This window comes from Girardinichthys multiradiatus, chromosome 18 (assembly GCF_021462225.1).
Source record: "Girardinichthys multiradiatus isolate DD_20200921_A chromosome 18, DD_fGirMul_XY1, whole genome shotgun sequence".
Taxonomy (NCBI): domain Eukaryota; kingdom Metazoa; phylum Chordata; class Actinopteri; order Cyprinodontiformes; family Goodeidae; genus Girardinichthys; species Girardinichthys multiradiatus.
The window spans coordinates 46,962,185-47,074,832 of NC_061810.1; the positions used below are offsets into that span (position 1 = coordinate 46,962,185).

General features: G+C 41.4%; 2 protein-coding genes and 1 long non-coding RNA gene across 9 annotated transcripts; 1 reads left to right on the forward strand and 2 right to left on the reverse strand.

The window, feature by feature from the left end:
• Positions 1-3,505: 3,505 nt before the first annotated feature.
• On the forward strand, positions 3,506-90,277 carry mark4b (MAP/microtubule affinity-regulating kinase 4b). Of its 6 annotated transcripts, none has more exons than XM_047391881.1 (19): positions 3,506-4,306; positions 37,164-37,361; positions 38,149-38,202; positions 58,635-58,683; positions 58,783-58,848; positions 61,425-61,495; positions 63,040-63,096; positions 63,233-63,469; positions 63,582-63,701; positions 64,474-64,573; positions 65,048-65,157; positions 66,905-67,094; positions 67,170-67,390; positions 67,724-67,827; positions 73,754-74,026; positions 76,177-76,259; positions 82,613-82,657; positions 84,395-84,434; positions 85,875-90,277. In XM_047391881.1, the coding sequence occupies exons 1-19, from the start codon at positions 4,259-4,261 to the stop codon at positions 86,221-86,223; spliced, it is 2,415 nt and encodes an 804-aa protein (XP_047247837.1). In that variant the 5' UTR covers positions 3,506-4,258; the 3' UTR covers positions 86,224-90,277. The 6 variants fall into 6 exon arrangements, with proteins under 6 accessions (XP_047247837.1, XP_047247841.1, XP_047247838.1 ...); XM_047391885.1 differs by having other exon boundaries at positions 82,621-82,657; positions 85,875-85,979; XM_047391882.1 differs by lacking the exon at positions 84,395-84,434 and having other exon boundaries at positions 82,621-82,657.
• Positions 67,840-83,538, reverse strand: LOC124884167. Its single transcript, XR_007042392.1, has 3 exons — positions 83,513-83,538; positions 79,981-80,049; positions 67,840-68,634 (listed from the first exon to the last, which is right to left on the reverse strand). It is a non-coding gene; the product is annotated as an uncharacterized LOC124884167 (long non-coding RNA).
• A 1,288-nt stretch (positions 90,278-91,565) lies between the features above and the next one.
• Positions 91,566-97,407, reverse strand: ckmb (creatine kinase, muscle b). 2 transcript variants are annotated; one of them, XM_047391887.1, is made up of 9 exons: positions 97,255-97,407; positions 96,064-96,173; positions 95,791-95,887; positions 95,469-95,623; positions 94,231-94,363; positions 93,975-94,146; positions 93,515-93,638; positions 92,198-92,387; positions 91,566-92,119 (listed from the first exon to the last, which is right to left on the reverse strand). In XM_047391887.1, exons 2-9 carry the CDS (start codon positions 96,160-96,162, stop codon positions 91,941-91,943), a joined length of 1,149 nt encoding a protein of 382 aa, XP_047247843.1. In that variant the 5' UTR covers positions 96,163-96,173; positions 97,255-97,407; the 3' UTR covers positions 91,566-91,940. The 2 variants fall into 2 exon arrangements, with proteins under 2 accessions (XP_047247843.1, XP_047247844.1); XM_047391888.1 differs by lacking the exon at positions 97,255-97,407 and adding an exon at positions 96,257-96,278.
• Between the last annotated feature and the right edge of the window lie 15,241 nt (positions 97,408-112,648).

Genomic DNA, 112,648 nt, shown 5'->3' on the forward strand with positions numbered 1-112,648 from the left:
CATACTCCTGGAGCACACCCCACAGGGCATCACGAGGGACACAGTCGAATGCTTTCTCCAGGTCCACAAAACACATGTGGACCGGTTGGGCAAACTCCCATGAACCCTCGAGTACCCTGTAGAGGGTATAGAGCTGGTCCAGTGTTCCACGGCCGGGACGAAAACCACACTGCTCCTCCTGAAGCCGAGGTTCGACTATCGGTCGGACTCTCCTCTCCAATACCCTGGCATAGGCCTTACCAGGGAGGCTGAGGAGTGTGATCCTCCTGTAGTTGGAACACACCCTCCGGTCACCCTTCTTATGAAGGGGGACCACCACCCCAGTCTGCCAATCCAAAGGCACTGTCCCCGTCCGCCACGCAATGTTTAAGGGACGTGTCAACCATGACAGCCCTACAACATCCATAGTCTTGAGGTACTCACGGCGGATCTCATCCAACCCCGAAGCCTTGCCACCGCGGAGCTTTTTAACCACTTTGGTGACTTCAGCCTGGGTGATGAAAGAGTCCAACCCCGAGTCCCCAGCCTCTGTTTTACCAGGGAATGCGTGATGCCAGGATTGAGGAGATCCTCGAAGTACTCCTTCCCCCGGCCGATAATGTCCCCAGTCGAGGTCAGCAGCTCCCCACCGCCACTGTAAACAGTGTTGGCAAAGCACTGCTTCCCCCTCCTGAGGCGCCGGACGGTTTGCCAGAATCGCTTCGGGGCCAACCGGTAGTCCTCCCACGTCCGAGTTTTTGCCTCTGCCACCGCCCGGGCCCACGGCACGCTTGGCCCCACGGTACCCGTCAGCCGCCTCAGGAGTCCCACAAGCCAACCACAGCCGATAGGACTCCTTCTTCAGCTTAACAGCGTCCCTTACTGCCGGTGTCCACCACCGGGTTTGGGGATTGCCGCCGCGACAGGCACCGCAGACCTTACAGCCACAGCTACGGGCAGCAGCAGCATCGACAATAGATGCGGAGAACATGGTCCATTCGGACTCTATGTCTCCAACATCCCTCGGAATCTGGTCAAAGCTCTCCCGGAGGTGAGAGTTGAATACATCCCTGGCCGAGGGCTCTGCCAGACGTTCCCAGCAGACCCTCACTATGCGCTTGGGCCTGCCAAGTCTGTCTGGCTTTCTCCTCCTCCAGCGGATCCAACTCACCACCAGGTGGTGATCAGTGGACAGCTCAGCCCCTCTCTTCACCCGAGTGTCCAAAACATGCGGCCGAAGGTCTGATGATACGACAACAAAGTCGATCATTGACCTCCTGCCTAGGGTGTCCTGGTGCCAAGTGCACTGATGGACACCCTTATGTTTGAACATGGTCTTCATTATGGACAATCCGTGACTAGCACAGAAGTCCAATAACAAAACACCACTTGGATTCAGATCGTAGAGGCCATTCCTTCCAATCACGCCTCTCCAGGTATCACTGTCGTTTCCCACGTGGGCGTTGAAGTCCCCCAGCAGAATAATGGAGTCCCCAGGAGGGGCACTATCCAGCACCCCCGACAGGGACGCCAAGAAGGCCGAGTACTCCGCACTACCACTCGGCCCGTAGGCCGAAATGATAGTCAGAGACCTCTCCCCAACCCGAAGGCGCAGGGATGCGACCCTCTCATCCACTGGGGTAAACCCCAACATGAGACGGCTGAGCTGGGGGGCAACAAGCAAACCCACACCAGCCCGCCGCCTCACCCCGTGGGCCACTCCAGAGTAGAAGAGAGTCCAGCCCCTCTCAAGGAGATGGGTTCCAGAGCCCACGCTGTGCGTGGAGGCGAGCCCGACTATTTCTAGTCGATATCGACCTCCCGCACAAGCTCAGGCTTCTTCCCCCCCAGCAAGGTGACATTCCACGTCCCTAGAGCCAGCCTAAGCATCCGGGGATCGGGCCGCCGAGGTCTCCACCTTCGTTTGCCGCCCAATCCTCTTTGCACCGGTCCCTCACGGTTCCCCCTGCAGGTGGTGGGCCCACTGGGGGATGGTCTCGCGTCTCTCGTTCGGGCTTGGCCCGGCCGGGTCCCGCGAGGAGCAACCCGGCCACCAGGCGCTCTCCGATGAGTCCCGACCCCAGGCCTGGCTCCAGGGTGAGACCCCGGCTCCGCCGTACCGGGCGACGTCACGTGCCTCGATTCTGTAGTCATCATGAGGAATTCTTGAACCGCTCTTTGTCTGACCCGTCACCTAGAGCCTGTTTGCAATGGGAGACCCTTCCAGAGCATTTAAGCCCCAGACAACATAGCCTCTAGGATCATTCGAGCACTCAAACCCCTCCACCACGTTAAGGTGGCGGTTCAAGGAGGGGCTGATACCAATATTAATGCTGATATATCAGGGATCCTTATAATTAACATCATCATCATCATGATGCCATGATTACGTTACATATGACATAAGTTGGGCATCGGCTTGCAAAACAACAGTAAAACCACTTGAAACAGTTCACAAACAAGCTTTAAAAGTTTTTAAAAACCCAAATCGTCCCATCATTGTCAGATACTCCAAAAGCATGAACAACTAAACATCATAGAATATAACGATTCTGTATTTGTTTATGAAATATTATGTGGTTATGCTCCACCTCCACTTCAATAACTAATTTCAAAGGTTCTAGGGGTGACTGTGTAATATAGGACAACTGCTGGAGAACATTTCCAAGTAATATAGAGGGACGTCCTCTCCTAATTTCCTTTAGAAGAGATCTGAAAATGTGGCTCCTGGAAAGCCAGAAATGTCAACATGACTACGTATGAATATGTACTCTTGAGGTTTTATGGTATTTTATATGTTTTATGAGTAGTATTACATCTGTTTGTTCCTTTTACTAGTTATTGTTTTCTATGTCTTACATTAACCAGCCAGTGTAACTATGGAAGATATCCACTTCGTTATAATCACATGCATTGACATGCTAATGTTCATTAATATATATTTTCTCATTTTTAAAAAATAAACTGAGCTTAAATGTCAACATCAGTGACCGATCTTTAGCGAAAACACAAACTGTCACATGATTAATTTAATTCAAGAGGTTGGCTCACTGGTTACGTACAAAACAATTAGCGTTAAATGGAAATAAGAGCAAGTGTAGGTGAATATAAAAGAGAGGTCAGTGGTGTTTAGTGGCAGAATTTAGTACCCAGGTGAAATTCTGGTCAGGGTCTCATAGACGTTTGGGCTGCCTCTACTGAACATTTTACTCTCTGAACATGCTGCTTTAATATCTCTACTTTAGGATAAATCAATCATTACTGTTATTTCTCGGAATGTCGGAAGTCCGAGCAGGAATGAAACGCAGCATTAGCTTTGAAAGTCGCCTGGCTGATTTTCTTCGCAGCACCTGAAGGCAGCAGGCAGCCCTGCCTGTCCTTACTGACGTCCCTCCCTCCCTTCTCGCCTTATTGTCACCGAGGTTCTCCGGTGGTGAACACAGAAGGTTCCGTTTTCTCTCGTTCTTTTATAACCTCGGAGAAAAACAAATTATTATGTTTTTGACAGCACCAGGACGTAGAGTTTTCTTTCACCACGACAATGAGAGGAACTAAAGGGCGGGTTGGACCGAGGATAAGAGCCGGGGAACTGACTGAGAGGCGGCCGTTTTTCTTTCACACACCCGCAGTTGGTCATTGATTTACATCCCGAGGCCCTGGCTGTCCACCGGCGTCCTGAAACGCTGTCTCGTCCGGTTCTGGTTCTCTCTAACGGGCTGTTCATTTATCGGAGCCGCGGTTTCGGCTTCTGTCCTGAAAATGCCATATTAGCTAGCTAGCTGTAGTTTTCTTCTGAATCAGCTCCCGGTGGTCTCACACCGGTTCCTCTTGTATGTTTCACCCCAGCGGTGGTGTTTTTGTCTTCGTCGCTTCAGGATGATGCAGCTGAATGCAAACCGACGACCAGCAGGATTTGTTTATTAAATATCCAGTCGGGTTCTACAGAAATGATCCGGTAGAGTCGGTGAGGGGATTGGGGAGGGGGGGGTGGGGGGACTGGAAAGCTAATTTAGAGGTTATTTTAGTTGGACATATGAGGTGTAGGTGGATTTTACCGGTTTGTTTTTAACGCATCACTTTAATCTGGATCACATTTGGGGTGACCTGCGCTGCCTTCACGGACTGTAAGAATGAGGAGTGTATAGAACTGAATCTGTTCTACGTCTCTTCACCAAGCTTATCGGGATTTTTTTGTCTGTTTTAACTAAGTGTGGACAAAAAAAAACTCTTGGCCCATTATTTTATTTATCTCCTGGAGGATTCACTCAGGGAAAGAGCAATGTCTTTACGCACGGCGCTGCCTGGGAACGAGCGGAACCAGGACCATGTAAGTACATTTAAAAACCCAGGCAGTCTGGTTATCTGTTTGTCACCTTTAGCAGCAGCCAGTGGCGCCTCTAAGGGGTGGCTGAAGAATCTGAATCAGAATTAGCTTTATTGCCAAGTTTATACATACAAACAAGTAATTTGACTCCGGTACACTTTGCTCTTTTGTTCTGTTTTTGCATTACAGAATATACATATTTAAAATGTACAATATACACATATATAATAAAAAGGTGTATTTGCAACATCTGTATGCTGTTGTTTTGTACTCTATTAAATGTTCATCAGAGAAACAGCCTGGGGGAAAAAACTGTTTCTGTGGCGGCTGGTTTTAGTGAACAGTGCTCTGTAGCGCCACCTGAAGGTAAAGCTCTAAACAGTTTGTGTGCAGGGTGTGTGGGGTCTGCAGAGATTTTAGCAGCTCTTTTCCTGACCCTAGACCTGTATAAGTCCTGGATGGAGGGAAGGTCAGCCCTGATTATTTTCTCTGCAGTCCTGATTATTCGTTGCAGTCTGGACCTGTCCTGTTTTGTGGATGAACCAAACCACATTGAGATGGATGAAGACAGGACAGACTGAATGATGGCAGTGTAGAAGATGACCAGCAGCTCCTGTGGAAGGTTGAACTTCTTGAGTTGCCTCAGGAAGTACAGTCTCTGCTGGGCCTTCTTTTGAACAGTGTCTATGTGTGAAGACCATCTCAGGTCCTCAGAGATGGTGGTTCCTAAGAACCTGAAGTGGTCCACGGCCGATACAGTGTTGTTGAGGATGGTGAGGGGGGTGTATGGGGGTGGTGTTCTCCGAAAGTCCACCATCATTTCCACAGTCTTGAGTGGGTCCAGTTCAAGGTAGTTCTGACCGCACCAGTGTACCAGCCAATCCACCTGCTGTCTGTATGCAGACTCATCACCGTCCTGGATCAGTCCAATGACAGTGGTGTCGTCTGCAAACTTAAGGAGTTTCACGGACGAGTCCGGTGAGGTGCAGGGGACTGCAATGACCACCCCTATTAATTTACGGCATTTCATACTATTACAACTGAAATAAATTCATTTTATATAGACCTATCATGTAGAGAGTCATATAATTATGTGCGCAGTTTTATTAATTTCGATTTTACAACTAATGAAAATCTTCTCCAATTCTTCAGCTTCTCAGAAAATTTTATAATTATTTCATGAGATGAATAAAATGTTTTTCAAACAACCCACACTGGACTTTACAATCCAAATAGCCATTTATGCCCTCAATCCAGCCTAAAAAAATAAAACATATTTATTTATATATATATATATATATATATATATATATATATATATATATATTCAATATTTTGAGCAAAACTGTGCTCTTACCCTGCTAATTGAACCTTCACACTCTGCTCTTACTGGTGCAATGTGCAATCAATGAAGACTGGCTACCAGACTGGTCCAATTCAGCCATGAAACCTCCCACAATAAAATGACAGGTGTTTCAGTTTTATTGTCCAACCCCTATATATATATATATATATATATATATATATATATATATATATATATATACACACACATTTTCTACTATGGGGTGTTGATAGTTATGGAAAATGACGTAAAAAAACACAGTTTCCAAGGAAAATAGATCTAAAAATGATTACTGGTACTTTTATTCTGTCATTCTGTTCTGGAAATTCGATGCAATTGAAAAAAACTGCTGAATTCTACATGTATTATATAGATAAAAACGTTAGTTGTTTTTTTTATTATTTAAAGTTATTATGAACCATCATGGAAGGTCCAAAGAACCGCTCAACTCAGGGGCTGCAGGTTGCAGACCCCTGCCCTACAGGGAAGACTGCTGACTTGGCAGTTGTCCATCAGTGTTATTGAGACCCTCTACAAGGAGGGTAAGCCACAAAATGCAATTACAATTCAACTCAATTCAGTTTTATTTATATAGCGCCAATTCACAACACATGTCGTCTCAAGGCTCTTCTAAACAGTCAGGTTCATACATTCCAATTAATCCTAACAATTAAACAGTTCAGTCAGATTCAGTTTTTTATTCAAATTGGATAAAAAGTTTTTCTATCTAAGGAAACCCAGCAGATTGCATCCAGTCAGTAACTTGCAGCATTCACTCCTCCTGGATGAGCATGTAGAGACTGTGGAGAGGAAAAACTCCCTTTTAAGAGGAAGAAACATCCAGCAGAACCAGGCTCACACTGAGCCTGGTTCTGCTGGATGTTCTGCTGGAACCAAGGTCCCAGAGTCTGGAGAAAGAGTGGAGAGGCGCAGAATAAAAGCTGCTTAAGATTCATCGTGAAGTTTCCACAGTCAGTGATGATTTGGGGTACCATGCCATCTGCTGGTTCTGGTCCAATGTGTTTTCTGAAGTCCAAACTCAACACAGCCATCTGTCAGGACATTTTATAGCACTTCATTCTTCCTTCTGCATGGCAAGCTTTGTGGAGATGCTAATTTCCTTTTCCACTAGGATTTGGTACCAGCCCACTCTGCCAAAGGTACCAAAAGCTGGTCCAATGACCATGGTGTTACTGAGCTTGATTGGCCAGCAAACTGGTCTGATCTGATTCTCATGGAGAATCTATGGAGTTCTGTCAAGAGTAGGATGAGAGACACCAGAACAACAATGCAGATGACCTGAAGGCCGCTATCAAAGCAACCTGGGCTTTTTGAACGCCTCAGCAGAACCACAGGCTGATCTCCTCCATGTCACGCCCCACTGAAGCATTATTAATGTTGTACAGCATATGGAAATCATTTTTTCTCCTTCTGTAAAAGTATTAAAATAACTTTCAAATGATTCCACGCTTGTGTGTAGGATAAGAGTGAGACAGCTGCAGCCATTTAAAAGCTAACCCTAACCCGTTTAAAGCAAACCTGGGGTAATTTATTTTTTTAATTGAAATGTGAACTGAAATATGAAATGGGCTGACCCAAAATCACAAAACAATTGCTTAATTTCAACTTTTTAAAGCAAAATTGCCATGAAATCTTCAACTGACTGATGAATGTTCTGCACAGAGTTTTGTGTGCTACCCCAGGATTACCAGTGGCCCCCGTTAAAAACTTTCTAGAGGCAGCCCTGTCAGCAGCAGTAGCAGGTTGAGCTTAGAAATTGGGCTTTGTGATGTTCCTGAAGAAACCCTCATCCATCAGGCGCTGAGATTAGTCTGCCATGTTTAAAGAGCAGCTGCAGCCGAGACGTGCTAATCTCCTCCGGTTCATCGGGGACGGTTTGCCTTTGAGCAAAGGGGAGGTGTCAATGGAGACTAAATGCGAGGCTTGGGATAATGGGGTGCTCGCCAAAGTAAAATGCACATTTTAATCATTAAATTAGCAAAAAAGGAAAAAGAAATCTTCCAGACTTTCACCTTAACCTCTTCCCTCAGCTGATCAATAATTAATCAATCTGATGCAAACCCACCCACCTCTCCCCACACCTAAATCTTCCTCTTCTCCACTCCTCCCTCGCCACCTTGCTTTTTGTGTCCATCTTGTTTCCACTGTATTGAACCTGCAGCATGCAGCTCTGTACTAAATGTGCTTCGTCAGGCTAGCCAGGTTTGTCCTGCTGTTTGTTCCTCTGCCTGTGTGGCAGCACCTGGGACTCTGAGAAGTATCCTCCACCTTTATCTCAGGGACACTAGGCTCTCACCAGCAGTAGCCGCCTAAAATACACTGCAGTCCCTTCTGATTTGAATCTTAACAAAAGGCCTTCTTCCTGCTGAATCCCAGTCCTGCAGCTGGCAAAATACAGAATACTTCCTCTGCTATTTGTAAAGAATATTTTAGGCGTATGCCATCACTCTCTCAAGACCCTTTTAATTACTATGTACCTTTGCAGTTATTTATTTATGTTTTACTGTAGCTTGTTTTCCATTTTTAATAGAAGTTGGAAAACTGTACAGGAGACGGAGCCACGCCTACCAATCATCCGGCCTTCATTCTCCTGACTCATTCTGGGTTTTTACACTTCGGTGTTTATTGGCTCCAGCACACACCAGAATCCATTAGCGCTTTTATACTGAATACAGGAGGTATTTTAATATTTACACAGACCTGTTGTAGCTGGATTGGACCCTGGGCGCAAGACCACGCCCAAACCTGTAGCTCCAAAGTGAGGTTGTTTTCGGCTACAGCGTTAGTTTAATGGCACAGTCATATAAACGCCAGGCCTCTTTAGAGTAACTTAACACGCCAGTTTACTATGAGGGAAAATAATTTTTGTTTCCTTTTGCTAAACATTTTCCTTCAGAATCGGCATAAAGCAACATTTTGTCTTAAGGGATGCAGGAAATTAACATTTCAACCAGTATTATAGGCAGCAAAATGATCAATTCTCTCTGTGAAACATATGACACTGTTGAAAGTAACATCACCATGGCAACTAAATGGGTCCTCCTCGTTAATCCATTTGCTCAGTACGTTTACTGATGTCTGCGTTTTTTAAACAGAAGGCCTCGATCCACACCTTTATTCAGCTTATTCATCAGAATCAGGCCTATAGGCAGACTATTGCAGAAGGCCGATAAAGGAAAACAAACATGCGTAACACGAACGTCTAATAACACAACGGACTGATAACAACACATTTCTGCCTTGTAAAGCTAAGTAAACACAGGTTTTGTTTAGATTAGGTGCTCAAGAGCTATAGAGTGAACAGAATGTAGAGCCATGATGAAAGAAAGTACACCCTCTGTCAGTTCTACAATATCTAAAGCAGGCCACGATTAAATGATCTGTACTATACCAGCCACAGAAATTACTAATATCTAACTTAAGTTGTACAAAAACACAACAGATACAAAACAACGAAGACAAAATAGAAAAGCAATGTTTGGAAAAACTATGTACACCCTCACTGCTTCTAACCACCAGCCATCGTGTTCAGTGTGAGCACCTCCATAAAAGCTGGAGTTTTCACAGTTTGCTGCTCTGGAGCACACAGGTGAATGCTAACACAAAACCAAGATGGCAAGATAACAGCAATGGCACTAGAAAAGCCAGTGTTGCTGTGCATCAATCTTGGAAGCACTATAGGGTCATTTTAGTTTTGTTTCTCAGACTCCTCAGGCCTCAGTTAGCATGTTAAATGTTAAAGTTTATGACAGGACAGTTAGAAAAGACCAAAAGACTATGGCTTGTTTGGAAGGGTTGAAGGAGAATATTTTACCAGTGGTTAGGCTGGCCATGTACCATTAAACACCTCATACTTACTGTTAAGCAAGGAGGTGGAAGGGTGATGATCAGGGCTTCTTTTGCAAGCACATAACCTTTGCCCCTTGTGGCCTTTGAGTTGACCATAAACTCCTGTCATCTAGAGTCAAATGTGAGGAAAAACACTTCAAGTTATTGCTTCTAAATATTATATTAATTGTTTTCTTCCTTCACACAATTTCCCTTATTTCACTTAATCTTTGTTTAGTAAATAATGACTATTAATATTTATGTTTTTTTACACCTGAGGTTAGATACAGTTTGTTTACCTAACACGACTGTATGAGTTGGAGCGAGTGTTTATTTTCAGTCTGAAGTATTTTGGAAACACGAAACAAACCGTTCGTCTCGAGGGATTTTTCTCTCTGTGGCCGTGTCCTGCGTTCAGTTATGACTCAGTCACATTTCTCATGACAGCAGCTACCTGTTTCACAACAATCCTCACTACTCTCTGTAGCTTGCTTCAAACCAGACTTTATTTTTTAATTTGGTCAACCTTTATCTCATTTCCTGTGGTGAAACATTTTTACGAATGGTGGGATTTCCCCTATTGTGCATTACTTCCACATAAAATGTAACACATCTCAACAACAATCATTCGATCTGACTCAGTCTGATTGGTAGAGGGATGGTAGGGATGCATCAATGTGAACATTTGGGGGAACATTTGAAACTGGCCGATAACCGATATTTACCGATCATCAGCATCACATCCCCAAACAAATACCACATGACCAACCGCCTCCTCTGCCCCTCCCAAGATGCATACACAAATGAAAACAAAGCAGAAATGAAAGTTGTTAACATCGGCCCGGTTTTACTTATCAGAATCAGAAAAGCTTTATTGCCAAGTACGTTTTTGGACATACAAGGAATTTGTTTGGGCGTAGTCGGTGCAATACAGTACAAATTAAACAGTATAAACATATCTACAATATAATATAAATATATGTGCACAGTTTTAAGTGAGTGAGAGTAAATATAGAGCAGTATTGGATGCCAGAGCGGTACAACAGTGCAGATGATCAGTGTGCAAGTATGGCAGTGCAAGTAAAGCAGGAGTCCAAGCTGAGCGTTAATGTAACGCATAGAGTTACAGGTTACAGGTGTCCTGTCAGCAAAAAAGGGGGGGGGGGTGTGGGAGAAAGGGAGAGTGTCAGGGTGGTTTCCGGGCTTTGTTAACAAGGCTGATGGCAGATGGGAAAAAACTGTTCTTGTGGCGTGAGGTTTTGGTCCGGATGGACCGCAGCCTCCTGCCAGAGGGGAGAGTCTCAAAGAGTCTGTGACCGGGGTGGGAGGGATCAGCCAGAATCTTCCCTGCCCGCTTCAGGGTCCTGGAGGTGTACAGTTCCTGGAGCAACAGTAGACTGTAGCCAATCACCTTCTCAGCAGACCGAATGACACGCTGCAGCCTGCCCTTATCCTTGGCTGTAGCAGCGGCGTACCAGATGGTGATGGAGGAGGTGAGGATGGACTCAATGATGGCTGTGTAGAAGTGCACCATCATAGTCTTTGGCAGGTTGAATTTCTTCAGCTGCCACAGGAAGAACATCCTCTGCTGGGCTTTCTTGATGAGGGAGCTGATGTTTGGCTCCCACTTGAGATCCTGGGAGATGATGGTTCCCAGGAACCAGAAAGATTCCACAGTGTTAATTGTGGAGTCACAGAGGGTGATGGGGGCAGGTGGGGCTGGGTTCTGCCTGAAGTCCACAACCATCTCCACTGTCTTTAGAGCGTTGAGCTCAAGGTTGTTCTGGCTGCACCAGTCCAACAGATGGTCCACCTCCCATCTGTACGCGGACTTGTCACCATCAGAGATGAGTCCGATCAGGGTGGTGTCGTCCGCAAACTTCAGAAGCTTGACAGACTGGTGAATGGAGGTACAGCTGTTGGTGTACAGGGAGAAGAGCAGAGGAGAGAGAACACAGCCTTGGGGGGAACCGGTGCTGATGGTCAGGGAGTCAGAGACGTGCTTCCCCAGCCTCACGCGCTGCTTCCTGTCAGACAGGAAGTCAGTGATCCACCTGCAGGTGGAGTCAGGCACACTCAGCTGGGAGAGCTTCTCCTGGAGCAGAGGTGGGACGATGGTGTTGAAGGCAGAGCTGAAATCCACAAACAGGATCCTGGCATAGGTTCCTGTGGAGTCCAGGTGCCGGAGGATGAAGTGAAGGGCTAGGTTGACTGCATTGTCTACAGACCTGTTGGCTCTGTAGGCAAACTGCAGGGGGTCCAGGAGGGGGTCGGTGATGTCTTTTAGGTGTGAGAGCACAAGGTGCTCAAAGGACTTCATCACCACAGAGGTCAGGGCGACGGGTCTGAAGTCATTAAGCCCTGTGGTCCTTGGCTTCTTGGGAACAGGGACGATGGTGGAGGACTTGAAGCAGGCTGGCACATGACATGTCTCCAGTGAGGTGTTAAAAATGTCTGTGAAGACTGGAGACAGCTGATCAGTGCAGTGCTTCAGGCTGGCTGGTGAGACAGAATCCGGTCCAGCAGCTTTCCGGGGGTTCTGTCTCCTGAAGAGTTTGTTGACGTCCCCCTCCTGGATGGAAAGAGCCGTCTCCGGTGTGGGTAGGGGGCTGTTGGGGGGAACTTCAGGGTGGGGGTTGGAGGTGCCAAGGCCCCTCTTGAGGTTGGGGGGGTGGGGGTGGTGGATTGTGGCTGCAGGTGTTGGGGGGGCGTCGTGGGGGATGGTTGCAGGACTGTCCCTTTGTCTTTCAAAGCGGCAGTAGAACTCGTTCAGGTCGTTGGCGAGGCGTCGGTCGTTGATGGAGTGGGGGGTTTTCGGCTTGTTGTTGGTGATCTGCCTGAGCCCTTTCCAGACAGACGCAGAGTCGTTGGCTGAGAACTGGTTTTGGAGCTTCTCAGAGTACAGTCGTTTGGCCTCTTTCACTGCCTTGCCAAACTTGTATTGCGCCTCTCTGTATATGTCTTTGTCCCCACTCCTGAAGGCCTCTTCCTTATCCAGTCTTAACCTTCTGAGTTTGGCTGTGAACCAGGGTTTGTCGTTGTTGTAACTCACCCTGGTGCATGATGGTACACAGCTGTCCTCACAGAAGCTGATGTAGGAAGTCACAGCCTCTATGTACTCGTCCAGACTGTTGGTAGTAGTTCTGAACACATCCCAGTCTGTACAGCCTAAACACGCCTGGAGATTCTCCACAGCCTCACTGCTCCACTTCCTTGTCGTCCTCACAACAGGTTTGCAGAGCTTTAGTTTCTGTCTGTATGCAGGAATCAGGTGGACCATGATGTGGTCGGATTGGCCCAGTGCAGCACGTGGGACGGCGTGATAAGCGTCTCTGATGGTGGTGTAACAGTGATCTAGAATGTTGTCCTCTCTGGTCGGACATTTTATAAACTGTCTATATTTGGGGAGTTCGTGGGTGAGATTACCTTTGTTAAAGTCGCCAACGACGATAACTAAGGAGTCCAGGCTGGTCCGCTCCACACTCAGTATCTGGTCGGCGAGCATGCGCTGTGCGACCTGCACGTTAGCTTGCGGCGGGATGTAAACACCGACCAGGATGAACAAAGCGAACTCACGGGGGGAATAGAAAGGCTTACAGTTTATGATGAAGGCTTCCAGGTCTAGAGAACAGTGCTGCTGAATCACCGTCACGTCGTTGCACCAACCACTGTTGAGGTAGAAACAGATTCCTCCACCTTTCGATTTGCCGGAGAGTTCCGTGTCTCTGTCCGCTCTGTAGAGCTGGAATCCTGCCAGCTGCAGCGCAGAGTCCGGTATTAATCCACACAGCCACGTCTCCGTGAAGCACAAAACTGCCGATGAATAAAAGTCCCTGTTTTTCCCCAACAACAGTTGTAGTTCCTCAATTTTGTTGGGAAGTGAGCGCACGTTAGAGAGAAATATTCCAGGTAACTGTGTTCGTAGTCCACACTGGCGAAGACGTACCAGCACCCCAGCCCGTTTCCCTCTCTTCCGGCGTTTCACCGCGTGAACAAAGGTGAGCGCACCTTTGACCAGAATGTCCAAAAATTCCAGAGCAGTAGGCAGAAAAGTTGGAAATAACTCCTCTGGTGTAGTAGCCCTGATGTTCATGAGTTCTTCTCTGGTGAGAGAGCTCCGGGTACCATCACAGAAGACCGTTTGAAAGCAAAAAACAAAACAAAACAATGCGCACCAACACGCCGAGGCGACCATCTGCGGCGCCATCTTGGCCTATAGCCTATAGCCGTATGTTTAAAAAATTTGTAACATCGGCTGATACCCATGTAAATGCCGATGCATCCCTGTTAAAGATATTCATTTTAGGGATGATCGGTATAGATATGTATTCGTTTATGATTTGTTATCATATCTGGTTGTTAGCAGTTCCAGTTACTGATGAAGCTTCAAAATGTGGCACAAAAACGTCAATCTGAAATTGTTATTGCTTTCAGAATAAATTATTATTTAATGTAGTCTTTCTTTATCACCATTAGAAATGACTGAACATGTGAGCAGATGTATATTTAAAGTAATTACTCATAGCTGATCTGGTTGCTGCTATTAAGCTGTTTGCAGATATCAGTAAAATCCCACAGGGTGTGAAGCCACACCTTTTGGCAGTGTTGTTATCCATCTATTATTACCAGAGACTGGTGCAAAAGATGAGCTTTATCCAAACAAATTGATTGGAAATGAGATCCAAACTTCAAACACCTCAAGTTTTAACCACTGAGGTTCTGTCACAGTGGAGAACCGAGGTTGTTTGTCTCGCTTGTGGCAAAGATTGGAGCATTTCTTTCCTGTAAGAAGTCAAAAATAAACACCAATAGGATGGATGCATACGGATAATGTTTGCGCTGCTTTTGAGCAGCGAACCAGAACATGATCACTGAAGCTGAGAGCTTGATTTTAAAAGTTCGGATTTTCTGTAGTTTTAGATCAGCAGATTTTTACAGTTTAAATCACTTTCAATTGATCAGGAATTTATGAAAATGTTGTCAGTTTATTAACACTGATCATTTTTGTCACTAAAAAGCCGACATTTGGAAAAATTCTCAGCAGTTTAAAAACTTGATGGAATTGATCATTGTCATTTAATGTTTTAATTAACTGGTTGATGAGGCAGAAATTAAAATAAATCTTACCTGCTCTTACGGTTGTATTTCTCTTGACTTTCAAATTCTTATCTGTCTCTATTTTTTGTCTAGCTGAATAAATGTCGTAATTGAACTTGTCACTTGGTTTTCTCTGTATCAGTTTTCGTGTTTTTTTTTCCTCTAGTTTTGTTGTTTCCAACCTCGGAAAACTTTAATAACCTGCAACTGTTAATCATTTCTTTTTATTTGTTCTTTTATTCAGCTTTGAACAGATAGCAGAAGTTTAGGAATCCAGTTTTTGTTTCTACAGGGCTTTTTTTTTACTGGTTGTACTGATGTACCAAAGATTTTATGTAATTTTTTAGGGCTGTTATTTTCTGTCTTTACATAGCTTGACACATCCCTGTCGCACTGGCTGATGTTAACCCTGAGCTGCCCCTTTCACCAGCAGCAAACTAACTTTATATCATATTAACTGGTTTAATCTCCATCTTGGATCCAGACCAAGATCCATGCTGCTGCTTTTAGAGCTAACAGCTCACACTGTGGTGCTTTCTTCCTATTCGTGGCTGTGAAACCATGCTAGAATCAGTTTCTGTGTGTGTGTGTGTGTGTGTGTGTGTGTGTGTGTGTGTGTCTTGTTTGGGATATCATGAAGAGTTGCTGTTACTTTTTTAAATGCATGGATCACAACTGAGTGTCCTGTTGCGTGACTTCGGTCTAGCCAGCTGACGTTCGCTCTAGGCTGAAAATTAGCTCTGCTCTTGGACTAAAACACATTCTGATATTTGAGTATTCTAAACATAATTTGTTTACTTAAAATATGGTAAAGGATTTAGTTTGTGCTTTTGTTCAGGTAAAAAAAAAAAGGCAACAACCTCACATTTTGGCGCCTCTGCTGTTTTATTCATGTTTTTGCCAGTAGGATACCAGTTTTGTTTCTTCTACAACATTTTATTGGGTTGGACGGTACAGATGCTGAGACGGGGTCGTCTCTTGTTATGACCCAAAATAAAACCAGTGAGGTTTCTATAGGATTCAGATCAGGGCACCAGCGGCCTTTTATTTTTCCCTGTATTTTTTTAACGGTAGTTAGACAGGAAGCGGGGGCGGACAGAGAGAGAGGAAGGCAAGTCGCCGGGGGCTGGGACTTGAACCTGGGACTGCCACGCTGAAGACCAAAGCCTCCATATATGGGTCGCGCTCCACTGCGCCCAAGATGGAACCATTTCTGTGTTGATTTGGCCAAATATTTTGAATCAGTATTTTGCTAAAACACCCACTGATTTACGTTTTTTCAGCTTTCTAGCAGAGGCCACCAGACTTTATTTAGGATATCCTTTTATTGTGATGGTAGGACAGAAGAGGCTTTTACCTAGCTTGCCTTCCAAACAGCCAGTTAGCCTGTAGATGCTGTCTAATGGATATCATGGAGACTTGGTAAGATGCCAGCAGTTTTCTAACAGTGAGCTATTAGAAAACTACAGTAAAGGTTTGAGGTATTGCCCTGACTGAAGTTTAAAGAAATGGCTTTTTTCTTGTATCCATTTCCTGATTTATGAAGATATATATGCATTTGCCTTACTTGAATGAGATTTTCTCTTGTCTTTCCATTTTTGAAGAGTGGCAAACAGAAATAGACCTTTGTGTCACATCATATTTATTTCCCAGGAAGTCATCTATTAATTACAGGTTACCAGACATTTCCAACAGCCTGAAGAGTAGAAGATAAATTAAAATGCTTCAATCATATTTATTTTAATTGAAATGTTATTGGTGCCAATAAGGTTTGGAAAGTTAAATTGTTTTTCCTCGACTAAATAAATTTAACAGAAAATGTTGGAACCAGACAGCCTTTTAGAGTTAAATTAGTGCCAAAGTGTGAAATCTAGTATTTTTGCAGTCAACACTGAAAGCATGTTTGTGCCATTGTTGTTGCAGAACTTTGAGAACGAACAGACTGTTTTGCTCTGGGCTAGTTAAGAGGTTGTCTGTGTGTGAGAGAGAATAAGAGAGGAAGTCAGAAAGTAGGTGTGGGTGATTGCTTGTGAGCACATGTACAGCAGTGCGCTCTCAGAAAGACTAACATGTGTGCGACTGCAGGGCAGAGCGGAGGCCTTTTTCTGTTCCCTGGACTACCGGAAGATTCGTGAACCTGTTGTCCTGACATGTTGGCAAGCTGAGCCCATTGCTCTTGGCGACGTTCGTTTCATCTAGAAACACACCAGATACAGTCATAAACAGCCCGGGGCCTGCTGAGACCAGCTGAACCGTGCATGATTGGTATAAAATCATGCAGGATGCTATTAGATAACCTATATTTGTCACGCCTTGTTGATGTGTGCTGTGGTGTATGCTTGTCCGCCTAGCTGAAATGGTGTGTGTGCAACAGTAGTCCAAAGGTCAGAGAAGTGGGACAGTAAAAGGGGAAATGTCTCTCACTGAGCTACCATCTATTCTCTGTGTTTAACAGGACTGCCACAGAGCCTATGAGCAAGTCAATGAGTCCCCAGCCTTTATATTTACTCTCATTACTGGGTTATTGTTGTAAACTGTGGTTGCTGATTCAGCTGTGAAAGTATGAAGCTGTGAGCACAGAGCTGAGCAGCATTAGAGAAAGAGCTTAAGAGCTTACCGGACCTTCCTGTAACCAGGTTTATAAAGAACATGTCAGAGGCACGTTTTAAATGAATATTTATGGACTTACTTTCCTCCCTCAGATTTATATATTGTTTGAAGTCCCATGTTGCCTCCTGTCTGTTCTGCATCACGTTTTTGGACATGGCTTCACTCAGTGTGTCACTTTGGCATCGTCTTCCTAAAGGAGAAGACAAACAGAAACTGCTTACAGTGCAGATTCTTTGTGTTAACGTGCAGTTAAAGCCTTTCTGCACAAATACATCAGCCAGAGGACAAAACTGCCCAATTTTCTCTTGATTGGTGGGTCTACTGTAGTTCTGACGTTTAGATTTTTTTCCTGTTGAATGCATCAAAACCAAAAAATGACTTTTACAGTCTTTAAATGCAGACAGGGTTGTCGGGTGTTTAAATGAAGCACAGAAGCAATGTCAGCAGTGTGATCGTTTTATCATGCTTTCCAAGGGGTTTGGGAATATATATAATATCGTTAAATATTGTTTGTTTGCCATATTTATCCATCCATCCACTGTCTATAGCCGCACATCCTTGCGGAGGTGTGGGGGGGTGAGAGGCATGGTGCACCCTGGACAGGTCACCAGTTCTTCATAATATCAGATACTGATATTGGCCCAAAGTTTCATATCGGTGCATCCCTAAGCTTAATAGCCTTGGTAAAATATTTTCTTGATAGTCAAATAACAAAAAAGATAAAATACATGCATTAACCTTAAAACAGTTAAATAATGAACAAATCGCTGCACATGATGGAAATTGATGTTCGTCAGGATTAATATACTTCAAAAATGGAGATAAACTTAAAATCTTGTGTGTAATTTAATTTGGTTGTATAATATTATCTGAAAACTTTGTCTTGCAAACTATTCTAAGTTATTTTGGTTTTAATTGTCATTTGTACCAGTGAAAATATATATAACTCTTAGCGACCTTCTATTGATAGATATTATTTGTTGGAGAAGCATAACCCTTTTTCCTTCACCGTAAAATATAGAAACAACTTCAAATCAGGGGTGTCTTAAGTGCGACCCGGGGACCATTTGCACCCCCTGGACGATTGCAGTTCAAGAATGGTACAAATTTGCCACCCAGCACAGTCGGTTGATGCAGGTGGAAACATGTTGAAATCTAAAAATGAGAACATATTAGGAACAACACAAAGTATTCATCTTTTGATAATGATATTTATTTTTATTTTTTATTTTACAGTAAATAGAACCACAAATATCCAGAGACTTATTCAAATGCAGGCCTGGCTGCAAATAAATCTGCATTGGCTAAATGTAGCAAACATCCTCAATGAAAGAATGATCCAACTCATTTCCTTCAAAAATGAAAACATTTTTTGTTTTACTAAAACATTGCATGTGGCAACACGTTTGCACACTATTACTTTAAATGGTCGATGGAGGGTAGATGATACAAATTGTTGCAAGTTTGGTACAAAATATCCGGGTATAGACGGCACCATTTGGTTCCTAAAAAAAAACTGCAAAGGCATCAAATTGTCAAAGAGGCGAAATCAACAACATTTCCTTTTTTAAATGTTTGTAAATTAAATATAGCTTTGTCTCCAGTTCATAAGAATTAAATCAGAAAATGTAAAAGCTGATCCTTGAAACTGTCTGGAGGTTAAACTGGATTTCTTAGGGCCCTATCTGACTCGCTGCTACGAACCTGTCTATTCCAAGCTTCATTCTCCTGCTCATCTATTGGGGCCGGAGATTATCTTTTAATTTTCCACTTAATGATGTTGCAGTAGGTATGTTTAACAACGTGTAGGTTCCATAAACAGGAAGGAAGCCTGTATAAGATGCAGACTGAAGAGGCCATATCAAAATCAAGTCGGTTCAACAGATTTGCATGAACTCAGACTCTTTTCCTACCTCCCGTTAAGTAATTTTACCTCAGAAATGGCTGATGGCTGTTGAGCAGGTGGAGACCAAGCGACCAAGTGAAGAATGACACTGTCCATGGAGATAACTTTCTAACCGCCATGCAGACACACACACAGCTCCCTGCAGACAAACCAATTGTCAGATACTCCTAATGACAAAAAGAACCAGCAGAATAGCATAAGAGACACTCAGATGGTTGTAGTTGGCGCACACAGTCAATCTGTTGTGTTCATTGTGCGATGGGCCTCAGCTTCTCAGGTGTAAGGTTACTCTTCAGTGCTTTTCTTCAGGCCCGAGCTGCCGCAGTTTAACCTACTCAGATATCCAGTTTCCAGCCTTCCTGTTGTCCTAAAAGGGCTTTAACCATGTAGTGAGAATCTCATGTTGCATTGTGAATAATGTGAATAATCCAGATGATTTTTATGCATTGCATGCGTTTGTATATCATGGTGCTTATATAATATAATAATATAATATCGTTGTGTTTATATAATGTTTTGGTTCCATTAGTCCTTTAAATACAGAGGCTTTTATGGTGTAATATTCGACATTCATGTAACTCCTGTCTGTCTTTTTACTGATCACTAAAACCGAAGTATTATTGGGAAGAGACTGGAGTTTATCTGCATGTTGTCAAATGTCTTGTCATAACTTCCTTATCTTTGAGGTTTCTGTTGCTTCCTTTAGCAAACGATAAAGAAATACTTCCTGTCGCCAACCAAACTTTAACATTATTTAACAATATAACTTAAATGTATTCATTTCTTACTTTCACATCACTTTATATGAATCGCAATGTATCCAATATATCCAGTGTGAGGGGCTTCATTAATCCTCAGCTAATTCACAGCGGGTTGCAAAAGTATTCACACCCCTTGTGAGCTATTTCAAAAGTTGTCATGTTATTACCACAAACCTTAATGTATTTGATTAGGATATTATGTGACAGAATAACATAAATTGGTGCGTAATTGTGAAGTGAAAGGAAAACGATACAAAGTTCTGTACAGAGGAAAATCTGAAAAGGGTGCTGTGCATTTATATTCAGGTCAGCTGAGTAAAAACTTTATCAAACCACCTCTGGCTGTAGGTTTTTAGGGTATGTCTCTACCAGCTTTGCACAGAGACAGAAATATCTCCTTTTTCTGGTTTGCAAAATATGTCACGTCACATTGGCTGGTTACCTTATGTGAACACACATTTTCAGGTCTAGCCACAGATTCTCTGTTGGATTTTGATCTGAACTTTGACTGGACCATTGTAACTACTAAATAGGTTTTGATCTGAACCATGCCGTTAGAGCTCTGGCTGTTTGAGGTCGTTGTCCTGCTGGAAGGTGAAGCTTGGCCTCCGTCTCCAATCTTTACCACGTTTACCACCCAGACAGACTTCCCTATGCTTGCTGAAGAAAAGCATGCCCACAGCATGATGCTGCCTCCACCATGTTTAGCTGTGGAGAGGGTGTGTTCAGAGTGATTTGCAGGATTAGTTTTTTACTATACACAGCATTTTGCATGTATTATCTGACCAGAGCACCTTCTTCCACATATTTATGGTATCTCTACTGTTTTTTACTTTGGATGAGCTTAGACAGCTCAGACTGTAAGCTTTCTGAATGATTGAAAAGTGAGTGGAAAGAAGATGCTGAGGGCCAGATTAATCTGTTAATGAACAGGAAAGCTGACCAATTTCAACCATGTGTGGATTGAGGAAAGCTCACTTTAAATTAAAATGTGTGCACCCAATTCTTGACCTTCAGGAGAGAGTTAACTGATCCAAGTTCACCAGCTTATTTTTGCTTGTCGGCCTTGATCGTAGCTTGCTGTGATGCCCAAGCATTGATCTTCTCTCATGTGGTCCACAAATTGAATTAGTTCCTCTTTTATGATTGCACTCTGTCTTCTGAAATTCATTGGTTTTGCAGCAAACACAAATGAACTGGTTCAGTCTGTTCTTGTAGAAATAAAATCACTGAGAAGAGAAGTAAAGCCAGGGTTCCAGAATATGTCGGGAAATTGAGTATTTTCCGAATTTAGGGAAGCATGGAAATAGACTGTATGAATATGGTAAAATGCTTGCATTTCCAGGATGTTTTCCTCTATCTCATTCCTCAAGTGCTGATTTCCTGCATGCTTTAATTCAATTCAATTCAGTTTTATTTATATAGCGCCAATTCACAACACATGTTGTCTCAAGGCGCTTCACAACAGTCAGGTTCATACATTCCAATTAATCCTAACCATTGAACAGTGCAGTCAGAGTTAGTTATTTATTCAAATTGGATAAAAAGTTTTTCTATCTAAGACAACCCAGCAGATTGCATCCAGTCAGTGACTTGCAGCATTCACTCCTCCTGGATGAGCATGTAGAGACAGTGGACAGTCACTGGTGTTGACTTTGCAGCAATCCCTCATACTGAGCATGCATGTAGCGACAGTGGAGAGGAAAAACTCCCTTTTAACAGGAAGAAACCTCCAGCAGAACCAGGCTCAGTGTGAGCGGCCATCTGCCACGACCGACTGGGGGTTTGAGAGAACAGAGCAGAGACACAAAAAGAACACAGAAGCACTGATCCAGGAGCACTTTCTATGGGAAGGAAAAGTAAATGTTAATGGATTTAGTCGTTTCACCTAGAAAGAAAGAACAGATCAACTCTGAGCCAGTTTTCAAGGTTAGAGTCTGAAAGAGAGCACATAGAGTTAGTCACAGTAGAAGTTCAGTCAATCCCCATGTCTAGGAGAGAGAAAGGGTTAAACACTAAAAGACAGGGCCAGGTGGATCATTGGTAGAGGGTGAGCATTAAGTTGTTGCTAGCAGAAGCTTGGATGATTCCCCTCTCCAGAAAGGTGTCACAGGTAGACAAAGAGCCAGGCCAGGTGTAGCTTCTAGGAAGAGAAAAGAGAGAACAAAGTTAAAAGCTGAAATAACAGCAAATAATGCAAAATTGGAGAGTAGTGTGAGAATGTAGCGAAGAGGGTGAAAGTGGTCGTTATGTCCTCCAGCAGCCTAAGCCTATAGCAGCATAACTACAGAGATAGTTTCAGTTCAGATTATTTAGTTAAACGGCGCTTATTTACAACAATGTCGTCTCAAGGAACCTCACAAAGGGTCCCTCTGATGGTCATTGTTATACTAAAAACCACAAGGATTGGGATACCTCTCTCTGTCAGATTGATTATAACCATTGGAAAAGAGAAGGGGTCATACAGGTAGCAGAAATGGAGGGTGTGTTTGCACCTCAACCATAACTGAGCCGGTTTTGGCTAAACCTGACTCCCCCTTACTCCAACCAACAGGGAGGGAAGAAGACGGAGGTAAAAAATAAGGAAGATAGCTCAGGATAAACTAAGCCACTCTAACTATAAGCTTTATCAAAAAGGAAAGTTTTAAGCCTAGCCTTTATGTGTTGTCCTGATTCAACACAGCTGAAACAAATAAATGGTTCATCAGCAGACCTCTGCAGAGGTAGGAGACGTGCTGGAGCAAGGACATACCTAAAACATCAAGGACACGGGCCCCTTGAGAACTTGTTGAATGCTCCTGGTCCAAAGCATCCATCCATTGATCGTTTTTTGCAGGATTCATATTTAAAGGCTGATCGCTGTGGATGCATCTGACTGAAAACTCGGGATTAAAGAAATGCTCGACTGTTTTGCATGTGTGCGGTCTTTTAAAATACCGTCTGAGGGGACAAGAAAATTAAATGTGTTTAGGGAAACAAATCATTTCAGCGAGAGAGAAAAATCCATCTGTGTTGAAACACTGAGGCAAACCGAGGTCCAGCCAAGGAATGAGTCAGCTGTTTAATCCGCTGCTGTTGATCCAAACAGAAGAAATGTGACCACTTACTCAGCTAAGGCGGATCATCGCAGCGCTGTGGAGAACGATATGCTGAGTAATGTGGCGCAGCTGCAGGTCTCTGTGTGTCTGCAGCTACACATTATCCAGACATGTATTTGGACCAAAACTAATCAGACTTTTAATACTTCTGGTAATTATAAGGATTTAATTGAACCAATATTTATGGGAAATAACATTTTTCTTGCTAAAAAACATGAAAAGAAGCTGCGTTGTCGTGGGAGTATGCTTCTCTGATCTACATATGTTTTGTGGATCTGGAGAAGGCCCACTACCGTGTCCCCCAAAGCATTGTGTCACAGGTTCTGGAGGGAGTTTGGTGTATCTGCAAGAGCTGTGTCCTCATTCTCGGTGTTCATCGACAAGATCTCAAGGCATAGTGGTGGTGAGAAGAGTGTCTGGTTTGGCAACCTCAAAATCTCATCTTTGCTTTTTGCAGATGATGTAGTTCTGTTGGCTTCTTGAGGCCATAACCTTCAGCCTGTACTGGAGTGGTTTTCTGCTGATTGTGAAGCAGCTGGAATGAGTCAGCTCCTCTAAGCTTGAGGCCATGGGTTTTGACCAGAAAAAGGTAGACTGCCCTCTCTGGGTTGGGGGTCAGTATTTGCCTCAAGCGTAGGAGTTTATCTCTGTCTCTTTTACAAGCAATTGTATGATGGAACGGGGTATGGAAGGACTGATTTTGGCTTTCTCTGCAGTAAGGCTTCTTCAGTCTGTTGTGATGAAGAAAGAGCCGAGCCAAAAAGCAAAGCACTCGATTTACAGATCCATCTACGTTCCAACGTTCACCTATAGTCATGAGATATTTACATGACCAAAAGAATGAGATACCAGCGTCCAAAATGAGCTTCCTCTGGCGGGAGGCTGGACTCAGCGTTAGAGATGGGGTGAGGAGCTCCATCATCCTGGGGGAGCTCAAAATAGAACCGCTACTTCTCTGCATCGAAAGCAGTCAACTGAGGTGGTTTGTGCAATAGACCAGGATGCCCCCGGAGTGCATACCTTCGAAGGTTTTCCAGGCATGTCTCGTTGAGAGGAGACCCCGGGGATGCAGATTCAGAACTCGCTGAAGGGACTATATGTCCGGTCTGGCATGGGAACGCCTTGGGATCCCCAGAATGAGCTGGAGGATATTACTGGGGAGAGGGATACCTGGGGTTCCCTCCTGAATCTGTTGCCCCCGCGACCAGATCTCAGGTAAGCGGAAGACGATGGGTAAATCGATGGATGGATGTTTTGTGTTGCGTTTCATCCCATTTCAAGTAGCTTTGTTTGCTGCTGTGTTTGGCTCCTCTGTCAGAAACTGTGACTCCAGTAAAAACGAACGTCTGCCTGCCCCAGGGCCCATAAACTGCTCATAAAATCCGCTTTGCAGGCAAACGGGTTTGGCTTGGAATAAAGCTGTGATTACCAGGAATTTGAATCTGTGGCAGAAGCCAAACATGTCTGTCAGTTGCTCTGATGCTTTAGTGGTTTTCAGTAAAATATAGAAGGAGCTTCAGTTGTTACAACATATAAGACTCATTGTTTCTAAGAATGTGTAGTTTTTTGTCTTTTACTTGCTCGGATTTTGTGGTCGGAAGGATTTTTAAGTCATTCATTTCCATTAAAAGAGAAAAAATTTAGCTCTTTACTTTTAATTATTCAGCAATCATGGGAAAGTTTTAGGACCAGCTTTAATTCATCACCACACCCCTTTAGCGTCTTATTTTCTACATCATAAAAGATAACAGAGTGATTCCTCCTCTTAAACCTTTCCTCAGAAGTGTTGTATAATGAAATAAATCAACTTATTAGTCGTCAACTAAAAAGATAATCAAGCAGCTAAGGTTGCATATCAGGAAAACATGTAATTATGATTCTTTCACTGAATATTGCAATGAGGATGTCTGTTACAACCAAGACACATTTTCCACTTTTTCCTTTAACACAACACCTCACCATGTTTTGGTAGCTTCAGCATCCTGACCACCAAATATATGCAGCAATCGAGGGCAGTGAAAGTCTATCCAACTGGCCAGAAATATTACTGGAAGGCAGAATTTGCTTGCATGGTACTTAAAATATAATTTACTAAATGTTGCATGAAAGCAATCCTTTGTTTATATTGAACAAATTGAAGTTGCGATTTGATATATTGTGCAGCTCTAGTTGCATAAGTCCAAACGTCAGAACTAATTTAAAGTTCAGTTCCTTTCAGATTCAAACAGAATTTATTCATATTGGTAACTACTAATTCACACTTCCTACATGAGATAATTTCTGTTCATTTTTTTACATATTTTTTTATAAAATGATGTCTTCAAAGGTTTGTAGTAGAGCTGCTTGATATGAGGAGAACATTTGACAGGGGTTACAATATCGTGTATGATTAACCCACATTTTCCTTATTGTTTTCTCTTTTTTCCCCTCCATCACAACACCCCCCCTGCTCCTTGTGGGCTTTAGCATCCCAGCCTCTAAAAATACATAAAGTTTGTACGTCACAGGCAGTAAAAGTCTATGCAGGAATTTTATTGGCTTGCAGAATTTGCTTAGACGACACTTAAAATATTATTTCCTGCAAATATTGCATTCAAGCAATGCTTCGCTCACACTAATATGTGATGTTGATTACGATTCGATATATTGTGCTAGTCTGTAGTTTGTAAATAAATTAATGTAATTATTATAGCCTTTATTAATTTGTAGTGTGTATAATCTGCAGTCTGACATCTTTTTTACATGTTATGTTATAGTCTGTGAGATTCTGTCCTCTGTGCTCAACTACATTTTCCTTTTGAATGGGAAAATTTACAGTAAAGCTTTTCTCATTCAGTAATTCTTTCAAGACTCTTTGGAAAACCATTTCAGGCAGTAATCAAAGCAAAGGGTGGCTATTTGGAAGAATCTAAAATATAAAAATTTTCAATTTCCTCTCTTTTTGTTTACTATATAATTCCATGTGTGTTCATTTATAGTTTTGTTGTTTTCGGTGAGAATCTATATGTAAATAGTCATGAGAATAAAGAGACTCATAAAGGGAGGAAGTGGGTCTAAAACCTTTGACCGGTAGTGTATGTAATCACATTTTTGTTTTAGTTTTGATAATTAGGACATGCAGAGCGCACACAGCGAACGACTCAGTACTGAAAATAAGAACTTTTTCTACATTAGGTGAACCAGGTTTGCCTTGAATTCTTCAGATCTACTGTTGAAAACAACAAGGATCAGGCAGAAAACATCTAGGGATGTATTTGATGTATATTATGTTGAAGAATGTAAGCAAGCCCACATTGTCAGGATTACTGCAAGTCGTGCTGTTGAAAACAATGTCTCGGATGGGTGTGATGTTACAGGTATGAGGTCTGTCAGTTGCTCCGCATGTTGACGTCACATTTGTTTTGACTTCTGATAATGCAGGTCTCTGTCTTATTATGAGCTAGCTTTACTCCACATTGTTTGCTGGTCGCTGGTTTTTGAGTTTTCTAAAGAAGCTCCACACAAAAACCTCTTAATGTTTATTTTTGGCCTTGTTCTCTAGAAATACAGCTAGCATCCTGTTACCATCACGAATCTGTTGGTTATTTGTAATGAATGCAGCTGCTCTCACCTGATTCCTGTCTGTTAGGAGTTAGAATGTCTGTTGATTTTGATGCTCTTTGTCTGTTTTTCACATTTTCCTAAATCTGTGAGCACAGGAAGTTGTTAGTTTTCTGTTGCTGACGTATTTGCTTTTTGCAAACATTAAATCTTGACCACTGATCAGCCGTTAGCTCTCCGCCACCAGGGCTGTCTGTTACACATACCGACTGGTTTTTCCTGCAGCCGTCTCTTCCTCGTGCTGTCCTGACAGGAAACGTTTGCTCAACAAATGTTTCCTGGCAGGGCGACATGTGACACTTCTGCTGTCATCACTGCGACATCTCTGTGTTCAGGACAAGAACTGACGCAGAGTGACGCTCTTGCAACTTCCCTCTGCTCTCATCACACAGGGAAAGATCCTGAGCTGTTGGAAAATGTATGGATTTATGCAGAGATGCACACAAAGCATCTGTTATTGAGAGAAGCTGTTCTGGCTTATAATTTCTAGCTTTATTAAACAGATGAGATCTTTGCAATACCATTTTGTTGAGAATAGAGGCTTACCAGAAAGAGGACGATATAGTGACTAGTATGAATGTGGAAATGGTGATTGCATGAGAAATATCTTCCAAAGGTTTTCAATGGGGCTGCATAATATTGAGAAAATATGCTGTTGCTGTATCACTGGGGAATATTACCTTGATTAGATCTGTTGTTATTGACCTCCATTTCCTTTTCATTCCTTTTTTAAGCTGTTTTGCAAAACCAGGGGCCTTTATTTAGTCATTTTTCTGAAAGTAGACGGGAAATGGGAGTGAAGCGTAGGGAAAATGCGCAGCACAGGTCACTGTGGCCGGGACTCGAACAAGGGGACAGCCACCTGAAGGGCTGAAGCCTTTCTATACATGGGCAACGCGATCTACCGCTGCACCAGTGCTGCACCCTGACCTCCATTTTCTTCAGTCCTTTTCTTTTTTCATCATTAAGTCGTCCATCTTCAACATCTCACTCACTAAACTCTGTATCAGATGTGGGCATTAAGTGCAGGACAGCTACATCAAACTGGACAAATGTGTTACCGGCAATCAGAATGTGGATCCATGACAATATTGCATTCAAGTAACCCTTTGAGGTTGCAATTTTGCACATATTGACATTGAGATGACATCTGAGGTTCAATAAATTGTGCAGCTCTACTTTTAGACAAGACAAGTTTATTTATGTAGCACCATTCATGCACAAGGCGGTCCTAAGTGCTTTGAAATGCTTCTTGTAAACAAGGCATCCCATTTCATCCAAATCTTTTTCAATGGCAAATCAAACCATCTGTGGCGATGTAAAGCAATTACTGATTCTAAACAAAAAAGGCAGCGTGGAGGATGCGCCTAAAGCTTGCTGTTATGTTTGACATGCTTAGGGTCGAGGGTTATAACGGAGGCGGTTCCACGCCATCAGTTGCTTTGTATTGGTTACCAACTAATTAAAACACCACCTTTATAAGTTTTCTTTGGAGAAATCTGAAATACCGTGTTTGTAAAACATCCGTTCATTAAAACTGTTTTTAGAGAAAACATAAAGAAGGTAACCCAGCTACTGCCTCTCCTCGTTTATTTTTGTTATTATTTTTCCAGTTGACCTGTTGACCTCTACCTTTATCATTAGCTGATGGCAGCTTGGTACTATGATCTGGGCAGCTTCACATGAGCATACACTTCAATTTTCCAGGACACGTTTTGATTTCCCTATAATATTTAAAAGAAAATCCTTTTTTTTTTTTTGTTCTTGCTCACAGCCAGGGTAGGATCCATGGCTATAATTTGACACGTCTGCTTGTCTTTGTTTCATTCAGTATAACTACAGTCAGTCTGAAATGCATGTACGCAAAAATTAAGATTTATCAACTAAAAATCATTTTCATGCTACATTTTAATGTATTGACGGACATTTTAAGTCCAGGTGCTTCAACTTCTGGACAGAAAAAGGAAACTGGCACTGTGAAATTTTAAGAATTTCAAGACATATGTGTGATCCATACCTCTGGACTTCAGGACCTCTGCAAGGGACCCCTGTAGGGGACTTCGGAACCTCTGCAGAGGACTTGACCTCTGCAGGGGACTGGGGGACCCCTGTAGGGGACTTCGGGACCTCTGCAAAGGACTTGACCTATGCAGGGGACTGGGGGACCCCTGTAGGGGATTTTGGGACCTCTGCAAAGGACTTGACCTGTGCAGGGGACTGGGGGACCCCTGTAGGGGATTTTGGAACCTCTGCAGAGGACTTGACCTCTGCAGGGGACCCCTGTAGGGGACTTCGGAACCTCTGCAGAGGACTTGACGTCTACATGGGATTTCGGGACCCCTGTAGGGGACTGGGGGACCCCTGCAGGGGATTGGGGGACCTCTGCAGGGGACTGGCATCACACATCCTGTCTTTGCTCACTACGTTCACATTAACGCACGCATTACTGGCATAGCTACTGTACAATCAGAACACCTCAATCAGGGCGTGGTCAGTTGTTTGACACTCCTTTGTGGTGGTCACAGGTTATGTCTTTAAATAGCATCGCTTTCATTTCCCTAAAGTTCCTTCAGCTAAATTTAAAGCCACAATAACAGAGCGTAGGAAATCATAATCGCATGTCACTGGCTGCAGTGATCTGTGTGAACACTGCAGAAGAGGAAATGATGTTTACATTGATATAAAACAGGCCATCATAATCAGACATTCTTGCAGCTTGAAGTTAATTGATGTTAATAAATTCATTTATATTATGAAAAAGTAGTCGACTATTTCAACAGTGGAATAACTGACTAGATAGGTGGGTTTCCATTTTTCATATGTGTTTTATTCAGCTGCACGCCCACACAGACCAGCGCAGATGGAAACATCTGCTGCTTTGCTACACATGAAACCCGCATTCCACAACAATGCAGCTGCATTATGGGGGTTAATGGCTTATTGTTAGGTAGGTATCGAGTTTGACAGGGCTGTTACAGGATTCGTACTGCTGAAACTCAATTCTGTGTTTTTATAAATTTAAATATTTCATCTCCTCTGCCAATGTTTAGAAATCAAGCATGCGCTTTTCGAACATTCAGGCTGAAAAGACCCCCTGACTTGACAGCTGGTTGTACGAGCTGCTGGAGCATGGGGTGTACTTAGTTTTTCACATGCAGGTTTTCCACTTTGACTGTTTGCTGTGTATTTAATAAACTTCAAGTTAGATGTAAATAATTTTAGAACCTGGTCTCTGCCTTGAATGGAGAAGTTTAAGTACCTTGGTGTCTTGTTGACGAGTGATGGTAGATGGAGCTGGAAATGGACCGATGGTTTGGGGCCTTGTCCGTTGTAGCTTCTCCACATCCTACACGCCTCCAGCCACATCCCACTGGGTGGAGACCCAGAACTTGCTAGAGGGACTCTATATTCTGTCTGGCCTGAAAATGCCTTGTGGGCCCCATGAATGGTTTTGGTTTCCCTCCTTACCCCCTGTTACACTTGCGATTTCAGGCTCAGCAGGGATGGGCGGATGGATGTACTGATCCTGGTAAAGACCATATAATTTTTATTATGACCTGATACATAAAAACCTATAACTGAAAGAGGGTGTACTTTCTTTTGTAGTCCTGCTGTTACAAAGTACTTCACTTTTACCTTGTATTTGTAAATTTTTCTAATTGTAGATACATACGTTTGCATTTTAAACCACAAATGCTTGGGTTTATATTTCAAAATGAAGCTGGGTAACTTTTTCAACTTGTTGACTAAAATCAGGCTGAGAGAAAGAGGCTGACCATCTGACAGTAACGTGTTTTTATTGTTGAAATGACGTCAGGATGTCATTCCAGCGTCACGCAGGAATTTGACAAAACACTGCTGTGGTTTAGTTGGAGACAGGGTTCCAGCTGGTCCAAATCTGCAGGTTGAACCAAAACATCGCTCATACGGCTAATGGTGAACAGCTTTAATTCAAATCAAGCTCCTCATGATTCAGATGATGTTTTTATTTTTTGTTTTTTCGGCACTAGTGACCTTTATTGACAGTAACCAGACAGGAAATGGACAGAGAGAGAAGGGGGGGAACACATGCAACAAAGGTCTTAATGTTGGGAATCAAACCCTAGACGGCTGTATCGAGTACTATAACATCTGCATACAGGCGCCTGCTTTACCTCTACACCACCGGTTGGTGGCTTTTCATAGGAAACTTGATCATAAAAATAATCATTATTCTAATGTTATTTGGGTATCAGGTTCTTAATGCTTCCCATCAGCACCTGCTAGCACCAACACCAGAGTGCTGTGATTGCTCAGTTTCCAAGGTCAAGGTGTGCACCTTCTTTGCTGAATGACCCTTACCACCATCCATCTTCTGAACCGAATGTCACATCACATTTACAGGTCCTTCTCAAAATATTAGCATATTGTGATAAAGTTCATTATTTTCCATAATGTAATGATGAAAATTTAACATTCATATATTTTAGATTCATTGCACACTAACTGAAATATTTCAGGTCTTTTATTGTCTTAATACGGATGATTGTGGCATACAGCTCATGAAAACCCAAAATTCCTATCTCACAAAATTAGCATATTTCATCCGACCAATAAAAGAAAAGTGTTTTTAATACAAAAAACGTCAACCTTCAAATAATCATGTACAGTTATGCACTCAATACTTGGTCGGGAATCCTTTTGCAGAAATGACTGCTTCAATGCGGCGTGGCATGGAGGCAATCAGCCTGTGGCACTGCTGAGGTCTTATGGAGGCCCAGGATGCTTCGATAGCGGCCTTTAGCTTATCCAGAGTGTTGGGTCTTGAGTCTCTCAACGTTCTCTTCACAATATCCCACAGATTCTCTATGGGGTTCAGGTCAGGAGAGTTGGCAGGCCAATTGAGCACAGTGATACCATGGTCAGTAAACCATTTACCAGTGGTTTTGGCACTGTGAGCAGGTGCCAGGTCGTGCTGAAAAATGAAGTCTTCATCTCCATAAAGCTTTTCAGCAGATGGAAGCATGAAGTGCTCCAAAATCTCCTGATGGCTAGCTGCATTGACCCTGCCCTTGATAAAACACAGTGGACCAACACCAGCAGCTGACACGGCACCCCAGACCATCACTGACTGTGGTTACTTGACACTGGACTTCTGGCATTTTGGCATTTCCTTCTCCCCAGTCTTCCTCCAGACTCTGGCACCTTGATTTCCGAATGACATGCAGAATTTGCTTTCATCCGAAAAAAGTACTTTGGACCACTGAGCAACAGTCCAGTGCTGCTTCTCTGTAGCCCAGGTCAGGCGCTTCTGCCGCTGTTTCTGGTTCAAAAGTGGCTTGACCTGGGGAATGCGGCACCTGTAGCCCATTTCCTGCACACGCCTGTGCACGGTGGCTCTGGATGTTTCTACTCCAGACTCAGTCCACTGCTTCCGCAGGTCCCCCAAGGTCTGGAATCGGCCCTTCTCCACAATCTTCCTCAGGGTCCGGTCACCTCTTCTCGTTGTGCAGCGTTTTCTGCCACACTTTTTCTTTCCCACAGACTTCCCACTGAGGTGCCTTGATACAGCACTCTGGGAACAGCCTATTCGTTCAGAAATGTCTTTCTGTGTCTTACCCTCTTGCTTGAGGGTGTCAATAGTGGCCTTCTGGACAGCAGTTAGGTCGGCAGTCTTACCCATGATTGGGGTTTTGAGTAATGAACCAGGCTGGGAGTTTTAAAGGCCTCAGGAATCTTTTGCAGGTGTTTAGAGTTAACTCGTTGATTCAGATGATTAGGTTCATAGCTCGTTTAGAGACCCTTTTAATGATATGCTAATTTTGTGAGATAGGAATTTTGGGTTTTCATGAGCTGTATGCCAAAATCATCCGTATTAAGACAATAAAAGACCTGAAATATTTCAGTTAGTGTGCCATAAATCTAAAATATATGAATGTTAAATTTTCATCATGACATTATGGAAAATAATGAACTTCATCACAATATGCTAATATTTTGAGAAGGACCTGTATAGTGATTATCGGGGGTGGGGGAGGCTCCCACCCTAATTCGTTTTCTGGCTCAATTCTCAGAGACTCCATCACATCTTATGTTAGACCACACCTCCAAGTGAAGAAATTGTATGTTAATCAGAAGGAGTGAATCGATGAGCAGACACCCCCATCTCTCTGGAGTATGTGTGGTGGTGCTGAGGAGAGGGGGCAACATGGAGCCCAAATTTATGGGAGTTCGCTGAAAATGAAGATAGCAGCTGGAGACAAAAGAGAGGGCGTGTCTGGGCAGGGAGAGGAGAATTGAGGGAAAGGATGAAAATGTATATGGGGGATGGGATGAGTCAGGGCAGAAAGGAAGAGGGGGGATAGGGTGGAGGGTAAAGAGGAGGTGAAAATGAAGTTGGCTGAATAACAGACAAGAACAATGGCAATCAGTGTCTATAGTAGTCTTATAGTTGTCCTCACAAACACTTGCACTAGCTTAAAGTTTTCGGCTCAAATTTAGTTCAAGCTGGCTGTTAAGTTTGCACAGACCAGTAAAACATTACGCTCATTTATATACAGAGAGGTAGTCACATTTAACACGGTATGGATCAGAATAAACGTGTAAAAAGCCCAAATATTTGGGTCAGAACTGCAAGTATCAAAATGTAATGATTATTCTAAAATATACAGCAACCTCTGCAAATACCAATGCTTCTTTTAAAGATGTATGAAAAGCTTCGAATAAATTAATCTTTTATTGCAGCAGCAGAGTAAAGCCAGCCTTTAATTTGAGTGCATTCATTCAGTGGAGATATGAAGCAATACAAAGAATTTCAGTGTAAACACAGTCAGGAGGAGATGGTAAGAGAGGCAAAATAAAGATCTCGCTGCACCGCCGAATTGCAGGAGCCAATAGCATCTTGAGGTTTTCATGTCTCCATATCAGCCATTAGATGCTATCTAATCCAGTGTTTTCAGCCCTGGTCTTCCAGGCACCCTGGTCTTCCAGGCACACTGCCCTGCATGTTTGAGATGTTTCTCTGCTTTAACACACCTGATTCAGATGATTGCAGCTCAGCATTACCCTGTTAATCAGCCCTGAGTTGGAATCAGGTGTGCTGAACCAGGGAAACATCTAAAGCATGCAGAGGCAGTGTGCCATGAGGACCAGGGTTGAGAAACTCTGGTCTAACCTGCTGGTAAAGAGTCATGCGAGGAAAAAGCCATTTCTCTCCTGCCATTACAAATCTAAATGTCCATAGTTTGCTTAGATCAAACCTCCACTAAAATCCCGTGTGAACAATCTCCGACCCGAAGTAGCCCGCATTCCCAAAAATATTAAACGGGATCCTTATGGTTAAGGAAAGTAAACATCCATCCTACATGCCAGTGTGTATACCTGTTTGAGGTTGTTGTGCAGTCGGAGCTGACAGAATTATGACTAGCTACACAGTCATGGTTTCTCACATACTTGTGTAGTCTATTGTTTACATTTGATCCTGCGGCTTCCAGCCTCTTCCAGCACATATTTGTGACGTCTTTCCCACTTCTGTGATGTAAAAGTCAAACAAAATGCAACATTACGGTTCAGATTGAGGTCACCCTGAAAACCCCCCCAGATATGTTTCTGATTTTGGACTACATATCAAAACGTAACGGGTCTGATTTGGACCAATTTTGCCTGCGGTGTGGACATAGCCTAAGATTTAGATTTGCAGCAACAAACACTGATAATGTTGAGAAGTACCCAATGCCCACTGTTATGTATGGTAGAGGATCTGTGAGGCTTTGGGCCTGTTTCCCTACCAACGGCCCCTGGAAAGAGTGCATCTTGGACTCCTTGAAATATAACAGCTTATGCTGGAAAACTGGAAATGGATCATCGCTGGCTCTATCAGCATGGACAATAATCCAAAACATATATGGCCAAATCAACACAGAAATGATTCACCAGACATAAAATCAACCTTCTTCCTTTGCCATTGGGCTTCGTCGTATTAATTGAATGTGTGAGTAGATGGATGGGACGGAGCAGGCGATGCAGAAACAGTTGAATCATTGTAGAGGAGAGGCAAAACAAACATCGGTATCCTTTAAATGCCTCTACATTCCCAATAAATGAATTTCTTTCCTTTTTAACAACAGTCACACTGGATACTTTGTTGGCTTCATTTTAAAATAAAACTGTGCTTTCTGTTCTCTGTGAAAATGTACCTGTTAACAGATTACAGTTGCTGTCTTTTATACTCTGAAGCAGGAATCAATGAAGCCGTTCTTGGATTTTTGCAGAGAAGCCAGAATAACTCAAACTGGAGCAGAAGTTATGAACATGTTGTGATGTTTTTGGTAAAGGAAAACCTTTAACACTGAGATATGAAGGATCTAAAAATTGTGACGGTGCTTGGAAGGAAACTGTAAATCACAAGAGATAGAAATGTCTTATCATTCAGGAACTGCCTGAAATACAACTCTGTGTAACAGCTTGGTCATTCCTGTTTATGAAAGTGAACTGTGGAAACACTTTTAATGACCGACGTGTAAAATATCCTGGTTGGCACAACATCTTTGTGCTTATTTGTTTCAGTGGTTCAGAGTTATATACGGGATCTTTTCTGAGGCTTCCTTTTCTTTCTCACATCCTTGTTGGTCATGTTGTACCTGTGCTGCAGATCCCCAATTCAAGATGGTTTGTTTCAGTTCAGGGTTAGGGTTAGGACATTTCCGTTTCAGCTCGGTGAAAGCAGATGGGGAACTCGGAGCTTAACTCCGGCTTGTTGCAAGTAAAAGTGTAATTATTCTGCAGACAATCATCATAAAGACAATTTGTCACGCTTTAAAAAGGATTATTAATGTAGCGTTTTGATTTAAACTGTGTAGGAGGGATGAGTGTGAAATAATCTGCCAGATTTCAGCAGAGACTGTCCTGATAAACGCTGAGTACCAAGGAGACGATTTACTGAACAGTTTGTTCTCACCTCCATGTTATGTTTGTTTAAAAACCAGGAATTTGTTTTATGTTTTCTGTGTTGTATAACAGTAGATCAGCATCATCTGGCCATGATTGGCTCAATGTTGGTGATCTTGCAGCAAATCGTGAATGCGAAGAATGAGAGCTATGAGCAGTCATACAAAGGTGACCTGGTTACTGATCACATTTAACGAGAGAATGTTGACTGTAGCTGAAACAAGTCAGGCTGGCTGATCTTCATACCAAGTTAGATCCAGAAATGCGTCCTTTTGCACATCCATCCATCGTCTATTCCTGCTTGTAAAACCTTTGGAGGTCTTTTTTCTTGTAGATTAATAATTTCAGATTGTAAATAAGGTGTAAAATGTTTTAAATCAGGTTTTTTCTCATTTTTACCAAACTAGTTTCAGTGCTACGCTGGAGCCAGTGTTTTGTCAGCTTTGGGCCTGTTAACGTCACCTGATGGTGTTCATAATAATGTTCAACATAACAGCAGGTGATGTTCCCAGGGTGAAATTCCAGGTTTTCATTATGTTAAAAAATTTAAACCATGTTAAATAAATATCACTTTTAATACGACAGACATCCTTTTGTATTCAGTTAAAAAAACAATTCTGTTGCAGGGGAGGGTTAATAAGTGAGCACACCCTGAAGCTAAGACTGTGTGGAATCATCTTCTGATTCAGTTACAGTCTTCAGTCGTCTTTAGTGGGGCTTTGAGGGCCTGCCACATGTTTTCTGGTCCATATTTGCCCAGTCTACCTTGCAGAGGTTCTCCAAATCATCTATTGTCCACAGCTTGCTTCAGGTTACCCCACAGATGTTCTGCCAGATTTAGCTCTGGACTCAAAGCTTTATTTTACTCTTAAGTCGTGCTTTTATATATTTGCATGTATGCTTGATTTCACTGTGATGCTGAAAATAAATTTAGCTTTCTACCAAACATCTGAAGGTTTTGGGTCAAAACTGATACTTGAAACGGTTCATAATTTCATCCACCTTAACATAAACCTCAGTCCACCAATTTAAAGTCACAACCACATCCTGATGCTACCATCTCTGTGTTTCACTGCAGATCTGGTGGTGTTTTGGTCCTTTCCTTTGTTGTTTTTGTGACAAACATTTGCAGCCTAGCTTCATCAGACCAGAACACGTCTTTGAACAGGGTTTTTTTTAGATTTTAGCCAAGCCTGGATTATTTCTTTGGAGAAAAAAGGCTTTTGTCTGTCGACCCTAGTTCTTAGTCCAGAAATGTGGGGAATAGAGGAGACTCTTGTTGCACATAAAACACAACTCAGAACTGCGGCTCCTTCAGTGTTGCTGTCGGCCTCTTTACCTCCTCCCTGACCAGTTTCCTTCTTCTTTTTTTAATGAATGATGATGAAACATCCAGTTCTTTAAATGCCATGATGTTTATAAGTACGGTATATAGTATGAGTTTGTTTAGTTTAATTCTCCTGACTGATACCTTTAATAGAACAAAATCCTTTTGATCCCTAATAATCTCTCTTCAAAGTATGGCTTCAGCTAAAGGAGGTAGAAATCTCAGGGAAATCCTTGTACTGCACCTTATGTTTGTTTTCGGCTCATCAAATTCTCTACTGTTGATGGCAAGTGTGAAGATCGACTGACTTAACTAACAGTTTGTTGCCCCTCTGCCCCGCAGCATGCCTCCCTGTTGGCCAGCCGCTCGGATAAAGGTACGGGCTGGTCGAGCCGCTCACTTGGTGCCCGCTGTCGGAACTCCATCGCCCTGTGTTCAGATGAGCTGCCCCACATCGGAAACTACCGACTGCTCAAAACCATCGGCAAGGGCAACTTTGCCAAAGTCAAGCTGGCCCGGCACTTACTGACGGGCAGAGAGGTGAGTCAAAAAGGAAACCAAGAGAACAAATCCAAAAGCTTTCTTCATTGTCCTGGAGGAAGCTGTCTGTGTTGTTTGGAAGTATTTTAGCCACGTGTTCGATAAAACCCAGAGGTAATCTCCGAGTGTTGGGATTCAGAACCCTGCAGCAGAATCGATGCTTCGAACTCTTTGAAGAGACTCAGTAATGTTTCTGCTTCGCGTGGGTTCATGTCTTTGCTTTTAAACAGCAGTCTTTCTTCTCATGAAACCCGCCGACCTACATTGGTTGAACTGAGGACTCGAGGTTCAGGACACATAGCAAGGCTCGATCATGTGAAAAGCTGCAGTGTTCCACCCAAACAAAGCAGAAGTCAGTCATATTTTCATAGTTTTACAGCTGCGGGCTTGATGTGGTCTTTGACCGGGTCATCACATGCTGTTAAACTTGTTATGGGAGCTTCCTGGTTTATTTTTGTTCATTGCAACTTTGTCTTATTGTTTTCTTTGTTTGAGAACTCCGTAATGTTGTGTTACGTTTAGTTACACTGATTAGTGCTAAAAGTTTGTTGTCTTTTAATGTATGCATAATACAGAACTTGGCATCAGAACAAACATAATTTTATCATAAACCCACCAAGACTGAAAGCATCATGCAGAATTTCAAGTAAAGATAAAGCAACATTTCTGCAAAACTTTATTAATTACAAACATAAAAAACACAGAAATGAACTATTCATCGTGGGAATTTTATGTATTTTCAGTTGTTTTTACATTCTCTGTTTCTGTCTCTGTCACCTTTTCACAGGTTGCGATAAAAATCATCGATAAAACCCAACTTAACCCAACTAGCCTTCAGAAGGTGAGTGACAAGTTGCACTGTTCTACTGTAGTGACATCTCTGGTTGCCTTTGTAAACTCAGAAGCTTTTTACTCATTATTTTTTAACATAAATGATGTGGGAAGCAGTCGTTGAGCTCAGTTGGATGTGGAAGTTTTTCATTAGATTACTCGTACTCGTCGTCTTCCGCTTCATCTGGGACCGGGTCGCAGTGTAGCAGACTCAACAGAGACACCCAGACGTCCCTCTCCCCAGACACCTCCTCCGGGGGGGAGCCCAAGGCGTTCCCAGGCCAGCCGAGAGACATAGTCCCTCCAGCGTGTCCTGGGCCGTCCCCTGGGTGGGCCTCCTCCCGGTGGGATGTACCTGGAACGCCTCCCGAGGAAGGCGTCCAGGAGGCATCCGGTATAGATGCCCGAGCCACCTCAACTGGCTCCTCTCGATGTGGAGGAGTAGCAGCTCTACTCTGAGCCCCTCCCGGATGGTCGAGCTCCTCATAATATCTCTAAGGGAGTGCCTGGCCACCCTACGGAGGAAGCTCATTTCCGCCGCTTGTATCCGGGATCTCGTTCTTTCGGTCATGACCCAAAGTTCATGGAAAAGGGTGGCTTCTCCTCTTCAGATTGGAGGGGACTTCCTGCCTCAAGTGGAGGAGTTTAAGTATCTCAGGGTCTTGTTCACGAGTGAGGGAAGAATGGAGCAGGAGATCGACAGACGGATCAGTGCAGCTGCCACAGTAATGGGGGCGCTGTGCCGGTCCGTTGTGGTGAAGAGAGAGCTGAACCGAAAAGCGAAGCTCTCGATTTACCGGTCGGTTTATGTTCCTACCCTCACCTATGGCCATGAACTTTGGGTCATGTTGGATAGAACGAGATCCCGGATACAAGCGGCTGAAACTAATAATCTAATCTAATGTAATCTAATGAACTCCAGGATTTCATTAGATTACATAGCATCTATAGGAATGTTTAATGTAGTGCAGGGGTGTCCAGTGGTGCCTTGCACTAACGCCACGCAGGCCAAAATCACAAAGTTGAAAGTGTTACCAAGGGGCTGAAAATAAGTTTTTTAATAAAAAATGCAAAAATAGTTCTGTAAAATAAACAATTTTAACGAGGTGATCAAATCTCTAAATAATTACCGATCCAAAACATAACAGGGTCTTTCATATTTACCTGTTGCCTAATTTTTTAGAGTGGAATGTTTTCTATTTTTTGGGTCTAGAGAAATATTTTATTCAACATTCAGCAGCAAAACAAGATATGGGTCAATCTTTCCTCAGAAAAGTTGTATGTATCTAAGTCTAATGAATAGTTGCACCCAAGTCTGCTTTGGAGTAAACATTCCTAGATGATTTGGGTCCTATTTAGTATGAATGGAAAAAGTCTGGTTAATAAAAGAAAATACTAAATATGCCGATGTTTTTAAGGCCAGTCCGATCTTTGTACAAACCCGGAAGGGCTGCGTCAGCGTTCTCTACAAAGTTGGACTTGTTTCTCGTGCATTTTGGACTCCTCCAGGGCTGATTCTGGTCATGGACTCGATCTCAAGGCATAGCCATGGAGAGGAGGGTCCCGGTCTGGGAACCTCAGGGTCTTAGATTAGTTTTTTTAAAGATGATGTGGTTCTGTTGGTGCCTTAAAGTCACGGTTATTGTGTGCACTGGAAAGTCGTGGAAAGGCTGAAAAAAGTGTGGAATTTGGTTTTAATGTTTTCCAGGTCTGGATAAATATAAAAGAAATGTGGAAAAATATTTGTATTTCAAGGTTTTTTCTGACTCATAGTCCTTCCTTCTGTCCTTAATTCCTTCCTTTCTCCTATACACCTTTCTATTATTCCTTCTTTGATCCCTCCCTCCCACTTTTCCTTCCTTCTATGTTCCTTTCTTCCATCCTTTCTTCTTTCATTTCCTTTCCATCCATCCAGGAGTCTCAGTGAACTTTACTTCTCTGGAAAACAAAGTCAAGAAAAGTCAGAATTATTTACATAAAAAATATGTAGGAACCACTGTGGATATGGTCCTGACCCAGAACAAGGTGGACCTCTGGAATCCTCCCAGGTCGAGTCTGTACTTCACATGGAGAACTTTAAATGTATCCATGAACGTAGAGAGAGACGGATCAGACAGTTTTACAATCTGCCGATTACGAGTCTTTCTTGACCTTTTATTTTCCAAAGCATCACAATGTAAATCATACAGCATAAAAAGATTAAAACAATTAAAATTACTGTATTGGCCACAGTGTCTGTGATTCTCTGGCAGAGTGTCTCTAGGGACAGTCAGCTGAATGAAGCTTGATGTGGTCCATACTCTGATTCCTCATATAATGTGTTCAGCATGCCATCACTTCCTCGCTTTGCATCCTTTGCTGTGCCAGGTCCATGCAATTGGAAAGCAAGAAATATAAAATGTTAAAGTAAAAGCTTAGTTGTTATGCTTTGCAACAAAACAAACATGGTCATTATGAGTAATTTATTCATGTAAATGTTACTGTATTCACCAGATATTTGAGTTTTTACTTCCTTTAACCTTATCTGGCCTGAACATTGTTTTTACTTTTGCAGTGAAGTTTTGCCTTCTGCTAATCTTCAGTTAGATTTTGAAATACTTTTATTAATCCCAAAGGGAAATTAAATGTTGCTGTAAGTCATATTACGCGGGTTTTTTCAGAGAGTGGTTATAGATGGCTGTGGGCAGGAAGGACCTCCTGCAGCTGTCTGTATTACAGTGGATCTAAAGAAGCCTCTGATTGAAGACAGTCTGAAGAAGAGGATGCTCAGGGTTGTCTGCAATATTCTTCATTTTATGATGATGCTGCTACCCCAGCAGATGATGGCAGAGAAGATCATACTCTCCACAACAGACTTATAGAAGATCTGCAGCATCTTACTGCAAACACTAAAGGACCTAAGCTTCCTCAAGAACTACAGTCTGCGCTGTTCCTTCTTGTAGACGGCTTCACTATTGTCTCTCCACTTCAGTCTGTTGTCCAGGTGAGGTATTTATACTCCTCCACTACCTCTACTGCTGGGAGACCATGATGGGAATGGTGTTTGACCTATTCCCAATTTCTATTTAAATCTACAATCATCTCCTTTGTTGTATTCACGTTTAAGATGAGACAATTGTTTCTACACCATGCCACTAAGCGGTCCACCAGCTCCCTGTACTCAGCTTCTTGTCCATCTCTGATCCACCCCACAACTGCAGAATCATCTAAGTACCGCAATTTTCCGACTATAAGCCGCTACTTTTTTTAGCAGAAAGTGAAAAAAACGAGACAGGTGGGAAGTCAAAATTGGAAATCAAAGAAGAAGACATTGACACAAAAAAGGTATGTGACGAAGCTCTTGTGAGGCTGTTCAACTCCGACATTGAAGATGACTTCAGTGGTTTCAGTGCGCAGGAGGACGATGAATAAACCAATCAATAACTTTTCTGATTTGTTTGATCAGCACTTTCACTTTTATGCTACAGGCACCATTCGGAAACTAATCAGTTCAGTTATGTTCAGTTAAACTATGTAATCTGTTCAGTCAATATAAAACACGGTATTTCTGCAGATGACAGGAGTCTGTTTGGTCCTGGAGGTCTGAGGTGTGCAGAGTGAAAATGAATGGTGAGAGTACCGTCCCCTGTGGTGCTCCTGTGTTGCTGACTACCTGGTTAGACACACAACCCTTCAGTCTCACAAACTGTGGTCTGTTGGTCAGGTAGTCTTTGATCCAGGAGATTGTTGAGGCCTCCACCTTTTTAACCCTAAAACTACGCCCTTCTTTACTTTCAATACTTGTTCGGCAATATTCTGGTAAAATCCGCCTAAATTAAAGGTAAATTCAGGAAAACAGTGTGTTTCAATGGAAGCAATGTCTGATCCTGCATTTAAATCATCTAAACATCCTCAGGACTTAGACTGGTTTCAAAAATGTGAACAGAAACTTGGAAGTTGCTTCCAAACATTTGACCTATAGTGTAAGTCAGCACCACTTAATGACAAATTTAAATTGTCAAAATTATTATTGGATGTGTGAAATAATCCATGCAGCAGAAGAATTTGTACCGTTTCTATGAGCATAACATCGTGTTTCTTCTGTAAAACTGAGATAAGCAGCTGTCTCTGGTCAATCACTGATCCAGATTAATCTCAACCTGCCTTAAACACGATACCAGACTCTCAATATCTGAGTTTTTGGCTGTGATGTGAAATAATTGTTGATGCTGGTTAAGGACTAGAACATATTTAACTGGATTTCAGACCAAATCTGTATGGCGTAGTAGCAGCTGTGTGTGTTTGTTACAATGAAAGCGGCTCAGTGTTTTATTAAAGCCTCTTCTTTGAAGTACTATGAAGGATTTGTACCTTTTGTGCACTCGGTATGCATGTATTGATGCATTAAGTACATGAAGCAGTTCGGTGGGTTTATGTAATGCAGAAATCAGTTCTCCGAGTCCACTGGAACTAACTGGGTTAAAGGCTTGACGTAATGAGTCTGTGCATACTTGTCTGCTGGCATTTAGGGTGATGTTTTAACTGTATGTGCTGCATTCATGACCCTAATGAGATTAAGCCCTTCGCTGTCTGAACTTGGTGTATTGCGTCTGCACATGTTTGAATCTGAGTCTGGTGTTCCCTGAAAACAATCTATTAAAACAGAAATCAACATGCATCATGCATGCATATAGTTTTATAGCAGCTGCAGTGTCTTGTTCAGCTTTGACTTAAAAACGTTTCCACCTATAAAGAGCACAGAAAAGGCTTGATGTGGAAGACATTGTTGCTGTTTGTTGTCCAGTTTAATGCTGGCATTGTTAATCTCATGCTTGAAAATCTCGGTATCTTCCGAAAACTGAAGGTAAATTAAATTTATCATTAGCTCTGAAGATAAATGAATGAATGAATGAAATCTTTGTAACATGTAAACAACAGAAGTCAGCAGAAAAATATATAATAAAATAATAATACTAATCAAACATAAAATAAAACCTTCATATTCAGTTCGAAAAGGAGCAGGAAGAGGCCAATGCTTATTAAATCTACCCCAATTTGACTATGCCGTATGTAAATTATACCTTTCAATCCAGAATATATAAATACTTTCCACATTATATTCTGTTATTTTACTACATGTTAAAGCAACCAAGCTTTCAAGCATTTACACGACTTTGAATTTATTACATTTTTTGGGACTCTGTCAGCAAATGCCTGCTTTAAAATGACTTGAATCAGTGACCGGGACAAAAAAGTGCTGATCTGAACATCTAGTTGTCAGATTTCTTTCCCACACAGTTTATTTCCATTTCCTGACTTATGATGTTTGCCATTTACTGCCAGAGTTTTAAGTGCGGCTCCCACGGTCTAATAAAGTGTCTCTTTGTTCATTAGCAGCCCTGCTGACTAAATGTTAACATACTCTTATCCTGAGCTTACGTTACCTTCACCTTTATTGAAAAACACATTAGTTTCCTCTGAAAGACTCACACACAACCCATTGATGAGCTCTTATCTGATTAAATAGGCTGATGACGTCTCGTCCCCCTGGCCTAAACGGGCCTGAACAGCAGCTTTTTCCCTCTGCTATTCCAGTGGTTTACATTAATAATAAATACAATATGGATGTAGTTTTGTTTTTATTTTAGATCTCTGTAATCTAAAAACCTAATGACATCATCTTACTTTTGTTTTTATTAGTCCAACCTCACAGTTCTTGTCTGTTTTTAATTACTTTCTGTGTTTCTACCTAATTGACATCCTTTCACTGGTATGGGGAGCATCCATGTTGTAAAAGACAAAGACTTGGTGTCACCCCACAATAATGCTGACAGGACACTGCTGGCATGAAGCTGCACTCTGCAGCGCTACGTCACAATGAGGCCGCAGAACACATGCACAAAACAGTCTCCACCGCCTCGGCTTCAAACAAGAACTGGGCTTGAAGACCTGAGAGACTGATTCGGTTTTTTTGATTCAGTGGACATATTTCTGTAGGAGCAGAGTGATAAAGGCACACACAAATATCCGTTAATGTATCACCTGTTGTAAAACAGACACTCTTTATCATGAGGTGATAGCATTATGACGGATAAGAAGAATAAAAATGATTTTAATTCAGGTTTATTTAGAAGACACATCAGCCTCAGTTCAGTTTAGTGCTATAATGCCATTTCTGCTTGTTCTACATAAACATAGGGATAAGATCAGCAACCTACTGAAGCTGCTAAAAATAAAGTCAGTGTGTAAGAGCATATCCTGATTAAAATGATCTGAACATTGAATGAGTTCGTTGTTTTCTCACAGGAGCCACAAAGCCTTGGGCTGTTAAATTACAGAATAAATCTTGTTTTCACAAAGATTACTGGATCTTAGGGAATTTGAACTTTTTAAGGCGGTTTAGTTTTACAACATTGGTCTTGGATTTCTCTGCTGCAGAGATTTAAACATTACTGAAAGCATGTTGTTTTCTCTATGTTGAAATTAGCTTTGTGTTGCTGGTTAGTCGTTTATAGAAAACAAATAAAAAATAGGGTGAAATATGGGAAAATTATTCAACAAAACAAAAGTTCCCATGAATGAACATGTTGGTTCTACCTGTTGATCATCTTAATCATAACCAGATTAAAATCGTATATAAACTACGGATGCACCGATATGAAAATATGGGCTGATAACCGATATTAAAATTGGATTTATGGCTGATAACCAATATTTACCAGTTTTATTTTTTCCCTACCCCTCTGACACAAACAAGGGAACAAGATGGAAATAAACATCCGTTGTTAATTTTGGCCCCGTTTTGCTTATCGGACCGATTAGCAAAAGAAATGTTACAACGTTAATGCCGGTATATCGTGCATCCCTAATATAAACAGCATATTTATCAGCTTCGGTTCTTTCTTGTGTTTTTATTTTGTTGACATCTACTCAGCCACATCTTTCCTTCGCTGCTCCACTCTTCCTTTTATTATTTTCTGCATTAAATCTGTTTTTGCAGTAGCGTTGTGTCCTGCTTTCTTCCCAGGCGTTTTGTTGCTGTAGGAGCTCCACTGTAATCACAGCTGTAAGCTTTTTGTTCAGAGCGCCAGAGTTCACTCGACAAAAATGTGAGAAGTCTTCGGGAACTGAGAGACTGTAAAACTGTGGTCTCGGACTGTGTCTGAACTACTGACACTGCACATTGTCAGTGATGTTGAAATGCTGTGTTAGGAAATGTCCCAGTGTGACACATTTGTTTTTATTATAGGCTACAGTGAGTCTTAAAGGGTGGAAACATGTGTTTCAGCTGTGTGACATTTATGTCTTGACTTTAAAGTACATCAAAAAGTATTTTTCAGAATTGGAGTCATTTTCCATATCTGGAAAAGTATGGAAAAAAGAAAATCGTGCATGGAAAAATTCAATATTTCAATGAATTTCTAGAGGACGAAAGCCATATAATGCTTAATAAATGCAGGGCTTTTCACACTTTTATTATTATTATTAGTAATTTGACTGCTTTATTTTAGGGTTCCTTCACAGTCTTAAAAACCTAGAAAACTATGGAATTTGATTTATTTTCCAGATCTGAATAAGTCTGGTAAAAGAAAAATGTTTCTTTATTTCCTTTGTCCCTTCATGCTTTACTGCAGCTTTACCAAAAACTATTCACCTCTTTTAGTTTGTACAGTTTTAAATATTTAACATCTGTTGGATTTTTGTGTATGAAATTCCATATTTGTTTTGTTTCTATCTTCAACCTTGTTAAACATTTTTCACGTAGTTTTTACTTAAACTATTTTAGATGATGTTAATGATGTTAATTGACTCGGGCTCACTGGAATAGTTATAGTATCTCAATAGGCCATTGCTGGGTAAATAAAGACTACGTTGTTATAAAAAATATTGTCATGTTTTAGTATCACGCCGTTGGTAACTACTATTAGCAACACAGACCAATAACAGTGCATTTGTCAGTTGTTTAAGCATTCAAATGCCTGCAACAAGATCTTAAAGCGGTTCTACATTTTCGGTCCTCGTGGCTCAGATTTCTTACCATCAGAAGCACAAATAACTTCATTACTGCAGTCCTTGTTATGCGTTATATTGTATGTACAACTATATTGGATTTTGAGTAGGGCTGCAACTAACGATTATTTTGCTAATCGACTATTTTTTCGATTAATCCATTAAAAATTGGATATGCGTTGTCCTTTCAACAAATTGCACATTTTAGGGTGTGCACTCTGGTTAACGATTATTTGATTAATCATGATTATTCCCGTTTATTGTTTCAGGCTTAATTTGTAGGACAACTTTCAATATAAAATTCAGATTTTGGTTGTGATATAATCAATCTGAGAAAAATGTAACAGCATCAAAATTGCTTGACTTGACTGAGATAGAGAGCTGAAGGTCCCAAAATAAATTAGGTTTTAGATTTTAGATTCTGCTCGTTTTACTCTGGGACTTTTAAAGCCTAAACAGTGTCGAGGATTTATTTTAAATAAATGAAATTAGAAGGAAGTTATTATTGTTTAATTTATTGTTTCAGTTCATCCTATTGCTCCTTAAGTATGTTCTTTTTGACTGTGATCAAGTAAAGGTGGGCTTCATCAGAGAGGGGTACATCTGCAGACTGTAAGTGGTAGGTTCGACAGTTTAGGTGTATGGTCCACATAAACATTGATTCGTGAAATTGGCCCTTTTTTCCCTCTGGTTTTTCCGTCTTTCACTCTTTTTCCTGACTTTCAGCAGTTGCAAGATTGGACGAAAGGAATGAAAGTTATGTGCTCTTGGCTTATGAAAATGGTTGTTTAGAATTATATTTAAAATGGTGTCAATTCATTTTAGGCACATGTATGTAGACAAGTAGCTAATCATTTAAAACGTAAGGAAACGCCAATGATGACATCCATCCCTTGAAACAGGGCCTTGCTTGTCCTCACTGCACAGCAGACTAAAAATAACCGTATTGTCTGTACATTTCAGGACATTCCTCTTCTTATTCTAACTCCTACAGTTGCTGGTGTTCTCGTGATACAACACAGGTGGCAGAACACTCCTTTGGGAGACCCAGTGGGCGATGGATGAGACTCAGGCATTGTGCTGTTAAATTTCAACATAATCAAAATACTCTGGAGGCTTTATCAAATAAATTTTTTTTTCTTAATGTTAAGTAGAAACTAGGAGGCAATAAAAGGAACAACTATTGTCATTAAATGATGTTTTTTGTTTGTATTACTAAACTGTTGGTTTTTTAGGGTTACATTAGCAGAATACCACAGTGCAAGTATATGGTGGTGTATATTTTTGTCTTCATATCTTAAACCTCTGTTGTTCTAAAATGGATAATCTGGGGCTGTTTTCGTTGGCTCTGTGTTGCTGGATAGTCTGAGAGACATTGGTGAAAATCCTGGTGTTACTCTGAGGTCAGAAGAATTTTACAGGCGCCCGTTCATCTTTGCATTGGTGCACACAAGTGAAATGTGTGTCTGCAGGGGGAGCAGAGTTTAGGCTGCTGTTTAATGCCGTGGAAGTATATTTTGTCCCTTGCCCAGGCCCCTTCTACCAGGAGCTAAATTCCAGCCGAGCAAACAAAGGAGGCGGTCGTGTTGGGAATGGGGGGAGGTTTGGGGGTGGTTGGGGGCACTGGCACAGGAGCAGGGACCCAAGAAAGACAAGATATAGAGCAGAACCAGAAACATCAGACTGTGTTTGTCAGTGTTTCTGTGTAGTCCTAATAAACCCAGAGCAACACACCCTCTCCTCTGCCTTTTTATGTACTTGTAATGCCTTTATGCAGCATATTGTGCCTTCGGGAGTGTCTAGGCATAACGATATTGTTCTTCCTTCACTCTTTGTTGTTCTTGTTCCAGTTTGTAAGGGAATAATTTGTCAGCAATTGTCTTTTTTGACCAAGCACAAGAGGAAGGTTTTCCCACAAGCTCATCTTCAAAGTAACACACAAATGCAAAGCAGGATGAGCATGATGCCTTGCTTTGTTTTTCTCTTCTGCTTTGTATTTCCATTTTTACTTGTTCAGGTATAAAATAAATAAAAAGGATTTTAATTATGTGAGTCATTATAAGACCCATATTAAAACTTCAGCTTTCATTCTTAATGTTTAACCTTCAGGATTCCAGTTTCTGCTGGATGGACTAGGAGGACAAGTCTACCTTTTCAGGGAGGAATGTTAATAACATCTGCAGATTACACTGACATTACAAAACTCTGGATAAAGTTCATCCTAATTTAATTTTTTGAAGATAAACTCTAAAAGTGAGGTTTTTGATTGCCTAATACTGCTTAAAAGCTTTCCGCTTGTAACTGAAACCTTCTGAGCCATAGCTCCAAACTTTTCTCCTCGTCCTCCTTACTACTCATCACTACTCACCATGCTAAGGCTTTCAAGAGCTTCACAGCTATATTTGCATTTGATATGTGCCTGAAAAACACACATATTCCTTCGGTCTCCCAGCAACCAGCAAAGCCGATGCTGCTGATCATGCGACTTGGATGAACTGGAACATTGTCGTCCATGAAAATTTGGCCTGTGTTGTTCATGCAGGGGCATAATGTCTAGATTAATGATGTTATTCGGGTGGTATGGGCTGGTCACAGTACCATTCACAAAGTGTAGGGCAGTTCTGACTAGACACACCTGCCCACACTACGACCAAGGCTGGCTGGTGACAACAGTGGCTGATGCAAGGCACCCTTCTTGACATCCCTGACATCATTGGTGGCCATCATTTCTGCTCAGCGTGAGCTGACTTTCATCAGAGAAGCACTGAGGCCCACTGGTTCCTCTTCCATTCTAAATGCTCCCTGGCTGATTCAAGATGATGATGCCTGTGCCTGGTGGTGGGGTCAGGTACGGTAACCTTGCAGGTCGTGTAGCATGCAGACCACGTTGATGTAAACTGCTTCTTTATGGTCTGATGTGACATTTGGATGTCCTTAAATGTGCCTGTTGAGTTGAGTGGCATTCACCATCCGTTTCTGCTAGGAACTCTTCAGAATGAAGCGGTAATCGGTATGCGATGTGGCTGAAGGACATCCACTTCTACACCTTTCTGTGACTCTTCCAGTCTTTCTGTAGCTCTGTTGAAACCTGCTGATGAGACTCCGAGACTCTAAGCTCAGTAACCACTTCCATCTGAGGACATTTTGTTTATAGCGAAGTACTGTTGATCAATTGTTAGGTGTTGTCTTGGTCTCATGATGTCAAAATGTGAATCGCATGATGAGGAGGACTATTTAACTGCCAGTTCTGATTTGAATCAGGAAGTTTATTGGTCGATTCTTGCATCAAACACCTGTATTGAATTTTAAATTTGAGCTCCTTGTTAGAGAACAGCAAGTTGTGCAAACGAGTACTGAAACATTGAACAGTTAGATATGTACATTAAAAGGTTTAGAGAAGGTCACATTAAGTTCACCTGGAAAGGTTATATTGCATTTTAGGTTCATCCTCAAATTTCACCCAAGAGCCGAATATCTCTAACGTTTTGTAACTCGTGTTTTTATGTCCGTTTCAAGTAAGCAGTTGGTTGGTTGTTGCAGCAGCAAGATGAGTTTGTTTTTGGAGAAGCAAGAGCAGCACTGGGACATCGATGCATGTAACGGCTGCAGTGCCAAAAGTCTTACAATAACTGAGTTGGACCAGTGCCAGCCTGGTGAGGGTGTGGTGAAGTTCTAGCCATGGCATAAGGCCAACATATTCTCTGTTAACCGAGCCTTGCAGGTGTGGATATTCTGCTAGCAACAACAACAAACCAACCCAACCTCCCTACAGAAGTTTTTGCATGCTCAAAGCAGTCAGGAAACTCTCTGGCTTTATTGGCTGCAACGGGGATCCCTGAAAGACCTTGCTAAGCCCCATGTTAAACAGTTTGTTGGAGTTGTATTGGGGCCTTCTATTTCTATTTTTAATTTCTATTATTATGAACCCACATTTTCCTTATTAATCTGTATCTTTTCTATCATCACGATGTTCCGATCAATCTCTATGAGCTTTAGCATCATGGCCACTGAGATCAAGATCATGTGTATGCATAAAGGACAGTGAAAGTCCAGGCAACTGATCAGACATATTGGCAAGCAGAATTTTAATGCATGGCACGTAAAATAAAATAGCTTCCCAGATATTGCATCTAACAGTCCTTTTCATGTTGCGAAACACACATTGACATAGTGATGACTATTGCATTTAATTATATTGTGCAGCTCTAGCATGAGGCCAGCATGCCCATTCCAGCTTCAGATTCTCTGTTAAACTAGGCCTTGCAGCTCCATGTCTCCATGCTTCAGCAAAGATTCTCCTAAGCCTTGCCCATGATGATTAAAACTGCAACCACCCTTCAGACGTTACATGCATGCTCAGTTCACAGTTCCTCCACTCTATCATGCATAACAGGGAGCCCACTGCGCCCCAGAAAACCTCAACAAAATGCTGCAAAAACTGTTTGCGTTATATTTTAAACAAAGTAGTGTATTCAGGTGTGAAAGGGACCTTGGCAACTAGTAATCTCTGCTATTTTGACTCTACAGTCTGCTTCTGTGCCTTGCTAAAGGGCACTATGGGAGTAATTATGCAAAGTGTCCTCACTACACATAATTACTGGCATAATCTGTTGCCTGAAGCCTTTGGAGAAAGAGCAAATACAGCGCCGCTGTAAATGGTAACTATTTATTGACTGAAGTGCTGCTTCACTGTCATAGCTGCAGTCTCTCATTTGGCTTTCAAACAAAGAGCTTTTCACAACAAATGACTATAATGTGGGAGTTGAGAGTTGATTTCTTTGTCTTTTGCTCGTCTCCCTTCTTCCCTGGCTTGTCTGATCTTTTCATTGGACGAAACATGTTGCATGGTTCATGTATGATTTTTATCGGCGGTGCAATGAAGTGGTATTGCTGTGTAATTTCTAACACTAACGCTTTGTAAGCATCCTAAATGCTTAATTTATTTGTATTTACAGCTTTTTCCTGCATGCTTAGTCTAGAATGCTTCATGCAAGCGCATTTAAATTTGAAGGCCGAGATTAACAAGCCAAGGGCAGGGAGCTGACATGGAACTGAGGATGTGCAGCTCTTCCCATAAACTGGTTAGGAAAAGCAGAAAAGGGAGAAATGAGAAGGTTTTCAAAGAGGTAGTTCAGGGAAAAGTTAATAAAAGTCAAGAGTGACTGGTAATATTAAGGACCACAGTGGCCAGAGCAGGTCAAACCCAAATATAATTTTACTATTTACAAATCATAAACCATGTCTGAAGGCTGAAAGAAAAGATAAAGGACACATCAGCTTTCTGAATGACACATAGCTGAACCAACTGATCACACATAAAATCAAAAACAATACCACCAACAGTGTTATGATTATTAATCTGAGAATATTATTTAATATTCAATATTAATATTTTATCAAATAATATTTGGGTCTGTTAAGGGTTGTCCTGTGAATACCAGCCCAGTAAGGCGATGGTATTAGGACAAAATAGAAAGGTGTGAGACGAGCTCTGACATTATTGAACAGCATAAACTCTGCACATATATGGAATTAATTCACACAATTTCTTAAAATACAAGAATTTACTATGCTAAAACAATCCAATTAAACTACCAAGCAGAATTAAAGAATAATGAAGACTAATGGACTATGTACAATATAAACAAGTTGATTAAAGATTATTGGAAATCATGACCAAAAAGAGTGATGCAACATTACCATGCAATGTTTATGTTTGAGAACCAAGGATTATCTTGAAGAATCTGGAAATTAAGTTAAGTTAGTCTTGGAACTAACTTAGGAAATAATCAGCAAACCTTTAGACAACCATTCACAATGCAAGATCAGATGAAATATTATTTTAATAAAATAATGTTTTAAGAATGATCTGCTGAATAAAACCAACCTTCTGGATGACTAATTCTCAATGGGGTCTCATTAGCTGCTTTTATTTATTAAAATAATATTTAAAGAAATATAGTTAAGGAAATATTTTGGAAAAGAGCTAAATCTTTCTGGAGAAATTGGCTTAATGGTGTTTACTTAGTTATCAAATTTAGTAAAAGGATGTTAGGGACACATTATTTACTGGATTGAAAACTAAACCTTTCTGGGTAAATATTATTTAGCAGCAAGCACTGTCCTTACCTGTTAGCTGTTGAAGCTAACAAAGAAGGCTAATAGCTTAGCACCAGAATCAAACACACACCTTTAAAAATACCAAAAATAAAAGGGTTAAAATGCATGATCGCGGACGGCGCGTAATGGCTGATCTTCTGTGTTTAAAATCACCTTTTAAATAAAGTTTGTCTTAACTTTAAAAACATACAGACAAAGAACACAAAACTGAGCATGTGTGCTGCAGATATTCTGCTAGCACCAAGATAGCTGAGTTCAACCCAAACAAAACAAAACTTTATAAAGTGAAAACGTTTAGATCATTTCAATCTAAATCCTTCACTATTATTCTGCCCAAACTTAACCTCTTATGAACGTGTTGAGGAGTTGTCCGGGCGACGATGAAGTTTGAAGAGACGTCCACAGTCAACAAACGGTTAGCTTCCAGCTAACCTCCGTAGCTGTGGATGAAAGACGGCTCGTTCTGTCCGCCAGCCACACTGCACGTTATGCGGTCTCCGTTGTCCTTCCTTGGGAAACTGCTGCACTCGGCATCGTGCTGGGAACTCTCTGGAAACAGTTCGCTTCTGCAGATCTCAGAGAGAACAATCAAGCAATGCTTGTACCTTGATTACCCCGTTCATGAATAAAAATCACCGGATACGCAGACAGTGATTTATTTCTACTTGTGCATATGATCGCATGATCTTATGACATCCTTGGATCCAGTTGAATAATTTGTCTGTTTGCCAGCAAAGGGACATTAGCGTGCTGTTCCTCTCCGGCCAGTCTCTTAGCGGAGTCCCGGGTGGTAGAGATCGGGCCATTGGAAAGGGGGTGCTTTTATACAGCCAATGGCATCATGGGAAGTCCGTTGTTACCCCCAATTCCTAAGTTGTGCTGGAAGTAGGTTAATGCAATTTATTTTGAAAGTTCCAGAAAAGTCCGTACCGCATTTCCTGTTGTAACTCATGTCTGTGGGTCCCAACAACAGCGTGTTTGGTTCTGAAATGTATTAATGGTTCTTAGGCGAATCGGCGTTTGCAGGAAGAGAGAGCAGCGGCCTGTAATCAGGCTGCCTGCAATGGATCCAACGGGTGGAAAACCCTGCTGAATCCGCAGAGCACGAATATCCAACCTAAAACTAACTTCGCCACGGTCAGAAGTTGTACTTTAAAGTCCTTGTCCTCGTTACTGAGACAAGAACTTCCTCAAAAAGCCCAGAATGTTAACTTCTGCATGCAAACTTTGGAGCTTCACCAGTCTAGCACCTCTCCTCTGTGCTTCTCCCGCCACTCCCCCTCACATCAGAACCCCTGAGCCTTTATTTTATACGTTCTGGCTGGGCTGTGGTCCAAATAATTAGTTATCCTAGTGGATCATTATAGACATGACAAAACACATATAAGACATCCTTACATATGCAATAATACAAACATTTGTATTTAGTTTATTTCTTTGTTTCCATTAATTTTTTTATCATTTCACGCAGATTACTTTAATGTGACGATCTCACACAGTAACGTTAACAGCAGCACAGCGCACTACAGTGATGGCTCCAGCCGTCTGTGGAAACACAACTGGTACCGTGGCGAGAGAGACCGAGTGGAGTAGAACCGTGAAACCTAAACCGAACCAGTGGAAAAGGGGCATATGAATGCTGGTTTCCTGACTGGGAAATCAAAGATCAGAGATGAAGAGCTAAAGGATGAGCATAACTCTCAGTTAATCTAGATTGTTTTTTATCTGCCAGATGTGAGCACAGCTGTCAGCAGGCTGAGAGTGTGCAGCTCCGACCATATGTTTGGTGTTCCATGACTTCCCATGGTCCCGTTGGGAGCAGGAGCACAAAGCCCAGGGATTAATACCTGGGTGTGCATGGCAACTGTGATGCAGGATTGTCCCCCTTGGAGAGAAACAGGAAGTCATTTAAGAGAGGACGAACACAGGAAGGCTAAAAACATCTTTGTTTCCCCACATTACACCCTCACAGCAGCATGAGCTGAACATTGATTGGATCAATAGCAGTGAGTCAACAATTTCCTGGCTGCTTGCTAAGCTTACTTAATTTAAACAGTTTCCGTGTTCTGTGTCTGAAACGATTCCCAGTTCCTAATTTTATCTCTAGATCTCCTTTGTCTCTTTAAGCAGCGACCACAGATTAAATTTCCCACATAATGGGCCGAGAACATGGAAAGAAAGGGGTGAAGATGCCATAGAGGTAAATAAGCAAAAGGAGAGAGGTGATGGCAGAGCGACCCAAGTCGATAATTTTTCTTAAAGCTCACATGAACAGCTGATGCACCGTGCACTTAATTCAATTACACACGATCCCTGTGGACCTGTGTCCGTGTTTATGGCAGTGCCCCATCTCAGCCTAAGAGCAGTGAAAAGAAAACCTGACGGGAAAATTGAAAGCCAGTGTAAAAAACATTTTATTTTATTATTTTTGTTTCCGGCTTTTGTTATAAGCTTATAAAAAAGAACAGATAGAAAACCCCTTGCAGCTGAATCTGTCCTCATAGGACATAGAGGTTTTTTTCAATTTATAGTAATTCACCCTCTGCATCAAACACCCTAAAGCACCAAAAATTCTCCCAGTTTGCAAACATATAACATTCTGGTCAAAAGTTTATTATGGGCCTAAATAGTGTCTTGATTTAGTTGAACAGTTATTTTTCCAGCATAGAGTGTTTGTCTGACATGCAACCTCAATGGTTGTAATAAAACAAGACCTGGGTGACAAAATCTGAATTTATTTTACATTTTTATTACATATACAGGCTCAACTATATGCATACATTCACCTGAGGTCTAGTCTAGAATGTCTTTGGTCTTGGCAAGGCTTAGGCCTTGTGTTGTGTTTGTTCATTAGCCAACATCGGAAGTGGTTGAATTTCGAAGAACAACAATTGGAAAAATCTCTTTGAGCCGTTTCTAAACAGCTGCAAGGTGCAAGATGATCAGTTGAAACTTTTGCTCATAAATAGAAGTTATTCAGACGTGTCAACATCTGGAAGAAGATGCAAACTGTCCCCAAAGATTGAGCTATTTGGCCACAATGTCAAGGAATTTGATTAGATGAGGTAATGTGATGTTTTCTAATCCAACAATACTGTACCAGCTGTCAGGCATGGTGGTGGTATTATTATGCTGTGGAGATGTTTCTCTGCCATTGTTAGAAGTGCACTGCACCGAATGGATGACATAATGAAGAAGGAAGATAACCTCCGTATTCCTCAGCTTCACATCAAACAGCTGGATGGATTCAGCTGTGCAGTACGATGACCCCAAACAACGGATAAAGCAGACTAACATTAACCTTCCATAATTGACTTCCAAGGATTGAAGTCTCAGCACTGAGTGCCTTAAATCAAGTTTCTGTAAATGGACTCTGCTAAATTCTGCAAATAAGAGTGGTCAAACATCTGACCACAATGATGCCTGAAGCCTGTTGATGGCTGTAAAAGCAACATTGTGAAGGTGAAATTTAAAAGGATATATTAAACCAGATAAAACTCGTGGTTTATGTTTATATTTGAGTTTGGCTCAAATATAAAAATCCTTGAAGTTTAAGATTATTTCATCCTAGTTACAAATTTCTGCTGTTTTTGCTTTTTTTGTCACACTTAAATGTTTCAGATCATCAACAAAGTTTAGCATAAAGATAACTTGAGTAAATACAAAAAGCTGCTTTCAAATTATGATTTCATTCTTTAAGGGGAAAAAAGTTGTCCAAACCAGCCTGGGCCTCTGAAAAAGTAATTACACATTAGTAATCACATCACCTCTGAGGATTTTTGACCCACTCTCCTTTGTAGAAATGTTTTAATTCACTTTGGAGGGTTTTCCAGTATGAACGGCATGTTTAAGGTCATACTATGCATCTGAATTGGATTTAAGTCCAGACTTTGGCTAGGCCCCTCTAAGACTTCATTTCGTTCTTGTTTTTTCTTGAGTCATTCAGTGGTGACCTTGCTGCTGTGCTTTGGATCTTTGTCCTGCTGCAGAAACAAAGTGTGATTGGGCTTAAGGTCTTGTGGTGATGGCTGGAGAGTCTCCTGCAGGATTTTCTGGTATAGGGCAAAATTCATAATTTCATCAATTAAGTTATTTGCTATATCTTCAGGTCTGGAGTTGGCTTGTGAAATTAGGCTCAGCTTTTTCCCAGAATGAATGAATCACGTTTTCCCAGAGCTAGCATCAAGCAACCTTTACATGCATCCCTGGTCCAACACACCTGAATCAAATAGTTGAACTCCCTCATCAACATTCAGTCACTGAACTCTGCAGAGGCCTGGTAAGCTATTGATATTACCCAGGTGTTTTGGAGCAGGGACGCATTAAAAGCTGCAGGATACAGACTATCCAGGACTGGACTTTGGCACCCCTGGTATAAAGTGTCCTATATACATCTTGATATAGAGTAAAGTTCAAATGAAACGGTGCCTGTTGGGTGGTGTGTTCATTTCAGAGGCTTTTTTCCTCTGGCTTCAGCGAGTAACAGGAATCTGTCTCCAGTCACGCAGAGACAACATATTTAGGAAAACACAGATTACACCCTGAGCTTTCGTAAAGTAATATCTATTTAGTGGGTTGTCATTTATTTAAACAGTGTAAAAGTCCAAAGAGCAATAAAGAGAGAAAAACACAGTTTCATTCATAAATGTTATTGCATGATTATTCTCCGTTTGGTTTTATGTCTTCAGTAAACCCTGTCAGGATGAATATGATAAAAAAGACTTTGTTACCTTCATGGGTTAGTAGTCAGTAGTTAGTTCTTCAGATAAACATGTCTTTGAGAACAGACATGTCAAGCTCAAGGTCCCTGGACCACATGACCTGGATATCATAACCTGCTCATAGTTGCGATACACAAACCATTAAACTACAAATCCCAGAAGGCAGTGCCACAATACTCTGTGCTTGTTCTTCTCTCCTGTATGCTTTAGTTCAGCACATGTGGATTCTGCATAGCAGATTAAGCAAAGTACCATAAAGAGACAAACTTCTGGGAAAAAAAATATTTTCTTCTTCTCGTTTTGATTAAAAACCAAGCATAACTAGCACCAAGTTGGCTGAGCAATTGGCAGATGATCAGTGTCCCTCATTGTTCCTTCAGATAAGGATCATAAGTATAATAACTAAATAAATCTGGATACAAGTGGCTGCAAGGACTTTTCTCCTGATGATTGTTGGTTGAGGACTAGCTCGGTCATGGAAGCATGGAGTAGAAATGTTTCTCCCTGGTGTCAAAACAAGTCAGCTTATGTGGTTCAGGTGTCTGAACCCAAATCACTGGAGGGACTATTGGTCCCTTTTCGGCTGGGAATGCCTTGTGATCCACCAGAACCAGGAGGAAGTTGTTATTTAAGAGAGAAGTCAAGGTTTTTCTCCTGGACCTGCTATCTCCTTGGTTAATTTCGGATGCATCCCTTTGTCTAAACATTTTATCCATTCATGCATTCAGCCTTGCATCCCTCTAAGCCTTCACCTGTGTGTGTGTTCATCCATCCATCCATCCATTCTCTTTTATCTGCATCCTTCTGAACATCCATTCATTTAGTTGTCCTTCCTCTCTGTCACTTGCTCATATAAATTTTTTTGTTGGGCTTCTCATGCCTGTCTTAGTTAACATCACATGCAAAATGTTGCTTTTTTTTCACTTACCAAGTCATTTCATATGTTATTTGTATGGTAGAGATAATAAATTATTAAACTTAATCTGCATTGTTAAAGTACATGTAAATATTTAATTTAATCCAGTTTATAGCAGTTTAATAGGAGAATATAGGAGAATAAATCTAAAAGTGAAACTGTATCAACATTTATTTTCTTGTTTATGTTTACTATAAATTATAATATTGACTTTATTTAACATTTTATAATAAATGTACAAATAAATAAAAGGACACATATCATTAAAACTAATAGCAACGAACAGCTGTGGCTCAGGATTTTGATTTGGCAGTCTGCCAGTTGGAAGGTCAGCAGTTTGATTCCTAACTTCCTCAGCCGGTCAAGCTGTCCTTGGGCAAGACACGTCCCGGATGCATCAACCGATTAGTGTGTATTATAGAGGAAAAGTGCTGCATATGCTGGAAACCCTACATAGATTGAGAGGGTTGCTTTATTGGTCAGGAAGGCTAGAAGAGCAGTAAATAAACACATCCAGTTTTATTAAAGTGAAACAGGATTTGTTTTCTAAGAAAGTCTAGTTACAAATTGTAAAATGTTTACTTTGTTTTGTAAATTTATTTTACAATGTTTAGTTGGGTATGAAAACATAAATATATTAAAGTAACTTTCATTGAAACAGCCTTGTTGTTTAATGATATTTTGTCTTCTTTTCAGCTGTTTCGAGAGGTACGCATCATGAAAACTCTGAACCATCCCAACATAGGTGGGTTCTTCTACCGAGCCTGGTTCTGTATGAAGATCTGATGAACATCTGTTTCCGCGGTGACATTTAATTTAACCCCTCATCCTCTGTGTGTTACAGTCCAGTTGTTTGAGGTGATTGAGACGGAGAAGACTCTTTACCTGGTTATGGAGTACGCTAGCGGAGGTGAGCTGCTACTCCACCAACACCGTTGTTGCCAACTATTGAACTGTGCCTGTTAGATTTATTACTTCCTGGCTCTAAAGTCCAATTTGCTAATTAATTCAAGCCGGAAACTCAATTTTCATTACAGAAATGTAATTTGTAGAGAAATTAGTGGATTTGCTGTTACAGTTTCTCTGTTATCTCTCGTTTTGCTGATTGATTACTTGGTTTAGGTGCCTTGCTGTTTTTCCCCTTTGCTTAAGCTGCTGTTTTTCCCCTTTGCTTAAGCTCCCAACGTCCCTCCGTTTTGTGATCTCTGACCTCCAACTTCTAATAGACAGACAACAGATCACTGACTTATCTGCTATGCTCCTTTCATACTGGATGAAATGATCAGCAAGAACTTTTTAAAGACACTCGAATCCACACAAGGTCCAAATTATATATGCAGGCTCAGAAAGGTCTATATTTTTTGTCACTGATTTGAGAAAATGAAACTTAAATATAGATTCATTAAACATAGAGTGAAATATTTCAAGCCTTTTAATTCTTTTAATTGTGATAATTATGGCTTACATATAATAAAAAACCAGTCAGTGTTTCAGGAAATAAGAATATTGTGAAAAAGTTATAGCATATTTGTAGAAAGTTGAGTGGAAGAAAAACCTTCAGTAGTAAATGTTGCATCAGAAACAGGGATAACCACAGCCTTGAGAGGATTGTCAACCAAGATCGATTCAATAATTTTGGAGACCTTGATAAGAAGTGGACCGAGGCTGGAGTCAGAGCATCAAGTGCCACTCTGCACAGACGAATCCTACACCTCTCCTCGTGTCAAACCCCTCCTGAACCAGAGACTGGACTGTTGTCAAGAGGAAGATGAAAGACACCAGAACCAACAATGCAGATGACCTGAAGGCCACTATCAAAGCAATCTGGGCTTCTATTACACCTCAGCAGAACCACAGGCTGGTCTCCTCCATGTCACACCGCATTGATGCAGTAATTTATGCAAAAGGAGCCCCAACCAAAGATTGAGTAAATAGAAATGAACATACTTTTCAGAAGCATGACATTTCTGTTAAAAATATTTAATATATTTAATTTATTGATCTGATCTTCACTCCATGTGTAATGAATTTAAATAATATGAGTTTCACTCGCGAAATATGTGAAAAAACATATTGAACAAAAAAATGTTTTTCAGTCTTCTAAATCGTTTAGCAAGTGGTGCTGCTTCTCGCATGTCTTTTAGTTTGACAAGTCGTCTCAAGGTTAGTGATCATGGTTAAGTGCAGCTCGTAGTTTCTCTTTGCAGCCTAAAAATGCTTAGTTTGGACCCAGAACAGCTGTAAGGTCCAAGGAACTCTGTCGAGATCTAAGAAGGTGAATTGTTGGGAAAGTCCTTTAAGCCACTTCTGAACAGGATTCCAAGATCGTCAGCTCAAACAGCTGTTAATCAGCAAATGTTATTCAGATTAATCATCACTTTGTCAAGGTCTGAAAGAATAGTCAGTTTATCCGTCTCCGATTAAAGGAAACTGGTTCGGAACCACCAGGGAACCTGCTGGAACACCTATGTCACCCGCATCACCGTGGACTGAAAGGGTGGCAACCAAGAAAGAAGCCTCCGCTCCAAAATCAACACCTTAAAGCTCAACTGATGTCACATGGACATCTCAATGTCTTCTGAAAAAAAGGTCACTGATATTCAAACGAGACATAGATTGAACTTTTGACGTCAATGACCAGTATTTAATCATCTTTATTGGTCATTGCACATGTACATTACAACGAATTTAACCCATCCCTTATAGGAAGCAGTAGGCTGCCATTGTGCGGCGCCCGGGGAGCATTCTGGGGCTAAGGGTCTTGCTCAGGGAGCCAGAGTGGCAGTCTGTGGGATACGAACCAGGCCCCTTGTGTCCCCCTCCGGAACGCAAACCTCCTGTTCTAACCACTAGGCCACCACTCCCAGTACGCACGTTGGAGTGAAGCATAGTATTGGCAGCATCATGCTGGGGGACTGTTTTACTGTACAGGATGCGATGTTTAAAAAAAAAAGGGAACAGAATGATCAAGAAGAAGGAGTACCCCCAAATTCTTCACATAGAATCAACGAACCCACAGGAAAGCCAGCTAACAATAAGCTTCTGGACTGATGTTCCCAAAGCTCCAACCTCAACCATATTGAAGGAAATGTGTGGATTATGCTTATAAGTCAGGTTAGTGCTAGGAAACCGGCAGAATTAGTTAACCATTTTCTGCCAAGGAGCGTGGTCAAACACCCACCCAGAATGATGCCAGAGGCTTGTTGGTGGGTGTCTGTTTATATCTGAGACCATAAGTATAGTTTTAGTCAGAAAATCCACAATTACTTAGTTGTGTCACATATCTCATAAATGCTAATCAGAGTTCAAAATGGCTCCCAGCGTGGGTCTTCTTGGGCAGTCTAACGCTCTTTGTCCGACAAAGATCCACAGCTTCAGTCAAAGCTTAGGATAGATTATGTTTTAAATTACCAAACCCTAGAACTTGATGAGGGTGTACTTTCTTTTTTCACAGTGACTAAATTTGCTTTGTTTTTGTTTCTCCAGGCGAAGTGTTTGACTACCTCGTGGCTCATGGCAGAATGAAAGAAAAAGAAGCCAGAGCCAAATTCAGACAGGTCTGTTTTCAGTTTGTTTTCGTCTGGTTGACCCCCACAGATTTGACCTGTACTGTGTGCATGACTTAAAGATAAAGAGCAGAGCTAAACTCTTAGCAACGCTCCTGTGCGAAAACTACGGGACGTCATTTCTGTGTTTTCCAAGTCTGGAAAGCAGCAAATTGGAAATGGAAAAAATTCAGATTTTCCAGACTTTATTATCTAAAAAAAAAAATCGAAACTTCTGAAAAAGATGTCTTTATTTATCTTTAATGTGCAACAGTAAAACTCAACGTTTTGTCCATGTCCAGAAATAAATGCACATCATCATCACCATCATTCTTCTGAATAAGGGTGGGCGATGTGAACGTTACATTTTATCACGATATTTTATTGTATTCGTTGTGATAACAATGAAAGTAAAGATAAATAACTTCTTTGAGTCTTTTTAGGTGATTGTGTGACTCTGACTTCAGGTCACTGTTGTCAAAGCCCCACAAACAAATATAGCTCTAAAAGAACATACCTGTTTGAAGATAGGTTTCTTCAGGACACCAATGAAATAGGAATGTGTGACTTTTATCACTAAGCAGCACGTAGTAACTGCATTTAATGATATTTTTGAATTTTATTGATATTTATCGATGCTCTAATTAAAGCAACAGTGGAGAAAATCATTAAAATAGCCATTTTGGACAATACTATCTCACCGATGCAGCTTCTGTCACTGAAGTCCTCCTCAGGCCCAACATGGGGCTTCAGCTCGGCGTCTTCGTAACGGACGACAATACACTTATCTTTCAATATTTGCTGATGGCAAGACAAAAGATATTGTGACAAACACGATAGCTAAGGATTTTTGCCATTACTTCTTTTTATTTAAAAATTGTATGCCGGAAAGTATTTACACCGTTCTCAATAATCAGTGGAAAAATCTTTATTGGCATTAAAACAACTAAATCCTCCCTAAAATTGCTGAGCTGCTTGTTGCAGGTTTCCTCTGTTATTGCAGGGATTCATCTTTGGTGATGAGGGCCTCCTTCCCATTACCCTAACCTTTAGGTCCCTCCAGAGATTCGATATCAGAATTAAGTCAGGACTCTGGTTGGGCCACACTAAGATGTTAAAATGACTTGCTGTCTGAAGACTCCTGTTGGTAAAATTAAAAAACTTCTTTTAAACCTCGATCTGCCAGGGGTGTGAATAATTATGGGCTCTACATCCCTTTTCCAAACCTCTGGATAGTAAGACAGCTTTGGCCTCACATTATTTCAAAATTTGTGGAAATTATAAACCTTGAAATGATATGTATTTGGGGGTTTTTAAGCTCCAAATTTGTTGATGTTTTGTATTAAAAATGTGAGAATATTCTCAAATCTGACGGAAAAGAAATCTGATATTTTGAGTCTTGAATTGATATTTTGACATGGAAAATTTGTAGCAACCCTGTCACATTTAACTCAAATCAAAACTGGGGCTAATTGGTATTATTTGCATTTTTTTAGGTTGTGTCTTTGCTTTTGTTTGTGTAGAATGAGCATTTTGTTTTCTCTGTTCCTCCTCAGATTGTTTCTGCAGTGCACTACTGTCACCAGAAGAAGATTGTTCACAGAGACTTGAAGGTCAGGTTATTTAAAACTACAAATGTTTGAGATTTTATTATCTGTGCACTTTAAATGCAATGTTCTAATAATACTAGAAAGTAATGATTAATTCAAGCCTCCCATCTCCTCCCACTGTCTCTGCTGTGTCCTGCAGGCGGAGAACCTGCTGCTCGACGCCGACTCAAACATCAAAATAGCAGACTTCGGCTTCAGTAATGAGTTCACTGAAGGCAGTAAACTGGACACCTTCTGCGGGTCCCCGCCCTATGCAGCTCCAGAGCTTTTCCAGGGGAAGAAGTACGATGGTCCAGAGGTGGACATCTGGAGTCTGGGCGTCATCCTGTACACGCTGGTCAGCGGGTCGCTGCCGTTTGACGGGCAGAACCTAAAGGTGAGCCGACATGGCAGCTGTGTTGTCAGTGATGCAGAACTTTATCTAGCTTTGTTTTACTAGCTTCAGTCACAATATCACATCGCAGATTAATCCACATATGTGTTCTCAGGAGCTTCGGGAGCGGGTTTTAAGAGGGAAGTACCGGGTTCCCTTCTACATGTCCACAGACTGTGAGGGAATCCTGCGTCGCTTCCTGGTCCTGAACCCTGCAAAGCGCTGCTCCCTGGAGGTAAGGAGAACGCTTCAGTCCACACTCAGTAGGATGAGATGAGGAGTATTTACGGTACGTTTCTATAACGGGGTTTAATTATTAAGCTGTGCAGTGAGATAGTCAAAACGTACATGTCTGAAACCCTCAGGCGATCTTTGTGTGTTTATACACGGTCAAGGTTAGGAAGAAAGTGCAGCTTCTCTATGTATAAGTTTTCATTATTTAGCAAAGATGAACCCAAAATGTAAAAGCTGTGTGAATAATTAACTACACCCCAGCAGCTTGCAGATACACCAGACTTTTAGCAGCAATAACTACTAGTAGTAGTTTTTTCACATCATTAGGAAGACATTTTGGTCCACTTTTCTTTACAGTATAAAGTAAAGTTTCAGGTTTTTAAGATTTGTTGGTCCTGTCTCTCCAAAACAAGCCCAGGTCATCACTCCTTCACCACCATGCTTGACATTTGGCTTGAGGCCTTGACAAACTGTAATTGGTTGGCTCCAAACATGGTGCTGTGAATTATGGCCACACGTCTCTGCTTTGGTCTTATCTGACCAATGAAAGTTGTTCTAGAAGTCTTGGTGTTCATTCAAATGCAGCTTTGCACACCTAAGTTGACCTGCTGTTGACCTCGTCTTCTTCTGCCCTTCCAGACAAGCCCGCCGTCCTGTCATTAACATGTTAACTGAGACCTGTAGTCTGAAATGAAGCATTTGGTTTGTTTAATAGTAATGGCAAAAATCCTTGGCTATCGTGTTTGTCACAATATTTTCTGTTTTCCCATCAGCAAATAATGAAAGATAAATGGATTAATGTCGGTCATGAAGGCGCCGAGCTGAAGCCCCATGTTGAGCCTGAGGAGGACTTCAGTGACAGCAGCCGCATCGGTGAGATGTTTTCTCTATTAATCACAGGAAACACGTTTAATCTATAACTAAATACTAAAAGAGTTCTCGTCATCAGCCTTAGTGTCACGACTGTCAGGTAACAGGTATACGCACAGACAGGGTGTTTTAATGGTGAATGGTTGAATCTTTAAAAACCACCGAGGTGTTTCTGATTAGATGTCAGTAATGACCCAAATATTTAACTGACAAATTAGGGAATTAGAGTCTGGAGGCGGAAGAAATTTTAAAAACAGAAAATGCGTGGGGACCTGAGATCAAGAAGAAGGTTCTGGTCACAGAAAAGTTGTTGACTTTTAGATCACTTAACGTCTTTGTTTTCAGATTTAAACAAAGATCTGCTTCGTCTTCCAGCAGAATATTAGAGATTCATCCTGTTAAACTTTTCTTTTTATGTTTAGGTCTGAATGAAGCGTTTTGCTGGTTCAGGTTCCGAATTGATTTGTGTTCTTGCAGATGTGATCGTTGGGATGGGATTTGACAGAGAGGAGGTCAGAGAGTCGCTGGTTAAGCATAAATACAACGAGATCACTGCCATGTACCTGCTGCTCGGACGCAAGACTGAGGTGGAGTTGTTTTCTTTTATTTTTGGTCTTCTTTAACTAATAAAATCAGTAAAATATATAAAGTATGTTGTCATGGTCACATCTGCATCAATGGTGTGTTAGTACTTCCTAAAGGACATGGTTTATTAGGGGAAAAAGTATTTATATGAGTTGAAACTATTCATTTTGTAATTAACTTTGCTGTTTCTTGATCTAATTCAGTTAGCTTACTGAATGCTGTATTTCTGCTTTTATTTGCATTTTATCTAAATAGGTTCTAATAGCTAATAGACTGTAAAGACTATTTCAAACATTTATAGCACTTTTTTAATACTTAAAGTAATTTCTCAAACTATTTTTTAATATTATTGAGTATTGGCACCGGCTGGTAAAGATGTGTTAAAAAGCCTTGAATTCGTTCCTGTTTTATTGCAGAAACTAATTAATTAATGTGATCATATTTATTTAATGAGGGGGAATAAAACAACATTCTGATATTATTTATCAGAAATTAATTACCTGCTCCAAAATTATTGATGCCCCTGAATATTCCTCTATAAAAAATTTAACTGAAGCATTTTTGTTTAATTCCTTATTGTATAAGCATATCAGAGTGTGGGGGATTGTCTTTAATCAGTAACTGATGACCTCCTGTTTGCCTGGGGTATAGATGGTGTGAGATACAGGCGCATTCCTCTTAGCCACTCCACAAAATGGGAAAGACAAGAGAACTTGCCTTTCAAGTGACACAGATGTGTGTTCATCTTCTTTGGCTACAAGAAAATAGCTACTAGTGTGATGCATCCATATCTGCAGTCAGATCAAATAAAATGTTTCAAACAGCTGGAACTGGGAGACAAAAGGCTGAACAAGTATCTCCACGCGTGATGAGGAGGAAGGTAAAGGAGGACAAACAACCCCCCAATGTCACTGTTAACTGCAGCAAACAGTGGCATCTTGGGGTCACCAAGTCTCCGTGACAACCATTAGATGATGTCTGCATGCCAACTGGTTGTTTGGGAAGCATTACAGGAAAAAAGCCGTTCCTGTCCTACCGTAATGGAAACCACGCGTTGTTTTATGAAAACTTTAATCTATAATCTATATAATCGAGCTTATCAACAATAAACATTCCAGGTTGGTTTAGCATAAAACACTGGATGAATATATGAAAAAAGCAACTTGTGCCCACTGTTAAGTACAGCAGAGGATCTATGGTGCTGTGGGCCTGTTTCTCTTTCTAAACCCCTGGTAACTCCGCATGTGGTTTCTTTAAAATACCAGCTGTATTAACAGGAAGCGTGGCACCCAGTGGTTAACAAATATTAAAAAAATTTACTTTGATTAAAGACAGAATTTTAATTTTTCAATATATAATGTAGCTACTGGAAGAACAGATGCATGTAATTAGACGTTTTTACACCTTTTCATCAGGGGTGCCACTAAATGTGACATTTAATGTAGTTCATGTCTCATGTCTCATTCCTTTGAAGATAATGTATTCTGTTTCTGAGCTCAAAGTTTCGAATGGCTTTATATACGTCATTGTGATTGATTTTAGTATTTTGTTATTTACATTTGAATTTGAAGAGAAAGCACTTTAACTCAGAACTGTGTTTACAGATGTGACTATAATGCCTTCAAAGATGATTTAAACGTTTCTATTTATACATGGACTAGACCAATTCTGAACTAGTCAAAGAACCTAGAAAAACACCCATCCTTTGGTCTCGTCACATTGTCATTGTGTTGTCATTTTGTCTTTTAGGCGGAAGCTGCCGAGTCTCGGTCGGGCAGCACCCTGAGCCTAGCTCGCATCCGCCCCAGCGGCATCACAAATGGAACAAGCAAACACTCCACGTCCTCCTCCTCCTCTGGTGCTCAGTCCTCCTCCTCCAGCCACAAGCCTCAGCGAAGCGCCTCGACGTATCACCGCCAGAGACGACACTCTGACTTCTGTAAGACAAAATCCTTTAACATTTTGTAGACTAGTTCAAAAAATTGTTCCCTGAGGCCTTGTTTTCCTCCGTTAGGTGGTCCAGCTGTTCCAGGGTCGGCACACCCCAAACGAAGTCCTAGCGGTGTAGGCGAAGCAGCGGCCCTTAAAGAAGAACGGCTGTCCGTACGCAAGCCAAGCAGCACCACTGTGGGCTCCCGTAGCATCCCGACCCCGTCCAGTCCCATGGTTAGCTCCGCCCACAACCCAAATAAAGCCGAGATACCCGACAGGCGCAAGGAGGTGACCTCAACAGTGGTAAGGCCTGAAGGAAGTGCTGTGGGTGTGATGATGCGCCTTGTGTAACAAATTAGCGGTTTTTAATCGTTCATCGGTACCACAGGTACTGACGGCACAGACATCTCAGTCAGAATAATCCAGCTTCCTCAGACTGCAGCAGATTGAGGCTAAACTGACGAAAATATTTCACACGATAAAACCATCTTTCCAATACCACCACAGAATAGGAAGGGAAGTGGATGTAGAATAGTGACAGAAAAGACTTGGAGCCGATAGAGCTGAAGACAGCAACCAGTTTAGCCTAAGGTATCGTATTTGTAACAATATTTGATTTAAAATACTTTCTTCCAGAATAACATCCCTGCCAGTGCCATGACTCGAAGGAACACGTATGTGTGCACAGACCAATCCAGCACCGACAGACAATTGCTGCTGCAAAATGGAAAAGAAAACAGGTAAGATCTGCATGGATGTTGTTCTGTCTGGACATCTGTTCATTCGTAGTGTCCCACACAAGACGGGGCCATTAGTGAAGTAATTCAATGCACGGTGGTGCAGTGGAAGCACTGTTGCTTTGCAGCAAGAAGGTCATGAGTTTGAACCTGTTCTACCTGTGCATGCGCTGGTCCTCTTTGGGTGTTCCAGCTTCCTCCCGCAGCCCAAAAACATGACTGTTTGGCTAATTGGTCTCTCTAAGTTGTCCTTAGGTACGAGTGTGTGTGTGTGTGTGTGTGTATGGTTGTCTGTCCTGTGTGTCTCTATGTTGCCCTGTGATGAACTGACGACCTGGCCAGGTTGTCCTCCACTGATTACTGGAGATAGGCACCAGACAGGCATTGGTGAAGTTTCTTTAAATGAGCAGAGTCCACATGTTTTCAACATGGTCGAAGTCGAGACCTTGAAAAGATGATTCCAGAAGCTTTTTGTTGGTCTGCTTTTTCCATTCAAATCCAATTTGAGATCGTTTTCCTGCTATGTCCACGTTCCAGCCATCTAGCTCTTGATTTCTCCGCCTGCACCATTTCATTCAACGGCAGCACAGCAGCCCCGCATCATGATGCTGCCACTGCCATGCTGAGTCCATGCTGATGTTAATCTGGCTTCACTGGGGAGATGTCACACTGGTGTCACAGCAGCTTCCAGTTCATGTGGGCCTGATCGTTAGTGGTTCATGTGTGGTTCCTGAACATCCTCAGTAATTTCCTTTCATCTGAAGGGGACAGCTTGGGTCTTCTTCCGGAGTTTGGTGACTTCTGATGGTTCTGATGATGTTAGAAAATAACAAATATGGCAAATGATCAGAATTAACTTGAAACAGCTCAGAGAATCAGCTCAAAAGAGCTAAAGTGTCTGAATCTTGGGGTGTATTCACACCAGGAAAGTCCTTTGGTCCGCTTGTTTGGTCCGGACCAAAAGCTAACTTTATTTTTTTCATTTGGTGCAGTTTGTTTTCACATTGTACTTTTTGCAAGTGAACTATTACTTGTAAACAAAGCCACGCGGGTAACGATCATTGCTCCCATTGGACAGAAATGATGGGGGCGGGACAGAGTACAGACCCGGAAATGTAGGAAAACATCTGTAGACGTGCTGCGTTCAGAAACTCTGTTCTGCATATTTATGTCGTTATTAAAGCTGCAATATTATTGTGAGGCTGAAGCGCAGCTCATTCAACACAGACTTTGAGACGTTATATTTATAATGTTGGAACCCCGTTGGAGAACGCGAGCTGAACGCCGAGTGCAACAAGCCTGTAGCGTTGCTAAGCTACACACAGCTTATCAGGTATGATTACCTTACAACACACACCTTTGCTACCGGCTACGGTGGCTTTTTATGTCCAAAGAGACGTACGCTTTTTGAAGTTGGTTCGGATCGGGGCCGGTTTGTATTCAGACCATAAGCGAACCGCACCAGAGTCCATTTGGGAGCGGACCGAGACCACCTCAAAAAGTGGGTCTTGGTCCGGTTGTTTGGTCCGGACCAGGGTTCGCTTGAGTGTATTCACACCTGCACAAAAGGTCCGGACCAAGGGGGGAAACGAACTCTGGTCCATTTAAAGCAGACCAAAAGTGGCAAGTGTTAATACACCCTCGTGTTCAGGAGTAAATCTAGGATCATATATATATATATATATATATATATATATATATATATATATATATATATATATAGGAGGGACAAATGTCACCAGAGACCAGAGTTTTGTTTTTTGGATTTCAAAGACTTGCTGTGTTTATTAGGTTGTAGATGATGACTTGTAAAGTTGGTTTCTTCCTGCTCAGTAAGTGTTTTTCTAACCCAGATGTAAAGGAGGATAAATAGCTTTAATGTTTCGTGTGGGTTTGTGAGATTTTCCATCATTTTTTAGATGGCAGATGGTTGTTACCATCCCCTTGGTGTTTGTCTCCCTGAGTTTTCCCCTCTGGTCACTTTCTCATTTTTGCCCTTGCAAGCATTATCTTCCTCCTCTGTCTCTATCAGAGTTTCTGTCTGTCTGACCTTAGGAAGTATTTTTCTGTACAGATAGTGGTGGGGAGGGGGACAACTTCAAGATCACATTAAATAAATAAGAGACTCTGATATTGTTATTTAAACATTATGCTGAGTCACCGCCGTGCAGAAAACCGTTTTCCATCTTTCCTCCACCAACGCTGAGACACCAAACCCTGTTGGATTCAGGTGTTACACAGAGGGCAGCTTTTCTGTCTTGGTTTTATGATTCATCAGGTGATGGTGGAGGAAGACACGGAAGTGTGAGTGGGGGAGGAAATATGAAGGGAGAGAAGAGACATGAGAGGACATGAGGAGAGAGCAGTGTCCTAACATGACCCTCCTGTTGTCCCAGAGACCTCATCGATGTGATGCTGCACCACATGACTCGCTGGGACCATCACATGCGCTGTTCGCAAGCACATGCTCAGTGGCACATTTAGATCGTAGGTAACAGTGGATATGTTCAGTGTAAGTAAACCAAGCAGTTTCTGACTGTGTGGGGCAGCCTCATGTACAGGTCCTTCTCAAAAAATTAGCATATTGTGATAAAGTTAATTATTTTCTATAATGTAATGATGAAAATTTAACATTCATATATTTTAGATTCATTGCACACTAACTGAAATATTTCAGGTCTTTTATTGTCTTAATACGGATGATTTTGGCATACAGCTCATGAAAACCCAAAATTCCTATCTCACAAAATTAGCATATTTCATCCAACCAATAAAAGAAAAGTGTTTTTAATACAAAAAACGTCAACCTTCAAATAATCATGTACAGTTATGCACTCAATACTTGGTCGGGAATCCTTTGGCAGAAATGACTGCTTCAATGCGGCGTGGCATGGAGGCAATCAGCCTGTGGCACTGCTGAGGTCTTATGGAGGCCCAGGATGCTTCGATAGCGGCCTTTAGCTCATCCAGAGTGTTGGGTCTTGAGTCTCTCAACGTTCTCTTCACAATATCCCACAGATTCTCTATGGGGTTCAGGTCAGGAGAGTTGGCAGGCCAATTGAGCACAGTGATACCATGGTCAGTAAACCATTTACCAGTGGTTTTGGCACTGTGAGCAGGTGCCAGGTCGTGCTGAAAAATGAAATCTTCATCTCCATAAAGCTTTTCAGCAGATGGAAGCATGAAGTGCTCCAAAATCTCCTGATAGCTAGCTGCATTGACCCTGCCCTTGATAAAACACAGTGGACCAACACCAGCAGCTGACACGGCACCCCAGACCATCACTGACTGTGGGTACTTGACACTGGACTTCTGGCATTTTGGCATTTCCTTCTCCCCAGTCTTCCTCCAGACTCTGGCACCTTGATTTCCGAATGACATGCAGAATTTGCTTTCATCCGAAAAAAGTACTTTGGACCACTGAGCAACAGTCCAGTGCTGCTTCTCTGTAGCCCAGGTCTGGGGAATGCGGCACCTGTAGCCCATTTCCTGCACACGCCTGTGCACGGTGGCTCTGGATGTTTCTACTCCAGACTCAGTCCACTGCTTCCGCAGGTCCCCAAGGTCTGGAATCGGCCCTTCTCCACAATCTTCCTCAGGGTCCGGTCACCTCTTCTCAGTTGTGCAGCGTTTTCTGCCACACTTTTTCCTTCCCACAGACTTCCCACTGAGGTGCCTTGATACAGCACTCTGGGAACAGCCTATTCGTTCAGAAATGTCTTTCTGTGTCTTACCCTCTTGCTTGAGGGTGTCAATAGTGGCCTTCTGGACAGCAGTCAGGTCGGCAGTCTTACCCATGATTGGGGTTTTGAGTGATGAACCAGGCTGGGAGTTTTAAAGGCCTCAGGAATCTTTTGCAGGTGTTTAGAGTTAACTCGTTGATTCAGATGATTAGGTTCATAACTCGTTTAGAGACCCTTTTAATGATATGCTAATTTTGTGAGATAGGAATTTTGGGTTTTCATGAGCTGTATGCCAAAATCATCCGTATTAAGACAATAAAAGACCTGAAATATTTCAGTTAGTGCGCAATTAATCTAAAATATATGAATGTTAAATTTTCATCATTACATTATGGAAAATAATGAACTTTATCATAATATGCTAATATTTTGAGAAGGACCTGTAGTCTGTGACTAAGAAGGTTGACGGTAAAGAAAATCCCAACTAAAAACTTTTTTTTTGTTTTGGAAAGGTTAGACCTGATCGAAATTCAATTACAGTTTCCAGCACAGTAGAAAAACTGACTGGAAAACCAGCCTAGTTCTGCATGAAACCTTGATTTTCTCTCACCCTTTCTGCACTGTTGGCCATCAGCAGCTGGCCCGTTTGCATTGACGTTAAACGATTTTGCTCTGCGGCGGCTGCTCTTATTCTTAACTCGTCTAATGGGTCTGCCCCACTTGAACTCTGTGTGTGGCTGTTATCTAGAGCGTTATGAAAAGCAGCCTGAGGCCACCACTGGGCCACGCAGGATGACGGGGTGTGTGTGTGTCATAAAGTGTAAATTGTTGACTGATGGGAAGGAAATTAAATCTGAGGTAAGGGAGGGGGTTGTAGAGCCAGAAATGATGGAGATTGTGAGAATGAAGCTCATTTTTCTACAGCTCATGTCTTTCGTAATTAATACTACTAATTTTTATTTGGGTATTTGTCACTTTACTTCTCTTTAAACTCAGATACCCCACAGTCGCACTAAATGTTCTCTACCTTTGTATTGAGGCGTTCTGTTTTATTAAATCAGCTCTGTTCTGATCTATGTTTTGGACAAAACTTAGGGCATTTTATACCCCAACATTTCAATAAATAGTTTGGGTTGTTTTATATAAAACTATCAAATGTCTATAAACAAATGCAAACTTTAAATGACACGTTTGACTTCTCACCTTTTTGTTAGAGAAGAAACCAAAACAATAACTGAAATCCCCCGTTGGGTGTCTGGGCTCAGCTGTAGGTAGACGGGAACGAGCTCCTCTGTCATCATCAAGCTGCTGCTTTACATCGAAAGCAGTCAGATGTTGTGATTCAGGGAGGATGTTATGAAATCAGGAGTTCAGTGCACATGGAGCATGCTGGTGTGTTGTAACATGATGCTACAGATAAAAAGTCTTAAACAATGACCTTACAGAGGCAATTGCAGCTGCCCATCAATCCGGTTTGGGGTCTTTGTTATGTAACTGTGGGGCTGTGTGCCCTAGCCCTACAAACACAAACACTGCTCTCAAAAAATAAACTCATTTTAAGAGCTTTCTTCAGGACACAAGTTACATAAAGAAGTGTGTTTTTTTTATCACTGAATGTCACACGGTAACTGCATTTAATCATATTTTGGATTGTCGATTTCGATGTACAGTCGATATGCCATGGTGCGGCTGAATGACCCAAAGACTTCTATGGTAAATGGCCTGTAAGTCCAAGTCCCCAGAGACCCCAAAGCGCTTCGTACTACAATCAGTCGTCATCGCCTTCCTATTCTAGAACAATATCCTTTAGGGAACTGTCAAGTATGGTGGTGGAGGGGTGATGATTTGGGCTTTATTCTGAGTCGACCATGAAATCCTCTGTATACCAAAGTATTTTTGAGTCAAATGTGAGTCCATCCGTCCGTCAGCTAAATTGTGGCCCAAACTGGGTTATCAACAGGAGAATGGTCCCAAATACGACAGAAAATCTACAACATAGTGATTGAAAAAAAAAAAGAATCAAGGTTCTGCAATGGCCTAGTCAAAGGTTAGACCCTTAACCCGAGGCAGATGCCATGGTAGAACCTTAAGAGAGCTTTGCTGAAACATATGCCTGAAAACTTCAATGCTGCTAAATTTTGTGCACCATATGTCCTCATATGTACAATCATTGAATTGAAAGAGGGTGTACTTTATTATTCTTATGACTCTAACTGAATCCTCCTGCCCTCTTCTGTTTCTTCCAGTACCTTATCCCACCGCCTGCCCCCGCCCTCGCCCTCTTCTCACAGCATTGCCGGCGCCTCTGGGGTCTCGTCTGCCACCCTTTCGTCCCGTCTCTCCAGGGGATCCACAGTAAGGAGCACTTTCCACGGAGGTCAGATCAGAGACCGTCGTCCTCCATCTCACGCCCCGCCGGCGTCCCCTACGCCATCTCATGATGCCAGCCCTCTGCCCCACGTCAGGAGCCGGGCCCCTTCCAACCTGCTCAGCAAAATCACCTCCAAGCTGACCCGCAAGTAAGAAGAGATGCTCAGGAGATGAAAGTGCAGGTTCAGTGTAGAAGAACAGGGAGTTTTTACTGAAAGTGTGAATTAGATATGAAACAGGAAGAGAACGTCTGATATCTGGTTGTTGTAGATTAATAGGATTTCTTTTCCTCAGGGTTTGTTTTGACTCAGATATTTTTACTTCAGTTTAGTGTAATTATTTTTAAAGTGACGGCAGTTTTCCACATTTAAACCTCAACACAAAGGTCACACAGCTAACTTGCTGCCTGTTTCAGTCCTTTTCTTAACCAGTACTAACCTGCCAGCCTTCCTTTAAACCAGAAAAAAGTCCAGCTGTTGTCCTCATTGGTGCAAGACCCGAGTCTAATAATTATTTTAACAAAATTTAAATATTTAACCTGCTGGAATTATCGATTCCTTATCAGTTTTTGTAAAGAAAACTTAATAAAAGATCAAATTATGAAATTAAATCTTAAGCCGTGTTGTTGGGCTGGTGTCATGACTTGCAAAACACTGTTATGTGAAGCCATTCGGTCAATTAAATCATACGTTAAAATACAGCAAACTCCACAGTTACAGACACCCCTGGTAAAATATGTGAAAATCCTTGAATTTAAATCAAAGATAATTTTTTTTTTGTTTTTTTCACCACAATAATTGGAGCCTCCAACAATTCATATAAAATAAAGGGTTAATTGGAAGGTCTGTGAACTGCTAATTAGTGGGACAATTGTTTTTCCAGGGAATAAATATGACAAGACGCGGAGGCTCGTTTCTCTTAGCAGTGCTTCAAAATGGGAAAGACAAGAGAAGATGCCGTTCAAATAAACCAAATGGGCTTTGATCTATATATTACACTTTGTGCAGCATTTTGGTCAACTATTGTTTTTAGATTTGCTATATAAACAGAAAGTGGTCTGCAATGTGGAATCAAACGCACAACTTTCTGATTGCAAAACAACAGCTTTTCCTGGTGAGCCACAGCCGCCCTGGTGAGCCCTGAGATAAACCAGGCTGGCGTCTTCCCTAAACCCCGTTAAACGTCATCGATCTGCAGGCCGGTTCACAAGCGTAAACATGTGAAGCTTGCTGAACACTCCTGGGACTTTTACTGGAAATACGGGATTTTTGACAGCATTTTTAGGTGGTTTGACATGAAAACACACCTCAGGCCCATGGTACCTACAGTGGAGGATCTGCAGTTCTGTTTCTCTTGCAAAAACCCTGTGAAGCTTGTTAGAGTGCAGGATTTCTGAAATACCCGCAATAATTAATTAAATTCTGGTGCACCCTGCAAGAAAACGTTACTTGAAGACAAATGATTCTCCAGACACAAACTCAGCCTTTTTCCATGAGCATCCTAGACCTGCATCCTTCAGAAGATCTCAGAGATGAGCTGAAGAGAGGAGCCAGGTCCATCCAGAGATACAGAGTCCCTGTATGTTTCAGCTTGTGAGATGTTATAGAAGACAACGTAGTGGCCAAATAACCAAATTTTAACAGCAGGGGTGCTGGTAATTGTTGTTTTGTTTGTGGTGTTTTGTTTTTTTCATGCTGTGGGAATATTTTCTCCACTGAATAAATCTTGTCAAAATGAAAAGGATGGATCTTTCTAAAACTTTCAGTGTGAGATCATGCTGCTGTAATAAAAGCCAGGCAGAGTGAAGGGCACCATCAGCATCACTCAATGACCTGAACAGCAACATGAATCAGTCTTTGCTAGTTATGACACCTGTTGCTGACCTTGTTCATGACATATAAGATGATATCCCATGATCCTTGTAAACTGTGACATGGATAAAACATTGAAATTGTTGATTTCTATAACCTGCCTTTGACTCAAAGCCAGAAACGTTTTGACCCAGGTCTGTAGCTCAGATTGACTTACTGTATGTTTCTTATGGTCTGTTCTTCTTGGCTGCTTATTGTTGCTTTATTTGTTTGGTTTTTTTTTTTTAAACTTTGGCCTCTTCTTATCAATCACACCTGACAATTTTCTCCCCGTTCTTTGCATTCAGTCTAAAATGTATTCTTCTACCTTTGCTTCCTACTCTCCGTCATTCTGTTCCTCTCACTTTGCTTTTTCTTTCTTTCTTTCTTTCTTTCTCATTCCTCTCATTTTCTCTTCACTGCCTTCTTTTCTTCCTCTTGCCTCGCAGGGTCACTCTTGACCCTTCTAAACGTCCGAGTTCAAACAAGTCCGTGTCGGGCTGCACCCTCCCACAGGGGACAAAAACAGTTAGTAAGTCTTCCTTTCCCATGTTTTCTGGCTGCATCTGTCTGTGTGCCTGCCCACCCACCAGTGCCTCTGTTGTCCCCCTCCTCCCTTCATCCGCTGTCCGCCGCAGCCGGTTCAGTCGTGCCACCCTTGTCCTGAGGTAAAGCTGCTTTACATGTAGGAAATGTAATCCCTGCTTTAGTTCTGTTATAGCAGGAGGGTTCTGGTGCCAATAAAGGAAAATCAGCTGAAACTGAAACAAATTTATAACCTGAATGTTCAAACAAAAACACAGCAAGATTTATTTTAGATATAAAGTTATTAAATCAACTCACCCTAAATGTTTTCCATTCTTTTTACATGATTGTGCAGAAGTTTGTTTTTATGCTTCACTTCCAGGGAGCCAGACTCCTTCTTTGGGCTTTGGCTGCTTTCTCACTGCTCTCTCTCTTGTACCTGACCTTTATCAGAGGAAGGCCAGCAGCCTTCCTGGTCATTTTGGCCCTTCACCATTTCATACTTTGCTAGTTTTGATCATGTAGAGAAAGGATAATGCCTCATTAATGGTGGATCATTTAATATAGCAATTGAGAAGCTACTTAATCAATTTAACCATCAAGAATTTGTGTAATAATTTTTTTTATTATTATTGCGGGCTGCACGGTGGTACAGTTGGTAGCACTGTTGCCTTGCAGCAAGAAGGTGTTGGGTTCGATTCCCAGCCTGGGGTCTTTCTGCATGGAGTTGGCATGTTTTCCCCGTGCATGTGTGGGTTCTCACCGGGTACTCTGGCTTCCTCCCACAGTCCAAAAACATGCCTGTTAGGTTAAGTGGTCTCTCTAAATTGCCCTTAGGTGTATGAATGAGTGTGTTTGGTTGTTTGTGTGTTGCCCTGCGATGGACTGGCGACCTGTCCAGGGTGTACCCCGCCTCTCGCCCATAGACTGCTGGAGATCGGCACCAGCTCCCCTGCGACCCACTATGGAATAAACGGTAGAAAATGACTGACTGAATTTTTTTATTATCACTCTGAAAATTGATCAAAAATGAACTCTGATTCATCCCAAGGAAAACAGGTTTGTCAGGGAGCCTAAATCGCATCCTTTATTGAAAGGAATAAAATGAATATTTTATGAAAGTTGACTTTTTGTCACAATATTAATTCTTTGATTTATTTAAGTAAATAAAGATACTTCATCATCTCTGAAGTAAAAGATCGTTTTAGCTCCATGTATTGTCATATTAAAGACCTTTTGCACAAGTCTTGGTCAGAGTTGGAGATTTCTGCAGAAAGGTCAGATTTCTGAGAGTTTCTAATGTGGAAAAAGTGATGTCCCAACAACTAAAGAATGCTGAAAATGTGCATAAATTATAACTAATATTCCAATCACATGTTTTCCTAATATCCTGCAGGCCTGGTTCTTTATGTTCCTCATTCTTTAAACCCACACTGGACCATTTGTTCTCCTCTTCGGTGCATTGAGTGAAAAAGCAACCGGTGCCTAAACCCTGGAGAAGCGCTGACCCGGATCGCTTTAAAAGTCCGGAAAAAGTTTGTCTCCCTGGAAGCAAAAATCTAAAGAGATACGTTGAAAACATTTCCACAATATTATTTATCAAATGATCTCATGAAAATGACTCTTATGATACAGTTTAATTGCTCACATCAGTTCATGCATGAACCTAATGTATAATTGTTGTAACAAACGATCGCACACAAAATGCTGCTTTTCCTCTTTTTTTAAGAAATCTTCAGTCCCAACTGCAGATAAGACTTTATTGATCCCCCATTGAACTGTCATAGCAGCAAGACGGAGGAAACAGATGCACATCTAGGAAGATAATTCCATGAAAAAATATAAATAAAAACAAGTGAAAATAGTGCAAGCTAAGCAACAAAAAATATAAACACTAAATGTAAAAAATGAACTACAAAACTAAAAATAAAGTTACAACAAATATGTGTGCTGTGTACATAGAAGATGTATAATTGAGGTGTAACAGAAATGTATTAGGAGTATTGTCCATCTATAGGTATTTTGTCTCATTGCTGAAGGGAGGAAGGACCATCTGAAGCTAATCATAAAAACCTGTTAAGTCCTTCCAACATTTATTCATTTTAATATATGATCTGCAGTTATTCTGTGTAGTACTGTAGTAAACCCAGGCTGTATTGTTGCTTCTAGATGTCGGTCCTTTCATTCATAGAGCCAGTCATATTTCTTTATCTTTGGATATGTTTACTAACCCCAGCTGACACGAAGGCACATATATGCCTTTTATTTGCTTCTTTTAAGCTGCATTCAGGGCAAGCTCTGACCTTTCAGTCCTGTTTGTTCTTTGAGGAAACTTGATGTTTAACTCATTTGACTTCATTTGTTTCTTCCTGTAGAACAGCTTCACCTCAAAGCTGTCTGTTTGCAGCTTGCTGCCCCGTCTGTGTGTCTCTCTGTCTGTCTGCGTCTCTGCTGGCTCGGCTTCATGCGTCAGATCTCTCTGAAAGGCTGCAGCGCCGCCACTGACTTACATAAGAAAATGCTTGTTTGCTTGTTGAAAGATGTCTTAGTTTTTCCTTCTGGCTAAATGATGGGATGAAGCGTCAAATCAGAACAGACAGCGGCAGAGAACCAGGTCAGGATGGTTTATTATCAAGGTGACTGCATATCAGGGTCCTGGGTGTTCTGCATGTACCAGTGTGGCTTAGTTAGTTGTAATTTTATGCAGAAATGGTGCGGTCGTCCCTGCATTGTAGCGGAGGCTCAGCCACCTTCATAGCAATAGCATCCTGCTAGCTGTTTCCTGGTGTGGTCTAAGAAGGTCTGGCTGGGTCACAGCCCACATCCAGTACAGCCCTACGGTACCAAACGTATCGAACGAATACAGGATGTTTCATACCTGAACAGGTGCAGAATGTTTGTGTGTGAAGGTACATACACTACCAGTCAAAAGTTTTAAAACGCCTGTCTCAAAACTGTGAATGAAATGCTATTATAGCGAACGAAGAATTGTAAAATAACAAGAGAGCAAAGGGTGCCTTTTTGGAAGAATCTAAAATATAAAAATGTTAAGAGTTATTTCACAATTTTTGTTTACTACATAATTCCATGTTTGTTCATTTATAGTCTTGTTGCCTTTGATGAGAATCTACAATGTAAATAGTCATAAAAATAAAGAGACCCATTAAGTGAGAAAGTCTATCTAAAACGTTTGACTGGTAGTGTACCAGCTCTGCACTGGTTGCTGGTACTGGAGAAAAATTAGTTAAAGTCCAAATGGCTTCCTGCAGCATCCAACTGGCCCAAACGCCATACATAGTATGAGATCCAGTTGATGAGAGGGGATTTTCCCAACAGCTGCTCATGCTACATTCAGGTACAGCTGGGACACTAGGATGTCTAAATATCAAAATAACTCCAAAGTGATTTAAACATTTTGATTCTCAAATATGTTCACAGTCTTATTTAAAAATGTTTAAACATCAACATTGACTGTTTACAAGTGGTTATATTGTGTAATCTTTCTGGCTATGCCTGCTTATACTACTTTACTCATTGAAACCAAATCTCCAGTCACTTCTAAACATCCCACTTTAACTTTCGGAACATAAAACAAATCCAATTTATTTCTGGAATTTAAAAATATTCTTCATTTACTGCTGACCAAAGTTAAACAAATAGTATATTTCTCTTGATTAAAGCAAACCAAAAACATTCCAAACCGTGACTTTAAAACCCCGAATCCTTACCAAACTGTGATTTTCGTGTACCGTTGCATTCCTAGTGGGTGTATGTGGTAGGAAGGTCATGAGACGGTTCTGCCGACATTATGGAGCATGTAGGAGAAGAGCAGAAGGAATGAAAAAAGTCATTAAGTAATAAAGCTACATTTCAATGTGTGCATGTAAGTCAGGGTCCCGATTAGAATCTCAGGTCATCTTACCTGGTGTATAACATGTTAAGATTTGGAATAATAAACCATTTATTTGAATTTCTAATGGTTTGTATCCTGTTAAAGTTGCCTCACATCCACTATAGTCCAAAATCTATTTGTAGCTTCATTGAAGAAAATGCAGAGAAATGCAACTTACATTTCTAATATAAGTTAGACTGGTTGCTGGGTACAAAAATAAGCAAATTCCACTGGTTTTCCAACTTGCAACTGGAACACGGATAGGTTGGGAGTCACATGATTCCCAGAAATGATAGTTTGGGACTTCTGCTGCAAGGTTAGAGCATTATAAGAGTGTAACGGCATCATGAAGTCCAGCACATTGCATAAAGTCTGCACTGTGCTCTCTACGACCTCCACAGCCTGTTGAAACCTGGCTAGATCTGTGGGCAGCCATAATGCCACCATCCTCCTACTACTTGCCAGTTTTGCCCTCCATGATATTTGCTGTAATTGTTTAAAAGATAATAAGTTCAACCTTTGGAGAAGATATGAACACCAATAACCAAAGTAAACACCTATGTAACAGAGACTAATCTCTTGCTCTGTTTTGCCTCCAACCGATCATTCTTAAGGATTTTGTCTATATGATTGGAATGATTGAGTCACCTTAAATGTTCTCTTCCCTGCTGTTTTCAATACAAAACCCTCTAATAGAAAAAAACATTTTATACTGAATTTGTTTTAGATTGGTTGAAATTTCCCTCACTTTAGATGTGATTTTTTTTTTTTTTATTTGTAGTTAAATCACGCAGGGTGGATGGATTACAAGAAGCCTTAACTCCAGAAAATGACCTTTTTGCACCTGAAGCCTTTAAGCATTTATGCTGCAGCGAGGAAGTGAGGGGAAGGATTTGTGTCTGCAGCTCTTCAGCCTTGAACATGTGACATTTAAAGCATGCAGCATATGTCTGAGCTCTCTGCAGGAGCAGATGCTTGTAAGAATCATCTAGGTCTGTTACAGTCATCCTGACTTACTGACCCAGCATCACTGCTGTTTTAAATCAGGATTAGTTATGCAACCAGGATTTGTCCTTGTCTTGAACAGGGATCGTACACAGCTCTTCTTTAAGATACAAGAAGGCTGTGTTTTGACACTGCTGTTAGTTTCTCTATTTTCTTCTTTCATTTCAACTGTCTAATCCACTTTTTGTGTATCAAGACATAATAAAAAGTACCTGGTCTGGACCAGCAGCAACTGCTGCTTCTCTAAGCTCTTTGCTGGAGTCTGTCCATCTTGGCATGGTGTTCATACTGACACCTGAACGCTTCACAGATCAGTTGATCAAGTGCGTTTAATTGTCACCACACTTCTGCACCTTTCCCTGTCAGTCAGTCCGCAGCTAGACGAATTTGATCCAGGGTTCCCTTTGTATTATTCTTAGAAATGTTTTAGAAGAAGGTTTTATGCAACGATTCTCCATCTTCTGATTTTCCATCACCATGATGTTGGGGGGGGGAATACTTTCTCCTTGTTAAGGGTTGTTTAAATTAGCTCGTTTAATTCAACTGGAGAATCTTCCCTGCTTGTTTGCTGTGGTTGCTTAGATTGCACGCAGTGATTAATCACTGATTGTTTAGCTTTCCCAGAGGAGTGTCCATGTTGTGGGTTGAATCCTAGAAGTGAGTCAGCTGAGCTTTTGTTTAAATTTACTGAAGAGACGAGGTAGTTGTTACTACTGTACTCTGTGGTACTGCAGTACTTAAACTAGTTATTTCTTTCAAAAACAACTCAGAAATAAAATGTGCTTCTCATCACCTGACCTGGAAAAAAGCACAACTTCACCCGTTAAAAAATAAAAGAAACTTACGCCACCTAGTGATCAAATGTTGAAAGTGCAGTCTCTCCAACAGCTTGTTTTTAACTTGCTTATTTTCTTCTTTTTTAATCTTAATCAACCACGCTGGTTACAAAAAAAATGGTAAACATATATTTTAGTGTCATATATTTATGTTTCTTCTAGAGAATACTTTCTTTTCTCATACTGGTAGAAACTGCAAAATAAACTCACAAAATCTTATTTTAAGAATATTTATTTTTGAGAATTAAAAAATCTTTGAAATTTTCTTTCAGTATTTTTACTATTTAGATTCATGTTTGCTTTATGTCCAGCCAACAGCTGTAACACAGACACACACATACTGTCTGTTTAATTATGTCCTTCTGTTGCTGTATAAACTCAGTCCCACTACATCCAACCTTCACACCTGCTTCCCTTTGGTGTTTTTTGTTGTTTCGCCTCCATCCAGTGTTTCAGAGCTGTGCCAGTGATCCATCTGTGATTGAAGGGTTGGAGTTGTCCTGTTCTGTGTTGTAATTGGTGCAGAAAAGTGGAGTAACTTTAGAGGGCGAGGCAGAGGATATTGGGATGTGTTGGATAGAGATTAATTGGTTGATTCCTAATGGATTATTTTGTCTTCTTCTTGAGGGTCACAGACCAACCTGAGAGAATCAGCAGATCTCCGGTCACAAGGTGAGTACATGTTTTCATTTATTTTAGTGAAGCCTCCTCTATGGCACAGCCAATTGGTAAAATCCTGATTTGCTTCAAGGGATTTGGATGAAGTTAGTTTAACTCCACATCCTATAGGCACAGCGTTTGACCACACCTCAACATGGGGTCACACTGTCCCCATGAGATTTTGTTGATTGAGGTTTCTTCCCTGCAGATGAAACCTCAACAGGATTATTCTACACTGAACAGAGATGATTACAGTGTCCGATTTATCAAAACTCTGTTCATTAACTGCAAAAAATTGCCAATTTCACAGCTGTTTTTGGCATTATTGCCATTTTAGACAGGGTTCTGCTTGGAAACGGCAGTACTGAGAAGCCAAGCCTAAACTGAATTATTTTACAATGGTTGAATATAGTGTTTACTAGAACACAACGGTGTTTGGCACCAGGCGCAGCAAAATTTGGGATTTGTGAAAAACAAAAAACAATTGGATTCTTAGTTTTTCAAACATTATTCCAGCACCTATCCCTATTGCTCTACCGTTCATTTAAAGTCGTGAAAAGTAACGGCTGAAATTCCCACTCCTTTTTTAAGAACTCGACGCATCATCAGATGTCGATTTTTTTTGCACTTACGATGTTGGGATTATGAATCTGTTACGGCCGATCTTCTGCGTTTAAAATCACCCTTTAAATAAAGTTTGTCTTAACTTTAGAAACACACAAAGACAGAACACAACCTGTGTGCTGCAGATATTCTGCTAGCACCAAGCAAGATGGCTGAGTTCAACCCAAACAAAACCAAACTTCATAAAATGAAAAAGATCATTTCAATCTAAATCACTTCTGTTATTCTGCCCAAACACTTAACCTCATGAACTGTGTTGAGGAACGTTGTCCAAGGCGGAGAAGTTTGAAGAAACGTCCACAGTCAACAAACGGTTAGCTTCCTAACCTCCTGTAGCTGTGGATGAAAGACGGCTCGTTGTGTCCGCTGACCACGCTGCTCTCTGGAAACAGTTCGCTTCTGCAGATCTCAGAGAGAACATGAATAAAAATCACCGGATATGATCGCATGATCTTATGACATCCTTGGATCCAGTTGAAGAGTTTATGTAGAGACATCAGCGCGCTCGATGAACACGATGTAGCAACAGCTGTGCTTTTATTTGGGCAGTGGCGTCACAGGAAGTCCGCAGTTATCCCGTTTCCTGGCTGTGCCGGAAGAAGGTTAATGCACTTTATTTTGAAAATTCCAGAAGAGTTCGTACCGGAGTTTAATGTTGAAATCCATGGCTGTAGGTCCCAACAACGAAATGTGAAATTATATTGTGAACTTTATGGTTGTGTTGGTAAAGTAGTTTTACCTGAGAATACCACTGCTACAGTTATTTATGTTAGTTATAATGTTTTAATATAATGTCAAATTTCAATTCTTTAGATATAGTAAACTGTGTCTATATAACATATAAACTGATGATGTGCTGCCTGTTGGCATACACATAAAAATTTACTGTTTGGGCTTTTCCCCTTTCTGCCTTTTATCCCTTTTATAAATGTTTCCTATTTCCTTTCTTTCTTTTCACTTTTTTCTTAAATGTTTTCCATTTTTTCTTAACGTTTCTAAATGAGGCGTTTATGTCCGAGAGAACCTGCTGAGATCCTACAGGACCTACTGACATCTTTTTAATGTTGTAGCTGTTAATTCATAGTCTATCAGTCTGTCACTGAAGGTTTCATGTGCTCCTCTCAGCCTCAGCCGCTCCAGCCCCGTCTCAGGTTAAAAGCAGCAGGTAAAACAGTGGCAGGTTAATGTTATCTATGTGGTGTAGATGTAGACTCTGGCTGTGGCTCCTTGTTGTAGATGATTCCTCCAAGTAAAACTGAGATATGATTGTTTGCATCGTACCTGCACCCATCTAGCAGGGTTTTAACTTGTTTGTTGTTGTTGGTCAGTGTTATTGTAGAAAAACCGGTGAATTTCCATTTCAGCCATCTTTATCTTCTGATGGTCATAAACTGTATGCTTCAGATTTTTGTAATGTAAACGAACAAGACCACAATAAATCACTTTTTAAACTTTTCCACCTTAATGTGCCAAATATCCTGTACAATTCAACTGAGAAACTTACTTATCGTTCAAAGGTAAAAATGGAAAAGAAAATGTAAAAAGTAGCACTTGACTAGTCGAATAAGTTCACAGCCTTCAACTGATATTTTTTGAAGCACCTTTTGATTGAAGTTCTTCATTCAGTGTTCTTGCCATCAGTTATAGTAAATAAAAGTTGAGATGATTTGAGAACGTAGGATTTTTCTGCACGGTGGCGCAGTTGGTAGCACTGTTGCCTTGCAGCAAGAAGGTCCTTGGTTCAATTCCCAGCCTGGGGTCTTTCTGCATGGAGTTTGCATGTTCTCCCCGTGCATGCGTGGGTTCTCACCAGGTACTCCGGCTTCCTCCCACAGTCCAAAGACATGCCTGTTAGGTTAATTGGTAACTCTAAATTGCCCTTAGGTGTATGAATGAGTGTGTGCATGGTTGTATGTGTGTTGCCCTGCGATGGACTGGCGACCTGTCCAGGGTGTACCCCACCTCCCGCCCATAGACTGTTGGAGATAGGCACCAGCTCCCCCGCGACCCACTATGGAATAAGCGGTAGAAAATGACTGACTGACTGGCTCGTTTGCGTCCTTTTGTTAAAGCCATTTTCTGCAGAGAAGTTGTACAATTACGTCAGTCAGGACGATACAAAAAGATTCACCGTGTTTTATATGCCGTGACGCATTGAAAGCAGTCATCAATTACTGTAGAAAGTTTCTTACCAAAGACTAGAGGCTAAAATTTAATCAACAAATTCTGAAACAAAGCATCAGTGTAACAGTTGAATTGGACGGGTCACATTAATGGTGCAAATGTCTCATTTTGACCAAAACTGGTTTTAACAGGCGCGTTTACACCTGACAGACTTTTTATCGCCCAAATAACCAAATAACTTGAAAATACAGATTTTCTCATCCTAGGAAAATTGAAAATCAAACTCATTGATGTCTGATATTATGTTTTTCATTCCTCTTCCCACTCATTCAACCAAACATTAATTCCCATCTCTTTACTCATTCATTTCATTTTATCCCTGTCATACAAACCTAACCCCCCTTGGCTCTTTCTGTTCCCTCCTCCAAACATCTATTCTTCCCACATTTCATTTCACGCCTCCTCCTTTTCCTCCTTCTAGTCGCCATCTATCTGGGCATCAGAAAGCGGCCGAGCCCCGGACCCCCCGATGCGGATGGGATGTGAGGGTTCGGAGCCCCCGCGACCCGGCCGAGGTGGTGCTGGCACTGCGAGAGGCAGCGCAGGGCTGCGGCTGCCAGGTCCACCTGGCCGGGCCTTTCCTCCTGTCCTGCACCCATGGAGCAGCCGGTGCTCGCGTGGCCTTCGAGGCCGAGGTCTGCCAGCTGCCCAGCGGGCAGGGCCAGAGCGGTGTGAAGTTTAGGCGCCTGTGGGGGGCGCCTGTAGCCTTTAGAGACATCGCTGCCAACGTGTCCAAGGAGCTGGAGCTCAGAGGTGAGGCAGGTAGGTGACAGACATTAGAAAGAAGGAGGAAGAACAGAAATAAATTCCTTCCTTTCTTCCTCTGTGGGCTCCACATCATCTCGCAATGCCTCACTTCCACCAAAAGACCCTCAGCTTTCAGTCAACCCCACTCACAGCCGGATGGATGCAAAGATGCAACAGACTAAAGCTGACCCTTCGACCCGCGACCCCTGCTGAGCACACGCCTGCACCTACATAGCTTGAGGCATTAGAGTTGGACTTTCTTTGTTTCCACAAGTTCAGATTTAACTTCAGGTTGTTGTTGCTGAGAAGGATGGAGAATGGTAGCTTGTAGTTGTTTCTGTTGTTTGTCATCATTCCTTTTTAAAGAGCTGCTATTTAAATGTTTTTTTTATTTTTCTGTGTAATAAGTTCATTTTCTTTGCTTAGTGCTTTTAAAATAGGAAGATATTGAGGACTGTCGATATCGGAGGCCAAAGGCAGAGAGGAAACCTCCGGCCTCTAGAGGGAGACATGCAGAAATGCGGGGACTGCCCACAGACTAAATGAATCCCATCTTCTTATGTTTCCTCTCAGTCTGGATTTTTGTTGTTCTTCAGCCTTCCTGCTGATACGTTTGCTCCATGCTCTCCATAATGTTGATGCAGCCATGTTAAAAAGAAAGTACACCCTCTTTCAGTTCTAAGGTTTTAAATGTTAGAACAAAATAACAAGGTTCCGGTCTTTCCACACTCTCTTTATTAAACAAATATGAAGCCAAGATGGAAAAGCAGGGTTGTGGAAAAACTAAGTACACCCAAGGATTCAGTGGTAACTTTGACTCTGAGTCGTTGCTTTCTGTGTTTCACGTCGTTGTGGAGAAGATTTGGCCCTCTCTTCTTCACAGTCCTGCTTCATTTCTTACATCCTTCGGCTGTGGAACAGATGACCTCACATTCATGGTCGACTAAATGACTAAATGCCCAAGTTATGTGGCTTCAAAACAAGCCCACCTCATCACCCCTCCACTACCGTGCCTGGCAGTTTGTATGAGGCATTATGGCTTTGCTTGGATTTCTCCAAATGTGGTGTTGTGCACTGCGACGAAACATCTCTGCTTTGGTCTAATTCGTCACTTTGTCCCAGAAGTCCCGAGCGTCATTCAAATCCAGCCGTGCAAACCTTAGTTTTGACTTGTATTTTTTGGATAGAAGGAGAGCTGGACAGGGCCGGCAGGACCCATCAGCAGGACCGGTACCTGCTCCTTTGTGCAAGGAGGAACAGGATGAGTCCTGCCAGAGCCCTACAAGGTGACCTGCAGCGGGCCACTGGCCTCAATGTCTCTGACGAGACCATTGGAAACATGAGGATGGCCCGAGGGCCGGACATCCTCTAGTAGGTCCTGTGCTCATTGCCCGGCCCATTTGACCTCGACAGGCATTTGCCAGAAAACAGAGAATTTGCAGGTTCAGCACAAGCACCCTGTTCCTTTCACAGATGAGAGCAGGTTCACTCTGAGCTCCTGTGACAGACGTGAAAGGGTCTGGAGAAACTGTGGTTAACGTCATGCTGCCTGCAACATTGTTCAGCGTGATTGGTTTGGTGCTGAGTCAGTGTTGTTCTGGGGAGGCATCTCCTTAAAGAGATGCCAGGACCTGTACAGGTTAAATGATCTGCATCCTAACTGCAATTATGTTTCAGGATGAAATCCTTAGAACCATCATTAGAACCTTCGCTGGTGCAGTGGGTACTGGGTTCCTCCTGGTACACGATAATGCCCGGCCTTATGGGGCAAGAGTATGCAGGCAGTTCCTGGAAGATCAAGGAATTGATGTAATTGACTGGCCCCCAAACTCCCCTGACCTCAATCCAATAGAACATCTCTGGGACATCATGTGTAGGTCCATCTGATGCCACCAGGTTGCACCTCAGACTGTCCAGAAGCTCAGTGATGTCCTAGTCAGGATCTGGTAAGAACTCAGGACACCATCCATCATCTCATAAGGAGCATGCCCCACACAGACTACTGAGGACCATTCTGAGTTGCTGCAATGACATTTCAGCAGATTGGACTAGACTGCCGCATCAGTTTTTAGGTTTAAATTTCCGACTTCGGATTGAGCCCTCGGTGGGTCGCATCCTTTTGTTCCTAACACATTCTCCGCTCCAGTATGGATATCCATACTGATGATTTCCCCATTACGATCTGATGTTTTTCAAAGTGTTCTTTAATTTTTTGGAGCCGTGTATTTTTAAAATCTGGTAAAGATCGGGTCATTTTATACTGATACTTAAAACTCTAGAATTTAAACAGGGTGTACTTTCGTTTTACTGTAACTGCATCTGGCAGGTGAGCAGGCAAAGCTGCCAAATAATAAAAAGAGGTCCGATCTGGTTTACTTCACTTGATAAGATGATCAAATGAGCTTCCAAACACTAAGCTTCAGTCAGTGATGAAACGGGTCTTTAGGTTGTTTTGATTATGAATTACTTGTGTGACACCGATGTAATTTACCAGTGAAACAATAAACAGGATTAGTTTTATTTTGTGTTACATTGTAAAACTAAAGCAAACAATTTCCTTCAACAATAATTAGAACAAATCCAACAGACATATTTAACTTCCAGCTGCAAGACTGGCATTTATTTTAATAATTCTCACTCTCCTTGACTTCTTTACCTGAGACTGGACTAGTTGGTGCTTCACTCATCAGCACTTTGTTCGATGTCCCAGTCTGTTTAAAGCCATTGCTGATTTTTTTGTATAAATGTAGTGCAATACAGCCACAAAGCCAAGAGTCAGAACTTGAATAAGCATCGATTGAGCCCTAACTGGACTTTTAAACTGGTTTCTTTATGTTTTCATACTTCTGGGATGTGAGCACTTTTTCTTTCAGTTCAGTGTACTGCACCTCAGATTCAATGCCTTTAATGCAACAACTACAACCCCTGGCAAAAACATGGAATCACTGCACCTTTAAGGATGTTTTACATAGCAGTGAAAAGGTCAGGCACCTGGGTATAATTAAGGCACATGTTTCTCCAATCCTGCAGCTCAGAGAGTTTTCTGACGCTTTCCTTGGTCTACCTGGATAATTTTACCATCCTTTCTATCGTCTTACCGGGCAGCTCACCTGTTGAACCACGCTTCCTGTCAGCCCTCTGCAACGGCAAGCTCTCCCTGTTTTAAATGCATATTCATTTGCAGAATTAGACTTACCCAGGTATTTGTTTTAGAAATGCAAATAGAGCCTGCCAAAAAAAATAAATAATGTGCATTAATTATAAGAAGCTCATTTATGGGTTTTTGGTCTCATTTACAAACCAGAATGGCATATATAACCAGAACCTCTGCTTCTTTATATGTTCAAGTTGAAATAGCAGACCAAACACCCTCCATGAGCCGTGATTCCATCATTTTGGCCAAGAGTTGTAAATCGCCACAGATTTTCGACATACAAACTGTAGATTTCCCCTCTTGCTGGCCAGACTCCAGCACTGTTATTAAGACTGTTGTCCCATTGGATGAAAGTCACAGGTCTGTGACTGTTAACCAATCAAATTCCTGTTTCAAAATGAACCATCAGAATTTGCGGCTGCACTTTGTTGCAACAGATGTTTAAGCTAGAAGTCTTACCTTGGTTTTTTGCTTTCTGTAAAGCACTTTACTGCTCATCTCCACAGAAATCTACCAAGATTTGGTAAATGTAATCAACTGCTATAGAATTTTCTTCCTCGATCATTCCTGCTAACAATCCAAACTTTTTACTGGATCATCTTGAAACGCTGACCGGAAAGATTTCATGTTTCTGGAGTTTTACTGCAGGAGTTTTCTGTTTTCAGGGGTCTGCCAACGTCTGAAAATGCGAAGCTGTGATTTAGGGGCTAGTTATGCAATTTCCTTTTTGTTTGTTCACAGCTCTGCCTCACCGCCTGAAGGATGTTCTCAGACTGTAGTTTGGGTCCATGCTTCAGGGCACCAGATCATGTTAATAATTGAAATCTAACGTACCGGCTGAGATACCAGAAAAGATCGACTTGCAGTCCTGCATGTCTCCTAGGATATAATGTGTGACAAAAATAAAAACCTTCAACCTCTAATATTTTTTGTGTTCTTCTTTATGCATATTTGGAGAAGACGCGTGACCTTCTTCCCCTCACCGTATGACTTCAAATCAGAATAAACCTTTACTGTTTCAGGTCAGTTAGGATTATTCCAAAATGATTTATTTTTGCTGAATAAAGTCAGAATAATGAAAGAGAGATTTTTATGACTTTCTCAGACAGCTTTGCCTTTAAACAATTTGGGAAACCCAGAAGATGATGTCATCACTTTTCATCTAAACCAAGGCAGACCTGCAGGTGTATTTTAGGTCTGAAGCCTAAATACATAGTTTCCGTGACTGACATCATGGGATGAAAAGATATCAGGAAGAGAAATCTTTGTGTCATCCTTGTGTCCAATTTCAAGATTCCTGAAGGTGGAACACTCATCTGTTCAGTCAATCCCTATAGGTGCAAATATGAACACTGCGGCAATGTCTAGCCATTATACCGTTTAATAAGGGGACGGATTCTGTGTCCTGGATATGAATTTAATATGAAGTGTGCATATCAACCCCAGAACAAAAGCCAAAAAAAAGATCCAAAGTGAAACAAGTCCTGACTCGGGCTGAAAGGCCACTCAGTCAGGAAGAAGCCGTTTTTCCGATAGCAACATGAAAATCCAAAGTACTGTTTCCAAATGCATTCCGGCACCTTAATTTTTCCGAAACATGGCCTGTTCTGACATCAAATCTAAAATCGACCCTGATGACCATTTGAAGGATAACGGAGGAACTCTGCAAGCCAACTGTGAAGTATGGGGGTGGCAGCATCATGATCTGGGGGACTTTTGCTGCAGGAGGAACTGGTGCATTTCATAAAATACATGACATCACAAGGACAGAGTCATTAGCCCGGAAGTGAAAGCCTGGGCTTAAATAGTTCTAATCGTACCACCAGATTAGTTACAAAGTGGGCCAACAACCATAAAGACGGTGTTTTGGGGCAGCCATTGTAAAGTCCCAATCTCAGCCCCATAAAAACTATGTGGGCAGAGCTGGAAAGGTGTGTGTGCAATCAGGCCCACAAACCTGACCCAGGTACACTGGTTCTGTCAGGAGGAATGGCCCAATATTCCAGCAAACTACTGTGAAAAGCTTGCAGAAGGACACTCAAAAGACCATACAGTCATACAGTTTAAAATGCAACTCTACAAAATACTAAGAAAATCCTAATTATCCTAATTAACCTAAAACCGTGAGTAAAGAACCATTGCGTCTGTTTTATAGTGTGTGTGAATATCAGGTTTCAACTGTTTCTGTGAAGAAAAACAAAAACAGGATGATTTGATTGTTACACGGGGCTTTTTTTTAATACTCGAGTTATATTTTACAACCAAAATTAAAAAAAATTTGTATACACATAGCCACGACCAGACTATGCATAGGTTGATCCCAGGATGTTACAGATGAGATGGGAAGATGGTTTCAGTTAGAAGTAATTAGATGAACGGGAGAAACGGCAGAAAAAGTAAACAGAAGTAAGAAATGAAAGAGCAGAAGGAAACATGGATGGTTTGGATTGAAAGAAGTCAGCAGGAAGTAGCCGTTTGTAAAATAACGTTAGTTTTAACTTTACAATGAGGCTACATATTCATTTTTTTTATAAAATAAAAAAAACAAACACAGACAGTCATTTAGTCTTGGGTTGTCTGTCCGCTTTACTTCTGAGCGGGGATCATGCCATCAATGGACTCTCCCTTCTCCAGCTTCTTCTCCATCTCCACCATGAGCTTCACACCGTCAACCACCAGCTGCACCTGCTCCACCTCAGAGGAGCCCAGACGGTCAGCGTTGGAGATGTCGAACACGCCACCCACTGAGGCTGTGTCCACACCGCCTGGAAGGACAAAGGACAACGCACAGTTCAGATCCCAGTTCTTTCAGCCCACCTGGAGAAAGTAAAGTGTTCCTGTACCTGTGCCACGTTTCTGCAGGCGCAGCCTGGTCAGGATCTCCTCAAACTTGGGGTGTGTGCTGAGCTTGGCCAGCTTGACGTGCACGCCACCACGCAGGCCGGTTCCCAGGTTGGAGGGGCAGGTCAGGATGTAGCCCAGATGCTCGTTCCACATGAAGCCATGGTTGTGCTTCTTGAAGATCTCCTCAATCTGATCCACATTAAGAGAACAGAAGTAAGGTTTGTGTGCTGGCTATAGTATGTACGGTATGGTTAAAAGCTTTTGTTTTATCCTTAATATATGTAGACGTTGCTTCCAAGCACCCAGACTGTAATTTCTGAAGCGTTCTTAGTGAAACGTTTTACAATTTTTCTTTGAACCTTTGCTGCTTTCCATGTAAATGTCAGGCCATCCTTTGTACCTGACCATATTGTGCAGGGTGTACTGGAAAAAGTAGGAAACTAGACACTTTTAGCATCAAAGAAAGTGTATAAGGCCTAAAAAAATAAGCATGTTTGCAGACAATATTGATATGTATTTTTAAGCCTTGTTGTACAGCCTCAAAGTGTCCAATAAGACCTGGAATATTATCTGTCAATTTTATCCTTATTCAGCCATTTTGCAGAATAATTGTGCAGACTTGAGCAGTGGTTTCTAAAAGTTTTTCAAAGACTTTCATTCAACTTTTTGATTTTTTTCTAAATTAATAAAATAAAGTTTTTCTTTAATTGTCATGAACTTTTGTTCCCTGCTTGCATAGAAACATACAGAAAGAAAACATACTAGGTCTGCAAAGTCTCCACTAGGTGAGATATCTGAAAATCATGTGTTGGGAAACAGGATGGGGTCCAGAAAAGCCTTTAGATGAAGAGACCTCAGCAATCCATCATCTTCCAGTTGATCATCCATCTGTCAGCTATTAAGATTTTGCCTTATTTTGTTTCAGTTCAGTGGCTTTTTTAAGTACATATAATACATTTGTTGTTTTTCAACTAAATTATGTTTACATTCAGGTTGAAATACAGTATATTGCCTTCTTGTTAATTTTCTGATCATTGACATTTTTCCTCTATTGTGTATGTCTGTATAGATATATGTCAATAAAGTTTGTATTATCAAACTGAAACAGCATCCAAAGTCCAAATAAGAACTTTAAAAGACCTTTAGAAACCCTGGAAAAGTCTTGATCAAGACCAAGGCTTTTTCTTCATCAGCACTGTAGGAGAACCACTTAATTTTAAGTATTTTAAGTAAAGTAAAGTGTTTTAAGAAGCTTAAATTATATAATTGTCAATGAGCAGCTCAGTGAAAGGTGACATGAATGTTTAGTGTTTTACCTTCTGCAGGCCAACGCAGAAGCGTCTGAAGACCTCCTTCATGTTGCCTCCCTTCTGCATGGAGATGACGCGCAGGTGATCCTCCTCGTTCACCCAGACCAGGAAGGTCTTGTTGTCATTGTGCCTGGAGGAGAATCTTATTCAGGTCAACATGCAACAGAAAATACTTGGAATTTCTGTCTCTATAAACTGATCTAGTCCAAATTTAGGCCCACGGATGTGCGAATGGTTTAAGGAAGGTCAAGTGGAGTTTCTGAAGCAAGGTTCATTTTAGAAGAACAATTTGAGTTGGTAGCTCAGAAGATGTCACAGAGGAGCTGCTGCTGTGGTTCACCTTACTACATATATGCATTTAGCAGACGGTCTCATCTTCAGGAGGCTTTGGTGAGCCAAGAGAAGTTTAGTATAACCCAGAGGATGTTTTCTACTTTAAAGATCACCGTATGTATGTATTTCTCACCAGATGCCCCTGCCATCAGGCCAGTCGCGGGCCATGCCAGCGCAGGTCAGCAGGGGGGAAACTGGCTTGTCAAACAGGAAGTGATCAGCAATCAGCTGCTCCTGCTCAGCATCGCTCATGCCATTCAGGGGGTAGTACTTTCCTTTGAACTCACCATCCAGGCTGGACAGGGCTGAGGGGAAACGGTGACAAAATGTTCAGAAGGAGGAGGTCAAGCTCTGACGAACACTGGGATGTGAACGAGTTTGAAGCTCACCCTCAATGCTCAGCTTTTCAATGCCTCTGCGCTCTCCACGGCTGTTGTGGGGGGGCAGGGTGAATCCCTTGATGCTGCGGCCGGTACGCACACGGCTGGACAGCACATAGTTGGGGTCCAGGTCATCACCACCCTGATGGTTACATGTTGCAAAGAGGAGTCCATTTTCTGCTTTTTTATTTCATAATGTTTATGTCACAAAAAACTAATCTGTACGGGGATAAATTGCATAATTTATACTGAGTTAACGCCCTTACTGACCAGTTAATTAGGCATAAATAATCAAATAATTTATTAAGCTGGTTTTAAAGAGCAGACTATCTCAATACCATAATGCAGTTCACTATTAGTTTTCGGTGAAGTTTGCTAGATAAATACAAAATAAATTGAACTGGTTGCATGTGTAACAGATTTAAAAACCCGCTCACATTTGAAAGTGAAGCTGCATTAGACTTTTTGCAAAACTTTCAAAGCCTGAATTAAAAGCTACAAGATGCCTGCTTCACAATTATCAAGAGGCTACAAGGTGCAGGGAGAAAGTATCTTGTCACAGGATGTAATGAATGGCAAGCCCATATGTTATATAATATTTAAGCATTATCCAAGAAAAACATTGCAAATAGCGTACCAGTTTGCAAGTTATTTAGTACTTTTTCACACACATTTACCTACATATACTGGGAAGAATTGCTCTGTGTCAGTTCATCCCTTTGCCACTTTGTAGTCACAGTTTACACATAGCCATTTCATAACGATTACAGATGACTGTGGAAATGTAACTAAAGAATCATTTTTTATATTTTCATGTGTTTTTATTCTAAATATTAGGGTAAATGTGAAGGTCAGGCAGGCTTAAGGGTATGAAACATCCACTCGGCGGCACCACCATTTCATACCCAAAAACGTCAGGTACAAAATGGCAAAGAAACAAAATGGACAGTACCCTGACATGTACACATCGGGGTGTTTTATGTGGCAAGTAGCATATCCACTGTCATCAACTAATAAAAATAGAGCAGGCTATCGTTACTATGAAAAAGAACTCCATTCAAGAAACTGCAAGCCTATATTCTTATAGATCAGTGAAACATGATCTTATTATTAAGTCCAATGACTAAAAGGGGATTTTGAAATAGGGGTTGAAAAATAATTACATTAAAGATTATGGGCCCCATGCCTGTGTTTTGCCCTGGGCCCCAAAATGGCTCAATCAACCTCTGCAAGTCACGATTCTTTACCTTCAGGTTCTCGAAGTTCAGGTCAGTCTTGTGCTTGTCGGTGGGCTTGTATCCGCCATGACGGTCAGAGATGATAGGGTCAAGCAGCTCCTTGAAGACCTCGTAGGACTCCTCGTCACCGGCAACACAGCCCACAGTCATGATGAACGGGTGACCTTAGAGAAATGATGGCGGATATTAAATAATCAGATGGACATGCTGGAATTGTCTTCAAAACTGAAGACACATATTCAGTTGTGTTTGCTTTAGTTAATTTATGCCTAGACAAACAGGAGCTTCGCAGCTGTGTGTGTTTCTATGCAGACGACTGTCTCCTTCTTACCTGGGTTGTCGACACCAGTCTGAATGACGTCATCCACGGTGAAGCCACTGGGGGTGGATTTGCTCCTCAGCTTGGAATAGATTTCCTTGGTAAGTACCTGCAAAAGGTGACACAGAAATACTGCAGTCACACTATTTCCCCAATGAGTATTTACTGAAGAAAGTTAGTATTGTTTAATGGCTAATCTCAGGTGCTAAATATTGAGGGTCCACAGAAAAAGAAGAACAATTCAAACAGCAATCAACTGAAGCGTCTATCACTGTGGACTTGTACCTTGGCCATGTGGTTGTTGTGCTGAGAGAGATCGGGGAACTCCTCATCCACAGAGAACTTCATCTTGTAGTCGTTGTGGCAGTTCTTCATGGCTGCCATTCTTACTTTGTCTAAGGAAGTGAAGAATAGATATGGATTTTTGAGGGTCAGCAGGATTTCCAAACATATCTTGTGCAGGGCAATGGAGTCTTACTTTACTTTTGTGTTGATTTGAAGGAATGTTTGAAGGCAGGCCTTGAAATATCAATGTAAAATTGTCAGATTTTAAATACAGTTTCTATCATCTGCAACAAATCTGTCAAAGAAGCAATGTGTATGCTTTTTCCCCTCCTTCCTTCTCAGACTCGCATTCTTCTCCAATAACTTCTCATCTCACTGCTACCCTGTCGTTCACCACCTGTCCCTCTGTCACAGCTAGGATTATAAATAGCACGGTTGCACCACCTCTGCAGCACATAGCGATCAGTTTTACCCCCAACCAGTTGAGACTTACTCTTGTGGTCTTGTTGTCTTTTGTCTGGAGTTGTAGCTATGACATTAAAATGTAGTGAACATTTGAACACTTTAAGTTTTCAGTGAACCAACAACCAAACATATCATTTTTGCAGCTCCTTTACTGCTTAATTAGCCCATCTTTTGCTAACCTTCAAGCATTACACATTGATTTTTAAATACAAACTGCACCTAAGAAGGTTGCAGCTGTGAAATCCATCAGTTTGGATTCAGGAATAAAGTCTAAGCTATCAGTTTCTTAGGTCAGCTTATGGAAGTGCACCAGACTGATGAAACCTGATACGCCAAAAGGTCAAATGGCCACATGGATGCCTCCATAAGTTCCAATTGCTAATTCGAGCTCCCTAAACTATTCAGAGACGAAACTCAGTTCTGTTCTGCAGGCGTCGGCAGCAGATGATGGAGAGCCACAACTGTTTGAGTGAGTGCTTAACATGCAAAAAGAGTCAAGTTGTTCAAAGGAAAACCCTGTAGAACTTAAGTAAGAAAAATTATTGTAGATTTTTGTATTGTACATATCAGGAAAAAACAAGGAATCCAAAATATTCGTTTTAACCAATGGAGTGGTTTATACAATATTAATTGCATTATATTTTACATTATAAGGACACAGACAAGCTCATCACCTCTACACCTTCTTTATTTTTATCTTAAACACTTAGTGTGTTGCTTTATTACCTGCTTAGGAGAAAAGAAAGAAGTAACAAATCCCGGGATCAGATCCTGTTCGCCCAATGTAGGGGTTGCCCAACTCTGACAGGTGACGGACTAAAGCCTTTATACCCAGACCTCTGTATCTATTGGATGGCTGGGCCTGGGGTCCACTCATGTGATTGGTTAAAGCAGCTGTTCTGGGCATGGATGGGTTCCTAAAAGGCAAGAACAAACGTCACACAGAGCTGGAGAGCAGAGGCAAGGCAACAGCTGCGAGCGCCTGGTCCAACCTTTCACCCTCTGCCTCCTGGTTGTTACTTGGTAGAAACCCGCAAAGGCAACATTGTGGAAAAACAAAATCATGTCAGATTCATACGAAAATTTGAAAATGTAAACGATGAACATAAAATAATGTCTGTAGTGTGTTTTAACCAAAAAAAAAAAAATCTAAACTTCACTTTGATATTATTGGCTCATTTGCACATGTAGAGAATGGACTCTCTGTTCAGTGTCCTCTGAGAATCAATGAAACTAAGTTACTGGAGCTCAATCATCACTTAAAGAAGTTAAAATAACCACTTTAGCTTTGATTATATCATTGTGATGGAGACAAAAGATTAGATTTCAGTTAGTGGCTCTCTCATGTAAAAATCTGCTCATTGGCTTCCGTTCCGTGATGCGGTTCTTCGAATGAAATGTCATGTTGTGACGCATAGTGACAGACTGTTCAACCTCAAAACATTTGGCGGGTCAGAGAAGGGAACCATTCCTCTTATTCAGTGTTGGTATTCGGTTTGCATCTACTCATTACAGGCAGAGGTGTGATTTTGGGACTTTTATGATTTTTTTTTAACTGTTTTTTTCCTGTGTGAAATGATTATACAACTTCAGTAATAAAATAACAGAATTAGCTGCTTACCTTTGAATTTATTGGTAATTTTTTTCTATTATGCTGCCACTGTCATTAAGCCTTGGTGCAGAGTTCTTATATTTGAAAGTCTGACCTTGACTACTAAACATTGTCCTTATGATTGTGACTAAACAGCTTTATCTGGCCGTAGAACTTCTTGCCTGAAGGGGGCTTTTTTCTTAGTTCTGACCAGGAATATCGCTAAAGATCTGCAGTTGTAGAAACACTATGACCCAGCAGTCTAACTTCACATTGGTGCCCCTGTCAAAGCAGTGTCAAAGAAGTGTCCAGTGTTAGCTTCTAGTAGATCAAGAACTTCAGAAGACGTTTGAGCTTCTTGCTGTTTATTAGCCAAACAAATATAAGCCCAACAGGAAGAAATTAAGGTAAAATTACAAAAGCTTGTCATTGTCATGCTGATCATTACAACGTAAACATAAACATTTAAATATAAGATTGTTTAAATGTCTTTAAAATATTGTGTTAAGCTGATGATATCCTGCTAACATACAGTTTAAAAAGCCAATTCAACAACATACTACAGAAATGTACATAAGCCTCTGAATTAGAAGAAACTAAACAAAATCTTCCCCTCCTTGAACCGCCACCTTAACGTGGTGGAGGGGTTTGAGTGCTCGAATGATCCTAGAGGCTATGTTGTCTGGGGCTTAAATGCCCCTGGTAGGGTCTCCCATGGCAAACAGGCTCTAGTGCCTGGTGATGGGTCAGACAAAGAGCGGTTCAAGAACCCCTCATGACGACTACGAAATCGAGGCACGTGACGTTGCCCGGTACGGCGGAGCCGGGGTCCCACCCTGGAGCCATGCCTGGGGTCGGGACTCGTCAGAGAGCGCCTGGTGGCTGGGTTGCTCCTCGCAGGACCCGTCCGGGCCAAGCCCGAACGAGAGACGCGAAACCATCCCCCAGTGGGCCCACCACCTGCAGGGGGAACCGTGAGGGACCGGTGCAAAGAGGATTGGGCGGCGGACGAAGGTGGAGACCTCGGTGGCCCAATCCCCGGATGCTTAGGCTGGCTCTAGGGACGTGGAATGTCACCTCGCTGGGGGGGAAGGAGCCTGAGCTTGTGCGGGAGGTCGAGAGATATCGACTAGAAATAGTCAGGCTCACCTCCACGCAAAGGCGTGGGCTCTGGAACCCATCTCCTCGAGTGGGGCTGGACTCTCTTCTACTCTGGAGTGGCCCACGGGGAGAGGCGGCGGGCTGGGTTGGGTTTGCTTGTCGCCCCCCAGCTCAGCCGTCTCGTGCTTCACCAACACTGTTTACAGTGGTTGTGGGGAGCTGCTGACCTCGACTGGGGACATTATCGGGCGGTGGAAGGAGTACTTCGAGGATCTCCTCAATCCTGCCATCACGCATTCCCTGGTGGAAACAGAGGCTGGAGACTCGGGGTTGGACTCTTTCATCACCCAGGCAGAAGTCCCCGAGGTGGTTAAAAAGCTCTGCAGTGGCAGGGCTTCGGGGTTGGATGAGATCCGCCCTGAGTACCTCAAGTCTTTGGATGTTGCGGGGCTGTCATGGTTGACACGCCTCTTCAACATTGCGTGGTGGACGGGGACAGTGCCTCTGGATTGGCAGACTGGGGTGGTGGTCCACCTACATAAGAAGGGTGACCAGAGGGTGTGTTCCAACTACAGGGGGATCACACTCCTCAGCCTCCCTGGTAAGGCCTACGCCAGAGTATTGGAAAGGAGAGTCCGGCCGATATTCGAACCCCGGCTTCAGGAGGAGCAGTGTGGTTTTCGCCCCGGCCGTGGAACACTGGACCAGCTCTATACCCTCTACAGGGCACTCGAGGGTTCATGGGAGTTTGCCCAACCGGTTCACATGTGTTTTGTGGACCTGGAGAAAGCATTCGACTGTGTCCCTCGTGATGCCCTGTGGGGGGTGCTCCAGGAGTATGGAATCGGGGCCCTTTATTAGGGGCCATCCGGTTTCTGTACGAGCGGAGCAGGAGTTTGGTCCGCATTGCCGGCACTAAGTCGGACCTGTTCCCAGTGCGTGTTGGACTCCGGCAGGGCTGCCCTTTGTCACCGGTCCTGTTCATAACTTTTATGGACAGGATTTCTAGGCGCAGCCAAGGGCCGGAGGGGGTCTGGTTTGGGGACCAGAGGATTTCGTCTCTTCTTTTTGCAGATGACCTGGTCCTGCTGGCCCCCTCTAGCCAAGACCTACAGCATGCACTGGGGTGGTTCGCAGCCGAGTGTGAAGCGGCAGGGATGAAAATCAGCTCCTCCAAGTCCGAGGCCATGGTACTCGACCGGAAAAGGGTGGTTTGTCCTCTTCAGGTTGGAGGGGAGTTCCTGCCTCAAGTGGAGGAGTTTAAGTATCTCAGGGTCTTGTTCACGAGTGAGGGAAGAATGGAGCGGGAGATCGACAGACGGATCGGTGCGGCTGCCACAGTAATGGAGGCGCTGTGCCGGTCCTTTGTGGTGAAGAGAGAGCTGAGCCAAAAAGCTAAGCTCTCGATTTACTGGTCGGTCTACGTTCCTACCCTCACTTATGGCCATGAACTTTGGGTCGTGACCGAAAGAACGAGATCCCGGATACAAGTGGCTGAAATGAGCTTCCTCCGTAGGGTGGCTGGGCACTCCCTTAGAGATAGGGTGAGGAGCTCAGCCATCCGGGAGGAGCTCGGAGTAGAGCCACTGCTCCTCCACATCGAGAGGAGCCAGTTGAGGTGGCTCGGGCATCTATACTGGATGCCTCCTGGACGCCTTCCTCGGGAGGTGTTCCAGGCACGTCCCACCGGGAGGAGGCCCAGGGGACGGCCCAGGACACGCTGGAGGGATATGTCTCGCGGCTGGCCTGGGAACGCCTTGGGCTCCACCCGGAGGAGCTGGAGGAGGTGTCTGGGGAGAGGGACGTCTGGGCGTCTCTGCTGAGTCTGCTGCCCCCCGCGACCTGGTCCCGGATAAAGCGGAAGACGACGAGTACGAGTACAAGTAAACAAAATCTTAACAATAAAACATTTCTAGCATTTAGCAAAAAAAACTAATAATTTGCCAGAAAATAAAACAAGAAACGCTTAGTCTAATTTAATTTCCGACATTTAAAAAAATGTTGTGTCTTTTAACTTTGTGTATTTAAATATCTGGGCCTTTAATTATTAATCTAACCCCTATTCCCAAATGGAATTATTAAACAACAACATCAGTTACTTAAAAAGATAACTCTGCACACAACTTTAAATTTAGTATGGATTTTCTCTAATCAGGTTACACCCCTACTGCATATTTTTTGTAGCAATCAATAAACTTCTTACATAATTCTGGTTGGATTTTTGGCCTCTCTTCTTGGCAGGATTGGTGAAATTTGTTTAAATTGGTTGATTTCTGTGCACAGAGCAAGCTAATAATTAAAGTTCACAAATGTTCAATAGTGTTGATAAGGCCATTTCAGAAGAAATTATGTTAGCCTACTTGGGGATCATTGTCCTGTTTGAAGCCTGATTGTGTCACTCTTCAAACCATCTTGTTTTTAATGAGTTGAACTTAAAGAAAAGAGGCAGTCCTCTTTTTTCATCATTTCATCCACTTAGTGCAATGCGTCAATACCACTGGCCCACAGCATGATGCAGCCCCCACTGTCTTTGAAATCTGATACAGTGTTCTTCTTGTCCCTGTGTTCAAAAAGCGAAATCTTTGTCTCATCTGACTAATAAACCTTTCTTCAGAAGGCATTCAGCTTGTCAGTGTGGGAAGAGACAGATTCTTGCAGAGCTTGAAGGTCTTTCATGGCACTGAACACAAACATCTCAAAAAAGTTGACTGTTGTGAAAAGGCAATGATTCACCTCTCTAATCACATAGTGGTTCTTGTCAAAGTGGCTGAAAGTAGCAATATCTGGGTTCCAAGACATTAAAAACTTCAATGTTTCTGTTGAATTTTGTACAGTTTTTTAGCTTTACAAATATAGCCCAAGAAGAAACCAATGAAGTGAACATTGCACAAACCTATGATACTGCAGTGATCATTAAAAAGCTTGAACAGTTTTTTCTCTCTGTGTAAACTTGAGACTATTTAAACCTCTTGAATAACATGTTATGCTGATGATATCCTACTTTTTGTATCAAATGTCAGCTGCTAATTTCTTGCCTTATACTAAACCTGGTAAAAACTTAATGATAGAATATCTCCAGAACATGTTCAGATACAGATGATGTGCAGGAAAGGACACACTGCCACCACACACAGGTGTCATTTATGTTCCTTTACACAGTCATAAATGGTTGCAACAAATTAGGAGATATTTGTTGTGTTCAGGAGTACAGGGATTTGCGTAGTCAATCTTACTCTTGGCTCTTTTTAATGAATGTAGATTACCATAACAACTAACAACAGGGCAGTATTAGAGGATATGCCCAGATATACATAGGAGTCAGCTGCATCTCTTGTAATTAGACCTAGCTCTCAAATTAAAACTTGAACCTGTCAAATGTTCAAGTGCACTTTGGCAGAAAAAAACTGCTCTAGCTGGGTATTTTGCTGTCCAGCTTTGTCGACTTTGTTTGGTGAGTAGAAAAACTCACCTAGAAAATCATTACCAAATTGTTCAAAAAATTTTACTTTTTTACTTTAGCTTTTGTAAAAAACACATTTAATATCAGATGTGAAGCTATTTCTCTAGAATTTCTCTGTGAAGTAAGGAATGCAAACCAGGTGTTTAAACCTAAAACTCCCGTTTTCACTCTTCATTGCATGCTTTAACATCCACACCCCCTCAATAAAACCTTAAAGGTCATACAAACAGACATGTGATATGTCCTGCCCATTCAGAGCAGTTAGCTCTGCAGCTCCCTTGCTTTAGTGGCGTTAGTCCAGTATCCCAGTTTAGACTGTCACTCCATACCCCAGCACTAACCCTCCATCCTACCCCTAACACACACACATATGCAACCCCCCAATGCAGATCCAAGAAGGCCCAAGCCCCTGCAATTGCCTCACAGAAACACACCCTCAGGAACAGTTACATAAATTAGCAACATTATTTCAATAGTTAAAATGTATTTTTTGCTAATCATTTTAGAATAAGCAGAACATCAACAAAGCTGAATAAAGGAAAGGCAAGTTGAGATTGATGTTTATTGCTATAAATTAAACATTTCCTTGTTATGTGGGTGAGTTACATGTAAGCATGAAATCTCAAGAACCACTTAAGTATCTGTAGCATCTGGAAGGCTATATTTCTGTTGCACAAACATGAATCTGTAAGGATTTTACATCAAATTAGTTTGCATGCTTTGGCTGTAATTTTGTGTGTTTGTCTGTTTTAAAAAGGGTCCTTAAAGTAAAATCATTATAACCTTTATGTTTATTATTTGTGCTTGACATTTTGCACCAGTTATACCCTCTGATTCCTGGATTACAGTTTGAGCAACGCGCCAGTGGTCACCTGCATTACATAAAACCATTATTGGTTGGTTGATGTCGAGTCCAATGGCAGGTTCTTATTCACAGTGCAGGCCTCAGGGAGCACTTGGACGAAGCCTGAATTAACAGGTTCGCACTCACGTACTGCCAGGAACAACTGACAGTTTTGGCTGCCAATAGAATCGCCCAACACACAGGGGTGAAGATTTTTCACACAGAATGACATGATGATGAATAAAAACAGAATTTAAAGGTTCAAGAACTAAACAAAGTAACCTCTTCCTCCCACTTATTACACTCCCTCATGATGTAAGAGATCACAGGAGAAGAACCAGGTAGATCCAATATTCTCAGTCCCTTCTTGGATTCCAAATCTTTGACCCCAGCTGACACTTTCAGACATACAAGTTTCGATCTAGATTAGGAAGAAATTATGTTAGCAGTTGGAGGAGCCCACAAATAGACTTAGGCATTTGCTAGACAACTGAATGGACATGTGTAGATGCAAAGCTTCATATGGTTAAAGGAACTGGAATGGAACGGACAAGACTAAAATGTGTCACAGCTATCAAAATAACACCTGCGATTAAAAACAGCCACCTTTGAGATGCAAACTATGTTTTAAAAGCCATGGCTTTTGTAAGTTCATTCATTGTTTGCAGCAGCAGCTTCTTTCTGGGTTGGTACCCTCTTAGTCCTGTTCCTAGCTGTTGTGTTGCATCAGTTTCCAGCTTATGGCAAGCTTGAGTTTTGGTGCTTCTTGGGTTGTACATGAACATCCTAACGAGTTTCCTTTCATCTGAGGGTCACAGTCTTCTTTCTTCTTTCATACCTTGGCCAAATAAGACAAATATGAATAATGTGTACTCATGTAGAACTGTTTGAACACATAAGATCTTGAGAAAAGGCAACAAGCCTTTCCCAACATGTGTAAAGCTGCAATTCTTGTTCTTAGACCTTACTGAATTCCCTGTACTTTCCCCTTGGTCAATCCAATGAGTTCAAATTATTTCTGCAAAAAGAAACTACCAGCTGTAGTCCATTATGAAGTTAAGACATTCTACAACCTTTAGTTCTACTTATTATTGCTCAGTGTGGAAGTATAAGCAGAAACCACAAGCATTGTTACAAATGTAGTCAAACCCTTTGAACTTTTTCTCACGTTGTCACATTACAACTATACATTTCAATGTGTTTTATTGGGATTTTATGTGACAGACAAACACAAAGTAGATCAAAATGGTGAAGAGGCACAAAAAAGATTCAACAGATACATGCAGATTCTCAATTGGACTTATGTCTGGACTTTGACTGGGCCATTCTTGCATATGAATATGCTCTGAGCTCCATCTCTCTTTCCATCAACTCTTTGCAGCATCCCTGTCCCTGCTGAAGGAAAGCATGCCCCTAGCATGATTCTTTCACTACCGTGTATCACTATGGGAATGGTATATTCAGTATCATGTGCAGATTTAATACTCATCCTCATGTTGGGTTTTGAATGTACATCTGAAGGATACATTTTGCTCTTATCTTCTTCCACATGTTTGCTCTTTCTCTTACATGGTTTGTGGTAAACTTTAAGCAGGACTTCTTGTGGCTTTCTTTGAACAATAGCATTCTTCTGGCCACTCTCTCATCAAGGTCAGAGTTGTGGAGTGCATGACTAATTGTTGTCCTCATCAACAGATAGTCCCACCTGAGCTCTAGTTCTGTGCAGTACCTCCAGGTTTACCATGAAGAGAAGTGCAGGCTACACTTTAAAGATTTGTATTTGTAAAATATTTGAAAACTGTATATCATTTTCCTTCCACTTTAAGAGCTGCACTACTTTGTGTTGATCTATTACATAAAATCCTTAGAAAATACTCTGATGTTTGTGGTTGTGAATAAATTCCAGGGGGAATGAATATTATTTTTTTTACCAGGAACTGGATATGGCAAACTATCACAATGTTGGTCAAGTTATTAGGGTGAAAAAAATAAATATGCTTAATGTCTTCAAGAATTATGCTACTGATGACTCCTTTCTCTGCAATGAACTCTGAATTAACAGGCTTATAGTTGCTGCTTGATAATTTAAAGTTTGTGTGAAGGTGACAGAGGGGTGCACATGATGAAATTTGAGCTGGTCCTGAGGGGTCTCCTATGGGAGTTTGGCAGTGAACTGTGGACTTCTATCTTTAGTGTTGCTTCACCAGGTCCTCCAAAGGCTGCTCTTCCGATTAAATTGCATTGACTCAGCGGTCATTTCATTACTCCCCTCCTTCCTCTCACTCTCTATTTATTCCTCATTTCTTATGAGATGCATATCTTTTGAGTTTTTGTTTGTGTGGAAACGAGTAGTACAGTTAGAAAAGCCAAGAGGTTGGACACAGATCAGTGAGATGATGGAATATGGTCGGTCAAAGTTGCAAAGAGGATATATGGGATTATAATCAGGGCTTGACATTAACTTTTTTTGCTCACCAGCCACTGTGGCTAGTGGTTTTCCAAAGTTTCATCCACTCAGCATTTTCACCAGCCACAATGTTGTTGTTGAGAATTTATGATTAATATAATTAAAGCTGACTATAGCGTGCTAAAGTTTACTTGAACTAGATTTACAACATTTTTAAATGTAAATGACCCTTTTACAAAATCCTATTAAGACTACATAAAATATTGATATGCTTCAGGTCATTATCAAGCATTCAGCTCCGATAAGGTTCTGTGCAGGGGCGTTTTTAGGGCCTAAAAACATTGGGGGCTTTAGCCCAAATCCAAAATATTTATATTTCCATAAAACAGTTTACAAGTAATTTAAAGTTAAAATAACAAAGGACATATTGTACCAGTTCTCTGTCTCGGCTGGTTTTAGACTGAATGTAAATTATTGTGAATCAAACAAAAAAGGTTTGCAATAATTTTACTTTTTTATTTCTGTTAGAAGCTGAATGAAGGACAAGGAGAAACAGAGTTTAGGCCTGATGAAAAATCATTTGGCTGAAGCAAATAATGACACATTTTGAGGTATTTAGAAAAGAACTTAATCTGAATTTTTGATGACAAAAGTTTTTCTTATACTCAGAGATGTTTACTTTGGGTCAGATAAATGTGCTTCTTTTGTCATCTACATAAATTGCCTTTTTAAACGTTACATTCTCATCAAAGTGTTGCCCTCCTGAGGCTCCATTGTTTTAATTTCTTACATTTCAAAAAAGGAAACTGGTATAAAGTAGATTTTTATAAAATCTTAGTCAGATGGTAAAATCCTAAAACACATTTATTTATTTTAATTATGACGAGAGCTTTCAAAACATTTTACTAAAATTGTTCCTTCTTTTATGAACCTGTTATCTTTTATCTCCATCTTTTCAGCCCTTCATTCCACTTCTGAAGAAATTTGGCTGCCAAAAATAATAAATGAAACATTTTACAACACAGTCTTTTGTTCTGACTGAACATGTGAGACATTAATGCAGTTCTTCCTATTAAACACTTACTGAGAGGAAAGGGTGTTAAGTTGTGCTGTTTAAAATAGAGCATAGAGCCTCATCCTGGACCTTATCAGTACTAATATTACAGTTATCAATAACTGTATACAGTTAACCTTCAGTAAAACTATGTCCTTGTTTAATTAGTTTAGTTTATATAATATTACATATGTAATTCAGAAAAATAAAATAGTTAATTAATCAATGGTCCAATCAATGGTGATTAATTGCTATGATTTATTTCTTAATTATCCTGCATCTTTAAACCCAGAGCTGCATGTTTAGAATCAGCACAGAAAATATGAAAGAGGTTTACTTTTGAACTTTCTACTACATCTTACTGGAACCAGGAGATATTTTCCTGGTTTATTGAGCAACACTTTTTTCTGTCTACATGTAGAACTAGACTATAAGACTGGCTGCAGCAATGAGATGTAATGTGATGATCTGAAGGACCTTTTAATGTGTTCAGCATTTAGGATTAAATGCTTTTATTTTGACTGAAGTAAAGGACCAGATATTTTCACATTATGATGCAAATCCAACATGTGTAGATTTACCGCTATCTTCAGCCTGGGTTCAGCCTCTGCTTCCACCTGTTTCTGAACACACACCCACCAGGCTCCAACTGTCCGGTTGGCTCCACGGTTGCTCTGAAATGATCCCTGTTGAGGCGCTCAGTGTAACTTTTCAGATAATGAAGGAGGCAGGTCGACCTGGAGTGAACTGCTGTTCTGGACTTCTCCAGAATGGAGTCCATCTCTGGTTGTGCGGGTCGTTGCGCAAATAAGTATTTTTTGTTTCTCCTTTTAACTCATTGTAGGTTAGGTGGAGTGGGCTGTGATTATATGGAACACAATTGAAAAAAAATCTGATTGTTTTTAAATGAAAATGTGAAGTCCAATACCATTTTGTGGTTGCATCTTTTTAATACTTCTAAATTTCTTCTATCAAGAAGTCCGGGGATGTTCAGAAAACCTCTGGGTCTAACGACGCGCCTGGTTCTGTGTAAAGCTCCATATGTATGAAAACATTATGAAACATTATGTTTCTACTTTGTAAACTGCGGTAATGTTTCAAAAATTACCGCCACATTTCCACTCCCACCGCGACACAACTGTGTTCTCCATAAGGGACCAAACCAGAGAGCAAACACTGTACGCAGGCGGGGCTCATGGGAGTTGTAGTGTCGTAGAGTCGCATTTCAACTTGCTTATTATTTCAGATCCCATTTGAGAAAACTACAATTAAAAACTGTATATATAATTGAACCCGCCAAAGCGGCTAGTCGGAGTGGCTGTGTTACCCGCCACTGCTAAACTTCACCCGCATTTGGCGGGTGTTAATGTGAAGCCCTGATTATAATTTATATTCATTACATGTTCTTCTTGGTTAAGAGCTCTTGTTTCATGTCATGAAGAAAGTTTTATCAGGAGACTTTCTCAGACGTACCAATTACATATAACCACAGAATTGGCTGAAAGATCTTAGCACAGCTGTTTAAGGAAGGATGACCCTTTCAGGGTTTACCCTGTCTGTTGCCCGTTACCAGATGGGATGGCCTCTGAGTCTAGTACACAATGTCCTGGCAATAAATATCAGCAAACTGTAACCATGTTTGCAGATGACATTAGTATGTATCTTTAAGCACTGTTGTGCCTAGGTAAAGCTTCATAATGTGACTTGTATGGCCTGGAAAATTACCTGGTATATTTATGGGCTTATTCTGACATTTCACAAGCTCCATACCACATCAACTGGCAAGATTTCCTTAATACTAATTAAACAAAGGTTTCAGATATTTGTTTTATTTATTTATGCTGATATTGCTAAAGCAGGGCTTAGAAACTGAACTACAACAGCTGAACGACTCTTCAATCTATTCTATCACAGTATTTCAAACACAGCTCAATACTCTAAAATCACCACTGAATATTTTCCAGACTCTCTAGATGGCTGTTAGGGTTAAGGTTAGGGCTAGATCACAGGTGTCAAACTCCAGTCCTCGAGGGCCAGTGTCCTGCAACCTTTAGATGTGCCTATGCTTCAGCACACCTGAATCTAATAATTAGGTCATTAGCAGGATTCTGGAGAACTTGACTGCATAGTGAGGAGGTAATTCGGCCATAGATTCAGGTGTATTGGACCAGGAACACATCTAAATATTTGAGGACATCGGCCCTCGAGGACTGGAGTTTGACATCCCTGGGCTAGATGGATGTTTTCTTATCCAAGGAATGCAATAATGGCAAAGATGATCATTTCAACTTCAGGCTTTGAACATGAAAATATTTGTGGGAAACATATCAGCACAAGTCTGTAAACAATGCTTGGGCCAAAGATTTCAAAGCCCTGGAAGAAAAGCTAGTACCAGATAGCTCTAAAGATACCAAAACAAGTGCCAATACTCTAAATGGATGATATACACAGGTCAGAGAGGACACTCACTGGAGCTCTGGACAGGAATGTACTGCAAGGTTGCATATCTTGCGTATAAATTGAAAACAGAACAGAAAAATTTTTATTTTAAAATCTTTGAAACACTTGCAGAAAGCCTTGACATCTGCAGACCAGGACCGCTTTAGGAGATTGGAAGAAGGTCTAATTCCTTAGAAGAAAAATTTACAGAAAAGAAATGTAACTGGAGAAATTTGCACAGTTCTGTTGCAGCTTTTTGGAAAGCTCAAAGCAACATTTCACGTTCAGTTTAGGCTCTCTTCATTTTGCTCTCAGTTTCTGCTGCTAAAGTGGGACACCTCGTGGTCTTCCTAGAAAACACGTACCTTAAATATTTGGATAAAGTGTGAAATTCTTTGGAAATGTCACTTTTTTCACATGAACTTCACCTTTAATTTTCAGCCATGTGATTAAAGACTAAGACCAGTTATGGCTCTGCCATTGTTTCCATTTCTACCTTCAGCCAGCACTGTGGGAACTTCAGCTGTTAAGTGCTTTCAACATGTTTCTCTACTTAAAAAGTAATTTGTACTCACCCAACCTTCAAGGACAACCCCCAGTGAAAATAACACAAACCAGTTTTTATTTAATCTATTTTAACTCAGTGTTAACCATGGCTTTGGCAAATCTGATCCCAGCTTTCATGTAGAAATATAGAAACTATTGTGAAGGTACATTATTATTGTCATTATTATTTTTGGCTTTGAAGCTGGCAGCTTGTCAATGCATCCTTGAAGTGGGACGCCTGCAGCGCTCCAACTGTGAGGTGAGAGCAAAATAATACTGTGTAATATATTTAATCAGTGTAAACAGCTGCTATATCAGATTTATGGGGGTCTGTAGTCAAATATTTATTGACTGACACAAAGAAAGTCTTTAATGAGTCCTAAAAGAAGGAATACCGGTTTGTATTAAATCAAATGAGGGTTAATGACACTGTTACACTAGGCATATGTGACTTAACAGTTATAATAAAGGTCATGGGGGGTTAAACAAAGATTTACAGGGATGGACTGGTTTAGACAGACTTAACGTTACACACATGAGGTTTTAAATTAAAGCAGCATCTGCTCTCTAGTCAGGGATGATAAACAGTTTAATCCAGTTTAGTAAAACAGTTTACTGTATATTTTCTGTGCATTCAGTGTTGATTTTTATTTCACAATTCTACTTCCTCTCTCAGATAAGCTCTGCCCTTGCAATCTACCTCCATCTCTGACTTGATTCGCTTCAGTTTTTCTTAAACCTGGCTTTGTCCTCATTGCTACAAATGTCAATCTCTCTAAACTTGACAGCTGTTTCCTTAACTATTCACCCTCTCCCCAGGTCTGTCCTATGCGCCTCTATCAATCTATCTTTCACAGCCATGTAAAACATATACACACTGAATACCAGCATGTCTAACTGTGCAAATTATCATGCAGAGCTTGCAGACGAGCTGAAAGTATGGATCCAACAGGAGAGAAGTCTACTGAAACACGGAGGGGATTGAAAAACTCCTTCAACTTGAAATATGCCAATATTTGTTGGTTGTTGGGCCTAAGGTTTAGAGCAAGTGCAAATAAATTCTGCAGGTTGTGAAAGTGAAACTTCCAGGGTAGACCAAGGAAAGTCTCAAAGCTTCAGGACAGAAAAATCAAAGCAATTCAACAGGAAGAAATGAATGCACAGCAAAAGAAATGAAAGACAAATGCAGCAAACTTTGTCTAAGACAGCTAACAGAAAAAAAAAAACAAGGTTCTGGTGAGCTGGAGAGATGAAGTCATGGATTGTGGATGAAGCAATATTTAAAGATGAACCCTAAAAGTGAATTGGCCAAGAAGATGATGCTGGAATGTTTGAAGAGAAGCAGCAGATCTCCACATTCTTTGAGGATCTGGGGCTGAAAGTCAGGAAAAGAAGCAGGGCAGATGCCACTCATTACCTCTGCAGAACATGCGCAGACGGACATTTTCTTTTTACGTCAATCTGAAGTAGGTTTACTAAAGATGAGGTTATTTTTTCAGAATGATTCCTCTGTCCCTCAAGAAAAGAGCATTGAAACGTTTCTTTAGGAAGTGCAGATTAGCTCATGTAATGAGCAGCAAGCTGTCCGGATCTCCATCCTGGAAACTATAAAAAAACAACAAGACTCCATCCCGCAGAGCTGATGAATGAGCTACTGTAAGAAAATATGGCAGCTCAATGGATGAAGAATGTTGCTTTTCATCAATGCAGAATTCAAGGTGTTAGAAAAGCCAGAGGAGCTACAACAAAGTACTGATTGGGACAGTTTTTATCATTTTTCTCCACTTGATCTGATCTTTTTGTAGTATGTTGCCCACATCCAGTAAGTTCAACAGTTATATAATTTAGTTTTGTGTCATAATTTAAATTTTCTTTACCTTTTGTTACAAAATAAAGCTGAACATCCTCCTATAGTTGTGATTGAACACATTTAGATGAAAGACAGCAAGCTTGAGACCAGGTCAGGTAGATGCTTTTAAATTGCAAAAAGGGGACAAAATAATGATATCCAGCACAGTTTTGTTTTCAGGGTTTCTTCTTTCAGAAGGACAGAAAAGAGGACTACATCTGCTTCACTTGTTAGTTTCAGTCGTTGTTCCTTTTATGTGTTTTGTGTGTCTTCCTATTAGGCATTTGGTGCTGGCGAAACGTCCCCAGCAGACAAAGGATTAGGTGTTTTGGAAATAAAAATTAATTTGGAAAATTTAAGAAACATTTTAGCGATGGTAAAACGTCCTGCTAGAAACAGTATTCATGCAAGAGAAGCCTTTATAAAAAGTCAATTTGCATTTTATTGTTTGCATTCCTTGTGTCTGCAGTGAATTCATGTTAAAGTGCGGAGTCTTTGAGGAAAAGTCTTAGTGTAAGTCAGAGTAATTATTTCCTAAAACCTTGTTTCTTCAGCTTAACTAATGTGACATTAGTGAGACTAAAGCAGGTTGAACACTCTGACCTCCAAATCACGAACCCAGACCACCCAGTTAATCCGACTGAAGGGTTACTGGGACAGAATGGGAGTCGAAACACAACAAGTGAAAAGAATTGACAGAAATTAGGAAGAAAAAAAAACATTTTTTAAATGCAAAAAAATTTTGAAAACATATAAATGGCTCCACAACTCAACAAGAACCTCTGGAAAAACGATTAATATTAAAATCAAACGAAAATATTAGTTAATA

Excerpts from the sequence above, each read along its gene's own strand:
- mark4b (XM_047391881.1), top strand. The coding sequence starts at position 4,259 with ATGTCTTTACGCACGGCGCTGCCTGGGAACGAGCGGAACCAGGACCAT. Across the intron at positions 58,684-58,782 it reads TCTGAACCATCCCAACATAG|TCCAGTTGTTTGAGGTGATT; the intron begins GTGGGTTCTTCT and ends TGTGTGTTACAG. Across the intron at positions 64,574-65,047 it reads CAGTGACAGCAGCCGCATCG|ATGTGATCGTTGGGATGGGA; the intron begins GTGAGATGTTTT and ends GTGTTCTTGCAG.
- ckmb (XM_047391887.1), bottom strand. The coding sequence starts at position 96,162 with ATGGCAGCCATGAAGAACTGCCACAACGACTACAAGATGAAGTTCTCT. Across the intron at positions 94,147-94,230 it reads TGAAAAGCTGAGCATTGAGG|CCCTGTCCAGCCTGGATGGT; the intron begins GTGAGCTTCAAA and ends GTTTCCCCTCAG. Across the intron at positions 93,639-93,974 it reads CCTGATGGCAGGGGCATCTG|GCACAATGACAACAAGACCT; the intron begins GTGAGAAATACA and ends ATTCTCCTCCAG.